Source organism: Mauremys mutica, chromosome 1, assembly GCF_020497125.1.
Source record: "Mauremys mutica isolate MM-2020 ecotype Southern chromosome 1, ASM2049712v1, whole genome shotgun sequence".
NCBI lineage: Eukaryota > Metazoa > Chordata > Testudines > Geoemydidae > Mauremys > Mauremys mutica.
The window spans coordinates 158072700-158203751 of NC_059072.1; the positions used below are offsets into that span (position 1 = coordinate 158072700).

The following is a 131052-nucleotide window of genomic DNA, read 5'->3' on the forward strand; positions in this document are numbered from 1 at the left end:
AGCATTTCTTGCTCAATTTTATCCTACTTTTTCTACAGCAAGTTACAGTGGATCAGTATATTTGATTTGGGAGAAATGAAGTAACAGCTGCCCAAACTGAGCTTGAGCACTCCTGAATTTTGAGGTGTTCAAATCTGGAAGGCAGGTGCTGGGTGTATGTGTGTTGGCGGGGGAGGGGCTGTGGGCTCGGCGGGGGAGCACGGCAGCATGTATGCAGCAGCGTGTCTGGCGCTGCATGGAGCCAGACACGCTGGTCTGAGTGGCACGGTATGGGGGCTGAGGGGTTGGAGAAGGGGTAAAGGGTTCTGGGGGAGGCAGTCAAGGGACAGGGAGCAGGGGGGGTTGGATGGGGTGGAGGTTCAGGGGGGTTAGATGGGTCAGGGGTTCGCGGGGCAGTCAGGGGACAGGCAGCGGTTGGATAGGCATGGGAGTCCCAGGGGTTTGTCAGGGGACAGGTAGGGGGTGGGGTCCTGGGGGGAAGTTGGGGGGGTCTCAGGAGGGGGCAGTTGGGGGACGAGGAGAAGGGAGGCTTAGATGGAGGGGTGGGATCCTGGGGGGCAGTTGGGGGCAGGGGTCCCGGGAGGGGGTGATCAGGGGACAAGGAGCGGGGGAGGTTGGATGGGTTGGGGTTTCTGTGGGGGGCAGTCGGAGGGAGTGGATGGTGGCAGGGTGGGGCTTCCCTCCCCGTGGAGTGTCCTGTTTTTTGAATGTTAAACTATGGTCTCCCTACCATTCACAGTGCAACTCTCCACTCACAGCACGCTGCCGCATAAGGTCCCCCTCCTTCCTTTCCTGTTGGTAGTGGCCAAGGGAATGCTGGGAAATGTAGTTCTTTCCCTGCTCCATGGCTGGCTCTATAGGCAGGGAGCTAACCAAGGAACTACAGCTCCCAGAGCCCCCTGTTGGTTCTCAGCTCCCATGCTGGATCCCTGCCGCCCCTGCAAATGGGCTGCCCCAAGCAGGTGCTTGCTTTGCTGGTGCCTAGAGCCGCCCCTGAGTTGAGTGGAGTGAGGCACTACCAGCAATGGGGCTGCCATGTGATCAGGACAGAATAGAGAATTTGAACACAGAGTGGAGTATCATACGACGAATGAATGAAGATTTGACTTCAACTTCTTTTTTTTTTATCATCACTAGTGGCTCAACCCAATCTTTGTGTTCTGTTTCCTGGGATGAAAGAAGTAGGAAATCATTTCTTGCTACTCCCAGTCACAACAGCTACAGTTGAGTGTTCTTTTTCATCACTGAATAGAATTTTGTGTTCTGAAAGAAGTCGCCTTCTGCCTGATCATGTGAATGAACTAATTAGCATATCAGTTGAAGGAATGGACATACCAGACACACGAGAAGCCACCAAAGATGAACGCATTGCATTCAAGAAGTTCATTAACAGAGTTGCCCCAACAACTATGGGGGTGAAAGCAGACAATCACTGTGGTCTTGAATGAACCCACAAGAAAATGATAAGACAAAAACACCCTATCACTTGTGGGTGAACACTTTTCACAAAGCAACCACTCTGCATCTGACCTATCAGTCCTCATCCTCAAAGGAAACCTTCCCAAAACCTTCAAAAGACAAGCCTGGGAGCTTAAATTCTCAACTTTGCTAGACACTAAAAATCATGGTCTCAATCAAGACAATGGATTTATGGCTCATTACAACAACCTGTAACCTACAAACTCCCTTTTTTCATGTTATGACTGGAGAGGTGTTAACAGGCCACACAACCTTGAATGGTCCCTTACAATATGTGCTAACTACTTATGCTAAACAATCTGTTCCACCTTACATTTAACTGTGATGCTGAGAGTACCTTTCCCAGACCTGAAAGAGAGCTCTGTGTAAACTCAAAAGCATGTCTCTCTCACCAACAGAAGTTGAGCCAATAAAATATATTATCTCTCCCACCTTGTCACTCTATCATCCTATTAATACCACTGTTGTCTCCAGAGATTGATGGGCACATAATCTAAAGCAAAAACACAACTAAGCAAATGAAACAAATAAAAAGTGAATGTGTTGTTGGCTGTCAGCCCATTTCCCTGTAGAAAAGTGTTACAAAACCTGCCATCATAAATAGTCCTAAAATTGGTACCCGTATTTGCTACCTTGGCAGAAAGGTCAAGGAGTGAATGGGTCACCAAGATTCCCCATCCATTTCTAGAATTGGTTTCTTCCATGGCATGAGCAAGGCACATTGCCAGGGTGTGGGGAAGGGAAGCTTGCCTTGCTGCTGTATCTGTTCTGAGAATAAACAGAACTTTAGCCTCCCAGGGGATTGGTCCAATTCCTTAAATCTGAAAATACCTAGGGTCAGACCCTTCAGCCCTTACTGATGTGTTTTAAGTACATCAGAAGCAGGAAGCCTGCTAAACCACCAGTGGGGCCCCTGGACGATCAAGATGAAAAAGGAGCACTTAAAGATGATAAAGTCATTGCGGAGAAACTAAATGAATTCTTTGCTTCAGTCTTCACGGCTGAGGATGTTCAGGAGATTCCCAAACCTGAGCCGTCCTTTGTAGGTGACAAATCTGAGGAATTGTCAGATTGAAGTGTCACTAGAGGAAGCTTTGGAATTAATTAATAAACTTAACAGTAACAAGTCACCAAGACCAGATGGCATTCACCCAAGAGTTCTGAAAGAATTCAAATGTGAAATTACAGAATTATTAAGTATGGTTTGTAACCTGTCCTTTAAATCAGCTTCTGTACCCAATGACTGGAAGATAGCTAATGTAATGCCAATATTTAAAATGGGCTTTAGAGGTGATCCCGGCAATTACAGACTGGTAAGTCTAACGTCAGTACTGGGCAAATTAGTTGAAACAATAAGAATAAAATTGTCAGACACATAGAAGAACATAAATTGTTGGGCAAAAGTCAACATGGTTTCTGTAAAGAGAAATCCGGTCTTACTGATCTATTAGAGTTCTTTGAAGGGGTCAACAAACATGTGGAGAAGGGAGATCCAGTAGACATAGTGTACTTAGATTTCCAGAAAGCCTTTGACAAGGTCCCTCGCGAAAGAGTCTTACCTAAATTAAGTTGTCATCACATAAGAGGGAAGATCCTTTCATGGATTGAGAACTGCTTAAAAAGACAGGGAACAAAGGGTAGGAATAAATGATACATTTTCAGAATGGAGAGGGGTAAATAGTGGTGTTCCCCAAGGGTCAGTCCTAGGACCAATCCTATTCAACTTATTCATAAATGATCTGGAGAAAGGGGTAAACAGTGAGGTGGAAAAGTTTGCAGATGATACTAAGCTGTTCAAGATAGTTAAGACCAAAGCAGACTGAAGAATTTCAAAAAGAGCTCACAAAATTAAGTGATTGGGCAACAAAATGGCAAATGAAATTTAATGTGGATAAATGTAAAGTAATGCACATTAGAAAAAAAATAACCCCAACTATACATACAATATAATGGGGGCTAATTTAGCTACAACTAATCAGGAAAGATCTTGGAGTTATCGTGGATAGTTCTCTGAAGATGTCCACGCAGTGTGCAGTGGCAGTCAAAAAAGCAAACAGGATGTTAGGAATCATTAAGAAAGGGATAGAGAATAAGATGGAGAATATCTTATTTCCCTTATATAAATCCATGGTATGCCCACATCTTGAAAACTGCGTACAGATGTGGTCTCCTCATCTCAAAAAAGATATACTGGCATTAGAAAAGGTTCAGAGAAGGGCAACTAAAATGATTAGGGGGTTGGAACAGGTCCCATATGAGGAGAGATTAAAGAGGCTAGGACTTTTCAGCTTGGAAAAGAGGAGACTAAGGGGGGATATGATAGAGGAATATAAAATCATGAGTGGTGTGAAGAAAGTGAATAAGGAAAAGTTATTTACTTGTTCCCATAATTTAAGAACTAGGGGCCACCAAATGAAATTAGGCAGCAGGTTTAAAACAAATAAAAGGAAGTTCTTCTTCACACAGCACACAGTCAACCTGTGGAACTCCTTGCCTGAGGAGGTTGTGAAGGCTAGGACTATAACAGTGTTTAAAAGAGAACTAGATAAATTCATGGAGGTTAAGTCCATTAATGGCTATTAGCAAGGATGGGTAAGGAATGGTGTCCCTAGCCTCTGTTTGTCAGAGGGTGGAGATGGATGGCAGGAGAGAGATCACTTGATCATTACCTGTTAGGTTCACTCCCTCTGGGGCACCTGGCATTGGCCAGTGTCGGTAGACAGGATACTGGGCTGGATGGACCTTTGGTCTGACCCAATACGGCCATTCTTATTTTAACCACAATCAAACCCCTTCCAGGACACAAGTGCCACCAGGCCTATCTCAAAGCCCTCAGTAATGTCTCTATCTGCAGCCCTATTCCTGAGCTCACTCCTTAATCAGTCCAGCAGTCCACCACATCCCTTTAAATAAACTGTATCACTTCTACAATTCCCAGAACCACTTCCTCACATCCTCTGTTCATTCTTCACACTTGTCTCAAGGCCTTGTCCTGATGGGGCCCCAGCAACACCATCCATTCTCCTCTAGCTCTAGCAAGGAACTAAACTCATGCTAGCCCTGCAGCTCCTCTTATACTAGCCTGCTGGGCCCTGATTGGCTGCTTCTCACACAGCCGCTCTAGGCAGCTTGGAGGACCTTTCTTCTGCCCTTTTGTGGGGTGGGGTGAGGCAGGGCTGCAAGGCCTCCAGCAGGGGGTTTCCTGACCCAGTCCACCCCATCACAGGGAGCAATGCCCCTTTCCAAAGGACGCACCTTGCAGAGATGTCCTCCCACATCGACTGGAATGGCTCTGTGCCAATGTACACCCACGGTGACTGAGGCACTGCATTTATTGTAGGAATATTTCTTATTCTTAGAAAACCCACAGAGCAAGCAAATTATTCAGTCCCAGTCAACATAATGTTATTATTATTAAAAAACCTTTACTGAGGCTTTGCCTTGTGCCGGTGTCCTCCATGCAAAGATCTCAAAGCACTTTACATGGGTCCTGAATTAATCCCAGGGTATTGGGCAAGTGCATTACTACTTGGGGCCCTCAACACCCCCATGCAACAGTCTCCCCCTTGCACAGTTACAGAACCCCCAGGCCAGAGAGGGGAAGTGCTTTGCCCAAGGCCACCCACTCAGTCAACAGCAGAGACGGGGCAGACCTCAGAAGGTCTGGCTCCACGACCACAGAGCCTCTACCTTCCCACTAAAGAAATGCTTCTTGGCAATAGATTCATCCCAAGATGCTGACAGTAGAAAATGTATCAGGGGTACTGCCATGGGGGGGGGGTCTTCCCTGGTGCCAGGCAGTGCCATGCACCTCTCTAAAACCAAGTTGTGGCTCATTTCAATGCCAAAAAAACTGTTGGACCAGCATAGAGCCCTGTGCCCCGCATCCCATTGTCTTGCCTGGCTGGGGGGCTAAGCGTCCTCCAGACCAGTGGTTTTCAACCTGTGGTCTGCAGATCCCTGGGGGGCTGCACACTACATCTGTGTGCAAGGGGTCCCCACCTCCATTCAAAATTGTTCAGGGCTCTGCAAATGAAAAAAGGTTGCAAACCGCTGTCCCAGGCTATTAGCTGCTTTGTTGAACAACCCTGGGGCCACCATGTCCCTTCCTTCCCCCCGACTCCAGCCAGGCTGGGTGCGCCTCCAGGTGTATTGGACATTTGGGCTAGCACTAAAGAAATGTGCTGGAGAACAGGCTGAGGAGTCTCAGTGAGCTTAGTGTATAATGTATATGGCGCAGATTGGTGTCTAAAGCTTCTTTATTAACTTCCATGCAAAATGCCAGTGGTGTTTTTCTAGATGAGTGGGTAGCCAATATTTTGGGAGCGAGGGAGCAAACATGGCCAGAGCCTGCATATCCAGAGGCTAAGGTTTCTATCACGGGCTGCTTTCGACTGTTATAATTTGTGGCACGGATTCAGTGAGAATCTGCTCTGCTGAAAATATTTGGGCTGTGAAAACTCCCACACTGTGACAGATGTCAAGTCCAATTAAGCGACTCGTGTCCAGGTTTCTGTCCAATAGGATTTCCCATTAAATATCAATTTAAGGAGGAGGGGGGGGATGCCATCCCTCTTTCCCTATGCCTTTATCTCTTCCACCATCTCCAGGCTCAACCCTTTGGTACCAGGAGAGAATCCACAGCATCTCTCTGTTTCTCTCCCTCTGCCACCTTCCCCAGCTTTTCTTTGCTTCGCTGTCACTACAAGGGGGACTTGCACTTTTTCACCAACATCATCTCTTGCAGCATTTCCAAGCCACCGGCAATGGTTTATATATATATATATAAATAAAAGAGATAAAGAAGGAGTTGGGACAGAAGGATATGAGGTATATTTAAAATCTGATCTTCAAGAACTGGAAGAAAACTAAACATTTATTTCCCTCTACCCCAGTAAATAAATACATACATAAAAAGAAGAAGGGGATGCATCATTATTCCTGATTTACAGTACTGTGTGCCTGGGACTAGAAGAGACATCAGCTGAACAAAGCCTATCTCTACCAAACAATCTCACTTCTGAGCCAGATCATATCAGGGACCTGCATATCATTTTCTCTTTACAGGGGTAAGCCAAGGAGTGCAACATAAATTAAATCTTATCCCGACCATCATCTTTCTCGATTGTGCTGCTATTAGGAAGAAGAGGGGGGAAATATCTTGATTGTGTTTATCTCTGCATCTCTTTTGTTATTTATCGAAACCTGGGAGGAAGAAGAGAAGGGGAAAACAGCACTTTTCAACACATTCCCTCCCCCTGCCCCCAAACACACCGGCTACAGATATATTATAGATCTCTGGGAGAAAAAAAGACTCTGCCGGGGAAATGTATTTCTAATACGTCTTAAATTACCTACGTTGTTATTTATACTCTCCAAAAATTAGATAACATCTTCCATTTCTGGACCTGCGAGGCCATCACAAGGAATGCGAACTGCCTTTTCCAGTTCAGATAGAACAACTCGCTGCTTTTAATTTATTTTTTATTCTGATTTTGATTTTTCTTTTTAATGTTCCTCTCCTGGAGTTTCGAACTGTAAAAGCACCAGGGTGGGGGACAGGGGGTTTTAAGGAAGACTGTTGCAAAGACTCAGGCAAGGTAAGCTCTCTTGAACTAGTATTCTTTTGCAGGTGAAATTGGAATCGTTTTATTTGAAATCTCTCTTTGTTCGGATTGCCAACATAGACGCTGGATATTGTTTGAGATCAACCCAAATCGTAAAGAAAGGGAATTCAACACGCTGTATGGACAAACCTTACAGCAACTTTCTCCTATAACTAACGGTATAATTTCCCGTTTTATATGTTGCCACGCTGTACATTTCTCAAGCTATTTATCTATCCCTTCTTTCCAATCAACCTCTCAGCTGCAAGGCGCTACTAATATTTTTTCAGAAGAGCGCTGATATTTAACCTGAGCAGTGGCTTGCTATTTTGTTCTGTATTCTTGCTTTCAGAACCTCATTAGTAAAATAATCAGCATTTTAAAATGGCAATAAGGAATTCGGAACGTTCTAGTGATCTCCGAGTCTCTTCTAAATGAAGAAATGTCGCTGTTTTTCTTTCCCCCTGTTTTCTGTTTTGTAATCGTTTCATGTTTGTTTCCTTTGCTCTCTACACAGCTTCCTGCAGCTCCACTGTTTGTTTTCTTGACACATTCGCTGGCATATTGATAGACTTTTAATCCGTGTGGAGGTGTTGTAATAAAACAAGTAGCTACAGAGCGATCTGTTTTTTAGACTCCGAATTCCCACTCAGCCTTCCCTCAAACGAAGCTCCTCGATGTGAAAAGCATTTCCAACAGGCTGAAAGCGTACCTGACACCTCACCCTCTATTATTAATTATCGTGATTATTTTATTTAAAATCTTTAATGCGCTCTGAATCATGCAGTCTTTCGTCTGGAAGATTTTTTTGCAAACTCGTTCTGAGTAATAAATTAAATAATAAAATAAAATGATAATAATAATAAATTATGAAATGTCCACAGTAGTTAAGATCACAAACTTTACATTGAAATACTTCGTAATCCTAATTTTTGTGGTAGGATGATGTATTCCCTCCTCCCTCCCCCACGCTACATTTGTGTCCAAGGTTATTCTCTAGTTGCCTGATGTATTGTTTTATTACATGCCGGCATGTCCATATGAGTTCCTGGATTTGTATTGCTGTCTACATGACAGATGGTGTTCTGTGAAGCTGCAAGAAGATACGATTCAATTTTCTTTTGAAAGGCACGTCTAAATTCATTCATTTATTTATATATTTTAGAAGGAGGGAGAGAGGGAATGAAAAGAAATGTGGAAGTTTTAAAAAAAAAACCGTTTTAATAACCTGGAACCCAGAAATATCCCCATCCAATCAGTTACTCTGACGCTATAGATTCAAGAAAATTAGCATGAGAAAGCAGCCCCGCATTGTAGGAAGAATAGAATAGAGGAGATACACTCAAACCTATAGGATCTAATGTATCTCCCCCATACTTCCACACCGGCCTTGTTATGGTTAAGGAGTCTTGAGTTATATTTCTTTCTATTTTAAGCCATCAAATCCATATTGGATTCCATTTCCCTGTTAAGAAAAAAAAAGTTTAACAGGCCATTGGTAGAGGGGAAATACTGTATTTAGAAATGAAAAAGCTATTTAATATTTGGAAGGTAGCTGAGTTATTGTTTTATTATTATTTTGTTTTGTTATTGCTCCCTGGGCCTGTTTCCACAAGCAAACAAAGGAGGAAAATGATCAGAGGAAGAATATTCTGTAAAAGCTGTTGACAGCTGTTAGATTGTAAATGATACAGTATGGTTTATTGTTGTTATTATTATTCCTGTGATCACTGGTAGTAACCCTTTCCACTTAATAAAAAAATGGATTTGAGCTTCCTCTATAGAAATCTCCCTGTTATAACCTAGGTAAGATATAATGTTTATCTTTTGTATCGTTCCTATTTTACGGAGATGCGGGTTGTTTTGTTCAGAACCAGTTAGTCGGGATTTACAAACCCTTGGGAGAAGTAGGGAGGTGGCTCAGGCACGGGGAAGGACATTGGTAATTATTATTAAGTAATTAATATTTATAATTATTTATTATAATTATGTAATGTTTTTCAAAGCCAGGTAAAGGGAGATATAATCAGAGGCTAGAGGGCATGGTTCTACTCCGGAGTAACTCCCCTGAAGTCAATGACACAAAGCTAAAACTGACACAAGTGAGAGCAGAATCAAACCCCAGTCTGGTTTGGTTATACCCAACCTGCCTTTGTGCCCAAACACATCGTTGTCTCGTTGTTATCAACAGGCTCTAGCTCTAGCGGGTCTCCTGGTTTGATCTGGTGTCTCTTTCTCCTTGGGCCAAATTGTTCTCCCTTGCAACGGTGTCAGTCTGGAGTCACTCCCTTGCCTTGGCTAGATCGACTCCAGCAGGGTTACACCAGCGCGTGTCAGGAGCACAGTGCGGCCCTGGGAGGCGATCACCGGCTTGCTCTCCCCATAGCGGAGGGGCACCGTCGCTGGCATTTTCAAGGCCAGGGAGTGTCATTGCAGCCCGGATTGGTACTGACGGGTGAGCTCCGCGAGCGGGGCGGGGCGGGGCTGGGTCGGGGAAAGGGGCTTTGCCGGTCGGCTTGCACAGTAACAGTGTGGACTTTTCTGTTTTGTGCCTTCCTCCTTCCCTTCCCCTGTCCGTGTCACTGAAGGGTCATTTCCCCACCCCACCAAAATGATGCTCAGCCCGGACCAAGCGGCGGATTCCGATCACCCCTCCTCGGCTCCCTCGGACCCGGAGTCCCTGGCGGGGCCCGACACCAAGGGGCTGCTGGGCTGCTGCGTCTCGGACCCGGAGCCGGTGGAGGAGGGCGGCGGGGAGGGCAAGGGGGGCGGCCGGGCGGCCCTGCACCCCCAGCAGCTGAGCCGCGAGGAGAAGCGGCGCCGGAGGAGGGCCACGGCCAAGTACCGCTCGGCCCACGCCACCCGCGAGCGGATCCGGGTGGAAGCCTTCAACCTGGCCTTTGCCGAACTGCGCAAGCTGCTGCCCACCCTGCCCCCGGACAAAAAACTCTCCAAGATCGAGATCCTGCGCCTGGCCATCTGCTACATCTCCTATCTCAACCACGTGCTGGACGTGTAGGGGCTGGGCCGCGCCAGAGCGGGACCGCGGAGGCACTGATGGAGGGGAAGGAGGCGACGCGCGCTGCCGGGAGGTGATACTGACAAGGGGAGACACTTGCAACATATTCCACCTGGGGAAGGGAGGGGGCATCCTGGGGGCCCTCTGGGCCCTTCCTGGCAGACCCGGGGGTGTACCTGAATCTTTGGGGTCAGCTTTGGGGGGGGGTCCCCCAGAGTCTTTCGGCTCAGACATTGCAGATGCATCTGCGTTTTCCAAGACAGCTGTAGGGCGTGATAACCAGCCAAGATCATTCATATCAATAGACCAACTCGCTGTCTCCTGCAGGGCTAGCTCCTTTGGAAATCACTCCAGACTTCGCAGGTAACATTTCATTGTCCTCCCTTTCTTACTGAAGGAGAGCTCAGAGCTGTGATGGTTTTAGGGGACAAAAGCTCCGAAATTAGAGACTTTTTTATTTCTCCTCCATGAAAATCGCACAGTGCCCTACACAAAATGCAAGAGACGGACGTTGTTTTTCACGCGAGAACTTTTACAATTAGCCTCCAATTCAGCAAAGCACTTAAGCACTTGCCAGGTCAAGGGGACTTTAAAACGGGCCTAAGTTCTGCAAGCTTAAGTGCTTTGCTGAATGAGGACATTAACGACTCAGAAGGTAAAAGGAAGCTATAAAGAATATAAAAAGGGAAAGGGCAGATGCATTTCCAAAGTCTTCTCGGGGTTTATAAAAATATACTGAATATTTTGCAAGGTTTTCTTTTTAAAAATCATTTCCCACCTATACCGCAAGGTGGAAGAGCAGTTTGGTGACACAAATATAGAACGTCCAGGTTTAAGAAGGAAAATGTAAAATCAGATTGTTTTTCAGGCTGTCAAGTGCCCCTTTATATATCCAAAAACATCTACTTGTGACCTTAAACATGTGACCCATGGGTGCAGTTAAAAATAACTATTTTTTATTTAAGTTAGAAGGAGTAGACAATTTATTTTTTTCAAGACCTATTTATTTTTCTGAGTGGTGGCAATTTTACTTTGGATACTTTGTGCCAATTGGTTTATATAGTCGAGTGTTTACACTTTCTCCTGTGGAATATTATGTCTAACTTTTCAAGTGTTTGTTGGGATCAATACAGTGGTTATTTGTTTTTTGCTCCAATTATATTGCACTTGTATATGACAACCTTCCCTTCCGCCCTGTTTCTAAGTATATTTTATATATTAAGACATTTGTTCTTGAACGATTTTTCTTTTTTGTGTGGGATCAACACTAGCACTTCACTAGGGTTTTTTTTTTCAAAATACTTGTTGTTATTCTGAACTATAGTTATGTCTGAAAAGTACTTTGCAAACAGTTTATAAGGGAAGTAGTTTTTGTCTGTGTGTGCGCGCGTGTGTGTGTGTGTGCGTGCGTGTGTATGTATGTGTGTGGTATTTTTTTAGGAAATGACTTTTTTCCTAAAAAAAAATTAAAAAAAAGAAATAAAAATAAAATAAAATAAAAAAATCCAGGACTACTTTCCTTTGTAACAACCAAAAAAATTCTATAACCTGAAAATGTTTCATGTTCTCTGCTGTGAATCTCTCAAAACAAGGAGCGCGTTTTAGAGACAAAAAAAAAAGAAAAAAGAAGTCTGCGATCCAAAGATTTTAATCTTTTTCAGGGTTTTTTTGTGTGTCTCTGTTGCTTTATATAATGCAATATTTTGTAGTGAAAATAGATAAATCTGGTTTCTATCTGACGCGTTTTTCATATCTCTCATGAATGGTGCGCTGTTTTGCATATAAATAAAAGTATCAAATAAAGCTGTTTTTCCTAATTATTTTTCTTTGTTTTTTCCAAAGGTGGAAATTAGAAAGGATGCACAGCCAGTATTTGCATGAGATCTTCTAAAGTTGTCTATGAAAGAATCTCAACAGGTTGCACAAAAAGGGACAGTTTCTGACTGATACTAAAGATAATAATTTATCTGATAATAAAGAAATCCCTCAAATAAGGCCCTGATCCTACAACTGGGCTCAACAGATTCAGTTGCAGATCGGGGCCTAACTGTGTATGAGCTGCAGGACATTTCTTTCATCCCCTGCTCAGTCCACTGGGCATCTGGGAGCACACTTTAAAGTTCAGGCTGTGAAGTCAAATAAAACCTTTAGAACCACCTGTTTTTACAAATCGTTTCTGACGCATTCATCTATGAGGCTGGTATTTTACATGCTTTGTCCCTGTCTGGATGAGAGGTGTTTAGTTTAAGTTTAATTAAAATCCTTTCTCCCACTTCAGATTTGGGTTCAGTGAAATAAAAATACACTTTTCTTGTTTATAAAAACTCCAACCTCACTTATTTGGACAGGGCTACAGCTAAAATGACTGACATTTGAAACGTGGCATTAATGTAGACCTGATTCTGTAAAGGTATATTACCGGGGTGAAAATCACACCGTGCAGAGGACCAGACAAGACCTTAGCACCACTTCACTGACAATTAAGCTCTTGTCTGGCTCCTCTGCATGGGGTGAATTTACCTACAGTGCTTTACACTATGAGTAGTCCCATTGACTATAGGACACATCTTTAACCTTCACCGTAGTAATGATGTCCATCATCAGGCCCACAATCTTCACTGATGAATAGAGGCTTTGCTTAGTTTGAAAAAAAAAAAAAAAGATTTGATTAGCCACAGTCCTGACCAACTGAAAAACTGTACACTGAAAAGGTACAGTAGAAGATGTTAACTCTAAAGGTGCATACTTTCATATGCACTGTGCAGCATATACAGATATAGCAGCCAGATGCACCCTTTTCAGAATGTTACAACTTTAAATGATCATGTAATTTTAAAACTTGTGCTCCAGTTTTCTTCAAATTTGGCTTGTTTCATGTAGACCACACAGTGATTTATACATTATGCCAAGTGTGATAACAACTGACTGAGCAGATTTGAAGTTATGAACATTTACATTCAGCAAGCCCTGGCACTGCCTTAATTCACACATACTTACAAGGTCCATTTACAAGTGTGGAAATGCACATTAGGGCCAGATTCTACTCTCAGTTACACAGGTGTAAACCAGTAGTAAGCCCACCAGTGTAAATAGGCTGCAGTACTAACATACAGAAATCAATCCTTGGCTGACTGATGCCTCTAAGTGGACCAGTTTCTGCTTTAACTGAAGTCAATGAGGGGTGAGGGGTAGTAACAGGATCAAATCCTAAGTGTGACTTTCTCTACTGACATTGGCAAATTCCAGTTGTCATTTGATGGCTGATGCCAGTTAATTATAAACAACTAAGTCTTTTGTTCCCCACTTCTTTCTTTTTCTTAAAAATAAAAATCATCACCACTGAGGAAATAAACACAAGAAACAAAGTTAGTGCAATGTGAAGCCTGCATGGTTAAGCATGCAAAAGCCAGGAAATGCCGAAATGAAGATCAAATAAACAACCTTAACTCTACCGCCTTGTGCTTATGCGTTATGAGACAGATAACATCCTCAGTTCATCGGTGATCTTGGATATACTGTACCTAAGTTAGTAGCAAAATGTATTATTATTTGACTTACAGGATGTGGTCACATGTTAAGGACTATATCATTTTGTGCAACCCCACCAGCAGGCAGAGTGAAAACTTAAAATGAATATTGCTGACTTTTTAATATTTAAACCTGTAACCTTAATGTTGCACTGATGTAGGTTTTTTTGCATTTAATGTTAGACATGGTCTCATGCTGCAACCATGGATATGAACATGCTCAAAACTCGGGAAAGTTTAGTTCTGAATCCAGACCTAAATCTGGCCCAGAACAACATGGCTCAGGTCCTTCTCTAATTAATATTGACATAAAGTATAAGACAGAGACCTGGAAAATACCACTAACATACATACATGGGAAATGCCTCCAATGTACAGACCTGGGGCATTCCACTAACAGATATCCAGCATGCCATTAATATAAAGAAATAAGACATATCACTAACATATAGAAATGGAGCATGGTACTTCCAATATATGACAAAGAATGCTGTGCTAATATATTGACAAGTGCACATGAATAACATCAGACATGAAGCATGCACCAAACACCAAACACAAGGCATTCTACTGAAACACAGATCCTGCTACTAACATAATGACAGAGATCAAACTACTGCACACAGACACTGGACTAACATAAAGATATAGGGCACAAATCTATAACACTTTATCCACAAGTGTCACTTACACAGGTAAGCTTACTGACTTCAAAAGGCCAATTTGCATGAGTAAGGGCTCCTTACATATGCACTGTGCAGTGTATAATGCTCATGTGCGTAAGAGATTGCAGGGTCAGGAGCATAGAACATTCTACAAAACATGCAGACATGAGTTACGCTGCTAACATACAGGCATACATGAGGTAAACTATTTCCAGACATGAAACATGCCTCTAACCTTTAAGCATGGTACATGCTATGTTTATTCATAAATAGCTTAGTTACAGACCAAATAATAGCGCCTTCAGGTTGGATAATGTTATATAACCAGTGCTCAGAATGGGGGAAATAGTGAAGGCGTTTGAAGTGCTTTGATATCTTGCATTATTCCTACAAAAGGAGGAAGGAAATGATTTTCTATTTTTAGTGTGTGAGCTTCAACAAAGAAATGACACTTTTTCAGTGTATTGTTATGAAGAAATTCCTAAGCCTGTCTGTCTATCTATCTATCTTTGTCATATTTGAAATAAGGCATACATTTTTAACAGAAAGAGTTATTAACCATGGGTCAACTTATCAAGGATCTTGTTGAATTCTCCATCACTGACCATTTTTAAATCAAGATTGGATCTTTTTCTAAATGATCTGCTCTGGGAATTATTTGGGGGAAGTTCTATGGCCTGTGTCTGTGGGTCAGACTAGATGACCACAATGGTCCCTTCTGGCCTTGGAATCTATCTATCTATCTATCTAGTAACCCAAGTAACCTCGCCCTTTTAGTGTGGATAGATATAATCTAATATTAGCCATTATTTTTCTATGCTCTTGTTTTATTCTCTAAGGGAGGAAAGTTCAGTAACCACAATCACAATCACCCCAAAAGAAAAAGGCACTCTCCTGCAGTTTTTGTTTCTTCCTACCGAGGTGATTTTGTTTCCCCTGGCTCTTTCCCGGTGCTGGATTTCTCCTTTCTGTCCAAGATGGCCATGCTGTTTTATCCTGTGTTTTATTTGCATGTGGGCCTCAGATTTGTCTTTGGCTTCTTGTATGGTTTGGGATGAGACCCTCCCGTCTCCTGGGAGGGGGGCAGGTGTTGCTCCAGTCGAGCGAATGGAACCAAATTACAGGACCGTCTGTCGCCTCCTCTGGGAGATGGCGGAGGGAGGGAAGGAGGGGAGGGAGGCAGGATGCCACATGACAGAAAAGAAAGGCAGAACATTATCCTGATGCCGATAAGAGCCTGAAAACATGAGTCACACCAGCCCTCAGCCCCACCCTAAAATAGGCAGCAGCAGCCACCTGAGAGAGAAATGTCAGTATTAGAGACAGAAATGAACTCAGATACTGAGCTTGAACAGCACAGGCTTAAAACTGAACAAGGCTCACATCTGCCAAACTTTCACACCCTCCCGCCCCAAGAAAAACACAAAACAAAATTGGGCCACTCAACAGGCCCTTCTCTCAGCTCCCCACCTCTTTGAACTTTCCCTCAGCCCTCCATACGATAGGCTCTTCTTCCTAGTGACTTCCCCACAATTTTCTCTCCAGGAACTAGTTTGGGGAGGTCTTGTCTACATCTGGTTCCCCTCAGAACACCCAGGATTCAAATACCCTGCCTTGATCCACCTTTGGGCTGATACCCTGTGGGAGAAGCTCTGCAGAGACAGGGATCATCCCAGGACAAAATGAAGTGGACATAGATTGGGTGCTTTATTTAAATAGTGTTGTCTTGTGGTGAGAAGGCATGCCTGGGCATCAGGGTTCCTGGATGCTCTTCCTGGCTCTGCCACTGACCTCCTGTGTGGGCTTGGGCAAGTCATTTAACCCAGTCAGTGTCCCATTCTGTAAAATGAGAGGAGGAGGATGTGTGAGAGGGAGAGGTGTGTATATATATATGTGTATGTGAAGGGAGGGATGTAGAGGAGGGGGGGAAGTATAGGGTGGGGGATGTGTGAGGGGGAGAGGTATGTGTATGTGAACGGAGGGATGTAGGAGGGGGCAGGTGTATGAGGGGGAGAAGACATGTATGTGAAGGGAGGGGTGTAGGGGGTGGCAGGGCAAGTGTGTGAGTGAGGGATGGAGTGTGTGAGGGGAAGGGGAATGTGTATATGAAGGGAGGGATCCATAGGCAGAAGGGAGGGAGGTATATGAGTGCTGGGTGGGGGATGTGTGAGGAGGGAGGTATGTGTACCTGAAGGGAGGGATGTAGGGAGGAAGGTGTGTGAGTGGGAGTAAGTATATGAGAGGGCAGGAGATGAAGACTGGAAGGGAAAGTAGTGTGAAGCATAAGGAAGGGGAAGGGTTTGAGTGGGTGGGTCTTGATGGGGGTATATGAGAGAGGAGAGAAGATGCTCAGGATGGCCACAGATGATAGCCATCTTGAGAGTTACAAGTAGTCATTACAAGGGATTTCCTTGTGCAGACACAATGGGAAAAGACCAAGCTTTCACTGCCTACTCAAGCTAAACTCCCATAGACATCAATCAGATTTTTGCCAGGTAAAGGACTGCAGGAGCCATCCCTGTTTTAAACACAAGCTTCAAAATTTTCCAAGAATCAGTTCCTACAGGAATAGCCACAAATCTGTACTGCACATAGCAGAAATGGTGTCCTTGGCAGACGGTGGTTTCCCTCAAGCTGCAGTCTCAAGGCCCAAGTGTGAAAGCTCTCAGCATGAGGCGTTCCCATTGGAATCAATGTGGCAAGACAAGTGTGACCTTACTTTTCAGATGTGGGGACTTTGCTGCCATCATCCAGCAATGGAGGCTGAAGCAAACATTAATCAATTGAATTAATTAAATGAAGACCAAGGGAACACTGGTTTATTCCCCTAAAGACTAAGGTTCAGGTTCTGATACCACTTATACAGGTGTAAATCCAAAGCAGCTCCACTGATGTCACCAGAGTTACTTGCGATTTCCTAGAATCATAGATTATTAGGGTTGGAAGGGACCTCAGAAGATCATCTAGTCCAACCCCCTGCTCAAAGCAGGGCCAATCCCCAACTAAATCCCCAAATGGCCCCCTCAAGGATTGAACTCACAACCCTGGGTTTAGCAGGCCAATGCTCAAACCACTGAGGATTTACAGGAGGAGAAGGATGCAATAGCACCCAAAGGCCCCAATCATGATTGGGCCCTCATCAGAATCTGGTCCTAAATATCCAGTCCCGACATTCTTATTGAGTTTTTACTCAGGCAGAACTCCCAGTGGACCTGACATTCTATAGAGCTAGAGTCTATTTTTTACTGTCACAGTTTCTGACCTTATCTGAATTGCCCAAAACAAAACTAGGGTCAGGTAAACTGGTTCAGATAAAAAAAAACTGGAGATAGGCTCAAGCTAAAAAATTCTCATCTGGCTTTTGAACTCTCCAGAGTGGGGAGGTGATCCAGGGTTTTAATTCAGCCTCCTCCTAATAGGAACCTACCAAACTTTTGCCCCAAACTGAACTCAAGATGGAGAAAGGAAAAGAGAAGATGTGAGTGAAAGAAAAGATGCGAGAAAGGGAACAGGCCAAATGACCTATCACCAGGCTGTGGAGGGGACTGAATTGTCCCTCCTGAGCCTGCACAATGTTCCAAACTGCTCAGATTGGGGCTGCCTTATGTTTCTGTTTTATTTGGTGGTAGCCTCACTGGAGAGATGGGCACCTGTCAGGATGACATTGCAGGAGGCTAACCTTAGCCTGACCTGGGCCTAAACTGAACTCCCCAGTAAGAACACTCCAGGCTTTGGGAAATCCAGGCCCAAGCTTTGTGGCCAGGGCCCATCTCTCATGTGAGCCAGCCATTGCTGCGCAGTTATGTGTTGTCCGTCCAAGAGCAGATTTGGGGAGGTTCTTTCTTGACAAGGAGACAAAGAAAATAGCTGGGCCCATTGGTTCAGAGATAAACTTGGGAGGCAAAAATCACCATCCTATACATGGACATCAGACCCTCTTCCTCAAAGCCTACTCTTTGCTATTCAGCTTTATACTGGGGAACTGTACAGTACCTCCCCCGATATTCCATTCCTGGAGTCCCTCACATAGCTCTGCTGATGCACCTCATTTCTGCCCTGCAGTGCCTCAGTTCCTCACACAGCTCTGCCAAAGCACCCCATCCAGACCTTCAGCCCCCTTACTAATTCAGTTCCCAGGTCTTTCCTGAGCAGAGACCGCCAAATATGTTGAACTGTATGATGTTTTTGTGACATTTACACAGCAGACTGGTACAGGACTTCCCAACTCAGTGTCCCTTGTGACAAAACCTAGAATTTGAACCCAGATCTCTAGAGGTAACCTTATCCCACTGGATCGACTTCTGTGTTACCACTAAAGCACCGATGAACAGCTGAACTGCATTGCATTCTTGATCTCCAAACACTTGTAATCTCCTTTCTGTGTGATTTTGAGACACACAAACTCTGCCTACCTGCCTGTGAGTAACATATTTGTTAATAATTTACCTGCTTGATTAGCTGGGCACAAGTAACCAATATGCATTTTATTAAGCCAAATATAAAGTTATACATCTAAGGACAAAGAATGTAGGCCATACCTGCAGGCTGGGGGACTGTATCCTTGAAAGCAGGGACTCTGAAAAAGATTTGGGGTTGTGGTGGATAATCAGCTAAAGACGAGCTCTCGATCTGACTCTGTGGCCAAAAGGGCTAATGTGATCCTGGAATGTATAAATAGGGGAATCTTGAATAGGAGTAGAGAGGTTATTTTACTTCTGTAGTTGGCACTGGTAGGACTGCTGCTGGAATACTATGTTCAGTTCTGGTGTCCATAATTCAAGATATTGAAGAGGGTTCAGAGAAGAGCCAGGAGAATGATTAAAGTATTAAACATGCCTTGTAGTAATGAAATCAAGGCGCTCAGTCTATTTAGCTTAATAAAGAGAAGGTTAAGGGGTAATTTGATCACATCTAAAAGTACCTACACAGGGAATAAATATTTAATAATGGGCTTTTCAATCTAGCAAGAAAGGTATAACATGATCCAATGGCTGGAAGTTGAAGCTATACAAATTCAGACTGGAAATAAGGCGCACATTTTTAACAGTGAGGGTAATTAACCATTGGAATAATTTACCAATGGTGATGGCAGATTCTCCATCACTAGCAATTTTAAAGTCAAGATTGGATGTATTTCTAAAAGATCGGGCTGTAGTTCAAACAGGAATTATTTGGGGGAATTTCTGTGGCTTGTGTTATGCATATGGTCCTGACAAATTCACGGCCATGAAAAACACATCACAGACCATGAAATCTGGTCTCCTCCATGAAATCTGGTCTCCCTCATGAAATCTAGCTATTGTAGCGGTGCCATGATACTGCCACCCGTACTTCTGTGCTGCCTTCAGAGCTGGGCACCCAGAGATTGGTGGCTGTTGGTCAGGCACCCAGCCCAGAAGGCAGTGCCGCTGCCAGCAGCAGTGCAGAAGTAAGGGTGGCATAGTATGGTATTGCCACCCATACTTCTGCACTGCTGCTGCTGATGGCACTGCCTTCAGAGCTGGGCACCCAGCCAGCAGCCTCAGCTCTCCAGCTGCCCAGCTCTGAAGGCAATTTACTTCTCTGCTGCTGCTGGCAGCAGCACTGCCTTAAGAGCTGGGTTCCTGGCCATCAGCCACCACTCTCTGGCCATCCAGCTCTGAAGGCAGTACGGAAGTAAGGGTGGAAATACTGTGACCCACGTGACCCTTTTTTGGATAGGGACTCCCACGATTACAGTGCCATGACATTTAAGATTTAAATATCTAAAAATGTGAAATTCAAGATTTTTTAAATGCGATGACCATGAAATTTACCAAAATGGACCATGAATTTGGTAGGGCCCTAGTTGTGCAGGAGGTCAGATGATCACAATGGTCCCTTCTGGCCTTGGAATCTATGAATCAGTAAAAAACATCCACACTGTAGCAGCACCATATTAAAGGGAAAATACAGTATTTAAAGGGACCATATTTAATAAAGTAGCATTATGAGAGGCCAAAGCACTTACAGTTTGGATCCAAGGGCCGTGTCCCACCAGCCATCCAGTTATTACAGCAGAGCACAACACTCAAGCACTGAAAGGCAGAAGAGGCTGCAGGTGGAACCAGTTCAAATCCAGCCCTGGTTGGTACTATCTGAAATGCATTACCCTCAGAAGTATGGTTGATGGCCTGCATGGAAAGAGTTGGTGGGGCTCATTATAGTTCCTAGTGAGGCAGGTGTCCACAGCATAAAAACCACCTTTACAATTGGCACTAACTGGAAATCTCAGCAGATACACCAAGCACTAAATGCATGGTGGAGGGTCCCCATTTCCCTTCAGATATAGTCACTCCAGGGCAGGGTTAAGGCAGGTTGGTGAAGCAGCCTAGGGAAACCTGCCCTCCATTTTAGCATAAACAAGTTGTTAATAGCATCCATCTCCTTCCTGCTTGATGAAGCTCATTTAATTACTGTACTTTCAAGTCACAGTAATCTGGATGCGGATACATATGAAACAAACTGAAAGGAAACGGAGTTTATGCAACAATATAGAAATGCTTCTTCTAAAAGGAAAGGCCCATTAAGATAAGGATGGTTAGATGGACTGGAAGAACCTTGTAAAAGATAATTGCATTGAAAACAACAGCGCCTTCAGCAGGGGAATTTCTGCCAAGTTAAAGTTATAACACTGTTACAATCAGGGAAGTGTCTATATACGAACAGCCCTACTATGCATTGTTGCTCCCGGTGTGTCTCTGAGTTGCATCTTCTGAGTTTACTAACACAAACAAGGCTTAGCTCCCCTGGGTCCTGCAGCCAATGGGGAGCATCTCCATGCCTCAGTTCCCCATCTTTAACACGGGCCTAATAATCCTTCCTTATTCCACCCTCCAACTGGTTGAACTATATGCTCTTTGGGGCAGCCACTGTCTTTTCTGTGTCGGTGTGTGCCTAGCACAATGGGCAGTAATGGAAAGAGGAAGAGAGTGAGATGGGCAGCAGGGAATCTTCCCACTTGGAGACTCTCTCCACAGTGAGAGACAGAAAACAAAGCAGAGCTATACAACACCAGATTGTGAACCAGCTATCACAATCACTGAATGGGGAGCTACTCAATATTTCTTGTTATCTTCATATTTGATGTATGTCACCCCCTGCATTACTTACAGCCTACCATCCAACCAGTGCAGAATTTGTGCTCTGGGCTTGCTGTATCAGTTGGGAAAGTAAAAGAATTGCTTGAGCCCTGGCACCTCTTTCATTACAAATGAAGCGCTGAAATCCACCCCCTGCTCTGAATATGGAATTATTCCTTTCTTTTTCTATGGTGCTCTCATTGTTGGATCTTCGTTATTTACAACCATTAATTAACTGATTTTGACAACACCCTGGTGCAGTGAAGTGCTATTATCATCCACGTGTTACAGAAAGGGAACTGAGGCGCAGAGATAAAAGCCAAAATTGTCAAAAGGGTCCACTAATTTGGGGGGCCCAATCTGAGCAATCTCGGGCCTGACTTTTCAGAGTATCAGGATGTGCCCATACAGCCAAGAAAAACTCACGGCGCCACGTCTCAGAGCCTGAGTCAGTTGATTCGGGCTCACAGGGCTTGGGCTGCAGGGCTGAAAATAGTAGTGTAGACTTTTCTGCTCAGGCTGGAGCCTGGGCTCTGAAACCTGGGGAGGTGGGAGGATCTCAGAGCCCAGGCTCCAGCCTGAGTGGGAACGTCTACACTGCTAGTTTTAGTCCCGCAAGTCTGAGTCAATTGACCCAGGCTCTGCGACTCAGTGCCACGGGTTTTTCTGTGCAGTGTAGGCATACCTTTAATGTTTACATTGCTTTATATGTTCAGAGCAGAGTCCCCACTGACGTCAGCTGCAGTTCTGCCATTCAGACCCCCGTGTCTCAAGTCGGGCATCCAGAAAATGAGGAACCTACAGTTAGTGGCCACTTGTGAAGTCCTTTCCCTCCCCATTGCCTAGGTGCCATTGGGGGAGCACTGAGAGCACAGAGAAGACATTCTCCTGTGCTCTCAGTCCCAGTGCCTGGAGCCACAGCAGCGCCCCACCTGCCTCGAGCAGCCAGTACAGTCCTACTCCATTCCTGCAGCCCTGGGCGGGGGTATGCTCAATTCTTCTGTGTGGGGTGGCACATACACCATACAGCTGGCCGCCAGGAGCTGCGAGGTGATGGAGCATGCTCAGTGCGGACAGAATCTTTGGAGAATTTAGGCGCCAAGTGCTAACAAGTCGCCACTGAGCACGTGCAAACTGAGATTTTCAGTGGCTCAGAAACCTAAACAAAAATCATATCCCTAATACCAGGGCAATTTCCTTCCATCTCCCTCTCCCCCAGCAATAGGGTTGCCAACCCCCCAGGACTGCCCTGGAGTCTCCAGGAATTAAAGCCCAATCTTTAATTAAATATTATGTCATGTGATGAAACTTCCAGGAATATGTCCAGCCAAAATTGGCAACCCTACCCAGCAAAGTTCAACAAAACAATTTTAAGGAATTTTTAACATGGGCAAAACAAGGTATCCGCCCCCCTAATCTTGTTCTGAGAAATGGCTGAACAATTTTACCTAAAACTTTAAACAAGAATATCACCAGGCATGGAAAATTTCAGCTAGAACTGTTAAAGTCTGGCACAGTGATAACCAACTGGAAACGGGTTTATAGTGGGGAATATCAGGCAGCTATAACTATAGGCATCGCTACCTGCACCGCCTGTAATTCTGTACTACTATTTTATAAAAGCAGCTGTTGCGGAAAGCCAATAGAGGATTTTTTAGCATATCCATCCACCGGTATTGTAATTCACCGTAATATTCAGGCCTCTATCCCTTCAGTGCACTCCTCACTGCCACCATCACCACTTTCATCCCTTCTCCTTCCAACCCCCACACATCACCCACCAGATCATTAATCCCCAGAAATCACCTCTCCTGGTTGCTTGACAGATGAATTCAGCTAAGGCATGTAGGGATAATATATCAATCACACACATGGTAAGCCTAGGCTCCTGGGGTCTGCATTTGAATGATATACAAGACAAGTGCCATCCTGTGCACTTTCCATATTAGATGGATCCTCCATCTGATTATGTTTGGAGAGAGGGAGGAGGAGGCATTTGGTAAAACAAATCTCCTGTATTAGATTAGCCTCTGCAATCGGAAGGAACGATAGTTACTCTCTTGCATTAGGATGAAAATGAAAGGAGCATGGTCAAGATAAGTATGGTGGGCCTGATTCTCCCATTGCCTCACACATTGTTTAATTATTTACAGCTGTGAAAAATTCGAGGTATAACACTGTGAATGAACAATTCTGGTTTGGCAGCATTTTACACCCACTTTGCGGTCACTCGGCACGGATGTAAATGACAACACAAGATGCCAGGCAGTGGAGAATTTCCTGTATTGGAGATTCCTACACCTGTGTTGTTAATAACTCCTGAGATTGGTTAAAAATAAATTCTAAATCTCTCATTTGCATTTCACCTTTTTTGTTGCTTGCTTGCTTTTTGCACATCACTTGGCATGGACAGGTCAACCTCAACTATTTCATTTGCTGTTTCTGGTCATTTTCACTTTCCGAATCTCTCTGCTTCTCTAGCTGAAACAAACAAAGCAACCACCAGCTCTCATTTATATTCTCTAAAATAATTTTGTGAAAACATTTCTTTGACTTCTAGGACTCCAGCCCTGCTCCCAATAAAATCAGTGGGAGAGTGGCAATTGACTGTGGCCAAGATTTCACAAACAGGAGCCCAACTTTAATATTTACGCACCTGCTTGATTTTAAAAGCACTGAGCACCCAACAGCTCCCTTTAACTTCAGTGAGAGCAGTTGGGTGCTCAACAAATGAAAATGTGGCAGATGCATAAACATGGACTGAGGAGTATAGCTTTAGGCTCCTATTTTTTGAATTCTTGGCCTCTAACAGGAGCAGGATTAGGCCTTTTTTTTTAAAAATCTCCACTCCCTCCATCCCACTCTGGCTTTATTATTTTTATTTATTTATTACAACCAGGGAGTAATCATTTTTACAGCGAGTGTCCCTTCACTGTCATTAGTTAATTTCTTGTATGTTGCATACTCAACAAAAGAAATAACTGATTCTCATTTCCCCATCCTACAAAGATCCCCAGTCTCCCTCTCCATCATTACATTTCTGGAAACTCTTTTCCTTCTCTTTTATTTTAATCCTTGGTGTCCCCTGAGTTCTGTGATTGCATTTAAAACAGATACGACAACATTATGAAGCATTAAACTAATGGCATTTGAGACCATTTTTCTCCCGTAAACCATTACGACTTCTCTGTAACTGCTGGCATAGAGCAGAGAGCCAGCTAACCCTCCCAGCATTATTTCCTTCTATTGCACGCTATCTCCGCTTTGGGATTCTAGGTGCCATCTCTTTCGTTGCTCTTGCTGTAACAGTCCCAGGGAAAGCTGTTTTGATCTTCAAATGAGTTGTTTGGCATGACCGTGATGATAAATATGTGAATGGGGGTTACGATGAATTGCAAAGTACCCACTGAATCCCCAAGGTAGGGAGGAATATGTCTTCCTTCACACCCTTTTGATGTGTTGTTAATTACATGGCTCTGGAACTGTTACCATGTGCAAACACAGTGAAAATTGACTTTCTAAGCCATCCCTGTCCCTCCTGCATATGCTGCACATTCTACCCCAATGGCTCTCTCTATAACAATGATGTTTTAGGCTTCTTGCTTGATATTCCAGCTTGATAAATGTTATGTGAATGGAAAGGAATGTAGCATCCTCCAGGCCCGATGATGCATCCTTTACAAAAAAAACAAAACAAAACAAAACAAAAACACAACTTACTCTGCATTAGCCGTCCTTTCTCTTGCCGGAATAAAAGCTTTAGCACAGCATGAAAGGGTTGCATGTGCTGAAATGTAGCCCAAGGATATGTGTTATTATCCCTCCCCTCTTGACCAGCAGGGTCTCAGCTCTCTCTCCCTTTCAGCCTTTTGTTTGAACAGATGGGATTGGGGAGTGGAGGGAAAGAAAGGCAGTCTGTTCTCATTAATTCTCCCAGTATACAAACACAAACCTGAGCACTGGGGACCTACAAAATAGGACCGCTTCCACTCCATATCCATTGAGACCATATGTACTGAGACACAAAGAAAGACAGAATATAAAAACATAAGAACATAAGAATGGCCATACTGGGTCAGACCAATAGTCCATCTAGCCCAGTATCCTGTCCTCCAAAAGTGGCTAGTGCCAGCTGTTTCAGAGGGAATAAACAGAACAGGGCAATTTATCGAATGATCCATCCCATGTTGTCCAGTCCCAGCTTCTAGCAGTCACAGGTTTAGAGACCTCAAAGCATGGGGGTGGCTCCCTGACCAGCTTGGCTAATTGTCATTGATAGACCTATCTTCCATGAACGTATCTAATTCTTCTTTGAACTCAGTTATACTTTTGGCCTTCACAACATCCCCTGGCAATGAGGCCTACAGGTTGACTGTGTGTTGCGTGAAGAATTACTTCCTTTTGTTTATTTTAAACTTATTATTAATTTCATTGGGTGACCCCTGGTTCTTGTGTTATGTGAAGGGGTAAATAACTCTTCCTTATTCACTTTCTCCACACCAGTCATGATCTTATAGACCTCTATCATATTCCTCCTTAGTCATCTCTTTTTTAAGCTGCACAGTCCCAGCCTTTTTAATCTCTCCTCATATGGAAGCTGTTCCATACCCCTAATCATTTTTGTTGCCCTTCTCTGTATGTTTTCCAGTTCTACTATATCTTTTTTTAAATAGGGCAACCAGAACTCCACGCGGTATTAAAGGTGTGGGCATATCACATATTTATGTTGTGGCATTATGATATTTTCTGGCATATTATCTATCCCTTTCCTAATGGTTCCTAACATTGTTAACTTTTTTGACTACTGCTGTACATCGAGAAGATGTTTTCAAAGAACTATCCACAATTAATCCAAGATCTCTTTCTTGAGTGGTAATAGCTAATTTAGATCCCATCATTTTATACACATAGCTGGAATTTTGTCTTCCAATGTGCATTACTTTTCATTTATTAACATTGAATTTCATTTGCCATTTCCTTGCCCACTCACCCAGTTTTGTGAGATCCCTGTGTGAGATCCTTTCATAACTCTTCACAATCAGCTTTGGACTTAGCTATCTTGAGTAATTTTGCATCATTTTCAAAATTTGCCACCTTACTGTTTATCCCTTTTTCCAGATCATTTATGAATACATTGAACAGCACAGGTCCCAGTACAGATCTTTGGGGGACCTGCTATTTATCTCTTGCCACTGTGAAAAATGTCCATTTATTCCTTTCTTTCCTGTCTTTTAATCAGTTATTGATCCATGAGAGGACCTTCCCTCTTATCCCATGATGGCTTACTTTAAGAGCCTTTGGTATGGACCCTTGTCAAAGGCTTTCTGAAAGTCCAAATACACTATATCTACTGGATCACCCTTGTCCACATGTTTGTTGACCCCCTCAAAGAATTCTAATAGATTGGTGAGGCATGATTTCCATTTACAAAAGCCATGTTGACTCTTCCCCAACAAATCATGTACATCTATGTGTCTGATAACTCTGTTCTTTACTATAGTTTCAACCAATTTGCCTGGTACTGAAGGTAGTCTTACTAGCCTGTAATTGCCAGGACCACCTCTGGCATCTTTAAAAAAAAAATCGTGTTACATTAGCTACTCTCCAGTCATCTAGTACAGAGGCTGATTTAAGTGATAGATTACACACCACTGTTAGTAGTTCTGCAATTTCATATCTGAGTTCCTTCAGAACTGTTGGGTGACTACCATCTGGTCATGGTGACTTATTACTGTTTGATTTATCAGTTTGTTCCAAAACCTCCTCAATCTGGGGCACTTATTCAGATCTGTCACCTAAAAAGAATGGCTCAGGTGTGGAAATCTTCCTCACATCCTCTGCAGTGAACACCAGTGCAAATAATTCATGTAGCTTCCCTACAAAGGCCTTGTTTCCCTTGATTGCTCCCCTTAAGCACCTTCATTGCCCAGTGACCTCACTGATTGCTTAGATGGCTTCCTGCTTTTGATGTACTTATAAAAAAATTAGCTGTTAGTTTTTGTGTCTTTTGGTAGTTGCTCTTCACATTCTTTACTGGCCTGCCAAATTCTATTTTTACACTTGTCTTGCCAGCGTTTATGCTTCTTCCTATTTTCCTCACTAGGATCTGACTTCCAATTTTTAAAAGATGTTATTTTGTTTCTAACCTCCCCTTTTACTCTGTTGTTTAGCCCTGGTGGCTTTTTTGGTCCTCTTGCACATATATAGACATCTACTTGACATCTGCCTAAGAAGGCTCCCCCACATCTCTATTTTAGTTTATTCTTTTAGTAATAAAAACATTATTTCATTTTCATTCAGCTCTTTGGTTTAAAAATGCCAACAAGAAGTCTGAGTTGAGTCAAGTCTCAAATGAACAACAACAAATCAGTACAAAGCATGAACTCTAAGGATTTCCAGGATTCTGCTCTTATCTTTCAAATATTCAGAGCTGACTCGGGATGTGCCAGAAGGAACAAGGAACATGGGGATTGCCAGCCCAGATCAGACCAGTGATTCACCTAGTCCAGTATCCAGTCTCAGAGAGTGACCAGTACCAGATGCTTCAGAGGAAGGTACTAGAAACCCTGCAGTAGGCAGCTATGGGATAAACTGCCCTTAGGGAAAGTCTCCTCCTAATCCCACTGGTGAGTGGCCAATTTAAGCCTGACGCATATGGGTTTATGTCCCCACCAAAACTTTTGTTTATCATTAATATATACTAATAGAACTCTGGCTATTGCTAGCTACAAATGTCTAATCCCTGTTGGACTCCTGCTATTAAACTCTTGGCTTCAGTGATATCTCGTGGCACTGAGTGCCACAGACTAATTGTGCACTGTGTGAAAAAGTCTTTCCTTTTGTCAGGTTCAGATTTACCACCTCTCAATTTTACCAAACGCCCCCTTCTTCTTGTATTTAAAAGGGACGCCATGTGATTCGGATTCAGACTGTTTGCGCTGTGGCCACAGAACAGGGTGAGGCACCCAGGATATGCACCTCTTGCCACTGCCATGCTGGATGTTCTCATTATCCCTATCATTGAAGGAGGTTTCAGACAACTCCAAGTAGCATTTTGTAGGTCTCATGGCAACTTTCTTTGTCTTAAGAGTGAGGTCTATTTCTGGCCCCAGTTACATCCACCCAGCCCTGCTAAATTTAATGGGACCACAACTGAGAGACGAATGAGCCGGAGAGACTTTCAAAACTGCCTAAAAATGAATCCCAAAATGAAGCATGAGGGCAGCACTTGGAATATTAACAGTGGCTGCAGATCAATGGAACCAGGAACTGATCCTTCAGACAGGACTCTTGATTAAGGTCCATGAACGATCAATTCATTTGATCATAAATCCCTGGAAGGATCAGTCTACCCTAGTGAATACAATACCTGTATGAGGGAAAAGGTGAGCTAAGCCAGAAAATGGCTCTTCCTCAGGCTCAAAATGCCACTGCGAGCCTTGAACATTCTAAGCTTTTGTCTGAGGTGCGTAGGAAAAAAAACCTGAGAGCTGTGTCCAGCAGCAAGTAGAGCTATATTTCCTCACAGCCTCATGCATTCAAAATGCTGGCCCTGAGGGAGAGATATGTCACTTTTTCTTTCCCAGGTATTCTGAGTGTAGGGAATGCAGAATAAAAAATGAAATGTTTTTCCGGGGAAGGGGGATGTTCAAAGCAAGAATCCAGGTGTGTAGGGGAGCACTTCTGCCTGGAGAAGGAGCACTGCCTCTGCTCACAGCTTGCTGAGCACTTTCCAGGCATCCAGAGATGGTTTCAAAACTGCACATCTAATACATGTGCAAAGTTACCTCACTTGCACATGCACCTAGTTAGCAAATGTAACAACCCTCTCCCCCAGTGGCCAACAGCTGTGTTTGAACCAGAACCTAGGGCTTTCACTACCAAAGTGCAGACCTCTATCACTGCCTTGAGTTAAAGGGGTACTTCATTAGCAGACAGCAGTAGTAGGTTATAGGTATCTTCTATGTAGACTAGCCATTAGAGGGGGCTGTAACAAATACTTTAAATGCACAATACTCTACAAACATTACATGCACACAGTTAGCTAAATTAAACAATCAAGTCACAAATTAGCTTTTCTAGTAGGCTGTAATAGGTCCACAATCATTGCTATATTTCACACCTTGACCATTAACAATTGTAGATGGAAGCTGGACTAGAACTCAGATTTTTCTTCAAAAACAGCACAGACCCCAAACACTTGAAAGGAAGAGTTCCTTTAGCTGTTAGCAGTAGAGGGCATATGATGGACAGCTGAGCAGTTCTGATTCCATCCCACAAAGGGCAATATTGCACTTACACACTAGCCAGAACAACAGAATCTAGTTACAAGGGAAAAATAGACTAAGAAAGGGAATAGTTAAAAAGTAAGTCAACAGAGCTGTGTGGGAACCCACATTTCCATTTCGTGGGAAATTCCCCAGTTTCAAAATTTATTTCCATGCCAAATTAGAACAAAACATTGAATTTTAAAATTTCTGAAAAGAAATGAAATTTTGGGTGAAAAAATTCATTTTGGGTCAATGGAAGCACTTAGCTTCAATTTCAACTTTTTAAAGTTTTTATATTATAATTTGTAATGTAACTCTGACAGGATCCCCAGGGTGCAGCCTGGGACTGTGGGACCGCTGTGTCCCCTTAACTCTCTCCAGCCTGGGCTGTCTCTCACAATGCTTTGCTAGTGACAAGCAGCAAACCCCTCCAGGTGCTGTAATTACTCAGCACAACTGCATGTGGAGCCCCACACCCAGCTAGATTGCATGAATGCTCCCAGAGCCACTCATGAATCACACAGAGAAAGGCAGCAGCCAAATTCCCCAGCTCTCAGCCTTGTATCTCAGGAATACACCGTCTCGCACTGCTCAAGACGAGCAGTGCAAGTTTATTAATTGGTTCACCACTTCATCAATGGAAAGTGGTTATACACCAGCCTTTGCAAAACACAAGATTTGCCACACACTTTATACAAACTCATTGGTAAAGATAAACAGTTAAACAAAGTTATTGATTACAAAAGATAGATTTTACGGGATAGGCAAAAAATCAGAGTTAGTTACCAAAAGAAAAGAAAATATAAGCATGCAGTCTAAACTCTCAACCCTATTAGACTGGGCCACAGCTAGATTAAGCAGTTTTTCTCATCCCACTGGATATTGCAATTCATAATACATGGGTTTCACCCTTGAAACCTGGGCCAGTCTTCTCTGTTGGAATCTTCAGTCTCCTGAGTATCCTTGTTGCTTGCAGCATAGGTCGGGGGAGGAGCAAAGGCAAAGCATGGGGCCCCATGTTATGTTTTATACCCTTAGTCCCATGTGCTTGGAGAATATAAGTCCAGGCGTGTCTGTTGGCATTGCTGAGTCACCACCAGGCAAGATGGAGCAATTCCCCTGGTGTGGCCTTGTGCAAGTGAGTCAATGAATTGTAGCTCCCTTGCTGGACAATGGCTGTTGATAGCTGTTTGACACCGGCCCGGGCATTGGTTAGCTACCTTGTCCTTGTCTGTATCTAATATCTGGGCAATTCCACGACTCACAGCATATTTTACTGACAACTATAGAACAAAATCTCATAACTTCATATGCACTAATGATATACATATTTTGATAAAACAATGGCTTTCAGCAGATCATAACCTTTTCTGATACCTCACATGGCATGCTTTATATGAAATATCACAATTATATCCAAATGATGAATATGGCGGTTACAAGGCACTCTCCTGGGGTGTAGAGTGTCACAATAACAGAATACATTTCAAAATGAAAAATCGTTTGAAATGGAACATTCCATTTTGACATTATCAAAATGCTTCATTTTGATTTTTTTTCAGAACAATGTTTTGAAAATTTACACCAGTTATGTTCCTGGCATAGACACAGAGTAGTTACATAACAACATAAATACTCTTGCTGGAAGACTGCAATTTAACTCTACTTTATCGCTTAGAATTCAGAACGATAACACACAAGAACCCCCAAACACAGAGAGAGACAAAGCAGGCTGCTTTTTAAGGCAGAGAGGCACAACTCAGCCCGCCATTTTCAAGGCTGGTTCTTTCCTGAATGAGTCTGATCACATGCTTTGCTACAGCACCCCCTAGCCTGCAAGCAGGTATAAGAACTCCTCTCCCTCCCCCTCACTCTTAAATTGATAGTTTGCAAATTCCAACACAGTCCTCAATACACTACAACATGTTTTCCCATGAAAAGTTTTTATTTAGATGAAATGGCATTTTCCTATGGAAAAATGTTTCATCAGAAATTTTTTGCCAAGTTCTGTGAGTCAACAGATATAGAAATGGCTTTTCCATAGTTTGATTCCCCAAACAAGCCTCTCCTCCATGGAGTCATCTGTTATAAAGCACTAGTCAATGAAAACTTCAAACTAGCAAATCTTCAGCAACATCTGGAGATAGAATATGTTGATGTAAAAAACAAGTCTTGTAGATTTTTTGTCATGCAAGCTTGAGGCAACAAAAAGAATGTGCAGTCAGTCTCAGCCCTTAACACAAAAGCTTTTGAGGTGTCTTATTGTGTGTCTGTGCATTGAAAAGCCTAGAAAAAGCTCATAATAATGGGAAAGGTTAGATCTTCCAGCAGCCTATGAAATGGTTTGAGAGCAGTTTGGTGACAAGAAAAGAAGGCAGCTGGACTTGGTACTTTTGCCAAATGACACAGTATCAAAAATAATCTCTGCCAGGACTGCGGAAGTATACGAACCAACCATGACTCTAGTTCACAGCAGCTGTTTCTTTGCAATTCAGTTTGATGCATCTACTGATGTGGCTTCCACTGCAAAGCACCTCCTGTATGTTGGAGGTGAAGCCAATGGCAAAGAGAAGAGTTCACAGGCTTTGCCAGCCTCCATGGCTACAAAGGCTATTTCTCAAAGAGTAGATAGATTTGTGGAGTTGGCTTGTAACAGATTTCTGTTACCAATCTGCCTGAGGCATCAGGAGATCAGGCTGAGGCCGCAGCATCATTAGGCGAGGAGATGAAGGAGCACACCAAGTGACTAAATTATAATGCTTTATTAATAAAATAACAGCAGTGAGTGCTGGGTGCTCCCCATGTCACTCGGGGGAAGAAAGAAAGCGTTAGTGCCCATGCACTAACCCACTTTCATACTCACACACGCACAACACAAGGCTGGCCAAGCCTGGGTGTAACATAAGAAGAGAGGAAGGACGGATGAGAGTTCTGTCCTGTGCACAGGCTGTAGAGGGTCTGCTGTTGATCTCCAACTTGCTTCAGCTCTCAGGAGGGTTTTAAATCCTGGGTTCTTCAGGGGATTTTCGTTCAGGGACCTCTGTCCCTCATGCTGTACCAGCTCCAACCAGCTTTCCACAGCTTCCTCAACTTTCCCAAAACACACCAGCTTCAGGGACACGAGATTGTTGTTTTCCAACTCACTGACCTTCGCATCTCACCAGCTTGCAGCCCCTGCGGTTTTGTTCAGCTCAATTCTTTTTCTTTTTTCAGGATTGAGATATGAGCTCCCGGCTTTTTGGCATTAGAGAGTCTGTTTGTGTGCATTGGCTTTGGGTGGCTGGAGTTAGCTTATCTTCGGACCTAGCTGGAGCATCGAGTTAACCTGTTCCTTTCTCCCTTCCTCCCTCTGTGGCCTCTCATAACCTGCAAAGGAACCTTTCACTCAACACTCAAACCTTCAACCCTTCCCACAATACACTCCACTACATATACAAGTGCTAGCAACATACAATGCTAAACTGCTTACCCCAGGGGACCCCATGGGGGGAAATTTTACTGTGACTGTGACGGGCTGATAATGGTTGTGCTGGAATAAGCATGAATGGAGCATGAGCAATAATCAAGAGGCACAAGGGGCTGGTTCAACAGAGAGATGGGTCCAAGCTGCAAAGTACAAAGCTGAACTTCCCCAGAGTTTAGCAGGAGGGTGGTTCAGATTTGGGTTTCCTGTTCTGGCTCGTCTCCAATGACATGTGTTCACTCTTTTACGCCAATGGCTACCCAGGCTCATGGCAGTATGCACAAGGAAACCCTATCTACAAAGAAAATCCCAGCACAGTTACTGATGCTGCTGCAAAGATACTTAATGTGGTCAAAGCTCACACTGGGAGTTTACTTCGGGGGCAATATGTGATGAAACTGGTAGGAAGTGTCACAGTTTCAGGGTAACTGCCCCTGTGTTCCCCCTCCATGGTCCACCAAGGGCACCACCTTCAAGGTTTCTGGCTCTCAGCCATCACCTCTCTTGGATGGAGACCCATGTCTTTCTCCCTCCTGACCAGGGGTTTTCCAGGTGACACAATTCCCTGTCTACACTGTGATATTCCCAGCAAGCCAGACTGCCTAAACAGGCCAGCATCTGTGCTTTGCTTTCTCTACAAGGACTATGAACAGAGTAATTGCCAGAAGTTACAAGTTACCACTCAGATCTTTCTAAGCAAGCACCTTTATTCTAAAGGTGAAAGCAATACAGAAAAAAAACATATTAAAACCAATAAAAGTTCCTATATGCATTGTAACAGCTTACCAGGGGTCACCCATCAGACTTATGGGGCCCTAATAGGTCTAGTCTTATCAACCCTGCCACAAAGATTGGGGACCCCCCTTTGGAGAGAAGGTCCTGTCCTTTTGCTGGATCCAGAAGAAGGCCCGGAGTCACTTTAAACTCAGGCTATTTATTCAAAAGTTCTTTCTTTACTGGTGTCTGGAGAATCTGTTTTGAACTAGTATAAGTGACCCTTAAAAAGGAATGAGGCTACCTCCCTATGGGGGTTACAAGCTGGCTGATTTGCCTTAATCACCACACACTGGTTTTAGTTCCTGGAGGAGCTGTGGTAGCCCACCCCCATGGAGTATAACACAATCATATATAAACCATTCATTTAAAACAATGGACCCAAAGGTGCTGCATGGGGTGGCAATATTTACTACAGGGAGCACCCCCGAGATCTGTCTATTTATCTATTTATTTGTGTCCTGCATATTTCTAAGCTGCCTCTCACTACAGCAGACATTCTTCTCCTTCACACAAAGTTAATTAGCTTTCATGAGGGAGCCTTGATCCATCTGAAAGAATTCCAAGCAGACAAGCAAATCTTCCTGTCCCTTCACTCAGGCGAGTTGCCCATGAGCTTGGATGGCAACTCATGGCCACTTTACTTATCTGATATTTGTGCTCAACTGACTGGGCTCAGTGAGTTTGTAAGGACAGAATTTCATTTATGAGACAATGCTGAAGCCATGCTAAAAAAAACCTTCGCCCTATCTGTGACATTCTATACCTGGGGGAGCGTGCTATAACCCCCATATTCCTCATTTTTGTAGAATCGTGATCTTACATATAACGCATGCCTTGTAAGATATCAGGGGAAAGGTTATGGTCTGCTGAAAGACATTTCTCTATCCACATATGTGTTTCATTAAGGCATATGAAGTTATGAGAATTGTGTTGTATGGTGGTCATTAAAACATGCTGTAAGTTGGGGAAATCAGCCAGATATTAACTCCCCAGAGACAACAGCAAGGAAAGTAACCAACACCTGGGCAGGGTATCAATCAACCCATCAACAACCACTGTCCAGCAAGGGAGCTACAATGCAATGACTCACCTGCATGAGGCCACACCAGGGGAATTGCTCAAACTTGCTGGGAGACTCAGCAATGCCCCAGACATGCCTGGACTTATGTTTTCCAAGTACATGGGCTGAGGGTATAAAACAGACAGAGTAGACACATACTAGGCCTTTTCTCCTCCTACCACCTATGCTGCAAGCAACTAAGACACTGAGAAGAAGACAAGACTCCAGCAGAGGAGATTGGCTTAGGTTTAAGGAACAAACCTGTATATTAAAAACTGCAATATCCAACAGGGTGAGAAACTGCTTAATCTAGATGTTGCCCAGTCTAATAGGATTGAGAGTTTAGACTGCGTGCTTATATTTTATTTTATTTTGGTAACTAATTCTGACTTTTTGCCTATCACTTCATATCACTTAAAATCTATCTTTTGTAATCAGTACAGTTGTTTAACTGTTAATCTTTACCAGTGAGTTTGTATAAAGTGTGTGGCAAATTTCAGGTTTTGCAAAGCCTGGTGTATAACCACTTTCCATTGATGAAGTGGTGAACCAATTGATAAATTTGCACTTCCCATTTTGAGCAGTGCAAGACAGTATATTCCTGAGGTACAAGGCTAGGAGCTGGGGGAGATTTGTCTGGTGCCTTTCTCTGTGTGATTCATGAGTGACTCTGGCAGCATTCATGCAATCTAGCTGGGCGTGGGGCTCCACATACGGTTGTGCTGAGTGATAGCGCCTGAGGGGCTTTCTGCTGGTCACTAGAAAGGCACTTGAGAGATAGCCCAGGCTGGAGAGAGTTAAGGGGGCACAGTGGTCCCACAGTCTCAGGCTGCACTCCAGGGATCCTGTCACACTATTTAAGAAAGAGAACTGTGTGTAACAGGATCCCTGGGGTGCAGCCTGGGACTGTGGGACCGCTGTGCCCCTTTAACTCTCCAGCCTCAGCTGTCTTTCACAATGGCCTTGGGCAAGTGAGTCATTGCATTGTTGTGTAGCTCCCTTGCTGGATAATGGCTGTTGATGGTTGTTTGACACCTGCCCAGGCATTGGTTATCCCCCTGGTTATTGTCTTTGGGGAGCAGTATCTGGGTGCTTCCCAAACCCATAGCATATTTTAGTGACGAACATACAACACAATTCTCATAACTTCATATGCATTAATGATATATACCGTATTTATCGGCGTATAACACGCACAGGCGTATAACACGCACCTTCATTTTAAGGGGGAAATTTCAGGAAAAAAACTTAAATTTCAAATAAAGGACTTTGAAGCAAAATAAGGGTAGCTCAGAACTTGTTTTATTAATATTATTACCACTTATAAGGTAAATAAGGTTCACGGGGAGGGGGGCTCGGGCCGGGCCGCTCGGGAGGGGGACGGGGGCTCGGGCCGGGTCGGGCCACGCCGCTCGGGAGGGGGGCAGGGGCTAGGGCCGCTCGGGGGGGAGGGGGGACGGGATCTCGGGCCGCTCGGGAGGGGGTCGGGGACTAAGGCCGCTCGGGGGCTCGGGCCGAGACGGGCCGCGCCGCTCGGGAGGGGGTCGGGGACTAAGGCCGCTCGGGGGCTCGGGCCGGGCCACGCCGCTCGGGAGGGGGGCAGGGGCTAGGGCCGCTCGGGGGGGAGGGGGGACGGGATCTCGGGCCGCTCGGGAGGGGGTCGGGGACTAAGGCCGCTCGGGGGCTCGGGCCGGGCCGGGCCGCGCCGCTCGGGAGGGGGTCGGGGACTAAGGCCGCTCGGGGGCTCGGGCCGGGCCGGGCCGCGCCGCTCGGGAGGGGGGCGGGGGCTAGGGCGGTGCTCCGCGGGTTAGGGCCGCTCGGGGGGGGGGGACGGGGACGGGGTCTCGGGCCGCTCGGGAGGGGGGCGGGGGCTAAGGCGGCTCTGGCCGGGCCGCTCGGGAGGGGGGCGGGGGCTAGGGCCAGGGCCGCTCGGGGGAGGGAGGGAGGACGGGGTCTCGGGCCGCTCTGGAGGGGCGCGGGGGCTAAGGCAGCTCGGGCCGGGCCGCTCGGGAGGGGGCTAGGGCCGGGCCGCGCCGCTCGGGAGGTGGGGGCTCGCGCAGGCCGGGGCTCGGGGCTCAGGCCCCGCCGCTGGGGGGGGGGAGAGGGCGGGGGCTCGGGCCGCTGGGGGGGGGCTAGGGCCGCGCTGCTCGGGAGTGGGGCAGGGGCTAGGGCGCCGCTCCGCGCCGCTGGGGGGGGGGCGGCGCTTTTCTTTTCTGCCTGGGGTGGTTATATCGGCGTATAACACGCACACATCATTTGCCCCCTATTTTCAGGGGAAAAAAGTGCGTGTTATACGCCGATAAATACGGTATATATTTAGATGGAACAGTCAGTTTCAGCAGATCATAACCTTTCCCGATACCTCACATGGCATGCTGTATATACAATATCACAATTATATATAGATGAGGAATATGGGGGTTACAGAGTGCTCCCCCAAGGTAGAGTGTCACATTATGGTTTAAACTTTATATCCCTGCTCTCACCCTTGTTCCTGATGTACAGCGGCTGGAGCACTGTTCACACTCCTGGCTGGCTGGGCATGCTAGAAACATGCCACAAAGGGGCTCTAGACAGGAGGGAGAACATCATTTGTTAATTAGGCTTTGTCTACACTGCACTTTCGTTGGTAAAACTTTTGTGGTTTGGGGTGTGAACCCCCCCCTCCCAAATGACAAAAGTTTTACCAACCAAAAGCACTGGTGTGGACAGAGCTTTGTTGGCGAAGAGCTCTCCTGCCAACAAAGCTACCGCCTCTTATTGGGGGTGGATTTATTTTGTCAGCAGGAGAGCTCTCTCCCGCCAACAAAGTGTGGCTACACTGTGCACCTTTTAATGGCACAGCTGTAGCGGCACAGCCATGTTGCTAAAAGATGCATAGTATAGACATGGCCTTAGACTTTAAACTTTCCATGAGCCCAAAGCCAAAGCCACTGAACGCCACGGAAGTGCCAATCTAGAGCCAGACCTGAATTTTGTGTCTTCCTGATCCAAGCACCCTAAAGTTAGGATCTAGACTTTGCCACCTGTGCCCAGCTCTGTCTGAAAGTAAGTTCTTCACCCCACTTAAGTGTCATGCCAAGGCACGGATGTCACAGGAGTTCAGATCTGTCACATCTGTACCAGCAATTTTGCATTTCAGCCTTGCAAGAATCCAATTTAGAGTACTCATGAGAACCAAGGCCCTTAACCATCTGAGGCTGGGTGCATGGGAGGATGGGAGATAAAGAATGATTCATCTTAGAATCCAAAATGAAATAAATGGTCTCAGCAGCAGTCGCAGCGTCTCCTCAGTGCTGCCTAGTCCGTATCCCAGAAGGACCACATGGACTGTGTAATCAGGCTCAGCTGGTAATCAGCAAAAGTCCAAACTAGCATAAAGACTAAATTATCCCTTAGTCCTTCCAGCTCAGGGGAAAGGATATTGATAGGGGGGAGACAGCAGCTGCTAGCACCTACACCAGCACAAACACTATTGTTATTTAAATAGCCAGAGACTGGTGTGTGAGGTGCCAGATTCTGCTCTCAGTTACAAATTCAGAGTTACTTGCCTGGCTTTACTCTGGGTTTACACCATCAGAGCTAAGAGCATAATTTTTTTTTTAAGGTCAGAGATTTTTTACAAAACAATACATTTGGGCTTTTTTTTCTTTGCCTTCTGCTTTCTGAGCCCTTAAGGTGCACTTAGGTCATGTTTTCAACTTTTCTCTGAAACCACAAGGGCTAGAATCATCATTTTTAAAAACGGAAAGCTGAGATTCTCACAAATCTCATGACTCCAGGAGCTGGGGCTTTAAGAAAAACAGAGACTATCGAGACTCATGATAAAATTGCAAGAGTTAGCCACACTGAATAGCATGTGTGTTTAGATTTTTGTTAGCATGACCTATTATAACTCTGGATAGTCTTATCCATAGAAACTTCCAGGGATGTTTTTAGTCTAAATTCATTAATGTTTGTAAAGTGCTTTGAGGTGGAGAAGGACAAAGTATTATTATATCTACACTGCACAGAACAACAACAGAGGAATGGCAGGTGAAAATAACTTTAAACCTGGCCAAAGAGCATCTTAGGGCTGTATCCTCACTACCTTGGACTGTGATCTTTTTAGGTATTATGTAAGTTAAGCAGATGTGGTGTCGACCATTATTTGAATGGGAGACTTCCTATGAAAATGCAAGTGCTGACTGAAATAGTATTGGTAACTCAGCAGGGGGTGCTCTTCCTTTGAAGATCTTACTGATCCTAATGCTCCAGCATAACACAAGGGTCCATTCACATACTGGTCAAGACCTTCACAAGTAGGTGCCTAAAATTAGGCCCCTAAATCTCTATTTGAGCATGTGAGTCTGATTTCCAAAGGTGTTGAGCACCCATTGGCCCCCATTAAATTCTTCCTGACTTATTAACAGGGGCTTTTTTTTTAAAATGTTAATTATTTTGGCTGGGGTCTAGTAGTTCAGCAGAGTATTTGTTTGTATTCAGATTATTGTGCATTATCGCCATCTAGTGACAAGCAGAAGCAGCTCCATAGGAAAGGCTCCCTTTTCCCTCTGCCAACAGCACACTGCACCTCCAAGGCTTTGCTCTCGGCAAGCTTGTCTGCAGCTTGTAAAGGCAGAAGCAATTTTCTCCTTTGTCCACCAGATAGAGACCAATAGCTAAAGAAAAGAACAGTTTCCAGGAGCAAGAGCTGGGTGTGCTGTGTAGGTTTGTTTTGTTTAGCAAAGGGCACAGTTAGCAAGGACTTGGTCAAAGTATGAAAGATTCTGAAGGGCACAGTGAAAACTGATGGGTCCCTGTTTGTACATTGTCCCATAACAACAGGCGATTCAGTAAAAGGAATGACCAGGAAATTCAGAACAGGATATTTTCCCTCACAGTTAGAACCAGCATCTGAAGAAAAATATGTCAGTGGACAGGGACCTACCTATCCTTCTTCCCCAATGCTTTAGCTGTACTTCCTTCTCTCTGTCCCTCGCCCCTACACACACAAAAAGGGTACGTGTTTTCTACATGCCAAACAAACAATGTATGTCATCATCAAAGTGATGGGTTTTCTACTGCAGAGGGAGAAGTTTCATATCTGAGCCACATTTTTCTAAAGTTTGGAGGCAAGAGTGCTGGAACAATTGGTATGGGGGGGTGCTCAGAGCCACTGAACCAAACTGTAAACCCTATATATAATGGAAACCACTTCAAACCAGGGGGTGCAGCAACACCCCTAGTTCCAGCACCTATGTTTGGAGGTATCTGGATCCAGGGTTTTGTTCTGGCCCATCTCTTTTTCTCAGATGGCTGGTTAAATACTATGTTATGGCAGGTGTCAAGAGCGGGCAGGAGCAGCCAGAGCCATTTTGTCAGCCATTTTGTCCCCACCCTGAGCAGCTGAGCAAAAAACAAAACAAAAACCCTCTGCCGGTCAATCAGCAGAGTGTGTGCATCCATGCAAAAGCCAAGTAGCCCAGTGGTAGAGTGCCTCCTGGAAGTTTGTGCCCAGGGCAACTGCCATGCTCACCTGCCCCTAGATCCAGCTCTACCAGGTCACACTATTACACATAGTCTTCTAACAACTTGGTCTTGGAAGGAATGTTTGTGTTATTAGTTTTTGGTTATAAAAGGTTCTGTATAGAGGGAGCTGTGTGGGCATCAGGAGAGTCTTCTCTTGTGTTGGTTGCTCATGAGTGTCAATACCTGAGACTTCCTGGGAACTGGGCATTGGTGTTGGACTGGGATTCCTGGAAGAAGGGATTTCCCTGCATGTTGTTTGTGACCACCTCTGTCCCAGGACTGGTGTATGTATGTAAATAAAGCAAGTAGCGCATGGAATTAGGGTGACCAGATGTCCCGATTTTATAGGGACAGTCCCGATTTTTGGATCTTTTTCTTATATAGGCGCCTATTACCCCCCACCCCATCTCGATTTTTCACATTTGCTGTCTGGTCAGCCTATATGGAATATACCCAGACACTGTGTCACTGGTATCTCCTGCACTAGGAAGCCAACCTGCAAGGCCCCCTATGTTTGCTACCACCTGGCTTTGATATGACATTGGTGTGAGTAAAGGACAATGGCATCAGGAGCAACAACATAAAAAAATGATACGCCCTTGAAAAAAGCAGTGAGCTCTGTGGTGCCTTTATCCATGTAACTGTTATGCCTTTACTCTTTGTGTACTGCACCTTTATATCCTTAAGTACTATGTTGTCTTCAGAGACAGGCAGCCATTTTGTGATAAATCCTGTGCAGACTGTCAAAGGAAATACACACAGTATCTCTCGTGGAGACTTTACTCTTCTTTTTAGTTTTGTGGGTCTCCAAATCTAAACTAAAGGAAATTCAGACTGGAAGTATCTGTAGCTTTTTGTGTCTGGAAAAATATAACAAGTTTGATTTGGTATTATTTGTGGTCTCATTGTTTGTAATTTATGAGAATTTGGGTTGCTTTTGAGTGTTTGTGAAAATGTGCATGCACCTTTAAAGCACCACAGACGCAGGGGCGGCTCTAGGAATTTGGCCGCCCCAAGCACGGCGGCATGCCGCAGGGGGCGCGCTGCCGGTCCCGCGGCTCCGGGGGACCTCTTGCAGACGTGCCTGCTGAGGGTGCGCTGGGAGGGCGGCAGGCAGCTCCGGCGGACCTTCCACAGTCATGCCTGCGAGAGGTCCGCTGGTCCCACGGCTCTGGTGGACCTCCCGCAGGCATTACTGCGGAAGGTCCATCGGAGCCGCCTGCCACCCTGCCGGCAAAATGCCGCCCCAAGCGCGCGCTTGGCGCGCTGGGGTCTGGAGCCGGCCCTGCACAGACGTGCACCAATGATTATTCATACCAGGAAGTGCATTATTTGTGATTCCCTGTTCATTTTCTACCATTTACTTAGATTATGAGCTCACTGGGGGAGGGACTGACTTTTTGTCCTGTGTTTGTACAGCTCCTGGCAAAACGGGGTCCTGGGCAATATAAATATAATATTTTTAAAGTTTCAGTCATCTATTCAAGCAGCGGAAACAATACCACATGACTTAAGGAGACCAATCACACACTACAAATATACAGTAGACTAGCCTTCTCTGTCTGATCATGGCTCCCTCTAGTGGCTGACCCCAGCAGCGATAACAGCTTTCTAATTACTCACAGTTTGGCTAGCTGCTTTAGAGGCTTACGCTTTTGGTGTTGAAGATCCTGAGCTGGATTTCCACTGGTGCCCTTGGTGTCTGTAAGAGGATGCAGCCATAATTTGTTACAAAATGGCACCCCAGATCGGACTTGATTCATTACAAATAGCTAGTAGTACTTAGGAATGCCGCATCCTTAGACATTCCTCTATCCTGGGGCTGTGACACTTTCCCCCTTCTTGTTTTAATGTGCATCTCATCACCATTGTAGCATGCGTTTTGCTTAATGTCATAATACATATTTGAGTTCAATATCAGGGAAAGCTGTGCTTAGATACGTCTAGGCAAGCTGTGTATGTGACGTGACCATCACAAAGCACATGTGTAACTTAACATATAAGGGGGAGGGGTTTAAGAGCATCTCAGTGTGGAAAGATGACAGACATGGGACAGAGAGGAAGGTTCATCTGCCATAGATACTGTAACTAGGGGTGCTGGGGGTGCTGCCATACCTGCTGGCTTGAAGAAGTAACAACAACCCAAATACATGGTTTCTGCCTGCAGCACCCCCACTATAAAGATTGTTCCAGCACCACTGCATCTGCCCGCAACTGCTACGCCTCACCAGACCACCCATCAGGGAGTGAGATTGCTTATTTTACATGCTGTACTGTAGCCTAGGTTCATTCATTTGGGTTCTATTGTGGTTTTCAATAAATGGTTAAAATCCACCTGGTCTCTTGAACTTAATTGAATTGTTCAAGGGGAAAGGGCAGTTTGTGCCACCATTAACTATTGGATAAATATTTCTGAACATTGGCATGAGTCAGGATCAGTTCATGAATCAGTCGCTAATTTAAAAAAGGGTGAATTCACAAGTATTAATTGAAATAAATAATTTTGACCAACTCTAGCTGGTATATTCTTGAAGGACTTTCAGAAGCTGATCCCTGATCCAGCAAAGCACTTAAACATGTGCTTAACATTCAGTACATGAACAGTCCAATGGGACTCTAAGTTAAGCATATATTTAAGCATTTTGATGGATTGGGGCCTTATAAGCCAATACCTATGAGAAGGTCAATACCCTACAAAGTGTTTGTATCTGCTGCAAAACAGGCTGGAGAAAGGCAAGGTACTGCTTCCTGATTTTTTTCTTATAATTTTAAACTCTCCACCTGTGCTCACTCATATTCTGGCAGCCCAAGTCAGGGTTCTGTCATTGGATAGCCATAGAGGAGCAGTTGGTCACTGATACAAAGGCAGAAAATAGCATTTGGTATAGAAGGATCCACTTAAGGGAAGTCCCTCAGAACATCAGAGTGGTAAGACTTCCTGACCACTGACCTTTCTTTTCACTGAGATCTGGGTTAATTCAGTTTCCACCACTAACTTCCCCAAGGAACATAGATTTTCAGGAACAGATTATTCAAAAGTGGTCTCCCCGCCACAATTTGACGGTACAAATAATTGCAAGGATAGTTTTGCACCTGCAATTATTTGCAGGCACAATTTAGGTTATTTTGACTCTGATCAGAGGTGAACCTTAACTGGGCTTCCCTTTTTCTAACAATTTTGCAAACAAAAATAATTACAAGTGCAATTGCTCAGGTACATATAATTGTAGATGCGGTTTGAGTCTTGATTCAACAAAACACTTAATGCATGTGCTTAAGACCCATTGACTTCAATGGGGCTTAAGGTACAGCATTAAAGTTAAGCATGTGCTTAAGTGCTTTGCTGAATTAGGGCCCAAGTCCTTTTGTTGTTTAAAGTGCCTGATTTGCGGACACAATCTGGTACTTATATAACCTAAACTGTGCCTGAAAATAACTGAGAGTCAAAAAGAGAGGTCAATGTGTTTAAAAACCTAGCCCCTAGATGCCCAAGTATACTATTACACCTATAAATCAGCCACTTAGACACAGGAACTATTTAAATGCATCTGAAAAATTGAACTCACCATTGTTTGTGCTCATATAAGTCCACAAGTATTTACTAATGTAATATAAAAAGACCAACAGATCACTTCAGAGCAAACCAGGCACTGAATATAGGTTATTCAAAATGTCCTAGATATTACAGATAATAGAAAAACTGCATAATTCCCCTGGAATCTTTCCTCCTATATTAGACCAAAATGGAAAAGAAAGCAAAAAACAGACATAGGGATAATGGGATTCAATTATGTTTAGCAAAACAAAATGATCTATTTCTCCTCCCACTAATAATAAGAACTCAGTACAAACTCATTCCCTAGCATCTACATATTCCAGCTCATCTGAGATCCTTAACCCACCTTCTTATTTGAGCCCATTAGCAAGAATTTTTAAGGAATCTGTAAACTCAGGGGTTGTACCGTACGACTGGAGAATTGCTAACATAGTTCCTATTTTTAAGAAAGGGAAAAAACGTGATCCGAGTAACTATAGGCCTGTTAGTTTGACATCTGTAGTATGCAAGGTCTTGGAAAAAAATTTGAAGGAAAAAGTAGTTAAGGACATTGAGGTCAATGGTAATTAGGACAAAATACAACATGGTTTTACAAAAGGTAGATCAAGCCAAACCAACCTGATCTCCTTCTTTGAGAAGGTAACAGATTTTTTAGACAAAGAAAATGCAGTGGATCTAATTTACCTTGATTTCAGTAAGGCATTTGATACGGTTCCCCATGACGAATTATTAGCTAAATTGGAAAAGATGGGGATCGATATGAAAATTGAAAGGTGGATAAGGAACTAGTTAAAAGGGAGACTACAATGGGTCATATTGAAAGGTGAACTGTCAGGCTGGAAGGAGGTTACTAGCGGAGTTCCTCAGGGATCGGTTTTGGGACCAATCTTATTTAATCTTTTTATTACTGACGTTGGCCCAAAAAGTGGGAATGTGCTATAAAGTTTGTGGATGACACAAAGCTGAGAGATATTGCTAATACAGAGAAGGACTGGGATATCATACAGGAAGATCTGGATGACCTTGTAAACTGGAGTAATAGTAATAGGATGAAATTTAATAGTGAAAAGTGCAAGGTTATGCATTTAGGGATTAATAACAAGAATTTTGGTTATAAATTGGGAACACATCAGTTGGAAGTAACAGAGGAGGAGAAGGACCTCGGAGTATTGGTTGATCACAGGATGACTATGAGCAGCCAATGTGATTTGGGAAGTGCCTAGAGGTAGGCAGAAAAAAAAAGAGTAATATAGTAGTATAGTATTAAAATATAGTATGCTATTAAAAGTCAATTTATTAACTTTTTTATTAACTTCTTTAACTGTAATGTGAAATGTCTCTCAAGCAAACTCATAGACTCTAAAGTCAAAAGGGACCATTATGATTATCTAGTCCAGGGGTCTCAAACATGCGGCTCCGCATGCAGCCTGTGGAGCTCTTCCCTGCAGCCCGCCAAGCTGCCTCCCTTCGAAGCATTTTCAGTTGCTTTTGATGAGAGTACAGATGTATCAGATACCGCACAGGGTGCAGTGTTCATTAGCAGTGTGGATTGCAATTTGAATATAACTGAAGAATTGCTAGACTTAATGCCACGGAAGGGTACCACAACGGGATGACACATATTTCAAGGACTGGAAGAGTGCACTGAAAAAGCTGCGCTGCCATGGAACAAACTCGTATCTTTGGCTACGGACGGTGCGCCATCAATGTGCTCTGAAAACGTTGTTGTGGTTGGATTATTGAAGACCAAACTGGACAGCCTCAATATACCAGGAATTAGCTTCACCAGTATACATTGTATTTTGCACCAAGAAGCCCTGTGTAGTAAAAATCTACAAATGAAGGAAGTTATAGATGTAGTTGTTAAAACTGTTAATTTTATACGTGCACGAGGGCTGAATCACAGACAGTTCACTTCTTTTCTAGCAAGTATGGACAGCGAATATGAGGAACTTCTGAGCTGAGTCGTGGAAATATTTTGAAACTTTTTTTGCACTTAGAGAGGAGATTGATTCCTTCATAAAAATGAAAAACAAGGAAAACAAGAAAAACAGGGTAGAAAACAGGTGATAACACAGATGTATGACAGTGTTAAGTCATCCAAAGTCAAGCTTACTTTTTGTGAGGGAAACAGCTGACTGCTGGCAATCTGGTTCATTTCTCGACTCTAAATTCCTTAGGAAAAGTTGAACCCAAATCCTTGAAAGAATATGCAGAGATCATTTCTAACTTACACAAACAGTTTGATGTGAGGTTTAAAGATTTCAAGGCACTTGAACTACATTTTCAACTTTTTTCCACACCATTTGCTGTTGAAATTGACTATGTTGCAGAGGAAATGCAGATGGAGTTAGTGGAGCTTCAGTGTGGCACCATTTTGAAGCAGAAGTATACAGATGTTGGAATTCCAGAATTCTACAGGTTTCTTTCACAAGAAAGATTTCCCATGTTATTCTCTGCTTCCACAAGGATAATGGCAATGTTTGGAAGTACATATATATGTGAACAGTTTTTCTCTTTCATGAAGATTAACAAATCTATGTTAAGGTCAAGGCTCACTGATGAACATTTGAAAGCAACACTGAGATTGGTTTCATCTCAGAATATCAAATCTAATATTGATGCTCTGGTTGATGCAAAACGCTGCCAGCTAAGTGGCCAAAAATGAAATGACTGTCAAAATTAGCACTGACTTTTCACTTAAGGGCAAATTGATTCATACCTCCTCTGTGGTCCCACTCCTGCAAAGTTTTAAGAGCTCCACAGGAGCTTTGTTTCAATCCTGCAGAGCTTAGAAGCTCCACCCAACTAAGACATGCTCTGAAGGCAGATGGAACAGCTGGATTTGCAGAGCTGGACTGTGAGCCTCTGGGTATGTGCTGTGGAACAGAGGAGTCTGAGCCTGTGATGAGTGGTGCCCCAAACCCATCACCCCACCTGTCTGACTTGTACCCCCACCCCACCAAAGTATCCCAACCTCCTGGACAGTTCTACTCAGGAGTTCTGTGAGTAACTCCAGGGAAGAGAACTGGTTAATAACCTAGAGATTGGAGAACAGGAGTTTCAGTAAATCGAAGTTTAGCCTGTACTGCTAGAAAGAGGTGTGACTTAACAGAGTGTGCACTACAAGTTACAGCCTCACTTGCCTGATACCTGCTGTCCTGGGCATTCCCTCACAATTCTTCAGTGCCCCCCGGACACAAGTGATCTATTGGCAGATCTGCTGACAGCTGGGAGGCCACTTGCAACATGTAAATTGAAAGAGCAGAACACCCTGTCCTTCGAGTGGCATTGTTTCCCTTTGTTCAGCAGATAGCTGACCTCTCCAAGCTGGCACGGTGCAAGGGAGGCAAGTGTTATAAATACCAACAAACCAAGGAGCCCTTTATGGAAGCCTCAAAAAGCCTGCAACCTTGATGTGCTGTTTAGTGACAGGTGTCTCATTGGAAAGAAAAACAAATATATATTACAGTTTAATATCCCCCTCTCTCCTACTATCTCTGGCAGCATCCCCTGGGTAGAGAAGCCACAGGACTGGGTTGCAATGAACATAAAGGGAATGGAGACTGCTGGACACAGGCCGATCCTATGGGTCTCTCTAGCACTCTGTCTCCAAAACAGACTAACACACTTGTGCTTTCAGGAGCACCTAAATCCTGGCCTGGATTTTGCAGTCACAGAAGGGACTGTTTACTACGCTACAGCAATGAGCATCAGTTACTGCACAGCATGAGTTCTCCTGTTAGCTGCTATTATGCTTTCACTTTCTTCTATTTATTTTTCCCTCTTTTCTTTTCTCTTAAGACTTGCTTAGCAAAACGCAGGGCCAGGATCACTGGTGAGGTGTGTCTCCTTTACACCACCAGCACCTGTGAAATCCAGCTCAATTAGAGTGGCCATCCCTCCAGGAGTGGCCTGGAGTCTCCAGGAATTAATGATTATTTTTTAATTAAAGATTATGCCATGTGAGGAAATCTCCAGGAATACAGCCAACCAAAATTTGCAGCCTTAGGCTCAATAGCTGGTTTAACTGCCTCGGAGGATCACCCCAGTGCACAGGTGATTCTGCAGTGACATTGAGCCGCTGTACAGTCTGTTATGCATAACCCGTCTCTGCTGCCCGTATTGCGGGAAAAGGAAGTGTGGTCAGAGGAAAGAGGCCATGGCTAAGATGCCCCAAGCCATACCAATTCTTGGCCGTGGCTTCAGCTCCTTTGCCACCAGTATAAGATAGAGCAACGGTCAGGAAGGGGGCCACCAACCCTGCACAGAAGTCACAGGAAAGCACACGTGAGCTTTAAGCCACCAGGGGCGGCTCCAGGCCCCAGCACGCCAAGTGTGTGCTTGGGGCGGCAAGCTGCGGGGGGCGCTTTGCCAGCACCGCGGGGGCGGCAGGCAGGGTGCCTTCGGCGGCTTGCCTGCGGGAGGTCCGCTGGTCCCGCGGCTTTGGTGGACCTCCCGCAGGCATGCCTGCGGAGGGTCCAGCGGCTTCTGGACCTCCCACAGGCACGGGAGCCAGCGGACCTCCCGCAGGCAAGCCGCCGAATGCAGCCTGCCTGCCGTGCTTGGGGCGGCGAAATGCCTAGATCCACCCCTGTAAGCCACCTTTCCACTCCATCCCCTTGGCTCTGCTCTGTGTAGTTCATCCCTACCCCAGCCTCTGGCCCATACAGCCTGATTCTTCACTGCTTTTGCACCTTGGTTAGTCATTTCCTCCTATTCAAAGAAATGAGTGTAAAACACGACCACTGCTCTGAGCGAGTGGAGAATGCTGACTGGTAATGTTGTATGTTCACCTTGCACTCACATTGCACATGTATAAATACGGTGACCAGACAGCAAGTGTGAAAAATCGGGACGGGGTGGGGGGTAATAGAAGCCTATATAAGAAAAAGGCCCAACAATCAGAATACCTGGTCACCCTATGTATAAACAGTAATACAAGGTGCACTACAGAGGAGACTAAGGACCAGTGAATATTGAACCTAGTCGCCCTTCTCACTTCTTTACATTGTAACCTCTCTGACTGAATTTAGGTGAACTGCTGCAGGATCAGAGGTTACAGCTCACGCTGCACCGATTCAGTATGAACTGAGCTGGAAATCAGATTTTGGCTTCAATGATACTACACCCAAACCCACTAAAAGAACATAGTTAAGACTGCAAAGTCAAGCACTCAAAAGCTAGGAAATGCCAGAATGACGGTTGCCTGTGCAATCTTAACTCAGCTGCTTTGTGCGTATGCCACCCCACTGCCAAATTTCAAAGCGGGGGGGGGGGGGTAGGGAGCAAGAACATTTTAAAAAGAAGTGTCAATTTTTTAACATAGACAAAACGACGTATTTTCCCCTAGGCTCTTTCTCAGAAAAGCTGAACCATTTTGGCTGAAATTTTCCAAACCCATTCAGCCTGAGGCAGACGCCCAGCATGGAAAATTTCAGCAGAAACGGTTACAGTTTGGCAAAGTTATAAATAGCTGTAAACAAGATCTTATCATGTGAGGTGTTGAGCAGGTTTTGCTTCCAGCCCAGCCTCTTATATATGCTGCAACAGTACAAAGCAGCCCCAAAGCCAGCACACCCCAACAGGGAGAATGGCCCCAGTCTTGACAGCACCAAACCTTCAAAAATAATAGCCAAAAATCATGATTTTTTTAGAAGTCCAGGCGAAGGAGGGAGAGAGAGGTTAACAGAGAAGTGAAACTCAAGAGCAGAAAATCCTTTTTGTTCCCCTTGTAAAGTGAAGAAGAGTTCTAAGCTTGTGCAGATCATCAGCAAAATGGAATGAAATGCCCTCTGATGAATGAGGTCACTCCAGCACTTCGCTGTGCTTGCCAAAATGTGACCAGTGCATTCAACCAAGAACATGTTCCTGGGCTGCTCAAGTCACGGCACAATGTCAATTTCAAAAGGCAGCGCAGAAGCCAGTGCATTGGGAGGGGAAAGGAAGTGAGAGGAGAAAAGCAGCCCAACGAGGCCAATATTGCAGCTGCTAGGGCCAGATCCACAGCTGGTGTAATTCAGCAGAGCTCCCATTAAAGGGCTATGCTGATTGACATCACTAAGTTAAAACCATACATTCAGATAAAAATCAGAACCTGGGGTGCTGGGGGTACTGCTGCACCCCCTGGCGTGAAGTGGTTTCCATCATATAGAGGGTTTACAGTTGGGTTCATGCCTCTCAGCACCCCCACTGTACACATTGTTCCGACACTCCTGATTTCAGAACCCTGTGACTTATCCTGGAGTTTTCATTGCAAATGAACATGCCAGTTAGATAATGCTGGTCACAGAAACTAGGGATGGGGATGACCCATTAGATCATCCAGTCCATCTCCAATCCTGTCAGTGCAGGATTGTTCCGTGCAGTTTAGTTCCTAGAGTTTGGTCCAGTCTAGTTGTAAAAGTTCCTTGGGGCTCTGGGCCAAGTCAAAGCCCTAAACCCAGCCCACCCCCTGCTTTGAGGAGACAAGTTTAGCATTAAATTTTGAAGAGAGCTCTGCTCCCCCCCTTTTTTTTTGAGTGCTCAGCCCTCAACATTGGGGCCAGATTTTCAACCGAGCTCAGCATCGACTACTGGGACACTCCTGACCTGGTTTTGAAAACTGCTCTTTGGAAAGTTTGGCCACCAGTGGCTGTCCCCACTAGCTCTGTAATAGACCAAACCAAAACCCTAGCTCCAAACACTCACCTCTTTCAGGGATTTTGAAATCTGGATCCAGATTTCTCTGTCTATCTAAGTTGCTTATATGGCCCCCATTACAGTCTAGTATCTGAGCACCTAACAGTCATTAATGTATTTATCCTCACAGCACCCCTGGGAGACAGGACAGTGCTATTAAAGGAACTGAGGCACAGAGAAGGTCAGCCAGAAAGCGTGTGGTAGAGCAGGGGCTTGAACCTAGATCTCCCAAATGCCAGGCTCTGAAATATGATACCGCTGCTGGTGGCTATTGGTGCAATTCCATTGAAGTCAACAGAGCTGTGCTAATTTTCATCAGCAGAGAATCTGGCCCTATGGCCAGTGCCCTTGTGTAAAGTGACGAGCCAAAGCAGCATGACTTGATGGTTAAATCACACGACACTGTCACTACTGCCAGGTAATTTAAATGGGGGAGGAGGGAGGTGATTGTGAACAGAGCAAAGTAAATCAAAGAAGTAAATTGTGCACTCCTGGATATAGCAAGAAGCAACCCGGAAGGGTTTTCATGGGATGAACAGAGTTTGTTCAGAGCCAGATGTTAGCAACCCTAAATAAATCAATTGCCTCCTCTTGCTCTCAGCTCCCCAGAAAACAAAACATGGTCAGAAACCTTTCTTGCAATTAGACTAGCTTTGAACTTGCGATGCATGGCATTGAATTTAAAGTGATATGGTCAGAGGCATTCAAAGGACCCCTGGCTCGCTATGACGCCTGGCGGGGGAGGAGAGTACAAGCACAGGTCATGTGTCAATGAAACCTGCCTAGGTCTGGATTAGCTAAAGAGCCAAAAGTCTAGATGCTTGCCTGAGGATCTTTTCCAAACTATCCAAAACTCATACATCTGCCAGAAGAAGGCCTAATTCACGTGTGCCTGAAAAGCTGATGCCCAGTGGGCCAGGAGGCATAATCTTTGCACCCATTCCCAGCTCTGCACAAGCCTGTAGTGGTCACACACGGTAGGGATGCAGCATATACACCGCAGGTCAACCCACCAGGTCTGGCGCAGACTGCTCCTCCTCTAGCAAGGATAATCTTTGCAGGCAATAGCACATGGGGTGAGGAGGAGGGGGGAATTCTGAACACAGGTCTGTGAACAGACTGTGCTGGTAACTTGAACTGGGCCCTATAGGTCTTTCCGGTGAGATTTCCAGATCCATTTTTTTCAGTTCTCCTGCCCCAAGTTAGCATGAGGTGGCACGGTGCAAGTCTCTTGCTGTACTTCCCTGCATGGAAGGTGTGACCGGGAGTCCCAGTTAAGATTTTCATCATACTGTGTGAAGGTGGAAGTATTTCTGTGTGAGGGAACCAGTGATAGTGACTGAGCAATGACAAAGTACAGAGCATCATCTCAGCACCACAGCAGGGAGCTGTTATGTCCTAGGGGCAGCCGGTGTAGGAAGCAATCACTTGAGGCCAGAGAGCAGACAGCTAACCAAAACCTCCATTTTATTTACAGAAACAGAGAGCTCACTCAGCCGGTTGAAACCGGCTGAGCTATCCCTTAATAGTCTAACTCAGTTGCCATAGTAACAAAACCCATGACAACCAAATACACAACATATTCCTCCCCCCCTAATAAGAACATCCCCTAAATAAAACACACACTAAACTAGAGAAGGAGGGTAGACTGCCTCCATTCCCAGCTAACCCCTGGGGATTATTTTGCCCCATAACCGTGGGTTCGCCCTAACTAAAGATCCAGCCGATGAGGAGGCCTTCTGTCTCTAGGTGGATTACGGCGAACTTCTGGTGTTGTTGCACCCGAAAGTACTAGGGGCTCAGGGTCCGCAGCATGAATAGGTGAGGAGGTGGTATCAGCTCGTGCTGGGCAAAGGGGTATCTCAGCTGCCGGCAGTAATGGAGGAGAACAGTCAGGAACAGGTGACTCATGATTCGGTGTCTCACCAGGAGGGGTGAAGTCAGACCCCTCAACTGCAGATGGGTCCTGAAGACTGGCATGACCTGGCAACAGCTGATCTACATGTCGCCGCCAGGTAAGATTCTCTGCAGTCCGGACTGTATAGGAAACAGGTCCTGTTTGAGTGATGACTGTGGCCGGGACCCATTTAGCTCTGGAAGTATAATTCCGAGCCAAAACTGGCTGCCCTGGGCTAAAGGTTCGGTCTTTTGCTCTGGGTGCCCGTCTGATTACTTGATATTGCTGCTGATGTTGCACAGTTTGTCTGGGTTCAGAAGGTTTCAGCAGATCAAAGCAAGTGCGCAGCTGTCGTCCCATCATTAGAAAGGCTGGGGAAGCCTGGGTCGTAGCATGAGGTGTGTTTCTATAGGAAAGTAAGAAGGTATCCAGACGCTTTTGAATGGAGTGTTGTCCCTTTGCTGATTTCAAAGCGTTTTTCATTGTCTGCACAAATCTTTCAGCTAATCCGTTGGTGGACGGATGATATGGTGCTGACGTGATGTGGTGTAGCCCATTTGCCTTCATAAAATTTTGAAACTCCTGAGAGACGAACTGCGGTCCGTTGTCGCTCACAAGTTGTTCTGGCAGACCAAAACGACTAAAGAGTCCTCGTAGTTTTTGGATAGTACTCTCTGCAGTAGTGGACTGCATTATAGAGACTTCTGGCCATTTAGAATTGGCATCTACTGCCACCAAGAACTTGCTTCCTTCAAGGGGGCCAGCAAAGTCAACGTGAATACGTTGCCACGGGTTTTCAGGCCAGTCCCATGGGTGTAGGGGTGCCCACTGGGGTGCATTTCTTACACTCTGACATGACATACAAGCTTTTGCCTTCTCTTCAATAGCACTGTCCAATCTAGGCCACCAAAAATAGCTTCGTGCAATTTCCTTCATGCGCACTATTCCACAGTGACCGGAATGTAGCTGTTCTAACATCTGTGATCTCAGGGGTGGTGGAATAATGACACGCCTCCCCCACAACAAACAACAAGATTGGACCGATAACTCCGTCCGCCTGGACATGTAGGGAACAAGGTCGGGTGAGACCGGAGAGGTTTGTCGAGATTTTCCATGCATCACCAGGTCCATAACTTGGGATAATACTGGGTCAACGCGGGTTGCCTTCTTTATCTGAGTAGCAGTGATGGGTGTATTCTCTACCTGTTCAAAGTAGAAGATTTCCTTTTGGGCACTATCTTGATGTTTGACCGGTAAAGGCAACCTTGAGAGGCCATCTGCATTGCCGTGCAGAGTGGATTTCCGATATTTGATTTCATATGTGTGTGCAGAAAGTATCAATGCCCAACGTTGCATACGACTAGCAGCTAATGGGGGAATGCCTGTGTAGGGTCCAAAAACTGATGTCAGAGGTCGATGGTCTGTAAGAAGAGTAAACTTTCGCCCAAACAGGTACTGATGAAACTTCCTAATTCCAAAAACAATTCCTAATGCCTCACGTTCGATTTGGGCGTAGTTAGTTTCTGCTTTTCTTAGAGTGCGTGAAGCAAAAGCAATAGGTCTTTCTTCTCCCGAAGGCATAATGTGTGACACGACCGCTCCCACTCCATAAGGGGAAGCATCGCAGGCCAATTGCAGGGGTAAGGATGGATCAAAGTGCGTTAGAACTTCAGAATTTAACAATGCATCCTTAGCTTTGTTAAATGCAACATCACAGGCTTCAGTCCACTTCCAGGCCTTGTTCTGCCCAAGGAGCTCATGAAGTGGTTTTAGCAGTGTGGCTAACTGTGAGATGAACTTTCCATAATAGTTCAGTAGTCCTAGAAATGAGCGTAGCTGGCTTACATTTCGAGGTGGGGGAGCCTCCACAATAGCTTTAACTTTTGCAGGGGCCTTATGAAGACCTGCAGAATCGATGATGTGTCCCAAATATTCAACAGAGGGCTTGAAGAATTCACACTTGTCTTGGCGAACTCGTAGGCCATACTCTTCCAGTCTTTGTAGGGTAGCCTCTAAATTCTTTAAGTGATCCTCTTCATTTCTTTCAGTGACCAGGATATCATCCAGATAGCACTGAACTCCTGACAAGCCACACAAGATCTGGTCCATAACCCTCTGGAACAGGGCGGGAGCCGATGTGATTCCGAAGGGTAGGCGACAGTATCGATAAAGCCCCTTATGAGTCACAATAGTCAACAGCTCTTGGGACTTTTCATCGACGTGCATCTGTAAATATGCTTGACTCAGATCAATCTTACTGAACTTTTGTCCCCCAGCCAGGCCTGCGAAGAGGTCATCGATGCGGGGAAGCGGGTATTGCTCTGCACACAACACTGGGTTGACAGTGACTTTAAAATCACCGCAAATCCGGAGAGAGCCATCTTTCTTCACGATTGGAACGATAGGAGTGGCCCATGAGCTATGGGTAACTGGTATTAGGACTCCATTGGTGACCAGGCGCTCCAGGTCTGCTTCAACTTTTGGCCTGATGGCATATGGCACAGTTCGGGCTTTCAGATATTTTGGTGGACTGCCAGGTTTAATGTTCAATGTCACAGTGATTCCCTTCATACTTCCCAAATCATCTCCAAAAACAGCAGCATGTTTCCTTAGTATAGGGGTTAGACTGGTTTCTTCTTTAGTCATCCGGTGCACTTCTGCCCAGTTCAGCTGAATCTTCCCAAGCCAAGACCTACCCATTAAGGCTGGGTAGTCACCTCTCACCACAAACAGTGGCAATTTAGCCGCCTGTCCATTGAGCTCCACCTTAACATCAATAGTGCCCAACATGGGCACAGCTTCACCTGTATACGTCTTCAGAACAGTTTTTGTTGCCTTAAGCGGAAGATGCTGTAGCTTTTCCTTATACACAGTCTCAGGAACCAGCGAGACAGCTGCACCGGTGTCTAGTTCCATGCGTATAGGTTTGCCCTCCAATAAGGGGGTTACCCAGTATTCATGTGAGCCCGCTGCCAAAGACAAAACATGCAGTGGCACTTCCTCTTGTGAGGAGGTGTCACCTTGATCATCCTGGGTCTGCTCTAGGGTATGCAAGGTTCCCCTTTTTGTCGGCCAGACCACAGGCCTCTTTTTCTTTTGTTTACAGGCATACTCAATGTGTCCCTTTTTGCCACAGTGTCGACACACCAGGTCCTTACACCAGCATTCTGATGCCTAGTGACCCAGCTTACCACAGCGGTAACATTCTTGACTCTGCACCGTTTTGTGGGTCAGTTCTTGTGACTCTTTTTGCACCCTAGGGGATGCACCGATGTATTGTGCCTCCCTTGTAGCCAGTTCCATGGAGACAGCAATATCAACAGCCTTCTGTAATGTAAGCTGAGCCTCTGTCAGTAGGCGCTTCCGTATAGCTTCACTGCAGAGGACACACACTAACCTATCACGCAGGGCATCATTTAACATCTCTTTAAATTCACAGTGTTCTGCTAGCTTTTTTAAAATGGCTACAAATTGTACAACTGTTTCATCTTCCTTTTGGTCTCTTTTGTGGAACCTATATCTTTCAACAATTACCAGTGGTTTTGGGGAGAAATGAGACCCCAGGATTTCCACAATGTCACTGTAAGATTTAGTCTCAGGCTTAACAGGGTGTAGTAAGCTGCGTAGCAGAGAGTAGGTTTTAGCCCCTACAACAGTTAAGAATATTGGCACCTTCTTCGCTTCTGTAATGTCATTTGCAATACCAAAAAGCTCAAAACGCTCAGTATACACATGCCACTGCTCTGTATTCTCATCAAAAGGCTCCAGGGGCCTGGTCAGAGTAGCCATGATTTTTAGTTTCACTTTCACAGTCAGTGCAAACAAGCAGCTTTTTTTCTTTGTTTGGTCTTTACCTTGACTTCTACTTCCTTCTGTTACTGAAGCAGCACCAGGATCCCATCCTCATCGCCAGTGTTATGTCCTAGGGGCAGCCGGTGTAGGAAGCAATCACTTGAGGCCAGAGAGCAGACAGCTAACCAAAACCTCCATTTTATTTACAGAAACAGAGAGCTCACTCAGCCGGTTGAAACCGGCTGAGCTATCCCTTAATAGTCTAACTCAGTTGCCATAGTAACAAAACCCATGACAACCAAATACACAACAGGAGCAGTGCTGCCACTGAAGGTTTTTTGGGGTAGCCACCCTGTCCTGACTTAGGGGTAGGTAGTACCCTGCCCTAGTGGGACACCTCCAGTTTTGGCAAGGATGTCCCTTGAAGTATATCCCATTTGGGTGGGGCATTGAAACAATCCCAGAGTATCTGCTTAGGATAAGCAGATGCAGCCACTCCAATCATGTGACATATTGACAGTTCTGGAGGGCAAGATTTCTAAAGTAACAATTTTGCTTATTAAATGCCTGTGCAGTAAGGACCCTATCTGGTCTAATGCACAGAGCAAGAGAGAGGCAGTGAGGGCTTCTGGGTAGAGCTGGGTGAAATTTTTCTAATAAAACTTTGTTTTGCCAAAAAAAAAAAATGCAGTCAGGTCAACCAAAACACTTCATGACTCCATGCTAAATTTGTCAAATTGTCTCAGTTAAAAAAAATTCAGAAAAAAACTAAGATGTTTCATCTTGACATTTTCTAAGTGGAATGGTTCAGGGTTTTGATTTGGAATGACTGAGCATTTCAAAATTTACTTCCAGCTTATTCATTTTTCCTAAAGGGTAAAAATAGTCAAAAACTAAATGAAATGTTTCATTTTGGGTCAAACAAATGATTTTTTTCCCCTACTTCTTCGGTTCACTGAAAAAAGTCAGAATTTTTCAGTTTTGGGTCTGCCCCAAATACATTTATTTAAATGTTTAGTTCAGCCAGTGAACTGAGACAAGAGTTATTCACACGGCTTCTCTTCTTGGCTCTCCCGCTACAATTTTTGTGCAACTCTAGTGAAGTCCCTTCCCTTTTCTGTGCATCAGTTTCCCTATTAGTAAATGGGAGCCAGCAGGTGTTGTGAAGCTTAAATAATTCAAGTTTACGAAGTGCCTCTAGATGCCAGATGGAAGTTGCAAATATCTCAAGCCCTATATAACAGCAAATACGATGGGCCTGATTCTTTGCTGCCTTGCACTTGTCATCACTGACACCAGTGCAGAATGCTCTGACCGGGAGCCTTTAACATTCAGCTTGAGCAGGGCTAAATGATGCAAGGGAAGGTGCAAGACAGTGGAGACTCAAGCTGCAAAATTGCCTTTGAAATGAGAATGTTTTTCTCAGTTTCCCATAAGGTCTCAATGGTTCTCTAAGGCTTCTGTGCTAATAATAGTAATATTTTGTGAGTTATTACAAACCGTGACCTTCCTTGACTATCTAGCATCCCTGTAATGAGGCCAGCTTGTGGCAAAAGGCACATTTTCTGAATACTCTTATCTTAGAAAACATACAAGGTCTTAGAGGCTTGTAACAAGATTAGCTAAGGCAGAACTTTAAATCCTGAAGCCTCGGAAAAAAGCCAGCCAGATTCATTGGAGCCATTTGTAGCTGGTGTAGGGGGGGAAGGGCTAGCTCAGTGGTTTAAGCATTGGCCTGCTAAACCCAGGGTTGGGAGTTCAATCCTTGAGGGGGCCACTTAAGGATCAGGGGGAAAATCAGTACTTGGTCCTGCTAGTGAAGGCAGGGGGCTGGACTCAATGACTTTTCAGGGTCCCTTCCAGCTCTCTGAGATGGGTCTATCTCCATATATTAGCTGGAGAGCTCATTTGCAGTACTGCCCAGCCAGGGAAATGAAGAGGAGAAGGTCAGTGTAAAGTGGGGGGAAGCTGAGATAATTTACATTCCAAACTCCTTCCTAAAAGCCACATGGTAAGAAGAGACACAACTTGTGTTGATGTGTATTACACTTTCCCAGCAGGCACCCTGCCATGTCTATGTCTTGGGGGCAGGGGGGATGGAAAGGCTGGCCTCTTTAGATTCTAGAGCAACATAACTAGAGAAGAGACATAGGAAGAAATCCATGGGGGCTTTGCCATTGACTTCACCCAGAGAACATACTGTAAACTACACCAAAAAACACTCCAGTGGGCTGGGGCCCAGCAAATGCTTTTATCCCCCCACCCATCTCCTCCCTCAGGTCTCTGTCTTCTTTTGTGAATTGTTCCATGAAGAGTTGGTGCCAGTTACAATGGTGGTTTTAGTGATGGTGACACCTGTTCAGAAGGACCTGGACCAATGACCTAGCACCTCATTTTACATGGTTCCCTGCCCTGGGTGGAAGGCTGGTGTGATGGTTAGCAGGGCAAGGATGGTGGTTTAATCTCTGTAACGCAGCATGTAAAATGATGGCACAAGGTACTTATATGACTTCCAATACCATAGTATCTGAGGACTTCACAGTCTGGGGACTTGCTGAGGCAGGGCTGTACTGTTATCCCCATTGTACAGATGGGGAACAGAGAGACAGACTATGTGACCTAGACACTGGACTAGCCTTCTGCGTCTGTGTGTATTGCTTTACCAATACCCTGAGCCATCCAGCTTACCTGAAACAATCCTTTTTGGAAGTTCAACCAGTTGGCTTAACTTTTTCATTTTTGCATTGCTCTCTTTGTCCTGTTTCCCGCTGGGCACGGAAGTAGAAGAGTTAAAATAATAGCGGTCAGGTCAAATTACAAAATTTCCCAGAGATTGTGAATATCCCAAAGATCACAGGATTTTTGATTTGACTCAATGTAGAGACAAGGACTAGAGCCAAACTTCCACAAAAGTTCAGGGGTGTTGGGATCCAGGGTTTTGGTACAGGCCCAGCTCTACAAAATACCAAGGAAAAGTCTGTTCTGCTGACATTTCCATCCCATCTTTGTAGACTCACGGAAGTCAGATTGTTCAGACAATCATTAAGAATTTGGGGAGCTTGTCTGAACTTCCAAACCTTCTGGAGATCCATTCCTTCCTAGTTGTAATTCACAAACTCCACCTCCAAAGAGACATGTTGATTTCACCAATCCAAACTAGTGGATAGGTGTCCAGAGTTTTAGTTGGGCACATTTAAAAAATAATCTCAAAAAATGACCATCACAAATGGCACTAAATGGCCCCACGGACTTGCTGACATGCTCAGTGGAAAGGTTAAGAAGTGAATGGACCATTGACAATAGCACTGCTACAGAAGGTCCCTCCACGGAGGCACACTAGTGAGAGAAGCTTGTCCTGCTGCTACCCCTGCTCTGTGTGTGTGTATTATACATTATATATACGCATACACACTGAAGATAAACAGAGGTGTTCATTCTCCAGAGCTAATAAACCAGCACCTTTCACCAGAACTAAAGTCATTTAAAAATGTAAAAGAGAATGGGGTTGTCTCTATTTTTAAACAGCTCAGAAAGTTGTTCTGGAAGAGAAACAACTTAAAAATAGCTTAAGAAATCTGAAAGTGGACTACTCTCTAAAGATCTGTGGTCTACTGAAATACAATGAGGGCAGGCTTTGGGAACCTGATTTTGGCAAGTCAAGGCACACAAATTCCAGTGAATGTTTCATTTTATGATGCAGTTTGGTTTATGTGAGCTTTAAAACACATGCTGTTACTGATGGAGGTTTACACAGCATCAGAAATGGATATGGTTTGTTAAAGACAAATAAACAACCTGTTCCATACCCTGAGGAGCTGACAAACCAAGTTCTAATTTTACAGCCTAAGTATCCAGTGAATGATCACTTTAATGTGCCCACTCAGTTAGGAGTTTCATTAGCTAGGAGAGGAGTCTTACAGCTCCTTCTAAAAACGGCCAGGTTCGTGCTCATATATGGTTCAGTAGGAAGGTAATGTCAGAGGTGCAGGCCTGTCACAACGAACACCTTGTATTCAGCTCCCGCAAGCTTCAGGCTTGGGATGTCAAGTTCCAGGTGAATTTTGGTTGTATGGGGGGTAGGAACTAGCGAGGAGGCTTTTAAGATAACATGGGCCTCTACCTTCTAGGTCTTCGCATTTGGTAACCAGCACCTTGAATTTCACCTCACAGGCACTACGGAGCCAGTGCAGGGAGAGTATCCTGGGTCACTCAGAAGAGAGGAAACTCACCAGATGGAGCTTCCAGGTAAATTCCACGTTTAGCCACATGTGGACCCTATTGCTGTAGAGTAGCCAAGAGGCTAGGAAGGCATGGATGGTTGAGGTAAGATCTGTATCTAATAGGAAGGGACACAGTCTCTACCGCTGTAGGGGAAGGAGTGATGTGTGGGTGACTGAAGCAATCTGTGAGTCTAGGAACCTGGGAGCAGTGGGGAGTCTAGTAAGAACAAGGGTTGTAAACCCCCCTCTGATGCCCAGTTGAACTGTATTTTGCCAGGCCCTTAAAACACTTCTCCCTGCAGATCAGCATCACCACCATCTTGTCTGGGTTGAGCTGCAGCCAGCTGGCTTTATTCCAGCTTCTAATTACTGCCAGGCACTGTGGGGAGTGTGTCAGCAGTGCTGTCTGGGTCAGAGGAGAGGAAGACACAAAGAGGGGGGCATTAGCAACCCACAGCCTCTCACACTGTCTCTCTCAGTAGCTTCATGTAGCTGGAAGAGAAAAAGAGGTACCAGGACTAAGCCCTGAGGGACCCCACAACTGAGAGTCTCTGGGGAGAAGGAGCAGTCAGCCAGCTTCACCTGCTGGCAAGGAAGAGAAAGTGATGAGGGGAACCACTCTACAGTGATTCCACCCACCCTTGATGGATTGTGTAGCTGTGCGAGCAACACCTGGCGATCAACAGCCTCCAGAAGTTGAGGAGGATCAGCAAAGACATCCGGCCTCTGTCCAATGTCCTGATGAGATCACTGACCTCTGCCCAAAGCTCCCAGCTGCTGGACACAAAGTGTGAGCAATATTAGACCTGCCGCTTATATTGTTTGACATCAGACTGTTTTAGCCACATCTCAATAATGCCTGGGTCTGGATGCATGTTAACTACTCTGGGTGTCAGAAATGGCAAGGTCAGTTTCCATTTGTACCAGGATCACAGGTACATAGAGACAGGAAGGACCAAGCTCTACCAAGGACCATGGATCTCTGTGGAGATTGGAGGAAACTAAACAAGTCCAGTGTGTGGCCTATCTGAATCTCAGTGATGATCCTTGCTTAATCCCCGGAAGGAGGAGAAAACTCCCAAGGTCCTTGCTTGTCCCTACTCCCTGGAGACTGAGGAGATGGAATTCTTCCTTGCAGCCTGAATGAGAATCACTATCACGAAACATTTAATCACATTTATATTCCAAGACTGATTGATCAATCCCTTGATCTAAAGCCTAACTACTGTGATATCTAAGCATGAACCCCACAGTACTGAGAAAGAAAGAAACCCCTTAGTGTCCCATCAACCCTCTATTTTTTAAAGTCCTAATAAGGTGGATTGTGCCTTGATGCCCCATATAACTGTACCCTTTCCCCTGATAAAACCTTCCTGTTCCTAATCTTAATCTCCTCCACTCCCTCTCCCTCGCTCAGATGATGCGGAGTGCCAGCAAGTCCCTCAATGGTGTCATATCTGTCCTTTTTATTCATTGCAGGGTTTATTTTTAGCCTGAAACAACTGCTTCCTAAAAATGGAGTTCCTAATGACACAGGAGCTGGGCAGAGCTATGTAAGGTATCCAGGGCTTGGCCTCGCAGCTTCTCCTGTCTGTCTCTTTGTCTTCAGCCCAGGACTGCAAAGTTTGCTGCTTCCCACTGGCCTGGATTGATCATTAGGAAGGCAAAGGAAACTTACACTCAGTTCAAACTTCACCCTGAGCCTTTGGTTTCTGCTGGCTCCTTTCCCTTCCCTTCCCAGAGACATAAGAAAAGACACTCCACACTGTCTCCCAATGAAGACAGCTTGCTGGCTACTGGCAGGTTTTTACCTGTTCTGCTGCTGCAGGGCTGAAGAGGGCCTGGACTTCCCCACCTACGATGGGAAGGATCGGGTGTTTGACCTGAACGAGAAGAACTACAAGCAGGCCCTGAAGAAGTATGATGTGCTCTGCCTGCTCTTCCATGAGCCTGTGGGCTCAGATAAAGTCTCTCAGAAGCAGTTCCAGATGACAGAGATGGTACTGGAGGTAAGTGCTGGTGCATGTCTGGCTGCATAGGTGTTTCAGCCAGGGTTTACTACTGCAGTGCAGTTTGGGGCCATCTGGACTAGCCAGGGGAAAGGACTCAAAAGGTTCAGGTGGGACAGATCCCCAAGGTATTGGGTGTTGAATTCAGCTGAAACCCTTGGGGATGGAAAATAGGTTTTCCAGTGCTGCTGTTAGAATTTCTGCATCCATCCAAAACCAAGAAACCTTTTTCTACAGAACCAACAGAAAACAAGATGATTGAGCTTTCCCAACTCTCTGGAAAGAGTTGAGGCTCCAGTTTGAACCCTGGGCAAATTTTCAGGTCACTTCATATTTTATCCAAGCTGTTTTGCCTGTCCATATTTTGGACTTGAACCCAATTTTCTAGCCCACTAGGAGGGCTCAGCAGAGGAGCCCTTACTAGACAGTACTGCAAAAATAATACTTAGCTGCCCTTTAAAAAAAGCTCTCAGTCCTTGTCAATGCTTAATCCTTTGTGCTCCCCTGACATTCAGTTGCCTGCTTAGAGTCTTTCTGTAGCTTCTTGTTAGTTTCTTCAATATAACTGTCCATTTCTGAGCTGGAGAATATGTGATTAATTTCCCAGCAAGGAGAGGTTCTAATTAACTGATCCTTTGTAAAGGGAAATGCGGTAAAAATTACATGGTAGATTTGTAGCACTGGCTCCTGCTCATAAAAGGTGCCTGTAAACTACTGGGTCATATTGGGGTGGGGGGCACCTGAATTTAAGGAGAGAGGGGGAAGTGTCTTTAGATATCCATTTTCCACCTTGCTTGAGGAGGCTCCCCCAATCTCAGCTCGGAAAAAGTAAGAAGTGAAGAAGGGACAGTTACACTTTGCTTCCCACATCTGGGGTTTAAATGCGTTGCATCCTAATAGCATGGCATTTGAAAGCTAGAAAAATATAGAAACCCACTGAGGGTTCACTATCCTGACAGCATGTTCATCCAGCTTCAGAATGTACCCTACAACTTAACAATGAAGGTGACAGAAAAACTGAGGAGATTTTATTCACCCATCAAAACTATTACTTGCCCTAGGTGAAAGAGGAGGTAGAGTTCTCTGCAAAGCTGGGTGATCAGCTGGGTAATTTAACTGCAGATCCCTAGCTGAGATGTTTGTACTGATGCTATAATTGCATTGTTATTTAACAGGGTAGTTATGTGCTACATAAATGGCAATTGATTACTAAATACATATTTATGGAGGCTTGACAGAAGGTATCTATTATATATTACAGGTGTTATTCCCTGCCAAAAATCTGTCCATGAAAGTCTGTCACTAGCTATCTTATTAAATGTGTATGTGAGAACTTTTTTTTTTCTTTGGCAAGGGACAGTCCAATGATTAGGATATTATTAGCTTTGGGACTCTGGAGACCTGGGTTCAATTCCCAGCTCTGCCACAGACTTCCTGTGTGACCTTGGGCAGGTGACTTAATCTCTCTATGCCTCAGTTCCCCAGCTGTAATATGCAGATAATAGCACTTCACAGGGATGTTGTGAAGATAAATATATTAAGGCATATGAGGTGCTCAGACACTACTGTGATGGGGCCATAGAAGTACCACAGTTGGATAGAACTATCATTCAAAGTGCTACCAAAATAAAACTCACTTAAAATGTACTCTTAAGAATCTGCCTGTTAGCCTGAATGAAGTGTGTTAGTGGGGTTTGTCTGTTCATAGTATGTTTTGGTGTCCACGGGTTGATGGGGGCTGGGAGCACACTGACATGACATTTTCAGCGGAGATGGTTGGAAAGTTTTTGTTCCAACATTTTTCCATCAGAAAATGCCATTTGACTAACCTGAAATTTTTCATGAAATTGGCTCAATTTCAGCAAAATTTCATTTGGAAACAGATTGGAAAAAACATTTTGAAAAGGTCAACACTTCCCCTTGTGACCTTTTCAGGATGGAAAGTTTCAATTTTTCCATTTCTAAATGGCTTTTTGTTTCAACATTTTATATAATAGATTTAAATAAAGAGTTGAAGTCACATGAAACATTCTGAGTTTGGCTAAATAATTCCCCCACACCCTCTGAATTTCAATGTGCAAAAAAAGTTGGCTTTTTGTCCATCTTGGAGATTTTAAAAAAAAATTGCCAAATTTTTTTTGTAAAATGGAAAATCCATGTTTCAACCTGTGCTAGTTGTCAGGTTTTCGTTGGGGGAAGTGGGGAAACATGGTTCTCTAACAGCCCCTGCCGTGGGGCACTCTGAGGCATGAGAGCAGCTTCTAGTATGGCATTGTGGTGGAGAAGAAGTGTACAGGGAAGGCGATGAGACAGTGTCACAGGGATGGGGTGGGCAGAGACAGACCCTGCTTCAGAAAAGGAAGTAAGCACCTGATTAAAGTTAAGCACAGGTTTAAGTGCTTTGCTGAAATGTGGCCACGCTAAGCAGACTGGAGAGTAAAACATTTTCAAGGAAGCCACAGCTAGTGTGACCAGATAGCAAGTGTGGAAAAACTGGGACAGGAGGTGGGGGGTAATAAGAGGACTGTCCCTATAAAATCAGGACATCTGGTCACCCTAGCCCCAGTGCAGCCTCATGTGTACCTGCAGAGACATCAGCACCGTCTGATCACGTATGTCCGCTCTGACACATTCATTTTCAGGGGGGTGAGAAAAAGTGCCTTGTGAACAAGCCATTGACTTGTTGGAGTAGAACGTGTGGAGGTAACTGTCACTGGTCCACGTGACCGAGAGGCTGCCAGAGCCTGGAGTAAGACAATAAGTGTATACTGGAGCCTCCACAGTTTGCTTTTGTTTTATTAGAAGTGGAGGGGTCAAACCGGCAGTGAGTGGTGCTCTCAGCTCCACCCACAACCCACACCCTGCCCACTCAAAGCCCCTGTGCTCAGATACCATGTTTAAGTTGTGCCCATGACCAGTCAGACAGCAAAGAAGAGTAATGCCATAACCGACAGCAATGGTGCATGGGAATTGCTCATTGTAGCTTCAGATCCCTCTTTGGGGTCCCTGGTGTGCACTGGGGTCCCACATTGGAGTCTGGAATGTGCTGGGCTTCCTCACTGGGTCTGGGATCCTGCACTGGAGTCCTACTCTGGCTTGCATAGGGGTGGACTCCTGTTCTCTGGCAATTGCTACTCCTTCCAGGTGCAGGCAGGGAGGAGGTACTTCTCAGCCGCTGTAGTTCTTTGGACCTGCTCCTGAATTTGCTGCCTGGCAGGGAAGGAACTATGGCTCCTGCAGCTCCCCCATGGCAGTGGCTGCTGGTGTGGCACCTGGTGGGGGAGCAGCAGCTGAGGATCTTCTGCCAGCCTCAGGCAGCTGCACTTCTGATTCTATGCTACTTTCTCTGATTGGTCAATGGTGCCACTAGCGGCTGGAAGGGGGTGTCGTAAAATGGCAACAGAGTGGTGAGGGTAGGGGTGTGTGCCAGCTGTTTCTAAGCCCTGGCTAAAGGGCTCTTCTCTCTTGCGCTTCCCTTCCCCCTGCCACCCTATTAACTATTATTGTACAGCACCCACAGTGTGCTCCTATAAGAGCTGCCATTATGGCTGATCCTGGGGATCGAAGCAGAGACCTTCAGAGCTAAAAATATTAGTGTCCACAGCCTAAGCGAAAGAGCAAGGCTGGAGCAGACCCCTGTCCTCTGTGGCCTGAGGCCACCACACACACTGATCACTGGGTTACACTAGGTGCTTCACAGATAAGTCAGCAGAAAAGTTCCCTTTGATCTCAGGCAAAGTGCAAGACAATGAAGCTGAGGGGAGAAACCTCCCCTTCTCCTTCCCTTTCCTTTGACACTCTTCCTTCCCCCTCCTTCTCCTTGGCATCCCAGCCTCACTTCCTCCTGTTTCTCCTTCCCCATTGCCTCCTCTTATGTGTTTTCACAGTCTCCCTCCCATTTGAGACACCTGCCTCTGGACCCATCTCTGCAGCAAACAGTAAATTGAATCATTCCTCCTTCTAGTGGGACAGCATCCATCCCTAGGGACAATAATCATCCATAGGATTAGGGGCTTTGCTTCTAAAATGGGAGGCTTTAGCAAAGGAATTCAGGTTCTCAAATACTGACCAGGCAACTTGCAATCAGGCATGACCTACACCCCTGCTCCCCTCCTTTGTTCCTAGCCATGTGGGTGTGTGCAAGATCCTTAATAAAAAGAGGCTGATCTAGCCTGACCATTTTAACTATCACAGCAGCAGCATCCGCAGGCTGAAGTTTCATGAAGCGTTGCCCTAGCACAAATTAGTCTTATTGAAGTTAATGAGAGGAACATGCTGGTGCTTCCCATTCCAGAACAGGTCTAGCAGCACACTGGCATTCTGCCTCTCGCAACAGCCAACACAGGCTGCTTTAGAACGCCTATGTTCATAACATACTTGGCCAGTTCTGAAATACTCCAGATGGGCTACTCCTCCTTCATACCTGGGGAGATCAGCTCCTGAGATCTAATTCTCTCTCTCCTAGCACATAAGGACCCATGTTCTTAGAGATGAAAAGGCAGTTTTTGCATCCAGCACTGGATAAGGATTAACATGGGAGTCTCAGGGGTCAGGTTTAAGGCCCAAATGGGACAAGAGCTTGTGTGTTTGGGTTAGATGACACTGAAATCTCACTAGCTGTTCTCATGAGTTTTGGGGCCAGGACAGTGGAAATTTTGTGAGATCAGCTATTCTCAGGATAGATCCACCAACTTGGGCTGAAATCCCTTGAGAACAGATGATTCGTACGAGAACTCAGATGTATTTGAAATAGAAAATAGGCCTGTCATAGCCCTGGCTGTGCTCCCACTGCTAGACACTCACCAGGCTTCATACACTGGACCCGTGTGCTTTTCAGCGTGTCTGAGTCTGGGTAGGCTCCCGCTCTGTTTCTTTCCTCAGCCTCGGGCACACTTCCTGGACACAGATTGTCTGCTACTCCTTCATGGAAACGGGTTCTGCAGCCCTGCTGCCATAGGCCCCCAGGACTAGTGCTGATCCCCTCCAAGAATTCCCAGAGTTTAGCACTCCAGCCTTATGGGCATCTCTGGTTTTACAGTTCATCTCTTCAGAGACATGAGACAGTGGTAGCACATAACAGAGGCTTTGCAGAGGGTTCCAAAACCAATTATTCTCCACATTAGCTAGCACAAGATTAACAACTTGTCTAGATCTGTATAACTCCTGGAAGCAGTTCCCTGCCTCAGTTTCCTCACCATTCTTGAGTGTTCTTTGGGCTTAGGTCAAAGTCCTCTAAGGAGTCCAGAATCTGCCCTCCCCTCCCTGACTGCACGTGGCTTCTCCAAATCAAGGAGTCTCTCTAACCTCTGCAGCCAGCTTCCTTCTTCCTCAGCTTCCTGCAGTTGGAAAGGACCCCTCTGTTCCTCTCCCCCACCTAAGCTTTTCTGTGAATTTTGAGTTTTTCAAAACTAGCACTACCGCCTGGTTTCTTTGTTTGCCTGTTTGGGGATTTTCTGCTCTCCAAACCAACCTCTGGTCTGAGCTGGGGGAGGTGGTCTGATATCCTCCTCAGCATACCCACTGTTCAGCCTGAGCACAGGCATTAAGTTTAACAACCTCTTTTGTTCTGTAGCTTTGTCCAAATGAGGGAGTGGTCACAATGCTGATGTGTCAGGGACCCTGTCAGCCCATATTTGAGTCACTACCCATTGAGGCATTCAGTAATACAGCAATTTCCTAAAATTAACCAGAATTCATGAGTTGTACATACACTCCCCAGATCACCACAAGAGCCTTCTGGCTTTGACATGGAAATTATAGGGGAGACTTCAGCTTTGAATCTGATTCACCCCAGATATTCAAAGGTACTAGAGCTTGGGGATCTAGTTTTGCACAACTGTAGTCCAGTATAGTGCACATAAAACTAACCAATCTCTCTAGGCACCCATGTTGTACATTTGGTCCTGTCTCCTTGATTGACTAAAAAGGAGGTCATCCTTCTTCACTAACAATGAATATGCTCATGAGCTGGGGACCTCAGTCCAGTACCCACTGGACAGGTATCCACAGTACACAACCAGGTTAATTAGCACTGATTGGCCCTCTTGCTTGCAGCATGAGCAAGAGAGGCCAAAGACTGAATGGGCTACAGAGATTGAACATGCTTCTAACTCCTAAGGACAGTTCCTCCATGGCACAGATAAGGCACATGTGTAGGGTAGGGTGCATGGAAGAAGCTTGCAGTGCTCCATTTGCCATCTCTGTTCTGGGGCTAAAGAGAAGCTTTCAGAGTCCATGGCTGCCAGCCAGTCCAGCAACTTTCATCAGCACTAAATTAATGAAAGGGGGGGGAGGGGAGATCATGTTCCAATACCCTGGCCCTGTGGGCCAGATGTGCTGCTCTCTATCCACTGCATAGCACAGAAGGAGCACTGATGCGCAGTAATAACACCTAGAGCTGTGTCTGTACAGCTCAAAGCACTTAAAAAAAGGCAGATAAGCATCATTCTCCCCATTTTGCAGTTGTGTGAAATGAGGCCCAGAGCAGCCAAGTGACTTGTCCAAGGTCACACAGCAAGTCAGTGGCAGAGTCAGGAATAGAATGCAAGTCTGACCACACCTTTATCTGTGCCCTACCTACTTGACTATCTTCCCTCTTTAAAAGACAAAGCACCCTTACCAAGTCTCAGCAGGTAGCTTTGACTAGGTGTGAGGGGTTAGTAATACAAAACTCCATGCTTTGCCCCCATTCCTGTGTTTGAAAGGGAGAGTGTGTGCTAAGATCACCCTCTGGTACTCCGTCTGTTCATGGCCAGATGTCATCAAGAAGCCATCAGTGAAAGTTCCTTCTTGGCTAAAGCATTGTGAAAGTAGCAATGACAGCCGTTTGTTCTGGGAGCAAGAAATGCCAGATGCAGCTGGAGAGTTCAGATCCAGATGTGAATTCTCCCAAGTCTACAGGAGTTTCAGATCCAGGAGTCTGCCTCAGAACCATTTCAGGTATCAACACAAAAACCCAAATTGTACCTGGCAGGAACAACATGGGGGTCACAGCCCTGAGCCCTGCTCAGCACCAGCAAGCATGGAGAACAGAGGGGATAAGCTGCACTGACCGAGGGGATGGTGCTTTATGCACCAGCCCCCTGGACACTGAGACGCTGGAGGAGGGATTGCCTCCATGAGCTCCCACTGAACCAGGGCGACTGCACTGCCCTCAGCATGAACCTGTGCATTAATGATGGAATCGGGCCCGAAGTTAAAAGGAGACTCTTATATTTAGACAAAGCAAGGCAGAGGAAACGGGGCTTGGAAATGGCCTCATTGCCACTGAATTCAACCCCCTCCCCCATCTGTGCCTTCTTGCCTCAGTTCTCTTCAGAGGGGAGTTTAGTTCTGTGGGCCAGTTGCACATTGTTAGGGCCGTTCTGGTTTCAAATACTGCAAACAGAGGGGCAGGCCAGCATAGATAAATGACATGCCCAGCTCCCCATGGATGTTCAGTGTGTTGGCTGCCCACCTCAGTCAGCAAAATAACCTTCCTGGTGATGCCACTGGGCAGTAGTTAAATGAAGTGCCAAGGAGCTGTGGGGGAATCATGCTGAGACAGGACTGGACCCCAGTCAGTGTCCCTTTAGCTCATGGTTGGAGACTTGTGCCTTGGCTCAGATCAAAATACAAACCTAACAATGTTCAACCTTTTGTGAGGCACCCAAAGAGCATATTAAGTTCCCACTGTGCAGAGATACTCCAGTGTGTGTAATTAATGCCCACAAAGCGGCATGCCAGGACCGCTAGCTGAGAAATCCACCTTCCGGGGGAGATGGGGGGCAGCCAAAGAAGGGCTCAGCCAGAGAGTGACTTTTCGGTGTTGGCGTTTTGTCTTTTAAGGCCTCCTTTCTGATTTGAGGGGCAGAAGCCTTCTGGAGGGGAGCCTCAGTGCTGAGTGGCCTCCCCATCTGGTTCTAATGGAGAAAGGGGGCAACTGGGTGATAAGTTGGCTCCCCTCTGGTCCCAATGCCAGAAGGTATGATCCCCAGTAGCCACTCAGCTGAGCCCCACCACCTCTGCTCGCCCCTACCAACACTCCAAGACTCAGATTTCAGAAGCCTGTGGGGCTGTCTTGTGCACAACTTCTCAACAGCCCCAGAGCGCCACTACCAGAGCTATGGTGACAGATGCAATAGAGAGGCAACTGGGCACCACCCCGCAGCTATTGCTGCAGCTGGAAGGGGAAAGAGGGTCTCCTTCTGCCCAACAGGTCACCTCTAGTGCTAAAGGCAGGGGACGCCAATCACTGGGTGGAGGCGCAGGGAGGGAGACAGTCTATTATCCTGCAAGGCTGCACGTGGACTCAAAACATTTGACTAAACACCCAGGTCTTTGGCCACTGCTCCAAACAGTTTCCCAGCATTTTCAACACTCATTGACAGCCAGCTCCTGACAATCAACATATGCTTTAGCATAGAGCAGTGGTCTCCAACATTTTTATGCCCAAGATCACTTTTTGAATTTAAGGGCAACCCAGGATCTACCCCACCCCTTACCTGAGGTCCCACCCCTTCCCCAAAAGCCCTGCCCACTCCATCCCCCCTCACTTTCATCAGGCTGGGGCAGGGAGCTGGGGTTTGGGAGGGGTGCAGGCTCTGGGTTGGGGCTGAGGGGTTCACAGTGTGGGAGAGGGCTCTAGGCTGAGCCTGGAGTAGGAGTGCAGGAGATGGCTCTTGGTTGGGGCAATGTTGGGTGCAGGGGGCAGGAGGGGGTGAAGGGTCTGGGAAGGACTTTGGATGTGGGAGGGACTCAGGACTGGGGCAGGGGGTTGGGGAACTCAGGGCTGGATGTTGGTGAGGGGTGTGGGCTCCCACCAGGCAACACTTTCTTCAAGCAGTTCCCAGTCAGCGACACAGTGGGACTAAGGCCCACTCCAGGAAGGGGGCCAACATGTCCCTGCACTCCTTGGCGGGGGGGTGGCACATGGCTCTGCACATTGCCCCTCTCTTCAGGCACTGCCCCTACAGCTCCCATTGGCCACAGTTCCCCATTCCCAGCCAATGGGAGTTACAGGGGCAGTGCCTGCAGGCAGGAGAAGCAGGCTTGCATGTGCTGAGATCCCTGGCCCCTGCCTCCCCTGGGGCATGCTGGCTACTTCTGGGAGTGGCGTGGGGCCAGGGCAGGCAGGGAGCCTGCCTTAGCCCCACTGCACTGCTAGAGATCATGATCCACCAGTCAATCACAATCAGCCTGTAGGTGACCACTGGACTAGATGATCATAATGGTCCCTTCTAGCCTAAAAAGATAAAATATGGGATTTCCTCACTAGCCATTCATTTAGGACAAAGCATCACTTTGTTTAATAATCCTGCACTCTAAAATGGGCTGAAGGTTAAAAATGGGAAACATCCTACCAGCCTCAATCCCAAAGCTCATCATCATCAAATGTGCACTGCTAGAAGCACATCTGGGCCTTCCAGTTGACTCCCCTGGCTGAGATGTAGATGTTGCTCCCAGAGGCTGCATGCACTTGTAGCTGCACAGAGGTCTTGAAAAGAAATGGGGGGTGGGGGTGGGGGAGAAGAGGATTCAGGTTATTGGACCTGAGGCAGTTGAGTAGCATTGCCTTAAATTTGTATTAGATAAGTCACCTTAGCATAGAGGAACCATCGGAAGGGCAGGAATAACAGAGAAATGTAAAAAGGAGACTGCAGCACCTTGAGGAGGTTTCCCTTCATTCTCTCTCCTTCCTTTCTAGTCTCTTATTCTTCCAGGTATGCAGACTGGAAAAGAAACTGTCCTTGCTTAGCAGGAAGCTAGCAATGCCAACTCCCTCTCACAGGGTCCACTCACCATGTGGCACCTCCTTCTGGCCACTCTGGGGAATCTGCTTGTTCCAGGTCAGGGGTCCCCTTCTGCTCTCTGTTGCCACTCCAGGTACTCCTCCTTCATGACTTGACCCTCCAGTCAGGTCACTGCGTGTTTCCCCCTTCTGAGGTACCAGAGGCTTTTATCATCAGCAGTCTTCCCATTCACTGCCCTACAGTGCCACTTCCCCAGTGGCTAGCAGGGGAACCCAGGCCCTCTACTCCAGGTTCCAGCTCAGGTAACCTCTAGTCAGCAGCCAAGGCCTATTCTCTTTTCCCTGAGCCTTTCCTTACCTTCTGGCTCTCCACCTGTCTCTGTGCTTGCCAGCCTCCCTGCTCCCAGGGAGTAACCATAGGCTACCTACCTCTATAGCATCAAACATAGCTCCCTCCTCCCAGGGAGGGACTACAGACACTTCCCTACAGCCTCTCTGCTATCAGTTCCCTGGCTTTATAAAAGCCAGGCCTGTTCCCACACAGGTGAGCTTCCCCGAATTAAAGGCTGAGAGGAAAGCCCTAATCTCCCAGCTTGCAGCCTAATAGGCCCATCTGGCCTCCATTAACCCCTCCAGGGTAAGTTTAGGGTGAACACCTCATAACACTCCCCCAGAAACCCAACTTCATCACCCCTGTCCTTCCCTGCCGGTCGGGGGAGCTGAGAAACCGTAGCATTACAGTTAGTGGGGCCCTGCCGGGTGAGGCCAAGGGAAGTTCAGGCCACAAAACAAACTGCCACCCTACAATGGGAAGCAGACAAAGCTGAGATTTCCCCAGGCCTTCCCCCACCTCCCCTCGGCTTCTCTGCCATTTGAGAAAAAAAGGGACATAAAACACAAGCCTCAGCATGAGCATTAATATTTCCATCAGAATTATAATCATCCCTCTCTGCGAAGTGAAGGGAGACTGGTTGGCTGCAGATCTCAAGAACTGCCTTCCTCACAGTCTGCCCCGACAGGATGCCTCTCTGCCCCTCCTCTAGTCTATCCAACCTCACTTTTGCTGTTATACATCCTGAGATTTTGGAAACAGCCTTGAGGGCCTTATTAATCACCCAAAAGCTTTCAGCTCCAATGGGTGCAGCCCCGGAGCACCCACGGAGTCAGCGCCTATGCTTCCCAATCCTGTAATAGATCCCTAACTTCTGTCTGAGTTACTGACATCCTCAAATCATTATTTAAAGACTTCAAGTTACAGAGAATCCACCATTTACTCTAGTTAAACCATCAAATGACTCATGCCCCAGGCTGCAGAGGAAAGTACCCCCCCACCCCCAAGGTCTCTGCCAATCTGACCATGGGGAAAATTCCTTCCTGACCCCATATATGGCGATCAGTTAGTACCTGAGCATGTGGGCAAGACCCACCAGACAGACATCTTGGAAAAGGAACAAAGAGTCCTGTGGTACCTTGTAGACCAACAGACATATTGGAGCATAAGCTTTCATGGGTGAATACCCACTTCAGACACAGCATACCTGGGAAAGAATTCTGTGACTTTGACACCATCAGCCATGAGGTTGTGCTGACTTGCCTATAAGAGCTGGGGTGTGTAGAAGGAATTGCTATGGGCTGACTCCACTAGTTCCTCTCCAACAGATGCCAAAGGCCCATGATGAGCAATGTCCCTCCTCCCTGAGCGCTCATCAGTGCCGCTCCACAGGTCTTTGTCTTGTCAGCCCCTTTACTCACCATCTGTGTAAGGTCTCTAGGGCAGTTCGTGAGGCACCATGAGCTCCGTTTCCATCAGTGTGCCAGGAAACCCTTCTCCACATCTCTTCTGCATCCATGCAAACAATGCTGACTTCTAGTTGTCCCAAAGTCTGCAGGAAGTTGGAGCTGGTTCAGACTAGCCCCAGGGAAGATGGAGGTGATGCTGATAGGAACACAAAATGAATTGAGGAAGTGGAAGAAGCTATGACTCTATGCTCCACAGAAGACATCAGCCTCTGGGGTTAAGACAGTGTGCCAGGGTTGTACTGGACTCCTGGATGGTCCTGGACACTCAGATAGCAGCAGTAGTCTTAAAAACCCCTTCTATCATCTTCCCTTAATCCAGGGCTGCCCCTGACCCTTTGACCCCCAGTCATCCCTTACCTGGACACCCTGCATAGGCTGGGCCCTGACTAACTCAGAGACCATCTCCTCATACACAGCCTACTACAGATGATGGGATCCATCAGGTTATTCTACCTGATTGAGAAAGTGTTGCCTGGTAGGATCCCACACCCCAACATCCAGCCCTGAGTTCCCCAACCCCCTACCCCAGCCCTGAGTCCCTCCCACACCCAAAGTCCTGAGAGAGAAGGCAGAGACTCTTAATTGGCAGAGCAAGGAGTTAATGGGGGAAGGCCCTTGGCTGTGGAACCTCCCCATCACTGTAAATCAGGATGAGCCTGAATTTTGCAACCATCAGGGGAAAATGTAGGACTCATCTCTTTGCATAAGGCCCTCCCTCAACAATGGTAGCAGAATGACATGGAAACAAACAACAGGATCATCCCATTTAAGGGAGAAATGTAATACTAAGGAGAGGGGAGTCCTCTCAGACACAAAGCTGCTATCCTAAATGCAGTACATAACACCTAGATCCTACAGGGAGGGACACATTATGGTGGGTTGGGGGGAACCTAGGCCCACCCTCTACTCCAGGTTCTGACCCAGGGACCCTAATGGTAGCAGCTGTTGGCAGCCAACCTATCACTGCCAGAGTTGCTACATTTCCCTGGGCCACTTCCCCACAGCTCTCCTGCTTCTCCCATACCTTAGGGCTCCCTTAACGGTGGTTTGAGGGTGTCACCATTAACCAGCCCTTCAGCCACACTTCCTCTCCCCTGCCTGACTGGAGTGAGCCCTTTTTATAGTGTCAGCAGGGCCTTCATCAGAGTCAGGTGGTCACATTAGCTTAATGGCCTCACCTGACTCTTTGCAGGTTAATTAGAGTCAGGTGTTCTCATTAGCCTGGAGCAGCCCCTGCTCTGGTCAGTCAGGGAACAGATAACTGTTAATCCAGTGGCCAGTATATCTGCTTTCTGCTATTCTGCTATACCCCACTGGCCTGGGTCTATCACAATTGCCAAATGTGCATGGAATGTGGAGCCTTGAGAGTTCAATTGCTTTGCTCATGCTCAAATCCACCCTGCCTGCCTTGAACTCCTGCTGCACCTCAGGACCATCTAGCATGACCAGTTAGGTCCAGTTCTTCCAAGACAGCCTTTTTCCTCCCCCTTGCCGTGCAGCTGGTATAGCCAAATTTCTCGCTGTTGAAGCAGACACCATGACAAGGGCTCGGGTGGGCCAAACCTTCAAGGGATCTGCTTTTAAAAGGCAGGGCAGAGACGGCTGTGTTCGTGCATTACGGCCCCCTCCCTCCCACGATCCTGAGCCAAAAGGATTGTCGAGGTTAGAAACATTATCTGTATTCAAATCCCACTGGAATCAGAAAATACTGTAAGTGGATACATAAATGCCAGATACTGTATAAAGCAGGGGCAGCCAGCCAAGGTGCTGTGTCTTTGGCATTCTCTGTGCTCTGATATTTGATGGTGGATCAAATGCAGTGGCACGGAGAGGGCCATACCTAGGCAATGCATCAGACTCCCCCAACCAGCTGGAGTTAGGGCAAGGGCAGTCAGGCTGGTCAGTTCCTGTGTAGCTGGCATTACGGAGAGATTCCCCAGTGCGGGACTCTGGAGTGCCGCACATGGGCACATGCTGTACGACATACCTGACGTTATCTCAGTGTGACTGTCCCAGCAGAGCAGTCTGCTTGCCTGCATAACTCCCTGCTCAGTGCTCGCACACTGGCATATTAATACATACCCTCACAGAAACACCGCCGAACACACATACCCACATACTTCCAGAACTACTCCCCCACACACAACACGTACCCTAACAGACCCAGCTCCAAACACACATGCACACACAGAATTCCTATCACACATACACACCTCCAGCCATACTTTCCCCCTCACAAACTCATATGCACACACTATTTCTCTCTCACACACACAGACACACACACTGTCCTACCACAGAGGCTCTGAGCCCATCCCCCACATTTTTCTACACACGCTTACCCCTAAACACCCATGCTCACAGTCACACACTCGACCCGCTGCCCGCGCCACGCCCCCACAAAAACTCACCCCCATTTACCCAGCCACTCTGAAACCCAAACACTCATGTACACACGTGCCTATTCACAATCCTATCGCGCAAACACCCACATCCCCTCACGCGTCCCCGGCCATGTGCACATAGCTGGTGTTTAAACCTCAGAAGATGGAGACACATTTCAGAGCCCAGTGAAAGGCCTTCAGACACACCAGCCCAGATCCCAGTGTGTGGGGCCAAGGAGTGTTTGGCTGATAATAGCCATAGTCTTAGTTTTTTGGGCTGAACATATTTTACCTCAGTGCTCTCCTCTGGTCACAGGGCAGGCAGGGGCTCGAGTGCTGGATGCGGGGCCTGAGGAAACTGTTGTTGGTCTATCGAACGGCCTCACTGTGGCAATCTGCTTACAATACTGAGTATTGCTCAGGAACCTCATGCACTCCAGTGCTCACCAGTCCTGTGTTCAGCAAAGAGGTTCTCTGGATAGGCAGCCCCTCATAACATGGAACAGGAAGGGATTTCACCCCCCGACAGACCTCTGCTTAGCTGGCTAAGTACCCTAAAAGAGGATTTAATCTTCCTCTGAATCATCAGTTGCTACTACCCGATGTCTAATGCTGGTTTACATGGACAAATGGTCTGAACTAGTAGGGTAGGAGGTGGAGCACCTGGCTAGTGAGACCAATGTTCTGAGCCAGTATAGCGGGAGGTAGAATAAGGGAAATAAGAATGATACAGGTATACTCCACTATGGCAGAATTCTTGATGTTTTTCTGTATACAAACGGTAACCATAAACTTTCAGTCTGCCATCTGTTTTAAATAATGAAAACAACAAAACAAGAAAGAACAAAAATAAAGTCTCCATGAAAGAGAGCCCCGTGAGTGTCTTCTTTGTAACATGCTGCATCAACTCTGCCTCACAAAACGGCAGCTTCCTTCACCAATGGCAAACCCCAGGAAGTTGTAGAGAGGAAACAAAATCAAAATAGTTTTATGGCTAGCTACACTACAAAGGGGAGGACTAGGGTGACCAGAGAGCAAGTGTGAAAAATCGGGATGGGGTGGGGGGTAATAAGAACCTATATAAGAAAAAGACTAAAAAATCGGGATGGTCCCTATAAAATCGGGACATCTGGTCACCCTAGGGAGGACTGGGGGCTTAGGTGAAGAAACTGGAGCAGGCCTGGGAACATGTCCTTTGGGGGAACGGGAAGCATAGGTGTGAGGGGCGGGGGGATGGATCTGGGGGCACATTGTTAGGGTGAAGGGAGTGTGAAGGCAGGGTGGGGGGAAGGGATGTTCTTTGGAGCAAGGGGGAGTCTGATTGTAAGGGTGGGGTAGTAGTCAAGGGCATATTTTGTGGGGGAAAGGAAAGTATAAGAGTAAGGCAGTGGGGTGCAGGCATGGGAGCAGGTACTTTGTGGAAGGGGAGAAGAGAAGTAAAATTTCACAAAAAATTGTATTTCCCATTGTCCAAGCAAAGCATCTGACATCTTAGCCATTAAAGTGCCTCGTTTTGCCCTAAAACTTTGGCAAAGGGTTTAACTGCTGCCAATGAATGGTGATGACTTAACCACGCATTCCTAATGAGAGACTCGGGTTCTGTAGCCAGCGTTTATCCTTCTTAATCTCCTGTCACCCTTGGGTTCAGACACAGGCTATTTATAGGAGGGAGGTTAGCATGCTGCACTTCTAAGGGCGGCAGCAGCTCAGAGCTATTGTGTGACATTCGAACTAGCCGGGAGGCGGGGTGTGGGGAACACAGGATGCCCACAATGCTAGGCCCTGAAATGGGCCCTGCGTCACTCATAAATCATGCCACAATCTGCCTGAAGGTTTTCTTTCTCCGTCTAGTCTTGTGGTGGCGTCCAAAGGCAGCCAGGTCCTAATAGGGGCATCCCTTTCCTGCAAGCCATGGAGCTCCGTTCCTTGGGTCAGAATGTTCCTCCGATACCAGTATGCAGAAAAAAGAGCCGTGGGGTTCTGTGGTGGTGAGCTGCCGTGTGACAGCCGAGCTGTAGGAATGCCCAGCCATGCCTCCTCCTTCCCCTAGGGTGACCAGATGTCCCGATTTTATAGGGACAGTCCGACAGTCCCGATTTTGGGGTCTTTTTCTTATATAGGCTCCTATTACTCCCCACCCATGTCCTGATTTTTCACACTTGCTGTCTGGCTACCCTACCTTCCCCTGGCATGCCCTCTGCCACCCCCACCCCCCAATCTGCCCTCAGCAGCACCCTGAAGCAGCAGCTCTTGTGAAGGCAAAGAGGCCCGTGCACCAGAAGTAGTCTCTAGGGTCAGGGCTTTCCAGCTGCTTAGCAGCCTTTTCGTGTCATTACGGCACTGGTAGGGTCTGGGGCATTCTGTGTGGCAGAGTCAAAAAGGCTTGTCACTTGGGAGCTGGGACTGGAGGTGGCCATGCAGGGGAGTGGGGCCGTGATTGGTCATTAGAAGCCATTTCCTGTGCTATCTCAGCCAATTTGTATTGGGATTTTGTTTGTCTTGTTGCCAGTATCCAGCTGGCCTCTGAAGTTAATTGAAACAGTCTGACTGGCTAATTTGGATCCGGTGACATCATAGCTCTCTGCTTCCCACAGCACCATCTCTCTCCCAAACGGCTGGAGCATGTTTGCGTTGAACACTCCTGGGCTTCTGGTTCATTCAGAAGCAAAAATGACAAAGGGGGCAGAGAGTGGAGACAAAAATAAAACCCCCTAGTGACCAAGCGGAGCAGCAAGAGAGGCAGATGCAGACAGATGTACAAGCTACTCTAGTAGATAAGGCACTGGTCTGTCTTTCAGGGTTCTACTCAGCCATGCCCCAGCTCTGCCACTGACTACTATGTGACTTTAGGCAAGTCATTTCATCTCTCTGCATCTCTGTTTCCCCTACACGTCTCCTGAGCAAGGCAATGACTTGGGCACAGTTTGTCTTGGCAGTGAGCTTGGTCCCCGAGTTTCCAGATGTTATCTGCTGCTTACTGTGGGTAGAAATCTCTGGGTTAAAATAAGTGGGTTCCCTTCTGCGTGGTGCCATAGGCTGAGGACTATGTGTTTTATATCAATGCAAATGGATCTTTTTTCAGTGGTGCCTCCCACACTTTTCTCAACTGTGCCTCCCTGATTTGGGCTGTGAGCCTTCTCCCAACACCTGAATATCTGAGAGTAGCTAGCAGCAGATACTATCTTAAGCCAACCCAGGTCTGTGAGCAAGTGGGATGAGATCCAGTCACTGTGACCTATGGGTAGCATACCTTCAGCCAAGAAATGGCATGTGATATGATCCATGCATCAATTCTGCCCAGAAAGCAGATCACCTGTCACTATGGTGCCATCCTGGTTGGCCCTGATGACTTTTAACTGTCTTGTGGTGTTCATTTGAGAGATGAAGTGGGTGAGGTAATATCTTTTATTACACCAACTGCTGTTGGTGAGAGACAAACTTTTGAGCCACACAGAGCTCTTCCTCCTACCTGGAAGAGGTGCTTAGATTGTCACAGCTAAATATAAGATTTAACAGATTGTTTGAATATCACAGGGTTGGAAGGGACCTCAGAAGGTCATCTGGTCCAACCTGCTGCTCAAAGCAGGACCAATCCCCAGACAGATTTTTACCCCAGTTCCCTAAATAGCCCCCTCAAGGATTGAACTCACAACGCTAGGTTTAGCAGGCCAATGCTCAAACCACTGAGCTATCCCTCCCCCACAATTACTCAGCATAAGTACCGGTAATTAGCACATATTCTAAAGGACCATTCAAGGTCCTAAATCAGAGTGTCCTGTAGTCATAGGACAAAAAGGGGGAGTTAATGGGCTACAGATTGTTGTAATGAGCCATAAATCCAGTGTCTTTATTGAGACCATGATTTTTAGTGTTTAGCAGAATTATGAATTTAAGCTCACAGGCTCATCTTTTGAAGGTGCTGTGCAGCTTCCCTTTGAGGATGAGGCCTGAGAGGCCAGACACAGAGTGGTTACCCACAGGTGATGGGGTATTTTTGTCTTTTAGCATTTTCCTGTGTGAATTCATCAAGAGTGTATTGTCTCATTTCACCCACATAATTGTTATTGGGCATTTAGTTAGAGTGACCAGATGACAAGGGTGAAAAATCGGGACAGGAGGTGGGGGGTAATAGGCTCCTATATAAGACAGAGCCCTGAATATCAGGACTGTCCATGTAAAATTGGGATATCTCCTCACCATACATTTAGTGCACTGGATAAAGTAAACCACATGTCTAGGACTCTTGGAGCTTGAAAGATGAGTTGTGGAGGGTGTTGATCATTGTAGCAGACGCAGCAGAGATATGTCTGCAGGTTTTGTATCACTTTTCTGGCAGGGTCTGGTGCCGCTTTGAATTGAAGTGTCCTGGTCTGTGGGGAGCTTGCTTCTGATGATGAGTTTGGCGAGGTTGAGGGGTTGTTTGATGGCCAGAAGAGGGGGTTCAGGAAAGATTTCTTTCAGGATGGGATCCCCATCGAGTATGGGTTGTAATTGTTTGATGATACCCCTTATGGGTTCCAGTGTGGTGTGGTAGGTGCCAGCTAGGGGTGTGCGGTCAGATGGGGGTTTATTTTGGTATTGAAGTAGGTTCTCTCAGGGTATTTGGGTGGCCTACGCTTATGTGGCATTTATGTTCCTGTCTGGGTTCTCCTACAGCTGGCTGCTCAGGTCCTGGAAACTAAAGGTTTCGGCTTCGGGTTTGTGGATTCCAAGAAAGATGCAAAACTTGCCAAAAAGCTGGGTAAGTTTCATCTCTAAAATCTCTGAAAACATACACAGAGCACATGGGAAAGGTACCACACTGACAGCCCTGGAGAAGGCAACCAACTCATTATCCACAGGACAGAACAGTAGTGACAGCTTTCCACATGCATGCTGCCCCACCCAGCTCTAAGGGAATCATTCACTGTGTAAGGGCCAGAGGGGAGTTCAGGATCCATGGTCCTTTACCCTTTTTAGCTTCCTTGCTGAGACTGCCAACAAAGAAGCCAGTCCTTGCTATTTGTGATGGCTGGATGGAGACTCACAATTCATTTAACAGAGGCCATCAGAGCGTTGTCAGAGGGTAACAACCCTCCAATTCCCTTAAAGATCTAATGGACTTAATATATTTGTACTGTCCAGGAGAGGACTGGGCAGTACAGAACATCCATTTCTGAGGGGAAATGCAGGACTGGGGTGTGTTGGGGTCAAACTGATGACCTACTATAAGAGGTGCAAGGTTGCTGCGTTCCACCCCAGAAGTGGCTTCATTTCAGGGGTGGGTGATATCTTTATATCTAGTCTGTGAAGCACTTTGGAATCCATCTATATACATGGTGCCACAAAAACATATGCTAGGCCTAGGTGAGTCTTAGAGAGTTTGAGACTCACTTTGGCTTATTGGTCCGTTCTTATTTTATATAGACTTGGCACAACCATCTCTAGGGATTCAGCCACAACCATGAAGTCTAGAGCCCAGATCTGAATCCAAACCAATTTTCTGAAAGTTCTGGGGTGTTTGGTTTTGGAACACCAGTTAGAGCCCAAGATTATTTATTTGTATTATTTACTTAGCAAAATTCTTGCACTTTAAAGTGAAAGAGGCCCAAGTCATGAAGCTCACATCCAAATCAGAAACTGAACTTTCTCAAAGTTTGAGAGAAAACTGATCCAAGGTTCCAGATCCGGCCTGTCCCTAGTTGTGACGTCTCTCAGCGGATAGATCAGATTTGCCAGGGAACTTTCACTGGCAAGTAGGCACACGCAGCTGGGCTGCTAACCATATTTTCCCAGAATGCACCGTTAACCCTTTCTGTAGCATACTGACCATGTTGTGTCTCTTCATCCCCTTCTTCCAGGCTTGGACGAAGAAGGAAGCCTCTATATCTTCAAGGAGGAACGTATGATTGAATTTGACGGGGAACTGGCTGCAGATGTCTTGGTTGAATTCCTCCTGGATGTAAGCGCAGATAAGATTAGAACTGGGCAAATATTTCCAAAATGTTTTTGCAAATATTCGCCACAAATGAGTTTCAGCCCTATTTGCAACCCCTTCTTGTCTGTTTTCTGCGAACATGTTTACAGATGATTTTCTTGTTTGAAAACTTCATAAATACTCCCCACCAAGGCTAACACCAAAAGTGTTCACATGGCCATCTTGGAATCTCTTTGATTTCCCTCCTCCTGCTTACAAGATGTTCAGTCATCCAATCAGGGAGCAAGAAACATGTCATGTGATTTAGGTGACCAGTCACACACAACAAATACTGAATAACTTGCAAATTGGACTACCTTTGAATAAAGTGATCACTGATTTGGAAGAAAGAACAAATTAGTTATAATCCAAGTGTGTTCATAGGTAATGTACTAAAAACAGCTCTGTTCAGTGGTTAAATTATTTGCTGACCAGTGTGCCCATCACTAGACATGATCAGACATATGAAAACAATGAAATTGCACCAGTGTAAGTGGCTACACTTGCAAGTTGCAGCGCTGGTAGAGGCTTTCCAGCGCTGCAATTAGTAACCGTCCACACCTGCAAGGCACATCCAGCGCTGCAACTCCCTGGCTGCAGCGCTGGCTGTACACCTGGCCAGGTTGGGGTGTAGCGATTGCAGCGCTGGTGATCCAGCGCTGCTCATCAAGTGTGGACACACACCAGCGCTTTTATTGGCCTCCAGGGAATAAGGAGATATCCCAGAAAGCTTTTAACTAAATTACTCTCTTTGTTTTGTTATGCACAGGGCCGGGTTATGCAGCCTCTCTTTGTTTTGTTGTGAACTCCGATCGGAGCTCCGTTGAACTGCTTATCTAAAAAACAAACACTGATCACAGCAAACAGGAGCTATCTGTACCTGGCTGTGAACGATCAAATGAGAGGCAGGGAGAGAATGTTTGCTTGGCGTTGGAGGCAGGCTGTTTGAAATTAAGACCAAGGGTTCCCGAACATTTTGTGATTTTTCAATCCAGGAAGCTAAAGTGTTGGCTCCAAAAATCCAGTCTCTCTCTCTTCCCCGCTCCCTGTCACAGTACACCACAGGGAGTGAGTGAAACAGCGGGGAGTCCGTGTTGGAGGCAGGCTGTTTGCAATTAAGAGTTAAGACTAAGGGCTCGCGAACATTTTGTGATTTTTCAATCCAGGAAACTTAATACACAGTGTTGGCTCCAAAAATCCACTCTCTCTCTCTTCCCCGCTCCCTGTCACAGTACACCACCCTCCACCCCCCTCTTTTGAAAAGCACGTTGTTGCCACTTGAATGCTGGGATAGCTGCCCATAATGCAGCACTCCCAACAGCGCTGCAAATGTTGCAAATGTGGCCACACACCAGCGCTGGTAGCTGTGAGTGTGGCCACACACCAGCACTGCTCCTACACAGCTGGACGACCAGCGCTGTAACTCCCAGCGCTGCAAACCGTAAGTGTAGCCAAGCCCAGAGGAGAATTTGGTCAGTAGAACTTGGACCTATAGGTTATGTCGTCTATTTCTGCCAGTGCACAAAGAGGTACTTGTGCCTGCTGAAAACACAGAAATAATGCTACTGGTCTGACAGATGTTCTCTATTTCTCTACTCTTATTCTTTATTACAAGGAAGGACATCAGCTTGGAAACAAGATCTTTGCTCTAGAGAAAAAATGTTGTCCTGCTCTATATTGCCCCTTCAATCTGAAGAGCTCAAAGACCTTTATCAAGGCTTGTGATTATTACTATCTACATTTGCAGATGGGGAGACTGAGGCAAAGAGAGATGACATGGCAGCCCTGAGCTCATCAGTAACCCAAATCTCCAGCCCCGAGTGTATTGCTGTAACCACTAGGCCACTCATTTTCTCATGAGGTGCTGTCAAATCCTGCTGCTTATCCCCATCTCAAGTGAGACTCCTTTTCTGAATGACTTCATTACCCCCCACCCTTTTGTATGTCACAGACAAGAGGGACCTGACTTCAGCTGGGGAAATGGTTGAACCGCAGGCCCTGTTTAAAGATAAAACTGTAATGGGGGCTGGCAGCTAATTTTCTGGGATAGCAGGAAAAACTCCACCTCTGCCTAAAACCAGGGTAAGTTACAGGAGAGCAGAAGTTGGTGGCAAGAGATATCGTGCAGGGTTTACTGCATGGATGGTAGTGAAGCTACTTTTAATTTACACTAAGTAAATTATACAAGAATCAGGCCCACAATATGTGTATCCCACTTGTCCTCAGTTTCTCATCTGGAGGATGGCACATCCGTCAGCACTATGCTGGGTTACCGAGTCAGTACTAGGGTGACCAGATGTCCTGATTTTATAGAGACAGTCCTTATTTTGGGGTCTTTTTATTATATAGGCTCCTATTACCTCCCACCCCGTCCTGATTTTTCACATTTGCTGTCTGGTCACCCTAGTCAGTACAGACTTGCAGGGAACAATGCTGCATATTGGCTTCCCACCAGAAGGATGCTACTTCTGATATTGCTCCGGGGCTGGGCTCAGGGTAGGGATAGGGTCTCTGCTTTGGTGTGATAATGATTCTATGGCAACGACTTTGTGGCCCCGCAGCACTTTGCTATCATCAGTAGCTGTTATAGGGTTCATAGCCTCTGTCAGATAACCACTAGAGGGCACTATAGTAACAAACACTGGAGCTGTTCTGGTTTTCCATCTACTTTCAAGTAGGAGGTAGCAAACACACAAGATGATGTACACCCAAGCGTCATTTATTATGCAGCACAAGTCGCTTGGTGTGATGTTTTGTTTGCTGTATTTTGACATGTGCATATAAAACATATGCAGTGACAAAGGAAAGAGAACAAAGATCTTCTCTTCTCTCAAGAGGTGCCTTGTAATAAAGAAAATCCAAAACAAACAAGGGACAAGAATGACAGAAAATATCTAGTGTGTGAGCAGAATTTTCTCTAAAGAAAATGGGCCCAATTCTCCCTCATACAGCTTTTATACTGGTCTATCTCCTGGTTCCAGTGCAGTCACTTCTGATTTACACCAGTGTCACTGAGAGGGCAATCAGACCAATCCTTTCCTGTGTCTGTGGCACAGGAGCGCCGCCAGCTTTTTTGGCACCCTAGGCAGCGGAAGGTCCCGCCCCCAAAATGTCGCCCCAACAGAGGTGGCGGAAGGTCCCACCCCCGAAATGCCGCCTCCAACAGAGGCAGCGGAAGGTCCCGCCCCTGAAATACTGCCGATGACTGGGGCGGCCGAAGATCCGGCCGCTGTGGTTGCCGCCCCCCAAATGTTAGCGCCCTCGGTGACCGCCTAGGTTGCCTAATGGGTTGTGCCAGCCCTGCTGTGGCAGCTTAAGAAAGCAAAGGCTGAGGTCTGCACTAGACTTGGGTTTGAGCTGCAGACAGGTCTGGAACCCCTCCTTCCCTCAGAACTTGGTTTGATATAACACATTGCACAGATAGGGTCAGCCATAAAATTCAGATCCAGATCCAAACTTTCCAGAAGTCTCTGGTAGTGTCTCTGACTTGCCTTTGAAATTACATTGTCATCCAGCATCATTTATTTGTTTATAATGTCTTCCCCCTTTAGCCTCAACCATTTGCACTAAAGGAATTCAAATAACCTCATGTTGATAATCAATAATCAATAGTTTGTCACTAATCAATAACCAATGATTGGTAGGAATTTTAACTGTGATTATATATTTAGTGACACGTGTTCTCTCCAGTTCAGATTAGTTTAATAATAACAGACCTCTGATAAGTCAGCTTTGATTGTATTTATTAATCAAACAGTTAAGAAAAACAGTATATACACAGGGAGGCATACAATTACCAATAGCTGTGGAAGACCTTCCCTGTACTTTCTAACAGCTGACATCCAGTCTGCCAATGATCTTACTTCCACTCTGATTTAGGAGCAATCACACCCTTGTTACCTTTATTGTGTGTCACTCTGGTCTTTATCTAATTCCTCTTTCTGGTATATACATCTCCTTACCTTATTTCCCAGGTTCCCTGTTCCATTGCAACTTTCCAACTGTATCATCACCTGGTGGCTAGTCAGTGAATGTGCCCTTTTTTGGATAATTTCATCCGTTACACATCTTGCGGCCAGCACACTGTAAGAATAGATCTTAAAAATAGCATTCAAAATAAGTGAAGGGTTACTGCACAGTAAAATTCCAGTCTTTGTTAGATATCGTTATCTTAACTGCAAAGCACTGTGGGAGTCTTGCTCCCAGGCAAACCTTAAAATCTTTCTTGGCCTATCTTAAGTGTCAACACTCAACCTCATCAGCAGCTACTCTCCCAACCACCCCTCCAGCCTCTCTCAGCTGCTGATCACTCATTCCCCCCAACCCCTCCAACTCAAGACACCCACCATCCTGCCTCCTAACACTCATTCCCCCACCCTACCAGGTTCTCTGTGATCCTTTGGCTGCTGATTGCTTCTTCTGTCTTCCCGCAGCAGACCTATTCCTCACCCACCTATCTGACCCTCATATAAACCCCCTGGAGATGCCCCATCCTGTGGCCAGGTCCCAAATTCTCCCTGTCCACCTCCTCTCTGTCAACCATTCACTTCCCTGGTCCAGCCTTCCTTACTGACAGCTCCCTTTGAGGGTGCTCTCAGCCAACTCGACTCTGCGGGTTCCTTGCCTCAGGGCTGGGTTGGGAATCTGCCATGGGGGTTGGGTAAGGCTTCTGGCAGCAGGGAAGCAAGCTAAGACCTCCCCTTTAGGCCCTCTGTAAAAGTAGCCTGTAGAAGGCTGGTGCTGCACAAGTAGGATTGCTTATCAAATACATTTGTCATGGCAGTTGCTGGAGGACCCAGTGGAAATCATCAACAGCAAGCTGGAGCTACAGGCCTTCGACCGCATTGAGGACGAGATCAAACTCATTGGCTACTTCAAAGGAGAAGACTCTGAACGTGAGATTGACCTGTTCCTTGCTCTAGTCTGGTTGGGCTCTAGGAACAAGGTGGGGGATTCCTGATCAGGGATCTGAAGCGGGGAGGGTGTGTCAAAGAGGGCCAAAATCTCTGCCAACAGGTGGAGGTGGGCTGAGAGCACTTGGAAATTTTGATCTGCTCTCTTTGTTTGAGCATATTCACATGTTAAATAAAACAGCAAAAAACTGTACAGCAAAAGCATTGCCTGCTGGGATCTGTAGTTTCCATGGGCTACCTTTCTACAAAGATACCTTGGGAACCTGCAAACATTTATACAAACTATAAATCAGCACCCAATAGTTCTTGTTTGTAAGTCCAATAAAGATTAAAAAGGCTCAGTACTGTTATTATCTGCAACATGTTATAATAGCAAAACTTTGCATTGCCCTAGCTTCTTCTGCCCAAGGATCTCAAAATGCCTCACAAACAGCAATGGCCTTAGCCTCACAACCTGCCTGAGGGGTGGGTAAGCACCATTATCCCCATTTTATTGATGGAGAAACTGAGGCACAGAGAGGTCAATTGATTTGGGTAAGGCCACAGAGCAGCTGAGCCAGGAATAGACCCCAGTTTCCTGACCTCAAGGCCTATTCCTTAGCTATAAGAAAGACCTCCCTTCCCTGCTGCATATTAACTTGAGTCCTCAGGGTCCTGACTGACAAGGTCCACTGGGTTTGTGTAGAGCAGTTTGGTCAGATACCTTTGGAATCTTTTCTTTAATGCCCTTTTCTGTCTTTTCTCCTTTCAGATTACAAGGCATTTGAAGAGGCAGCAGAGCACTTCCAACCATCCATCAAATTCTTTGCCACCTTTGACAAAGGGGTAAGCATCCGGAAACACCCTCCTGAGGTGTGTGTGTGCAGTCTCCTTTCTGCACAGCCAGAGTGCATTCAACTTAGTGTCATCAACAATGACTGAAATCAGTGAAGTTAAGATCAGGACTTTCCCAAAGCTCAGCAGATCGAGAGTTTTCAGTCAGGGTTTTGAGAACCTGACTCTAAATTCCGTCCTGAGCCCTGATGCATTACTCGGCCTTGGCAAAGAAAATTCTCTTCTTACTGGAAAACAAGAGGGGCTTCTATCCCCAGCCAAACAAAGCAGTGACCGCTCTGATCTAGGTCATTGTCTAAACACAAAGCACCAGGTTCCAGAGACTGTTGGCTTCAGTGGGGTTAGACCAGGGATGAATTTGTCCCAAAGAGACAATTCTGCTAGAAGTCTCTGACCTAAATTCAGCAGTGTACAGTATACATCAGGTGTCAATTAGTCAGAAAACAGCTGTGACGTCATGTAGCTTGAACCAGTTGGCATTCGGTGAGTGTATAAAACAAGTGTAACCTGCTCACCGGGGGGGGGGGGGGTGCGTTTGATTCTGGGCTGCATGTGTAAAGTGAACACTTTAGCTATAATTCGGGGGTTAATTCTAGTGTATGTGAAAAAAGTAGACCATCCTGATTCTCCAGTAATTTCTACTCCAGACTTGCACACAGCAGTATCCTGGGGTGACTGGGGCAGCAAACGTGGGGGCTTTGCACCCACACCCCCATTTCCCTCTGTTCAGCACCGCCAAGTGTCATACATTGGACATGACACATGTCTCTGGCCCTCCTACGCTGTCATGCATTTCCTTAGCCCTGCTGAAATGATCTTCCCCATTCAGCAGGGCTGCAGGGACCAAGTGGCATTTCCCGGGGTCACCTTGAGGCTGTCACTGAGGACAGGGTGATTGTCTCTCCTCCTCCTCTCCCAGCCAGTGAGGATCCATTGGTCACAGGGAGCAGAAGGTGGGTGAGTGGGATCATTCGTGCCCCGGTGCCTCTCTAGCAGGAACAGGCTGTGGTACAGGGGCAGACTAGCATAACAAGGGATGAAGGGAGATAGGGGCAGAGTGAGGACTGAAGGAGGGACGGGGACAGAAGGCAATAGGCTTGGAAAGGGACAAGAGCTGAAAGGGGAAGCAAGTTAATGGGCTGGGGCAGACGAGGGATAATACAGGACTCTGGAGCAACTGTGAATAGCCTCACACATGGGGAGCAATATTAGACAAGAAGGTGCAGTAAGTGTTACACAGTAAGCTGGCGGGTAAAACAGACTCAGCTGTGGAGAGGCCCACCCCAAGAAGGGGAATATTTACCAGCTAGAGGATGAGAAGCACATGGAAATTTTGCCTCCTCATGGATAGTGCAGTCTCTAGAGACAGACCTGGGAATCAGGATTACTATGTTCTGTCTGCAACTCAGCATATGAGTCACTATGAAATTTTAGGCAAATGTCTTCATCTCTATGTGCAGCAGGTCTCCATCTGCAAAATAAAGATAGTAATAATTAAATTACCTGCCTCCCAGTGGGTGTTTGGAGAAATTGAAGGTTGTACAACACTTAGAGAAGTGTGGAAGGGAAAAGGGTTATAAAACACAAATGAACATTCTGCTTCTCAAAAACCTGTTCAGTACGCATCACTGCAAACGCAACAGCTTGTGATAGTGCTTCTAAGATCTAGAGATGGTCCCATATCTAAAATTTGGTTCCAGATCAGGATTTTGATCACTCCAGGTTTTAATTTGTCCCTATTATAAGGATAAAGGCCATTTCTGCAATTCAGATGCAGATTCTGGTTTGGATTTGAAAACCAAAGGGTGAGATATGTGGGCCCAGTTCTGACACAGTGTTTGAGGCCATTACTGTAGAAAGCAGTATTGACAAGGGAAGGATTGGGCTATGTGTGTGACAGAGGCCCATTACAAGGTGTGCTCAGAGGACACCACACTCACCACTCCTCCGCTATAGGGAAGACATTTGCTAACCCCGGTGGGTACGTCAGACCTATTCACTTGTAACTTTGGTGATTGCCACAGGTTGCAAAGAAACTAGCTCTGAAGCTGAATGAGGTGGATTTCTACGAGCCATTCATGGATGAGCCTGTTCATGTCCCTGACAAGCCTTACACGGAAGAGGAGCTGGTTGAGTTTGTGAAGGAGCACAAAAGGTACATAGCCTGCTGTTCAGGGACTGGGTGACTCAGGCAGTTGGGACTTGCCTAGGAAGCCTATCACGTCAGGGTTGCTGGTGCCAGTCCAAACCATCTCAATAGTAAGTGAAGGTTACTACCATCTGTTAGCTGTCCAGTGGCCTATGTGACATTAATTTTGTGAGACTGTGCCTAATTCCTAGTGTTCAGGTGGTCCCTCTAGGTCAGTGGTTCTCAACCGCAACCCATGCAGCTGCGGCCTATGTAGATGTACAGGTAATATATATATTGTGTGGATCATGGCCCACATAACACATAGACCTGGCTATGCAGCCCACAATGGTAAATAGGCTGAGAACCACTGCTCTAGGTCCAGATTGAGACACACTGATAGCAGAGTGTGGAAAGCATGCACTGCCCATGCAGTTCCTTCCTTTGTGGAGAAATAGAAGGCCTCGTTCTCCAGGGCTGTCAAGGCAGCACTAAATGTAGTCCAACCCCACCCCACCCCGACTATCTTCTGCTCCTGATGTTAGAAATGACCCATCAGCACGTGCACTGAGCTAAGACCACAGTGCATTATTTGAGGTGGCATAAGAGGAACAATACTGTACTGTGTGCTTGGTCTGAGTGGGCTGATGAAGAAAGCTACTTCATATGTGGTTATACTGGGCCTGGTCTGGAGACGTTTCCACTCACGTCAATGCAAATTGTGGATGCTCCAAACCAGCTTTATATTTGACTAGGAATAATAAAAAAAAAAATTGGTAGCCCAAGATTCTGGACATAACAAATGAGGTTATTCATATCTTGGGGGTTAAATCTATGTCTGCACCTGCCTGCGGGGCAAGGTGAATATGCACCTTTAAAAATAAAGTACAATGGAGTTCAGACAGGGCATCACACCGCACATATAAATTGCTTTTCCCAATAGTTATACATAGCCACATTAATCCGATAGGCTATCAAGGATCAAGAAAGGATTCAAGGAAAACATGGTCACCAACATCTCATGGGTCATAAATGGGATTAGATTGGTGATTTTTGCTCACGCACATGTGGTTAAACTCATTGTGAGGTTTAGAGTCAGGAGGGAATTTCCCCTGGATCTGTGGGCAAAGAACTCAGGGATGGTTTCACTTTCCTCTGGAATGTTGAGGGGAGCTCCTGTCCATCAGGTATGCTCATCCCCATCATCGGTGTCCTGCTCTTCTTGGACTGATATGGGAAGCTTTGACCTCAGCTCTTCCTGTCTTTTTCAACACATTCTTTCCATCAAACAGCAGGAACAGGAGGCTGATTAAACACTCAGCCAAACGCCAGGCCCTGAGGTTCTCCATCTGCTGTTAACCATCAGCAATGAAAAGGCAAAGGAAAATCTCTGAGCCTCACAGATTGCAAGATGATGCGGAGGTTTGGTGGGAGGCAGGGGACAACTGACGCCATTTGCACCCAGGATCGGGGGTTGGGGTGGGGGGAGGTAAAAAGGGTTTAATGAAATCATATATCTATGAAAATCCAGCCCATTAAGAGCCTATTGTGTCGAGGAAAATCTTCAGGTCCTAGTTACATGTTCCTGGAAGCTCATTTTGAGCCCCTCTCAACAGACAAGCTCTTCCTGTCCTGCTTCTGGACCTGGGCCATACAGTTACATAAGCCAAAACCGGGAGGTGCATTTAGCTGGAAATGGAAATGACCAGGTCTGTATGGAACATGAAGCTGAGTCAGCAGTTGAGCTCTTTAGACAACTGATGAGGAGTATCTCACTTCCTCACCAACAGATGGAGTACAACCCCCTCCCAGCTGAAGATTCATTTCTAACTCCTCCCAGCTTGCCATCTCTCAACCCCTCAGAAGTACCCTAACCTGGCCTCTTCTCCCTTTTTGCTGGTTCCCCACATCTCCCAGCTACTGCCTCCTGTATGTTCCTGCCATTTCCCTGCTCAACACCTATGCATGTCTCCTATCCAACCCACCTGCCATTCACTCGTTTCTCAGTGGTCAAGTCAGCAATGGGCAACAGAGAGGCAGGTTGCACAGAGCTCAGAAAGGGAGTGTGGCAATGGATAGAGGGGTCATGTGGGAGGACAGCATATTTATGCAGAAAGAACGAGTTACACTATTGCCTCCTACCTGACATCTACAAGTCCCTCAGACATTTTGTTGTCTGGAGTTCTCCACTCGGGAACTAGCCAGGTTATGGAATCACTGTTTTGTATTGGTGCCATGGCATTGTAGAAAGCTGTCAAATGTACAGAAGCAACCACTCCCTCTCATGTGCTATAATGACTCTTCAAGGGCTTTCCTCCACCTTGCAGCACATTTTCACTAGGTACACACTCCACCCTGTGGTGAAGAGTTGGTGAATCACAACTTCGCCACCACCCCTGAGCATGCTGCTGTGATTTCAGCCCAGCAGTGAGAGAAAGGAGAAAGTGGGCTAGGAAACAGGGATGTGGAGGTTCAAACCCCAAAAGAAGAGTGGGAAAGGAGTAGCAGAGAGAGTCTGTAGTGAATCCATGTGCTGCAGGCAACAGGCATAGTTAGATGTCTTCAAGTCTCCAGGTCCTGATGAAATGCATCCTAGAATACTCAAGTAGCTGACTGAGAAGGTATCTGAGCCATTAGCAATTATCTTCGAAAAGTCATGGAGGACAAGAGAGATTCCAAAGGATTGGAAAAGGGCAAATATAATACCCATCTATAAAAAGGGAAATAAGGGCAATCTGGGGAATTACAGACCAGTCAGTACCATCCTGGAAAGATAGTGGAGCAAATAATTAAGCAATCAATTTGCAAACACCTAGAAGATAATAAGGTGATAAATAACTGTCAGCATGGATTTGTCAAAAACAAATCATGTCAAACCACGGTTTGAGGACTTCAATAACTCAGACATAAGTTAGGGGTTTGTTACAGGAGTGGGTGGGTGAGATTCTGTGGCCTGCATTGTGGAGGAGGTCAGACTAGATGATCATAAAGGTCCCTTCTGACCTTAAAGTCTATGTGTCTATGAGTAATAGCTTTCTTAAACAGGGTAACAAGCCTTGTGGATAGGGGGAAGCAGTAGATGTGGTATAGCTTGATTTAAGTAAGGATTTTGAGTCTGTCTTGCATGCCCTTCTCATAAACAAACTAGGGAAATACAACCTAGATGGAGATACTATAAGGCGGGTGCATAATTGGTTGGAAAACCATTTCCAGAAAGTAGTTATCAGTGTTTCACAATCATGATGGAAGGGCATAACGAGTGGGGTCCCACAGGGATCAGTTCTGGGTCCAGGTCTGTTCAATGTCTTCATCAGTGATTTAAACAATGGCATAGAGAGTACACTTATCAAGTTTGCAGACTATACCAAGCTGGGAGCGGTTGCAAGTGCTTTGGAGGATAGGATTAAAATACAGAATGATCTGGACAAACTGGAGAAATGGTGATGAATTGGATAAAATTCAATAAGGACGAATGCAAAGTACTCCACTTAAGAAGGAACAATCAGTTGCAGATACAAAATGGGAAATGACTGCCTAGGAAGGAGTACTGCAGAAAGGGATCTGGTGGGTCATAATGGATCACAAGCTTAATATGAGTCAACAGTGTAACTCTGTTGCGAAAAAAGCAAACATCATTCTGAAATGTATTAGCAAGAGTGTTGTTAGCAAGACACAAGAAGTAATTATTCCACTCCACTCCGTGCTGATTAGCCCTCAACTGGAGTATTGTGTCCAGTTCTGGGTGCCACATTTCAGGAAAGATGTGGACAAATTGGAGAAGGTCCAGAGAAGAGCAACAAAAATGATTAAAGGTCTAGAAAACATAATTTATGAGGGAAGATTGAAAAAACTGGGTTTGTTTAGTCAGGAGAAGAGAAGACTGAGAGGGGACATAACAGTGTTCAAGTACATAAAAGGTTGGTATAAGGAAGAGGGAGAAAAATTATTCCCCTTAACCTCTGAGGATAGGACAAGAAGCAATGGGCTTAAATTGCAGCAAGGAAGGTTTAGGTTGAACATTAGGAAAAACTTCCTAACTGTCAGAGTGGTTAAGCACTGGAATAAATTGCCTAGGGAGGTTGTGGAATCTCCATCATAGGAGATTTTAAAGAACACCTGTTAGGGATAGTCTAGATAATACTTAGTCCTGCCATGAGTGCAGGGGACTGGATTAGATGGCCTCTTGAGGTCCCTTCCAATCTTACGATTGTATGAGTATATAATTCTTAGCCTAATCCCACACACACATGAGGGAGTCATAATTAGAACCCTGATTCTTCAACTCCAAATACAAAGGCTTTATAAAGGTTCATAAATTCAGCTTCACAATACACCTGTGTGCTATAGCAGGACAGTATGATCTCCAGTGCATGGCTCAGGAAACTGGTCTATCAAGCAGTGATGAGACTTGCCCAAGATCACCATTCTTTCTTTCTTTCTTTTTTCTTTTCTTTCTTTTTCTTTTCTTTTTCTTTCACCAGCAGATTAGTGCAGAGCTGGGAATGGAAGCCAGGAGATGTGACTGTCGGTTTCCAGACCGGACCGAATTCTGCTCCCAATTGCACCAGTGTAAATTATGTAGTAATTCTACTAAGTACAGAGACGTTTCTTTGGATGTTTACATCCATTTAACTGAAAACAGAATGTGGTCACTCTGCTTTAACCACTAGACCATACCCACTTTCATGTCTCTGTGCTTCCTACTTCTGAGTGGTTAGTGTCCAAATTCCATCAGAGAGACTATTTGTATGGGGCCAGATCCTCAGCTGCTGTAAATCAGCTTAGCAACATTGACTGAAAGGTATTTTTAACCTTGATTGATGTACCTGACTTCTCATTAGGGCGTTTGCGCTCTCAGGATCTCCAGTTCTTTTACAGCCCCAAGCAGTTCAGACATTTTGAATAAGCATCCAAAATTTAGGGTGTTTATTTGAATCTAACCTCCCAGTCCTTTGGGGGTTCCTCTATTTCTACTGTAGATATATTCGGTCAAATTCTGCTCTCAATTATTCACAAAAAACCCATAGGTCCTAATTCTTCTGTAAATCTGGAGTAACTCCATGGAATTCAGTTGAGTTACACTGAGGTAAAACCAGCAGAAGTGATGGGAGATTGTGGCTCAATTGGGAAGTGTGAGTGTAAATGGCCCTGGATTGTTGTAGAACTATACCTTGTCTTCTCAAAAAAGCTGATGGGCCACATTATGCTGCCATTTACACACAAACGGGACAACCCATGGTGTTTGGAACCATATCTCCAAAGTGTCTCCAGTAGGGTGTGACAACAGAGTTGTACCAGTATAATGGTGATGAGATTACAAGTTTGGATAATAAAGGTAATAGAGTTGATGTAATATACTTAGACTTCTGTAAGGTGTTTGCCTTGATACCACATGACATTTTTATTAAAAAATTAGAAACATATTAAATTAACATGGCACACATTAAATGGATTAAAAGCTGGCTAACTGATAGTTCTAAAAATGTAATTGTGAACAGGGAATCATCAAATGGGTGTTTCCAGTGAGGTCCTGAGGGATTGGTTCTTGGTGCTACACTATTTGACATATTTATTAACCCCCTCGGAAGAAAATATAAACTCATCACTAATAAAGTGTGCAGATGACACAAAAATTGGGGGAGTGATAAATAATGAAGAGGACAGGTCACTGAGATAGAACGATCTGGATCGCTTGGTAAACTGGGCTCAAGCAAACAATATGTGTTTTAATATGGTTCAGTATAAATGTATTCATTTAGGGAAAAGAATGTAGGCCACATGTACAGGATGGGGGAGTCTATCCTGGGAAGTGGGGACTCTGAAGAGAATTTGGGGTTCATGGTGGAAAGTCAGCTGAACATGAGTTCCTAGTGCGGCACGGTGGCCAAAAGAGCTAATGTGATCCTTGGATGCAGAAACAGGAATCTCGAGTTATTTCATCTCTGTATTTGACATTGATGTAACCAGTTCCCAAAACAGTTCTGGTGCCTGCAATTCAAGAAGGATGTTGACAGATTAGAGAGGGTTCAGAGAAGAGCCATAAGAATGATTAAAGTATCAACAAACATGCCTGATAGCAATAGACTCCGGGAGATCAATCTGTTTAGCTTAACAAAGAGAAGGTTAAGAGGTGATTTGATTGTAGACTTTAAGTATCTACATGGGGAACAAATATTTAATAATGGGCCCATCAATCTGGCAGAGAAGGGAATAATATGAAGCTGAAGCTAGACAAATTCAGACTGGTAATAGGGCATAATTTTTTAACAGTGAGGGTAATTAACCATTGGAACAATTCACCAAGGGTCATGGTGGATTCTCCATCACTGACAATTTTTAAATCAAGATTGGATATTTTTCTAAAAGATCTGCTCTGGGTATCATTTTGGGGCAGTTCTATAGAATCATAGAATCTCAGGGTTGGAAGGGACCTCAGGAGGTCATCTAGTCCAACCCTCTGCTCAAAGCAGGACCAAACCCAACTAAATCATCCCAGCCAGGGCTTTGTCAAGCCTGACCTTAAAAACCTCTAAGGAAGGAGATTCCACCACCTCCCTAGGTAACCCATTCCAGTTCTTCACCACCCTACTAGTGAAAAAGTTTTTCCTAATGTCCAACCTAAACCTCCCCCTCTGCAACTTGAGACCATTACTCCTTGTTCTGTCTATGGCCTGTGTTATACAGGACGTCAGACTAGATGGTCACAACAGTCCCTTCTGGCCTTGGCATCTATGAAATGAGAGCAGAATTTGACCCTTCTGTCCACACCCAGAAGGGGCTTAGAGAGGTGAATCCCACTGGTAGGTATCTGCTCCATGATTGCTTTTTCCATTCACACCAGCAATGTGAATAACCTGCCTGCATCCTGAGAAGGTGTTTTTCTTATTTTCAGAGCCACCCTAAGGAAGCTGCGTCCAGAAGACATGTTTGAGACCTGGGTAAGCATGCAAGCGAGGGAAGCCTTTAGTCCCCCGAAATCTTTGAATGAGAAACAAATCTGCTCTGGCTCGTGAATTGCTACAGAATAGCTCCAAGATGTGATGATTAGACAGCAGCATTATCCCCCAAAGCCTCTGCAGCTTTACGAGCATATTCGATGATTATGCAGCAGGGAAAGCTTCATCCATAGCTTCCAGTGTACATTTAAATCACATGCTTAAGTGTTTGCTGTTTGGAGATAGACTGCTGAATCGGGGCCAGAATCAGGGATAATGGCGTTGACAGCACAGTGCTGAGGAAAATCAAACCATAATAACTATAACAATTCATCTCCTCGCGTAAACTGGTCAAATGGCACTCTGGGTCAAGATTTAAAGAAGCAATTTCCCAGCACCTTAAATAATTGCTTCTTGGAACAGCTGGGTCTAGAGTACAGCAGAGGAGAAGATATTCTCAGTTCAGTGTTAAGTAACCACTCTAGCTGGTTCAAGATGTAACTCTTATTGAGCCTATAATGGTGACTACAATATACTCATATTCAACAACCTTGAGTAAGGAATCATCTATTCTCCTGTAGTGTTCACAGGGCTGATTAGATAGATCAGCCATGTAGTATTGTTTCTGGATGACTTATGGAACTTACACAGCATGAATTGTGAATGTTACAATAGATATCCAATTCGAAATTCAGGCTGGGATTGTTAGGTTAGTCACATGAGTTACAGAACAAATTGATTGTAAGAGCCACAGTTTGAATGAACTGCAGTTAAAAGATTCTGAAGAAATTCACCAGAAATTTGAACTGTAAGAACATAGACAAGAATTCTGTGTTCTGTGAACAGGAGGAAAGTGGTGACATTCATAGAATGAGTTATTTGCTGCAAATGACTCAGCTCTAATAGACATGGGTGTGACATTAAAAGCCAGTCAGGAGCTCCAATTGAGTCCAGCATTCTGACAAATTCACTTCAATATTATTCATTCATCGTGTTGCCACCTATGGTGTTTTACAGACATTGAAGAAGATACAATTGTTTCTCCAAAGAGCTCAGGGCCAACATTTTAACAATGTCTGCTTGGCTGCCCAATTTGAGTCACCTTGGGCCTGATTTTCAAAAGAATTGATTGCAGGATTAGTCCTTGGGACAATAAGGAAAGAAATGATGCAACAAAACCTTGAAGACTGAGTCGTTTAGTCTTTATGTCTTGTTGGACCCAGGGTTTTCATTTATTTTTTAAATATGGTTTTGATATATTGGGTTAAATCCTGGCTCCAGTGATGTTAATGGTCATTTTGTTTTACCATTGACTTCAGTGGGACCAGGATTTCACCCATAGTGATTTTGATTTAATATTAAATATGTCATAATATAGTCTTGAAAAAAGCATAGATTATCAGTGCATGAAAGTTTGCTAATAACCACAGGGTTTTGATCCATTAAGGCAAGGAGATTTTTACACACAAGAGATCAGGGGCTAGATTCTGATCTCAGTTACCCAGGTGTAAATTCAGAATAGTCGCAGTGACATCACTGGAATTACTCCAGGTTTACACAAGTGCAGCTGAGATCAGAATCTGGCTCCATTTGTCGAAGGAGATGTAGCTTTTTTTTTTAGTCTGTTGTGCAATGATCTTGCTGGCAAATGTAAAGGAAAAACAAAACTGCAGGCTACACAATCTGTTTGTGGTCTAATTTCTGTAGCAAATCTGCCCTAAGTGTCCCTGTGAAAACAGGATTCCGTAAAGAAGCTAGGACAGGCCCAACACCCGCTCTTGTTTTTAAAGATAATGTTTTCCAGTTAATCTTTTAGCTTGTTTTATTTTGTTGTTGTTGTGTTTAGTTTTTGATAGTGGTTTTGTCACCTCTGGGCTCAAAGGGGAAAAGAAATTAGCATTTAGATGGGAATTTTTTCTTGCATTAAAATAAATTGAAATGGAAACTGGGATCAGCAGAGGATGAAGAAACTGAGGCTTTATCATGGGATAATTCCAAGACGACTTTCATAGCAGGTGCACAAAAAACAGCCTGGCTGATACACTGACTTTTGCCAATGTCATTAGCCAAGCCCTACCCGCACCCCTACAACTTTCATGGAGCAAATCACACAAGCCCCTCACATCAGCCTCATCTAAGTCTGTCAGATCTCACAAAGATACCCATCTGAGCCCCCTCCCCTCTCACCCACCCCATCTGACCCCCTCTCACCCACCCCGTCTGATCCCCTCACCTCTGATCCGCCCCATCTGATCCCCTCACTGCTCACCCACCCCATCTGATCCTCTCCCCTCTCACCTGCCCGGTCTGAGCCCCCTCCCCTCTCACCCACCCATCTGATCCCTGTCACCTCTCACCCACCCGTCTGATCCCCGTCACCTCTCACCTGCCCCATTTGATCCTCTCACTACTCACAGTGATGCCCCTCCAAAACCTCGTGCTCTTTACCCCTTACAGAGACTCATTTGAACCTCTTCATTGCTCCCATTATTGGAGGAGGAGGGACACCAGCTGATGCTATTGGCATTACTCACCAGCCCAGAAGGGGCATGTCTGTGGGGGGTGGGGCATGGCCATGGCCCTGCTCACTGAGCACTGGCAGGAGGGAAGCATTTTGGATAGATCAGGCTCCAGCTGGTGTAGAAAGACCCTGTACTCAGCTGGCTCTCTACAGCACCCCATGGGGCACTAGGCCTTCTACAGGAACAATGCCTCTACACCACTGCCAGGCCCACAGGAGCATCCTTATCCCTCTTAGCAACTGCGTCCAAGCCTTGCAAAGTGCTCTCTTCCTCCTCCTTCTCTCCCCGCTTCCAACCCTATCGCTTGGCGTGGTGGCCTCCTCCTCATCTTTCACAGCAGATCCCATCCATGCTGTGCCTTACTCCACAGCAACCCCAGCCAAACTGTTCTTTGTGGTACCTATCACCTCCACATCTCCACCCCACCTAAGCCCCACCCTCTAACGTCACGTCATGACTCAGTCTCAGCCGCTCTTAACAGTGCCCCTCTCTTCCTCATCCAGATACTTCTCCTCATGGCACCCCATTTTTCCTCATCTCCAACAGCAACCCGCTCTCGAGCTGCCCCTCCGCCTCTCAATGCTCTCTCCTCCTCTCTCCTGACCAGTCAGTAACAGCTTGCTTGTTCACAGGAGGATGACCTGGATGGAATCCACATTGTGGCCTTCGCCGAAGAAGACGACCCGGGTAGGAGGCCCTTCCCCACTCCCACATAACTCCTGTCTCTCCCCACACCTAGCTGGAAATCTATTGTACCTAGGATCAGCTTTGACTTGAATTATGGTCGCCTGGTATTAGCCTCCCACATAGGCCTTCTTCTCAGCCCCAAGGAGTTAAACCTCCTCACCCCTTCTTGCTAGTTGCTTTTCCTGCAAGACTCCTTCCTCCCAGCCCCACAGTGTGTGAGTTACACCAGCTTACACTCTGTTAAACTGACTCCACATCTTGGAGCCACCTTCTCCGCCTCCCAATCCCCTACCAATCCCAATCCCTGCACTGAGCACCCCAGGATCTGTGCTGATTCTAAAGGGAAGTCTCTCTCCCCTTCACAAGTGCAGCCACAAGGAAGCGTTGCCCAGAAGGAAGGTGTGTCTGTTGCTTTGCAGTTTCATTACCATACCTTACCTGGCATGAGAAAGTTTCCAAAGCAAATGCAGTCTGGCAGTTGGCAAGCCTGTCAGACCAGTTCAGCAGGGCCTGCCTCCAAGAACCCCATACACAAACTGGGAAAAGGGAGACAGGGATCTGGAGTCAGGATGCTTGTGTGAACTTTTAGCCAGTGAATAAGAATAGCCTCAGCAACTACACCAGTTAGGATTAAATTGCAAGGATTAAATCAATCCTCATGATCCAGGGCTTAAATTGGTCACCAGCTGGGGTCAGGAAGAAATTTACCCCTCTCTCTGGTCAGTGTGGCACAGACAAGCAATTCATAAGGGGCTTACATCTTCCTCAGAAGCTTTTGACTCTGGCAGCTGTTGGAAATAAAATAATATTCTGCATGAACTATTAGTTAGTTTCAGATGGCAGTTCCTAGAGTCCTACTGCACAAGCTGAGTGAGCAGAGAACAGGATTCAGGATCATTAGGTTTTTGTCCCAATTCTGCCACTGACTTGTTTTGTGATCTTGGGTGAAGCACTTAGGATGAGATTTTCAAAAGTGCCTTAGAAGCAGCAAAGAATCCTGTGGCACCTTATAGACTAACAGACGTTTTGCAGCATGAGCTTTCGTGGGTGAATACCCACTTCTTCGGATGCAAGCAGTGGATGCAAGTGTGCTCCTAGTGGCACAAGTCAATGGAATTTGGGTCCTAAATCACTCAGGCATTAGTGAAAATCCCACCCTTCACTCGCTCTGTGCCTCAGTTTTCCCATCTGTAAAATGGGGATAATGCAAATGCCCCACTTCACAGAGGGATTACGAGGCTTAATTGATGTTTCATTTGTTTTGATATGCTCGGAGGAAGGCTGCTAGAGAAGTGCAAAGCATTGTCATGTAGCAGCCATCATCATAATGAACAGAGGTTAGCTAAACTTTTTAAATAAAAAGGAGCCTTATATGCCCTCTTTAGCCTGGACATTGCAACAAAACAAGGAGCGTGTATCGGGGTGCTTGTTTGAGAGACTAGGAGGTTCACATATATCATTTCAGATGGCTTTGAGTTCCTGGAGATTCTGAAGCAAGTCGCCAAGGAGAACACTAATAATCCTGACCTAAGCATTGTGTGGATCGATCCTGATGACTTTCCTCTGGTGAGTGGCGGAGGATCATTTCCCTCCTTGGCTGTTGTGTGTGTGTGTGTGTGTGTGTGTGTGCGTGCACTCATCCCACTAGAGCACACACACAATGTATAGGAAGAGAAGAGAAGTTGAGACGTAACATGGCAAACTGGGAAGTAACCAGCCAGGATACACCTCCCAGTCAAATCTGCATTACAGTGCTGGAGAAGAAACGGATCTGGTGTTTCCACCATTAGATGGATGCTTTTGGGACAGCCCACTGGTTAGCACTTTACACTGCCACACAAGACAGCCCATCTCTGACTTCCAGGACCAGACTGATCACTGGATGGCTTGTTCTTCAATAGCCAGCTGGCTGTGTTCATATGAAATGGTTGTTTAAACACCTTTGTCTTAGCTTCCTTTTTTTCCTCCCATTGCTGCAGCTCATCACCTATTGGGAGAAGATCTTCAAGATTGACCTATTCAAGCCACAGATCGGGGTGGTAAATGTCACAGATGTGAGTATGACAAACACAGCAAATCCAGTAAGAATCTGAGATGCTAAGAAGGACAAGACTTAGGGCAAAATCCTGGCCCCAGTGAAGTTAATAGAAGTTTTGCTGTTGCCGTCAGTGGGACCAGAATTTCACCCCTGTTAAGCCACAACATTTACCTTTAGATCTTGATTTTCAACACTTCAAAGTGCAGGAATGTTCAGATCCAGTTTCAGTTTGGGCCCAGTTCTACTACTGAGTCACTTGTAGGTTACCTCTGGCCAATGCGCAGTTGTTCCCCACAGACTGTTCCCCAGTGCTTTATCCAGTTTAATTTTAAATGACTCGTACAATGAGGTTTTCATCACTTCCCCTGGGGTCTTCCCTAGTCAGTCACTCACAGTGGGGTCTTATTTGCATGGAATTCTATAGGTCTCAGCAGAGAAACAGAGCAGCAAAAGATAGCTTAGGGGCTGAAAGAAGGAAGAGGGTAGTTGCATGGTAAAACCAGAAGGGCACAGTTTGACTGTGTGAGGAAAGTCGGTCACTAATAGACAACAGTGAGCAGCTGCACAGATTAAAAATACAGTAAGAAACCAGAAGGATGCAATATAAATTGGCAATGGTGGGAACTTCATGGAAAGAATATTGAATATCAGGACTTCCTCTAGGCTTCCAGCCCACTGTGAGACCCTTGTGTTCAGTGGCACGAGGGAGAATTTGATCACAGGCGTAGCATAGTGTCAGTGGATGTTTATCAGTCTTCACAACCGTGAAGCAGATGAGGGTGAACTCATGTACTTAGATCACAGCACTGGGTTTAATGCACAGGGAGCAGAACTGGTCCATAAGCAGGTGCCGTTCTTACATAGACACCTGTCTGACAATAACCACACTATCATAGTCTCTCTGATTTCTTTTAATGGAATTTAATTAAGCCTCACTTTCCCCCAGGCCTTACGCAAACTGTGAGTGTAGACGTTCCTCCCCAACTGCATGCCCCCTGTAGTCTAAAACCAAAGGCCCTTTTCTAGCCACAACGCTGCTCGATCACAAAACCACTGAGGGCTCCTGCATGGCTCGAGCTGCAATGGGGCAGGGGAGGAAGAAAGGCATAATTCTTCTCGCTGCCTAGGGCAGGGAAGCCCTTGTCATACCTGTTCAACAGGTGTATCCAATACTTTCCACCCTGCAGCCATCCCAGCGCAGAAGAGACACAGCCCTGGCTTCCCCCTGCCCAGAAACACAGCCTGGGCCTCTAGTGCTGCCGGCAGCACTGACCAGCCATCCCCGCTTCATGGTCCCTAGTGACGAGCGCCACAGCGAGCCTAGCCCTGGGGAGGTTTCACTAGACCAGAGGAGAGAGGGAGGTTCCCTGAGTCCCTCCCCACCCAGGCACATGATCTGGGGAATATAATTCAGCTCTTACTCGGTGTCACGTGCATGCACAGTAAAACAAAAGCTAAGCAGCCCCGTCCTATCGCACTTCACAAACACATGGAATTTTCCTCCCAGGTTGGCAACTGTTTCTAAGTCGTGCCATTGTGTTACCATGGAGAGTGCAAATCAACTCAAAACATACTCATGTAACCAGTGCAGTTGCTGAGAGGTGCTGAGTCCTAACTCGCATCGGAGTCCAGGGTGTTCAGCACATCCCAGGATCAGGCCCTGGGTGACTCAGACTTTGCCATTGTGCTACCTGCCTGGGTTTTATGAGCAGTAAATCTTGCCATTAAAAAGCTATTATTTCCATTGTGTTGTACCAGGCCTGTGTGGGACTAATGTCGGGTTGCAAACTCCCTATGTATGTACTGACAGTCAGGTGAGGGACCCAGTCCTGCTTCCAAGCAACAACTAACCATGAGGAACCGTCAGGAAAATAAAATGCACATAACATGCCAAATGGCAAGACAATGGAGAAAAAAATTTTTTTTCCTCATTCTGACAGAAATGTCGAGATTATCCAAGAACATCTGAGACATACTCCAGATTTACAGGCTTCTTTTCATGGCTGGATTCTGTGAAATGTAACCTTTTATAACCATAAAAAGGAGCTGTCTGGAAACACAGCAGCTTGGGAATCAGAAGTCCCTCACCTATGTAAATACTCATAACATGGAGTCTGGGTTTAACGACCCTTTTTGTGTTTGAAATTTTGTTAATAAAAAATCAGAATGTTAATTTGAGCTCAGAGGAGAGTCGAGAGGGACTTCAATGGGCTATGACCATTTATACCAGCTAAGGGTCCAACCCTTGGGGTCTGTTCCTGGCTCTGCCACCTACTTCCTCTGTGACCTTGAGCAAATCTGTTCACCCTTCAGTTTCCTCTTCTCTACAACAGGGATAATGAAACCCATGTGTGTCGGAGGGATACTCCAAGATTTCCTTTGCTCCTATTTGACAAGTGCTGTGAGATCTGTGGCTGGCTGGATGATGCTGTAGAAGGGCAAACCAGTAGTATTATTAAGTAACTGCAGGCCTGCTCCTACTGGAGTCAGTGGAAAAGTTGGAAATGTAGAAAAACAGCAAAGTTTGGGTCAGAAGTTATCAAGCAGCTACACAGTTTACCAGATGTGGCTGATTTACTATTATGATTATTTATATTGTTACCCCTTCTGACCCAAGTGGCTAATCAAAGTTTGAGGGCCTGTGTGTGTTCCACATGGAAGTAGAAATTGGTGATGGGGGCTGATGTTTTCTTTGGTGCAGCCTTGTTTATTTACAAAGAATGGACAAAGTCCTGTTTCTCAGAACACACGAGGAATCACATAGCAGTAGACGGTTTCTTTGTTCGCTGTTCCAAGGGTATGGCTACACTTGAGAGTTGCAGCGCTGGTGGAGGCTTTCCAGCGCTGCAATTAGTAACTGTCCACACCTGCAGGGCACATCCAGCGCTGCAACTCCCTGGCTGCAGCGCTGGCTGTACACCTGGGTCTGCTTGGGGTATAACGATTGCAGCGCTGGTGCTACAGCGCTGCTCGTAAAGTGTGGCCACACACCAGCGCTGTTATTGGCCTCCAGGGTATTAGGAGATATCCCAGAATGCTTTTAACTAAATTACTGTCTTTGTTTTGTTATGCTGCCTCTCTTTGTTTTGTTGTGAACTCGGGGCTCAGGGAGCTGCTTATCTAAAAAACAAACACAGCTCCTGTTTGCTGTGATCAATCTGTAACTGACTGAACAATCAAATGAGATAACCCACTACCTTGCTGTGAATGAGGCAGGCAGGGGGATGAGTGTTTGCTTGAGGATAGAAACAGCGGGGGTGGAGGGGAGAAAGGGAGTCCGTTGGAGCAGCTGCTTATCCGGTCTGCAGGCTGTTTGCAGTTAAGAGTAAGGGGTCGGGAAAATGTTCTGATTTTGCAGGGCAGGGAGCTGATACACAGTGTCGGCTCCAAAAATCCACTCTCTCTCTCTCTCTCCCCCGGTCCCTGTCACACTCCACCCCATCCCCCTCTTTTGAAAAGCACGTTGCTGCCACTTGAATGCTGGGATAGCTACGCATAATGCATCACTCCCAACAGCGCTGCAAATGCTGCAAATGTGGCCACACTGCAGCGCTGGTAGCTGTGAGTGTGGCCACACACCAGCGCTTTCCCTACACAGCTGTACGACCAGCGCTGTAACTCCCAGCACAGCAACTCTCAGGTGTAGCCATACCCCAAGCCTGCCTTTCCAGCCAGAACTCTGTGTCCAAAAAGCTTTTCTCTTAGATTTGTTTCAGGGCCACATTACTGTGATTTCAGGCAGTGTCGGCTTGACTTTCTCACTTTACTTCTGTCTTGCTTCTGTCTCTCTCTTTTGTTGTTGTCTCTCGGCTTGTGTTCATTTTGAACCTACTCACCCACCCTCACAGAGGCCTGGCCAACACCAGGGATTTATATTGCTATAGCTACGTTTCTTGGGGGTGTGAAAAATCCACATCCCTGAAAGACGCAGCTATACTGACCTAACCCCCACTGTAGACAGAGCTAGGTCAACAGAACATGTTTTCTGTCAGGGAGGTGGGTTATTTACGCGGACAGGGGAATCCCTCCTGTCAGCATAGGTTGTGTGTACACTGAAACACTGCAGCAGCGCTGCTAAAGCATTTTAAGTGTAGACTAGCTCACACACATGCACAAACAATCCCTTATGGAGCTCTCTACCCACAAAATCCAAATCACAGACTGGGCTTGCGTACCCCTTTGTCTTAGATGGGGCTGTTTATCTTTCTCTGAGCTACCTTAAATGAGAGGTGGAGGTCACAACAGTTTAGATGAGGTTTAATCCAAGCCATTTAACAATATTAAAGCAGTGGGTAGAGGCCCTGATCAGAAACTGGGGCTGAGTTTTGCTAGGCCCTGTACGTATACATATTAAGGGACGGACCCTGCCCTGAAGAGCTTACAGACTAAGGGCTTGTCTATTCTTAGAGCACCACAGTGGCCCCGCTGTGCCGCTGCAGCTTTGCCGCTGTAGTGCTTCAGCATAGACAAGCGTGGGTGGACATTTTCTACTGTGGACCAGGCCTAAATAAACAAGACAGGGGAAGGAAGGAAACCAGAAGCATGGAGAGATGAAATGTCTTACATAAGATTGCCCACTAGGTGACGTAGGAATAGAACCCAGTGCCCTGGATCCAGCGCCCTGGATACTACACCCAGATGTGTCCTGTTAATGAATTTGCAGTGGTTGTTTGCCTTTTAAGTAATTTTAAAGTTATATTAAATAGACACTAATGGAAATTTATGGGAGTAGACCCGTTGGTAGCAAGAACATGACATATAATGAGATATTGGTCATGAATGCCGGTTACCCACTGGAACATATTTACTATCCAGAGGTTATGGAGACATAGGCACTGACTCCATGGGCGCTCCAGGGCTGGAGCACCCACAGGGAAAAATTAGTGGGTGCTCTGCACCCACTGGCAGCCAAGCTCCCCTCCCCCCTGCCCCACCTCCTCCTCCCCTCCTGAGCGCCATGTCCCCGCTCCTCTGCCTACCTCCCAGAACTTCCTGCCTGGCTGCCACCAAACAGCTGTTTGGCGGCGTGCTGGGGTGGGGGGAGCAGGAATGTGGCATGCTCAGGAGAAGAGGCAGGGCCGCCCAGAGGATTCAGGGGGCCTGGGGCAAAGCGGGGGAGTGGACATAAAAAAAGGCGCCACCCGCTGCGGCGCCTGTACTCACCGGGCGGCGCTCCGAGTCTGCGGTGGCGATGGCAACGGGTCCTTCACTCGCTCCGCATCTTCGGCAGCGCTGAAGGACCTGCTGCCGAAGTATTGCCAAAGACCCCAAAGCGAGTGAAGGGCCTGCCACTGAAGTGCCGCCAAAGACCCGGACCACCGTCGCCTCTAGCCAGGGAAGGGATTCTCGGCCAGGACTCACAGGGCCCCTGCGGGGCCCAGGGCAAATTGCCCCATTTGCCCCCCACTCTGGGCGGCCCTGAGAAGAGGCGGGGCTGGGGCAGGGATTTGGGGAAGGAGTTGGAATGGGGGCAGGGAAGGGGTGGGAAGAGGCAGGGCAGGGGCGGGGCCTCATGGAAGGGGTGGAGTGGGGGCAGAACCAGGGCAGAAGAAGGGGGTTGAGCACCCAGGGAAAAGGAGGGAAGTCGGTGCCTATGTATCTAGAGATCTTTCAGAAGAGGTGGATCCCATAATTTGACCATAGCTTTGCTACAGTTTTCTTTGTAAACAGGCTAGATTGTTGACCATAGGGTGTATAAGACTTTTAGTTCATTCTCCTAAGTATGTTTTCCATTTATCTAGAAGTTTTAAGGAAGGTGCATTTTGGTGTGGTATACGAAAAGAAAAATGTTGGGCCTCATTCAGCACTGCAATGCTCCAGTTTGACAGTGATGTAAATCCACTGAAATCTCATGAGATGCACTGATATAAAATGGAGTAACACAGTGGTGAATCAGTCTCAGTGAATACAAAGAAACATTTCCATTGACTTCAGAGCAGGGGTGAAAGTAACTCATGGGACTTACCGGTACGGCTGGAGTCTGGGGGGCGGGGGGCGGGAGGCTCATCCAGAAAAGGTGTGGCCTCAACCAAAAGACGCGGGCCCTCAAGATTTAAAGGCCCTGGGGCACCAGCTGTGGCTGGGAGTGCCAGGGCCTTTAAATCACCCAGGGGGCTCCCAGCTGCAGAGGTGGCTGGTAGCCCCTGGGGCGAACTAAAGGGCCCGAGGCTCCAGCCGCCGTGGAGCTCCGGGCCCTTTAAATGTCGGCCCCAGCCCGGCCGCTGGACCTGCGGGCTGGGATTTAAAGGGATTGGGACTCCCCGCAGAGCCCTTTAAATCCCCGCCGTGGAAGTCGATGCGGTCCAGCACGGCGTACTAGCTCTTGCTGGTACACCGGACCGGACCGGCTTACTTTCACCTCTGCTTCAGAGGGAGTAGCCCCTCTCTTCCCATCACTTCTCTAGAAATCCGCCAATAAAAATACCATTCTGTTCCAGGTTCCCACTGCCTGTTCTCACTGTGGCAGTGTAGAAGTCCTGCCACTGTGCATTGCAGTATACTGCCGCTATATTTTCCACACAAGCGATGAGTCTGATTCAGCCGTCTTTACTCACAGGAGTAGCCCTCATTCACCCAAACAGTGCCACTGAATTCAATGGGACAACTCGCAGGGCATCAGGACCAAGCTCTGTGTCTCTTTTGATAGCTTCCTGTTTGATAAAGGAAATACTTGGGGATCTAAGCCCTCCCTAGAGGCAGAAATGTGACCAAACATTTTATGAAAACATACCTCAGGACCCCAAGCAAATTAGGTCCCTCAGGCAAGGAAAGACTTTGCTTTGGAGATTTCATTGCTCCAGTGCTTTTCAAAGCATGAACGAACAGTGTCATTATCCCAGCTTTACAGCTAGGGAAACTCCATGGTCATACAGGGAATAGAGCCCAGGTCACCTGAGTCCCCTTCCACTAGACCAGGCCTCCTCTCACTACTTCACAACTTTGTTTTGTACAGTGTCTTTCATACCGACAGAAATCCACAGTGGTTTTCAGCTTTAAATGATATGAACAAAGAGAGAGAGAGAAGAGTTTAAGACATACAGACCAAGGGGATGGGCAGTATTTTCTGCAGATTTGGAATGAACTGTGGAGTCAGTGAGGCAAAGAGGTGTTAGAGGAAAAGGCTCTTCCAGATGGCAGGAGCTGATGTCACCCCAAGAGTGTCCCTCCAGACTGTGTGATAGGCCAGAGAGAGTGCTGGCAGGAGAAGAGTGGAAGGATCAGGGAGATGAGTAGAGATGATGAGGTCTGGAAAATCCAGTGGAACAAATCCATGGAGATAGTTGGAGACAAGGAGGGGAATATGAAACTGCATTGTGAAATGGGCTAAAACCAGTGGAGCTATGTCCCTATGGACTATTGGCTAATATAATTAAAGCTAACTGGTCCAACAATGAGAAAAATGTGATCAAAATGCATGCTATTACCTGCCCAGTTCCTAACAGTCAGTTTAAGACCATGATCAGATCCATGCAGTACATCTATTACAATCTTTGGCCATGTCTCCACTACAGGGACTACACCGTCATAACCCAGTAGTATAGGCGCAGCCTAAAACGATGGAAGGGGTCTTTCTGTTAGTGTAGGATCACCACCATCCAAGCAATGGTAGCTAGGTCTTCTGTCACCCTCGCTGGATCTACACCGGGGCCAGGCTACGGCGGGTGGATTTGTCACAACCTTGAGTGATGTAGCTATGCCGACCTAAATTTTAAGTGCTGCCCAGACCTTAGTAAAGCAGCACTGAGTCCCCCCGTTAGAAAGGGGGGGGGGCTAATCCTGCCAGCCCCTGCTTGACATATGAGCTAATCCCACCACACCTAGTTAGAGAAACGAGCTAATCCTACCCCCTCCTTGGAGAGGTGAAGTAATCCTACCATCAGCCAGCCTAGGGTGACCAGACAACCAGTGTGAAAAATCGGGACGGGGGGTGGGAGGTAATAGGCGCCTATATAAGAAAAAGACCCAAAAATTGGGACTGTCTGGTCACCCTAAGCCAGCCCCTGGTAGGGAGGTGCTCTGATTTCTTGCTGTGTTATCTGTTCCTTCAGGCAGACAGTATTTGGATGGAAATCAGGGATGATGATGACCTGCCCACAGCTGAGGAGTTGGAAGACTGGATAGAGGATGTGCTCTCTGGGAAGATAAACACGGAAGATGATGATGACGACGATGACGACGACGATGATGACGACAACGATGATGATGATGACAATGACGACGACGATGACGATGATGATTAGATTTGACTCTGTACAATTTGTCTTCCGGACAGTGAGCCGTTTTCACTTGGGGCAGGTTGCTGTGCCTCCTAAATGGCTGTCCTGCCTACTCGGCCTTATGAAGACTGTTTCCAATGGTCACAAAATACCCGTCTCCTCCTCCTTTCCCACCCCTCCTGCTCCCAACACCAAAAAAACCTCCTTGGCCTGGTTTCCAGAGGTTCTGCACACCCACAGCTCTCAGTGAAATCAACAACAGCTGCAGATGTTCAGCACCGCTGAAAATCAGGCCTCACCAGTATGGACAACAGAAATCTGCAGGGAATTTCCCCTGACATTTCTGTGAGTTACTCCTGGGTAGTGGGTAAATGGTAGGGGGCCTTTCCCCATGCTACCAAAAGGTGTGGGGAGCTAATTTCTATTTCCATGCTAATCGGCCTCTTATATTTTAAAACCTAATCTCATTGTAAGACACCAGGAAGGTCACTGAAAAATACTGCCCATCTCATTAAACAAAACATCCTTGACAGCTGCTCAGCTAAACAGCACAGCAAAGACCACAATATCCTACAAACTCTGCTTTGGGTGCCTGGTACTACTCCACTGATGACATCATAAATGCCGTGTTTTTTTTTTTTTAAAGGATAGTAGTTAAAATCTCAATTATCCATATAATGAAAAAATATTCCCTTTGTGCAGAGCTGTGCAAAACAATTGCACCCAAATCCATGAAAACTGCCTGGATTGGTGTGTTACTGCAGGCTCCAAACTCAGGCAAGGTTGGTGAAAGCATAGAAATAATGATGGGTCAGAATATCAGGTCTAAAAGATCCTGAGGAGTTCAGATCAAGGTCTGAATCCAAACTCTGAGGTTCAGAACCAATGGACTAAAATGAAACACTGATTCCTGACCCCAGAGCTTTGAGATAAACCAGATCTGAACTCTGCCACTCTGATCCATCTGTCTGATGGGTGGAACCAGAGCACCATATATGAACTACCTGAATTTTGGGAAAGTTTGCATCCACATCTGAATTTGAACTCTCTGGCTTAGGCCTATCTCTTCTTTTAAGGGATCCTTAGCTGATTTATTGTTGTGCATTGAGATTATATGAAATACACAACTTGAAATTACATACGGGGGCACACCCCGCCACACGTGGAAATCAAAAGAAACATTCATAGTAATCCACCCGAAAGCCCTCCCATTCCACATGACTGTACAATCCTAGAGTCCTCTGAACCTTATTCCTGCATCGCCTCTTTTCCAGTGAACAAACTGCCATGTCGGGACAGGTGTGTTTAGCTTCACTAGACAAGCTCATTGGATGAATAATTTCGGTGTGGTAACCATCAGTGAAAGGATCAAATTGTCTGGCTTTTAAGTAGTTGTGGGACTGGGTTTGAAAGTTATATTCTACATAAATGTTCACACATCCCTTAGTACTAAGGGTGCAGCCTCTTTTGGCTGCAGACTCTAAAGGACATCACAGCATTCATCTGCAGTCATAGGGCCACTCACAATAGGGGTCAGAAACTTGATCTTGCAGAATGCAGGGCCGCCCATGAGAAATCCGTACATAAACCAACGTGACATCTTTAGGGCTCATGGATTTCCCTCACCTACAGATTTCAATTGTCCTGCTTTATTAGGTTTTAGTGCAACAGAAGGACAATCTGAGGACATTCTTACCGGTAGGAATTAAACTTCAAATTGTCTTGCCTCATTAGCTTAGTTAGGGTCTGTTTCTCCTCTCTTACTAGAGATACACAGCCTTCTGATCTTGTTTACACTGGAGCAAGTCAGAAGTAACTATTGAAGTCAATTGAATTAACACCGATGGAAACTGGTGGAGGTGAGATGAGAATCAGGACTCATTGGGTCACTGTATTAATGTGAATTAACCCAACAAGAGCTAAGGTTTACACTCCAGAAACTGCCTCTGTCTAAGTGAACTGCAAAGTAAAATTTTATAGCGCTATCTATATCTACATATAGCTAGAAACCTGCCCTTTCCTGCTTCTGTCCCAAAGGTTTAAAATATGTGCGGGGGGGGGGGGGTTTCTATGTATTTACATTTGGAACATCAAGCGCTCACTTCCCTTTCTGTTCTAGAAGACTTGGTGAGACCTTTGGAGGATTTGAAGGATGATGTCACTCTAGGCTGTGCTGTGAGCTGTCTCCTGCTGTCTTACTGCTTCCTGGAAAGGGGGTGCTAAGTCTTAACCCTTCTCCCATTGGTTGAGGTGAGGGGGAGTCACAGCTCTGTCTACAACCACCAGTGATGGTCTTATGGTTCAGGCTCTCCAGAGTTCTGCCCAAGATCCTCTAGGGTGACCAGATGTCCCAACTTTATAGGGACATTCCCGATTTTGGGTATTTTTCTTATATAGGCTCCTATTACCCCCTCACCCTCGTCCCGATTTTTCACACTTGCTGTCTGGTCACCCTAAGATCCTCCAGCACAGAGAGGGATGTGAGGACCCGGGACGCCTCATGTAAATAGCAAGCAGGATTTTTATTTAAGTGTGAGGCCATCTTTATGCATTGTAAAGTGCAGGAAAGGGTAAAGCCAACATTTTTCAGTCTCTCTTCTCAGTTCACCACTAAGGGACAGATCCTGCTTGCATCCTCATGAGGGAAGACTACCGGCTTTGCCTTCACCTTGGGGCTACACACATGAGTAAGGCAAGCAGGATTTCACCCTTCCTGGTTAATCAGAAGGGTTTGCAGATTACAAGGGAATAAAGACCCCGTGCATTTTTGTCCTCACCATTCACAACACTAGCTGCAACCCCCATTATAATCCCTGTTATAAAACACATTTTAGTTATTTATACAATTTCCTGATCTGCTTCTCTCTCTTTGAAATTATGACCCCTTCTCAGGAGCTGTTTGTATGACATCAGCTACGCTGAGCAGTTCTTCGATTGGCCTGAACTGGCTCCTGGAAGGATAATTCCAACATGAGTAGACACTGAAACAGACACAGATTTGTAATCTGAAAGTATAATTAATTTATGTGAACATGAAGAAAAACAAATTAGTTATTTTATCCTTTCCTGGTCATTATCACTAATGGGACATCCCAAATGCTCACTAGCTTTCTGCATGCCTCTTTTCAGTGCCTTTTCTGCTCTAAGGACTTGGCTACATTAGGTATATTTGCATCACTAGCTACACTGGTGCAAACCTCTCCCAAAGATGCACTGTGCCAGTGTAAAATGGGGTGAGTTGCATTTGTGCAAGCCCCACCTACCATGTGTCTTGCACTGGTGCAGTGATATTGGTAAGGCTACACTGATACAAAAAGGCATTTTAAAGCGTCAGGCAATATTTATTTTGGGGAAAGAGGCATTTAGAACATGGATGTGTTCCATGCAGAAATTGGTGGGTGAGGTTGTATCCTGTGCTGTGAGGTTTCAGTGCTTCATAAATTGGACTAGAAAGCTTTTCTTTGTATTATAAAATAAAACGTTAAATATGCAACTGTCATCCCTGTGGCCTCTGAAGTTGCTTTTGGTACTATCCTTGCTCCCTCCCGATTCTTCAAACATGGCTTTCTCTGCTTCTCTTCATCCATAGATCATCTGGGATCTTTTTAACTTTACCTCTTAATTAAAAAGCTACCAATGTTTAATTCTCTTCTGTTTTTTGACTTTTTAAAAAATAAGTAAAATTTTAAGGGAGGGGAGAAGGAGGCAGTTCTGGCAATGAAGAAAACAGGAGGGAAAGTTTATTCCAATACGTTTTTTCATTCATTTGGAATATTCCAAATGCTCAGTAGTTTTCTGTCTCTTTTCAGTACCTTTTCTGCTATGATTTTACAGAATGGGTATCTCTCTTTTGGAGAATGTTAATGTGCTCCCTGATGTGACTGGTGGGATGTTGGGGGTTCTGTGCTGTGACTGGTGGGATGTTGGTGTACTCCATGCTGGGATTGCTGGGATGGTAGGATGTTCTATGCTACAAGTGGTGGGACATTGAGGCATTCTGTGCTACAACTGGTGGCCCACAGTCTCTTGGGTCCTATGACTAGTACATCTTACAGCCACTTGTCAAGCATTAAACAGCTACCACTCAACTGTGCTAATGAATAGCAATAACCATGGAAGGGTGCTCAGTGATTGATGGGAGATGGTGCCTTTTACTTCTAGTTGGTTGGTTTGAATGCAACCTCACTCAGTCATTACAAACCAAAGGCTTCTTGGCTTACAAGAAATGAGATTCCTGGTGTTGCTCCCATTCCCAGAGCACGGGGACTCACATCCCAAAAGCCACCACAGTTGGCACTAGCTGGCCTCTTTGTTGTCAGTCTCAGCAGAGACTGAATGAGTCCTGGCGATTGAACTTCCCACCGCTCGAGTTGGTTCCTCCCTGTTAGCCCAGAGGCACCATTGTGAGGGCAGCATGATGGGGGAGAGTGTTGGCGTTTAATCCATTGCTATCTGGCCTGTACTCACTAGGAGAGAAAGAGGCAAATTCAGTCCTGAGGGCCGCCAATCTAGCTTCTTTCATGGCCACTGAGTCAGTTAAAAATAAAAAGTCAATGAGTTATAAAGGGTACCTGCAAAAAAAATGTTTTTTAATGTTGGCCTTTCTGAATGCTGGCTATCTCACAGGATGCAACTTGTTAGCACTCACATCTTAGCAGAGAGTCCCTTTCTCCAAAATGTTGATTAGTCATTTACATTAAACAGATGGTAATAAAAATAAATAGAAACGAAGGGCCAGGCCCTGACACTCCCCCACCCCCATGGGTACTTTGTGTTCATCAGCCAGTGCAAAGCAGTTACAAAACTACCTTCTTGCTACCCAAAGATAGTGGGTATCTATCTATCCCAGGTGGCATAGGGCCAGCATGGCTGTTCCTATGCCACCTCATCCTCTGTCCCCAGATATAGGGGGAAGGGATGTGTCCACAAGGCCACCACATCTTGCCAAGCTGTGGCTGCTGCAGCAGTCTCTTAAGAGCCATTACCAGCATGTGTGGCTTAGGCCTTGTCTACACTACAAGACTATTTCGAATCAACTTAGTTCGAATTTGTGGATTCGACCTTATGAAGTCGAATTTGTGTATCCATACTAAATACACTAATTCGAATTTCTGAGTCCACATTCACGGGGCCAGCGTCGACTTTGGAAGCGGTGCACTGTGGGAAGCTATCCCACAGTTCCCGCAGTCCCCGCTGCCCATTGGAATGCTGGGTAGAGCCCCCAATGCCTGCTGGGGGGAGAAATGTGTAGAGGGTGGTTTTGGGTAAGTGTCGTCATTGAACCGTCAATCACAACCTCCCTCCCTCCCTCCTTGAAAGCGCCTGCGGGCAATCTGTTCGTGCACTTTTCTGGTCAGTGACAGCGCGGACGCCACAGCACTGCAAGCACGGAGCCCGCTGCGATCATCGCCGTTTTCTCCTCCTCGCACTTTATCGTCCACCTCTTCCACAGTCAGCTGATGAGAAATTGGGCTACTTTTCAATGGTGCTGCAAGCACTGGGGGACCATAAGGGACGTTTTACAAACATCAACGTCGGGTGGCCGGGCAAGGTTCATGATGCGTGTGTTTTCAGGAACTGTGGGCTGCTCAGATGCCTGCAGGAAGGTAGTTTCTTCCCGGACCACGAAATAACTGTTGTGGATGTGCAGATGCCTATAGTCATCCTCGGGGACCCAGCCTGCCCGCTAATGCACTTGCCCATGAAGCCCTATACAGGCGCCTGGGACAGCGACAAGGAACTCTTCAAATACCAGCGAGCAGCGTGACCTGTGACTGTTCAGTTTCTTTACAGAGAAGCTGAACCTGCCCCTGTTTCTTTACCCAGTTACTGTTGACTCTCCTCTTCGGTTACATACCCCATTCACCCCATTACCCCCACTTCCAGCGCACGTGTAAAAATAAAATACATGTCCCATTATTACTTAACAAAGGTTTCTTTATTCATGACTTTTCGTGAAAGGGTTGAAACTGGGACGCAGGCTGTGCTGGGTAGGGTGTGCGGTGATGTAAAGACCGCCTCTAAACTCAAGGAATGACAGGCTCCTGCTCCTAGAGCGGTCCGCAGTGCCGGAATGCTTCTTTCAACGGAGCCTGCCATCCCTCTTTATGGAATTCTGTGTGCGGGCGGATATGTGACCTTGTGGTGGAGGAGGACGGATACAGATTCCTCAGCTGCGTGACTCAGCGGTCCAGGACAAGGACCGCTGTATAAGATCTGTAACCGCCCTCCCCCGCTGCAAAGTCACATCTCCCCCGCCCACACAGATCCTGGAAACCACCTCCAAAAACCGACCAGGGTGCCTACTGACTGCACCGTGTGTGTGACCCGCTGCTGATCCTGCCCCCGTGTCTGTACCCTGGGAAAGGTGACTGTCCTATGCAATTAACCACCCCCTTCCCCACGCCCCCCATTCAAACACAGTCTTCTTTGAAAAAACATAACGGAAACAGTAATTAACAGCAAAGCATTTTTATTAATTAAGTAGACAGTTAGGGGATGGGACTGGGATTGGGACTACTGTGAGTCTGGAAGTGAAGGACTTCGGCAAATGTAGGGTATGAGAGCTTTTGGGTACTTGAGCACTGTGCTGTGGTGCAGTGACAGTATTCACGTCCCCGGCCGCCCCTCCTCCTGATTATTTTCGGTGAGGGGGGTATGGGACTTTGTGGCGGGGGAGTGCGGTTGCAGATACACTAAAGGGTGTCTCTGTCCTCCTGCGGTCCTGCAGAACATCCACAAGGCGCCTGAGCGTGTCCGTTTGCTCCCTCACTAGTACAAGCATTGTTTCAGTCGCCTGCTTGTCTTCCTCACGCCACCTCTCCTCCCGTTCGCTGTGTGAGCGCTGGCACAGAGAGACGGTCTCCCTCCACTGGCTCTGCTGGTCCGCCTCTGCTAGGTAGCAGCCCATACGTTCCTCGAACATCTTGTCCCTTGTCTTTTTCTTTCGCCACCTAATCTTTGCCAGCCTCTGCGAGGGGGATGCTGTGGCAGGTCTGGAGACAGTGGAAGCTGTGAGATGGGAAACAGAGAGTGAATTCCTTGCAAAGATACATTTTTGCGAACAATTAACTGAGTCTAGGCTGTCTCTGTGAATTCTGGGTTGAGACCCCTGTGCCTGCTGGGGCAGAAATCATTTTCGCGGTGGATTCTGGGTAAATGTCGCCAGTCATTCCTTCCTCCGGGAAAGCAACGGCAGACAATCATTTCAAGCCCGTTTTCCCAGAATTGCCCTGGCATACGCCATAGCGTGGCAACCATGGACACTGTTTTGCCTTTTGTGTATGTCACCGTATGTGTACTAGATGCCGCTGACAGAGGCGGGCCAGCAGCGCTACACAGCAGCATGCTTTTGCTTTTGCATGACAGCAGAGATGGTTACCAGCCATATTGTACCATCTACCATACCATAAATTGGTAATAAGATGGTAATAAGATGAGCATGGTTACCTGTCCTTTTGTACTGCCCCATTTGGTGCTGTCATAAGTGCCCCTGGCCGAGCAGCCAGGGGCGCAAAAGCAAAAACTGGGAATGACTCCCTGAGTCAATCCCTCCTTTTTGGTATCTAAAAATAGAATCAGTCCTGCCTAGATTATGGGCAAGTGTACTAGAGAACCACTGTATCATAGAACCAGAGAGCACAGCTGCTCTGTGTCCGATCCTGCATAAATTATGAGCTGTATGCTATTCACAGGGGGTGCTCCTGCAACAACACCACCTGTTCATTCCGTTCTTACCCCAGCCTTCCTGGGCTACCATACCATTGTCCCCCCACTTGTGTGATGAAGTAATAAAGAATGCAGGAATAAGACACAGTGACTTGTTTGTGAGAAATGAGTGGAAGGAAGCCTCCAGCTGCAATGATAGTCCAGGCAGGACATTAAGGAGTGTGGATGAAGGAGCCCATCATCCCTCTGCTAGTCCAGGGGCAATTGAATCTTTTATTTACAATGAAGGGTGGGGGCTGATGGAGCTCAGCCCCCTGTTGCAATGATGAGGACGGTTACCAGCCATATTGCACCATCTGCCATCAAAAATTAGGGACAGGGGCCCTTGATCAACCTTACTGATGCTAGTCGGCATGGTTACCAGCCCTTTTGCACTGCCCCATGTGCCAATAGGCTGATGATGAGGACGGATTTCCATCTTTTTGTACCATCAGCCATCCATAGCGTGGGGGGAGCAAGGATGTTGGTGTTGAGTGCTGCACCATCGTGTCTATCTGCAGCATTCAGTAAAGATAGGGTGACATGTAAAAGAGTCAACAGAGGATTGTTTTCACTTCTGGTGGTGGGTGGGGTGTGTGCGCAAATTGCCGAACTATGTCCTGACCCACCGCAGACACTGTGTTTGACCCTAGAAGCATTTGGAGCTCATCCAAGAATGCAAATACTTTTCGGAGACAGCAGGAACTGTGGGATACCTTGCGTCCTCATTCCCCCCTCCCTCCATGAGCGTCCATTATATTCTTTGGCTTTCCGTTACGCTCGTCACGCAGCTGCGTGCTGAGTCTGTGCTATGCCGTCTGTCCGTAGATTTTTTTAAAATACTTTGGACCAGGCGTAAAATTACAGTAATTACCCTAATTAGATGCAGGAGTCTCCGAGCGAGATCACCCTGAGGAGGGTCACTGAAGGAGATAGAGAGCGCATGCTGCGTGAAAGCTAGCACGAACCAGGGCCCGATGCAGCTGTGCTCGGGGAGGCAGTGCTCCCTGAGTACCTCATGAAAGCCTTGCGCGGAAAACTGTGCTATCACGGAGCACCCAATAAGGCAGCTCTCCCCAGGAACCTCCTGCTGATGCTTTTCGATTAACGCAAGGAGAGCTTCGTGGAGATCTCCAAGGATGATTTCTGTTCTATCCCCATATCTAGACAGACCTCCTTTTCACACAGTTAAGATTCCTGTTATATTAAGAATAAAAGTTAACATGGTTAAAGCACTTACCGACTGCTCCTTCCCCTGATTCAGGGTCCGGGTTAATGGCCGGGGAGGGTTGTTGGGGGATCTCCATGACGGTGATGAATAGATCCTGGCTGTCAGGGAAACCAGCGTTGTAAGCGCTCTCGCCTGCCTCGTCCTCCACAAACCCTTCCTCATCTTCCCCGTCCGCGAACATCACCGAGGAACTGGCCGTCGACACTGTCCCATCGTCAGAGTCCACGGTCACTGGTGGGGCAGTGGTGGCAGGCTCCATAGCGTCCGTTTGCCGCTTTGATTTTTTGGTAGCCTTGTCTGGGGTCCTTGATTTTCACGCGGCGCTGCGTTGCATCCCGCCTGTATCCTCTGTCTCTCATGGCTTTGGAGACCTTCTTGTAGGTCTTCGCATTCCCTGTTTTGGAGCGCAGCTCCGAAAGCACAGACTCCTCGCCCCACACACCGATCAGATCGAAGAGTTCCCAGTCAGTCTATGCCGGGTCCCTCTTTCTATTCACAGATAACATGGACTCCTCTGCTGGAGAGCTCTGCATCGTTGCAGGTGCTGCGGAGCTCGCCCCGATGTCCAGCCAGGACGTCAGATTCAAAGTGCCCAGACAGGAAAAGGAATTCAAATTTTCCCGGGTCATTTCCTGTGTGGCTGGTCAGAGATTCCAAGCTCCGACTGCTGCCCAGAGCGTCAACAGAGTGGTGCACTGTGGGATAGCTCCCGGAGCTACTAAGTTCGATTTGCATCCACACCTAGCCTAATTCGAGCTAGCCATGTCGAATTTAGCGTTACTCCACCTGTCGGGGTGGAGTACCAAATTCGAACTAAAGAGCCCTCTAGTTCGAATTAAATGGCTTCCTGGTGTGGACGGTTGAGCGGTTAGTTCGAATTAACACTGCTAAATTCGAATTAAAGTCCTAGTGTAGACCAGGCCTTAGAGAAGCCCGGAAATGACTCTAAATTGCACCTAAGGACCAGCCTGATAGTCACAGGATAGAGGAGACATAAAAGTGCTTTAAAGCCTTCCCCTCCACACCTCAAGCTGTAACTGGTGCAGAAGAGCCATTCCCAAGGAAATTCCCCATATTGTTTTAAACCCTCTGACTAATAGTCATTTAAGAGCATAAGAACGGCCATACTGGGTCAGACCAATGGTCCATCTAGCCCAGTATCCTGTCCTCTGACAGTGGTCAGTGCCAGGTGCTCTGGAGGGAATGAACAGAACAGGAAATCACCAAGTGATCCATCCCCTGCTGCCCACTCCCAGAGTCCCAGCTTCTGGCAAACAGAGGCTTAGGGACATCCAGAGCATGGGGTTGCATCCCTGCCCATCCTGGCTAAGGAACTTATCTATCTCTTTTTTGAACCCTGTTACAGTTTTGGTCTTCACAGCATCCCTGGCAAGGAGTTCCACAGGCTGACTGTGTGTTGTGTGAAGAAGTTATTTCTTTTGTTTGTTTTAAACCTGCTGCCTATTAATTTCATTGGGTGATCCCTGGTTCTTGTGTTATGAGACGGAATAAATAACACTTCCTTATTTACTTTCTCCACACCAGTCATGATTTTATAGACCTGCATCGTATCCCCCCTCAGTCGTCTCTTTTCCAAGTTGAACAGTTCCAGGCTTATTAATCTCTTCTCATAGGGAAACTGTTCCATGCCCTTAGTACATTTTGTTGCCCCTTTCTGTACCTTTTCCAGTTCTAATATATCTTTTCTGAGGTGGGGCAACCAGACCTACATGCAGTATTCAAGGTGTAGGTATACCATGGATTTACACAGTGGCATTAGGCTATTTAGTGTCTTATTATCTATTCCTTTCCTAATGGTTCCTAACTTTCTGTTGACTTTTTTGACTGCCGCTGCACATTGAGCAGATGTTTTCAGAGAACTATCCCTCCTCAGGCATTCAACTTTTACTCTGTCATCATCATTTCACTGGTTCTCCCATAGATATTTCTGGGCTAGGCAAGATCTGAACTGTCACTGTAGCAAACAAGCAAAAAACATCTTGAAAAACCCACATGCTGGTCAGGCCCTCTTTATCCATCAGAAAGAAGCAAAAAGGGCCCAAGCCCACTGCTCTTGCTTTGGCAGTTCACCTTAGACGGCTGTAAGAGAAGGGATCGAAATGGTTGAGCGAGCCGAACGCTGGGTGGTCTCAAACCATTTAAGTGACAGCTCCAAAATGAAAGGGAGAGAAACACATTGGAACACATGGTTTATCTAGTAATTCAGTTACCTTCTGGGTGTGCAGGGGGATGTCTCTGGGGATGGCGGCCATGAGATTTAACTGTCCCTTCTTTAGGTCTGGATAAAATACTCAAGACACCCTTGAGGATTTGCTCGCCAGAGCTGTGCTGCTCAGCCAGTCATGCACAATCAGGGCACAGGGTGCTTTGCTGACTGTCCGCACACACCATGCCTAAGAAATGATTCCGTGGTTTGTTATCAAGCCTGAACTTATTTCTGGAAACAATCAATTGGACTGAAATGTATCTGATCCTGCCACCCACTCCCACAGCCCTCTGAAATTAGGCCAGAATCGCTACAATTATTTCCGTCTCATGCTAGCTTTGGCTATTACTGGAGGCTCGCTCCACAGCCATCCTCACACAGGAGCCTGGCTTCTTGAGGCTGTAGAAGTTGGAGAACTGGGCCAACAGGTAGCATGCGGTGGGAAAGCAGATTGCTCTCTGTGCACACAGAGCTTGGCACAGAGCTTTGCTACTCTTAATACCACAAGCATCTAGTGTTCCACTGCTGGTGCTGGGCCTGAATGCCACCTGTCACCACTGGCATCTCTGCAGAGTGGATGTAAAACACTACCACATGGTGTAAGTGACTCAGGGTTCCTTCCACCCATTTTGCACAGATTGAAATGAGGCTACAAGGCACGAGATGGGGGAGAATCAGGCTCACTTTGCTCAGCTAGTCCCCGGGAGATGTTCAATACAAGGCTGAAGAGGTGAAGACAAACTTTATAAAGAGCTCCAGAGCTTCCCTGCTGCTCAGAGACCTGTGTCTGGAGCCAGATTACAAGTGTCTCATGTGATAAAAGCAAAGAGCCTTCCCTAGTGTTTCAACTTCCCTCCTGTAGCCTACCTCCATGCTTTCTTCTCTCTGGGCCTCACTCTTCTCTCACTCACACCAGTGTAAGTGAAGAGGAAGTCAATGGACTTACACCAGGGGAAAACCAGTGTGAGAGGGAAATCAGGCTATCCCTTGCCTCCTTCCTCTTCTTTTTCCTCTCTCTCTCTCCATCTATCTCCCTCTGTCCCTTGCTTTCCCTCCTGAGTTCTCCCTATGCCCATTTTCTCCTGCACCTCCCTCTTCCTTTCCTCCTGCCCTCCAATATCTGCAGTCAACGTCCATTTAAGGACAGGGCTGGAAACTGTCCCCACTACCTCATCTCATCTCCGTGCTCTGTCACGGCCAGGCGACCACACTGCTGCTCACAAACCCACCCGTCCGGGAAACACCCACAGAGCTGCTGCTGCCTCCTCCCCATCAAGCCAGGGAACTGCGTCTAAATCAGAGGTCCCCAAACTATAGGGTGTGCTGGGGCGTGAAGGAACATTTGCGGGGGGGGGTGCATCGGGCCTGGGCCAGCCCCCCCGGGGAGGCGGAGGGAGTTCCACCCAGCTCTGGCCCCACCCCCAGCCATGGCCCCAGCTCCCAGCCTTGAGCCTGGCCCCGTCCCCAGCCTTGGCACAGCTCTACACCTGGCCAGAGCCCCAGCTCTGGCTCCGCTCCTGCCCCCAGCCTCGGCCCCTGACCACAGCTTCATCGCCACTCCTGCCCCCAGACATACCCCCAGCTGCAGTCCCAGCCTTGGCCCCCTCACCCCTGTCTGAGTCCTCCCCTCCCCCTGGAGCTGCGGCCCCGCTCCCAGCCCTGGCTCTGGGAGGATGGGGACAGAGGTAAGGGGAGGCATGACCCTCAAAAGTTTGGGGACCACTGCTCTAAGCGGATCTGGGACTCATTACTCAGTCCCAGCTGAAAACAGGGAGAGGAGATGGCTGCTCCCAAGGAGCCAACCTGCAGAGAATAGAGCTTCCCCCTCCTTAGGGGAGCGTCCAGGGCAAACAGGACTCAGCTCTCCTTTTGCTATGGGGGACCAACACAGTGCAGGGCAGTGTCCCAGCTCACTGAGAGCTCCCTACAGCAAGGCACTTAGTGGGCTTCAGGGGCCGCTCCAGGCACCAGTGCAGCAAGCGCGTGCCTGGGGCAGCAAGCCGGGGTGGGGGGGCAGTGTGCCGGTCGGTGTGAGGGCGGCAGTCAGGCAGCCTTTGGCGGCACGCCTGCAGGAGGTCTGCCAGTCCCGTGGCTTCTGCGGCAATTCAGCGGCGGGTACGCTGAAGGCGCGGGATCAGCAGATCACCCGCAGAACCGCCGTGCTTGGGGTGACAAAAAACATAGAGACGCCCCTGGCGGGCTTGGTTCACGCTGAGCTCCCTTTGCTGTGAAATTCCATTCAGGCCGTTGAACACACAGCCACTGTCAGGGCCCGACAGACTCCATCACGAGGGAGCTTTACTGCTCCCGTCCGCACTGCATGGGCACCCACTGAACTCCCAGAGACTAGTCCTGCCCCAGCGAGGAAAACCAGGGATGGATTCTATGAGGAAGGATCTTTTCCTGTTGTCCCAAAGCCCTGGTCAGTTGCAAAGCAGAGTTTTTTCCCAGATTGTTACCTGCAGTAACGAAAGATGTGACATAGCTCCAGTTTGTACTCCAGTAATGTCCTTCTCTGTGGGTAGGGTGACCAGATGAGAGGAAGAAAATATTGATACAAATGGCAGTGAGGGCAGTGGTAGCCGGTGGAGAAAAAAAAAAAAAGCCGAGTGCTGCCGGCAGAGCGCCCTATCTGTGGATGGCTGAACAGTGGCCAGAGAATGAATCCAAACACCACATTGCTACCTGCTCAGAGGTTTTGTTTTAAGCTTTGAATCCAAAATGTCATAGGCCTCCACCCAGTTATTTCCATAGAAACACACACAATTAGGCAGCCAGGTTACTGAGCTGCAACCAATAATCATATTAGTCAGAATTTCTTTTTTTTCAAAAATCCCATACAAAAACCACATTACTGACAGCACTGCAAAGCAGCAGCAAACTAGTTATGGCTACCCCCTAAATAGTTACAGAACAACAAAGTTAGTAGAAATATTGGGCCTAGTATTTTTGGTGCCCAACACACACACACTCTCTCTCTCTCTCTCTCTTACTTACTTTAAGGAACTCCCACAGTGTACATCTGTACTGCTCATGCCGTTCTAACATGCTAAGCAGTTCTATGCTGGCCATAAAACATTTTCTGAGAAAGCTGAAAGACTGTTGAGATGATTAAAGGCACTTTACCAGGAAGCCCCCTGCCCACTTTTCTCTGAGGTTACCTTTACCAGCAGTAAAACATGAAAATTCGTCAGAAAACAAGCATGTATCCACTTGGGAGTCAGATTATCGCCTTGTAAAAGGAAGAAGGAGGAAAAATATTAGGGCTTAAAGAGTAGCATTGTACATGTAGCAATACAACTGTCACGTCTTTGTTTTAAGTGGTCGGCACTTTTATGTTGCTACTATGGGTGGCGGGTGAATGAGCCGTTGGGGGAGGCTCACCAGAGGCCCCGTCTCTCCCCGCCAGAGCCCAGAGCACAAGCACACACCCTGTGGGCACCGGCCCCACCGTGCTTCCCCAACCCCAGGCCTAGAGTGCCCGCAGCCTCAGCGTGCCGGGCGGGCAATGCGGCTGGAGTGCCCCCCAACCCCAGCGTGCCGGGTGGGAGGCACAGTCCAAGCACCTTCAATCCCAGTGCCAGGCTAGCGATGTGGCCCCAGCCCCTATAGCCCCGGGCCTAGCCTGCCCCAGGTTCTCCACCATGGAAGAGCAGGAAGGAAACTGGAAGCAAGCAGGAAGTGGCCTAGGAGCAGAGTGTGGGCAGGGCCACACCAGGCTGTTTGGGAGGCACAGCCTTCCCCAGCCTATGCTACCCACCACCTTTGGTTTCTACACTTAACTTGGTAGAGTAGGTTACACTACAAAGTTAAATCAACATAAGTTACCGTGCACCAACTTACTTGTGCATGTGTCTACACTTACATGTGTCTCCCACCAATGTAAGCGCCCTGTTACGGAGACACAGTAACACCATTCCCTGAATGGGATTGAGCCATGGTCGATGTTCTGAGGTTGATGCAGTACGAGTGTAGACATTGTGTTACTTATGTTGACCCTAACAGTCCTCCAGCCGCTCTCTCACAATGCCCAGCACTGACCATTCTGGTCACAACTGTGAACTCCACTGCCCAGGGCTCATGTAGATTAGAAGTCCGCTCCTCCCATACACTTTAAAACCTCATGAATTTTTTAATGCTTTTTCCTGATTGTCCAGCGTGGCAAGCACACCTAGCAGCTCTCCTGTGTTGTATGCAGCCACCCAGCTCATTTCTCAGGTGCAGAAGTGGTACTTCACCATTCGCAGGTTCTTCATGACCACTACCAAAAATCTTGAACTGGTTCTTGCTATGTCCCACAGCAGTCTGCCCTCAAGGAAATCATCACATTCCCCATGGTTCCTGTTGTGGTGCTGCAAATACCAGTGGATTGTGCATCCTGTGTTTGCAATGCTCACGATCAGGGGCGGCTCTAGGCATTTTGCTGCCCCAAGCACGGCAGGCAGGCTGCCTTTGGCGGGAGGTCCGCCGAAGCCGTAGCACCAGCGGACCCTCCGCAGGCAAGCCGCCGAAGGCAGCCTGCCTGCCGCCCTCGTGGCGACCGGCAGAGCGCCCCCAGTGGCTTGCCGCCCCAAGCACGTGCTTGGCGTGCTGGTGCCTGGAGCCGCCCCTGCTCATGATAATAGTGCAGGCTCCATGCTTCTGTCAGAGATGATGGACAGTGACTAGTTCTGCATGGATTCATGGGATATTCAAATTTGGTGCAAAAATCACGAGATAGAGATTGCATTATGGGAACTTGACCCTGCAGTACCAGTCACTCCCTGCATGACTCATTTCTGCGCCAGCATGCATTGCCAGAACTTCCCAAAACATGGTGCGCTGGATGATGAGTTGCACAGTGAGATACCTACCCATGGGTGCACTGCACTCTGCATCGATAGACGCACTCCTGGTGAGTACACACACCGCCAATGCCAGGAGCCCAGTATGCATGTACCCAAGTGTTATACAAACTGCGACAGCTTTATGCCACCATAACTTGCGTGGGCAAAAGTTTGTAGTGTAGCCATGCCCTGAGTCGGAAATGCTGCAGCATGTTACAGAGAAGACAAACACACCCACATGCAGGGCTCTCTCCTGCTGACTTGCCTTGTCCTTGTCTTTCTTGTTTCCCTTAAACTAAAATAAAAGTAATTCAGGGTTGCAGTCTCTGGCTGATCTCCATGCATAGCAAACAGAACAAGCAACAAGTGTCTTATGTTCCTAAAAGCTCATGCTTCGGGGTTTCAGCCAGCCACCAGCAGCTGGAATTGGAATGTCTCCCCAAATGTATCATGGGAGGCTTTTTGTTTTTTTAAATCTCCTTCTCAAGTATTGTGTACAGCCATAACTGGCGAAGGGACGTTGGATGGGGTGGGGCTCTGAGGTGGCACCGAGTATCCTCTCTCTCAGGGGCTTGGCTGGCTGGTTCTTGCTCACAGACTCAGGGTCTAACCAATTGCCATATGTGGGATTGGGAAGGAATTTCCCACAGGCCAGGGATGATGACGTAGGCCCAATGGTGGTACAAGCACATGGGAGGAAGGGGGTGGTATTTCCTGGTAGACTCACTTGATTAGGGACCAATATCTAATGTGTGCCTGGAGAAAGCCCTCTTCACAAGGGTGCCATTACTCTCAGAAAGCCAGGAAACCTGGACAAACGCCCCTTCCTGCCACACTAGGGCAGCACCTCAGCATTACTGATAATCTACTACTGCAGGCCAACAGGTATACATGAATCAGGGCTCTGTGAGTTAGGTATGGGGCATGGGACCTGAAACAGACATTGGTTCCTCTGTAAAAGAAACTGATAATCAGAGCCAACCCTTGGATGGGGCAAATTGGGGCAACTGCCTCAGGCCTGGTGCTTTGGGGGGGGCCCCCGCACTTTGATAAAATTGGGACTGTCCTGATATTTAGCCCTTTGTCCCAACCGATGTACGATCAGGACGCCATTTTTCCCCGATATTCAGGTGAGGAGGGGGGGTGAGGAGGCAGGTGGCGAGGAGGAGAGCAGTAGGTGGGCAGACGGGGCAGGGAGCCACCAGACAGACAGGGGAGGAGGAGGCAGCAGGCGGGTGCTCTGGGCAGACAGCGAGAAGACCAGCGGGGAGGCTGATTTGTCCCGGGTCCTGCACTCCTCTAGGGATGGCTCTGCTGATAGAGAGAGAATATGCACAATCAGGATTCTCTCTCACACACACACACAGTATCATACCATCCTCCCCCTCCCACAAACATGTTGGGCACATGTGTGTGCGCCTGTGTAGCAGACCAAGGGGGAGGGGTGCATGACAAGAGGCAAGACACACACACCCCCCGTTGGCTTATCTGTCAGTACCAGAAAGGGCTGTAACCCGAGCCCAGTGCCTTCCTAGTCCAAGATAAACTCAGATCAATCTTTCAACACCAGGCTCTGCTGGCCAATCCTAACAACAGGTCTGCCCTTCCTGCATACCCAATGTGACATAATGTGCTGCAGAGGGATCCTATTTCCCAAGGTACCGCACCCTTTCCAGTGCTTCAGGGCCCAAATTCTCAGCACACATGCCTGTGACCAGCCCCCAAGCTTAGGCACTTCCCACCCCCAGAGAAAACTCTCTGCTGGTTCGGATTCTGGAGCAAGTGCCAGGGTGGCTCAATGCCAGCAATAAAGGCCAGTGACATAAGCCGGAAGGTTGGTTCTGTGGCCTTGAAACCTTACCCCTCTACCCAGCCAACACAAGGTGTTTTGCCAGCAGAAAATGCCAAGCCATTAACTTCCAACCGTGGGACAGAGGGACATGCAGCAGCCATGTTTGCTAGTGCCATAGCTCCCTGCAGCACCCATGCTGTACACCCCGCTCATGTAAAATCGGTGGACCCTGCCCCCCACAGCTTTTCCCCCAGTCAGTGATGGGACCCCCCCCACGCACAGCTCTCCAGAGGAGTTGCTTTCTGACCGACTGGATTTTGGGTCTAGTCCAGGGGTGGGCAAACTTTTTGGGGCGAGGGCCACATCTGGGTGAGGAAATTGTATGCAGGGCCGGGGCAGGGCGGGTGGAGTGTGGGATGTGGAGGAAGGGGCTCAGGACAAGGGATTGGGGCAGAGAAGGGGTGCAGAGTGTAAGAGGGGGCGGAGGGACGGGGGTTGGGGTACAGGAGGGGTGCGGAGTGCAGGATGGGGCTCAGGGCAGGGAGTTGGGGTGCACGGGGTGCAGGGTGCAGCAGGGAGCTCAGGGCAGGTGGTTGGAATGCACAGGAGTGCAGAAAGGGGCTCAGGGCAGGGAGCTGGGTGCAGGAGGGGTGCGAGGTACAGGCAGAGGGCTTAGGGCAGGAAGTTGGGGGGCGGGGGGCAGGAGGGGTTTGAGCTCCAGCCCGGTGCCGCTTACCTAAAGTGGCTCCGGGGTGGCAGTGGCGCACACCAGGGCCAGGGCAGGCTCCCTGCATGCCTGCCCTGTCCCCACGCCACTCCAGGAAGTGCTGCGGCCCCTGGGCGGGAGGGCAGAGGGCTCTGCGTGCGCACATGGAGCCCTTTGCCTCCCGGCCCGGGGGCTGCTTCTGAGAGCAGCGCCGGGCCCGCAGCACCACCAGGGGATCCAAAGGCCTGAAGGGCCGGATCCAGCCCGCGGGCCATAGTTTGCCCATCCCTGGTCTAGTCCCAACGCATCAGTGGACCTACTGGTCCCATTCAGAGTCAAGAGGCCATTCCAACAGCTGGCTCCATCCTGCCCAAGGACAGCCCCTGAAGCTCAACTCCCTGCGTGCTGAGGGCACCATGGACGAAGGCAGCCAGAGGTCCGCGCTCCCAGAGCGACCCCAGCCGGCAGCCCCAGCTGCAAGGTAAGGCACTTTAAACTCCACAAAACGGTGATAAACAAGCCTGGCTGAGCTTTATTAGTTACCAGTCGTGGGGCTGGATCCTGTGCGTAGGGCACACCCTCAAAGCTAAACCCTCATGACTTTGATGGGAGTTTGAGTGAACCGGAGCTGCAGCCTCAGCCCCATATTTCCAATGAGCTCATGGCTTCCCCCTGTGATCCAGACACAGGAGTCAGCCAGGCAGAGGCCAGTAGGAGCAGGTACCTCCAGGCAAGCCAGTTCCTTCCACCACCTCTGCTCCTCGAGCCAGGAGGGTGGGCAGCAAGGCCAGAGGGCAGGACTAGGGATTCCATCAGGATCAGTGGGTAGCATGAGGGGTAGATTACCCCTCCGCAGCCTGCTGTGGGGATCTCACTCCTTCCTCAAGCACCTGCTGCTAGCAACTACCAGAGACAGGGTAGTAGATGGACACTGGGGTTGATCCAGTCCAGCAGTTCCTCTCAGGGCACAAGTAGTGGCCAGCAGTGACTAGAGCACCACCAGGTAAATCTGAGGTTTATTATTTATTGGAGGGACAGAGCAGCTTGCCTTTGTTTGTGCCTCTAATTTATTTTTCACTGCAGTCCCTCTACTATTTCTTTCAGATCACCAGGGACTGCTCCTTAGGCAACTCCCAGTGCTGGGCACCACAAACGGCACTGCAGGACAAGGGCAAACAACTCCCAGAGGGATACACCAATCAAAGGGGAAAGGATCAGGAAGCTGGGGGGGGCTGAAGGAGGGAGGAGTGGTGTTGAGCAGTGCCAAGTACTCCCCCACCACCCTTCCTGTTTCCTACTGGTTTGAGATTAATGCTTTGTAACCTTGTTTGGTACTCCCGGGAGGAGAAATCCCCTTCTGAGGCTCTCTGCACTAATGTTTATCCACTAACTGCTCTTATCTCTGCAACTGTTGCATTGTATTTTTCATAGCACGGCAGCATCCTGTGGATTTTTCCAACCGTTTCTCCAGCAGTGCTGACGGCAGCCTGGCAAATGCTTGGCTTGCGGTGGGGGCACAGCTTGCGAGGATGAAGCCAGGAGGCCAAGTGCATCGGCACCGCCGTTTGCAGTGCCCATGGAATCACTCCACACTCTTGTTTCTACAGTCGGCAACAAAATTGTACAAGTCGAGCTGGTGACAAGATGTGCTCGAGAGCTGTTCGCCCTAGGGTGACCAGATGGCCCGATTTTATAGGGACAGTCCCGATTTTTGGGTCTTTTTCTTATATAGGCTCCTATTACCCCCCACCCCCGTCCTGATTTTTCACAGTCTGTCTGGTCGCCCTA

The 131052-nt window shown here is 46.7% G+C and overlaps 2 protein-coding genes and 1 long non-coding RNA gene across 5 annotated transcripts; 2 read left to right on the forward strand and 1 right to left on the reverse strand.

The window, feature by feature from the left end:
- Positions 1–6940: 6940 nt before the first annotated feature.
- NHLH2 (nescient helix-loop-helix 2) lies at positions 6941–11358 on the forward strand. 2 transcript variants are annotated; one of them, XM_044995817.1, is made up of 2 exons: positions 6941–7079; positions 9674–11358. In XM_044995817.1, the coding sequence occupies exon 2, from the start codon at positions 9697–9699 to the stop codon at positions 10102–10104; it is 408 nt and encodes a 135-aa protein (XP_044851752.1). In that variant the 5' UTR covers positions 6941–7079; positions 9674–9696; the 3' UTR covers positions 10105–11358. The 2 variants fall into 2 exon arrangements, with proteins under 2 accessions (XP_044851752.1, XP_044851756.1); XM_044995821.1 differs by lacking the exon at positions 6941–7079 and adding an exon at positions 9456–9540.
- A 51040-nt stretch (positions 11359–62398) lies between these two features.
- Positions 62399–111376, forward strand: CASQ2 (calsequestrin 2). Its single transcript, XM_044987948.1, has 11 exons — positions 62399–62632; positions 81203–81287; positions 82387–82487; positions 87286–87397; positions 88167–88240; positions 90274–90404; positions 97270–97315; positions 100467–100521; positions 101987–102087; positions 102501–102575; positions 110608–111376. The coding sequence occupies exons 1-11, from the start codon at positions 62399–62401 to the stop codon at positions 110797–110799; spliced, it is 1206 nt and encodes a 401-aa protein (XP_044843883.1). The 3' UTR covers positions 110800–111376.
- On the reverse strand, positions 65748–74300 carry LOC123349782. Of its 2 annotated transcripts, none has more exons than XR_006573642.1 (4): positions 74115–74300; positions 72413–72548; positions 71974–72107; positions 65748–65904 (listed from the first exon to the last, which is right to left on the reverse strand). It is a non-coding gene; the product is annotated as an uncharacterized LOC123349782 (long non-coding RNA). The 2 variants fall into 2 exon arrangements; XR_006573640.1 differs by lacking the exon at positions 65748–65904 and adding an exon at positions 68428–68901.
- Positions 111377–131052: the final 19676 nt, after the last annotated feature.

What these genes read in the sequence shown, in the direction of transcription:
- CASQ2 (XM_044987948.1), top strand. Translation starts at nt 62,399, where the DNA reads ATGAAGACAGCTTGCTGGCTACTGGCAGGTTTTTACCTGTTCTGCTGC. An exon ending in TTTGTGAAGGAGCACAAAAG is followed by an intron (nt 90,405 to 97,269) that starts GTACATAGCCTG and finishes TCTTATTTTCAG; the next exon opens with AGCCACCCTAAGGAAGCTGC. An exon ending in AAGACATGTTTGAGACCTGG is followed by an intron (nt 97,316 to 100,466) that starts GTAAGCATGCAA and finishes GCTTGTTCACAG; the next exon opens with GAGGATGACCTGGATGGAAT.
- NHLH2 (XM_044995817.1), top strand. Translation starts at nt 9,697, where the DNA reads ATGATGCTCAGCCCGGACCAAGCGGCGGATTCCGATCACCCCTCCTCG.